Below are 119,983 nucleotides of genomic sequence, written 5' to 3' on the forward strand. Positions count from 1 at the left end.
ACAACCAAGTAGATATTTGGGGCAGGCATTTGGTTAAATGCAGACAGAACACATGACCTGGGGAAAGGATCAGAAATAAAGACAGGGAGGGAATGTATGAATCACAGGCACCCAGGAGCTTGTCCTAAGGAGACTAAGGATGGCCTCAGGGCACATGTTGGCTTAAACAGGGAATACTGAAAGGAAGCCAAATTACAGTACTATGTTCTCAACCACTACTGGAACCCAGTATCAGAATTCACAGGGATAGATTTCTGAGATGGAAAAAGAATGGTTTTGTCCATCAACAGACCACCAACCATGCCAGGTCCTCGTCTTCTGAGCCTATGGAAGTAAGGATGTCCAGACGGGCAGCTGCTCTCAGCAACCCAGGAGGGTCTGATGTGCTGTTTTGAAGACCTGCAGAAAGGCAGAGGAAGGTTGATATGGGGAGCAGGTCCTGAGTCTCCAGAGGCAAAGAGGCTGACACCAGAATGATGGCAACAGAAGCTGCAAGAGGCAAGGGGTGGATCCTTCATGGGGAGCCGCAGAGGCAGCAAGACTTCCCGACACCCTGGTCTCAGCCACTGGAACTGGTTCTGGACTTATGGCCTCTTGAACTGCGAGGGAATACATTTCCAACATATCTGTGGTAACTTTCTACAGCAGTGTCAGGAAACCAATACCAGTAGCACACCAGGGAACCCTGCAAAATACCGAGCAGGTTAGGAATACCAGAGAGCTGCTGGCATCTATCTTTTTCCATCTTAAAAAACACAGACAAACCTAAACTAAACCAATAAACTTCAGTTTAATTCATTGGAAAAACAGGGGGAAGAAAAACCCTATTAATAAAATGTAGAGAAGCATTTGGTGAGAACTGACCTAATCCTTCCCCACTGCACATCAGGACAGATTGCACATCAGGACAGATTGCAGATTTAAACACAGAATGCAACGTATGGCATCTTCAGGGGATGGCACGGGCCATCTTAGTCTGTCCAGGCTCTTGAAAGCTGGCTTATACACAGATATTTGTTTCTTACAGCGCTGTAGGCTGGGAAGTCCAGAGTAAAGCTCTATCACTGGTTGTCAGGTGAGGGCTCTGGATCCTGGCTGCTGCCCCACGACCCACTGCTTGCTGTCTGTATAGTCCAGTTCCTTCCCATTCCTTTTGGGTTGCAGTGTTGGCTCTTCCAGGACAGCAGATCCAATCTCATCAGCAGCTATGATGTTGAACTGCAGTGAGTTACGATTTTTTTTTTTAAAACCGGGTATTCTGTCTTCACTGTGTAGGCTGATGTGGAGCCGAGTATGTAGCACGAGCTGGCTTTGAACTGGAGGCAGTCCTCCTCAGTCTCCTGAGTTATGCAGGGGACTCAGGGATTTAGAGCTTTCATGAGCTGTCACCCGTGTTCCTGCAGGTTACCCCTGTAGACCGCTGGGGTCCGCCTCTGGTAGGATCTTTGGTGGATTTTAAGCGCCCTACATGTATGTGTGACTGTTTGTTCAGAGCATGTTTGTGTTAGTTATTTGTTGTTGTTCACTGCTGTGACAAAACGCTCAGCAGAAGCAACTTATAGAAGGAAGGCTTTATTTTGGCTCAAAGTTCCACTGCAGATCCCAGCATGGCAGATAAGGCATAGCAACAGAACTTGGGGTGGCTGGTTACAGCCACATCTGTAGTCAGGAAGCAAACAATGTTGAATGCTGTAGGTTCAGCCATCCACCTTTTTGTACAGTCCAAGACTCTGAGTCACAGAATAGCACTACCTGTATTTAGGATAGGCCACCCACACCCCAACCTCATATAGACATAATCCCCCACAAAGAGATATGCTGAGATTAGTTAGTTTCCATGGTGATTCTAAATCCCATTGAGGTGACAATCAACACCATCCAGTACATTTCCCAAAGTCAAGCGATAGATAGCTAGTTTTTAAAATCATCGCAGCAGGCCCTGGGAGGTGTGGTCTGTGTCATCTGGTACCTAGCCCATGAGTGATTCAAGCAGGGAACACTGGCCTGGCCTGACAGTTGGCTTAAAGAGACAACAGGGCTGGCCCGATGGCTGAGCAGTTAATACCACTTGTTCTTTCAGAGGACTGGGGCTCAGTTCCCAGTCACCCACAAGGTGGTTCACAAGCATTCATGATCGCATCCCAGGAGATCCAATGCCCAACATCAGGCACACACACTGTGCAATGCACACATGCAGGGGACACATGCATCGTCAACCTTTAACAAAATTAAAAGACGTGGTTGGGGAAGTAAGGTTTGGACTGGCTGCTCTGTGTAGACGCACATGTGAAGGGAGTCCACGGGTTGCCCTCTCAGCAAAGTACGAGGTGTGGAAATATCAGAAAATAAAACATCACCACTAGTCACACTATTCACATACATTGCATATCTAGATATCAAAGGTACTTAAGTTTGAGAGGCTTGTAGGCGTGAGAGGGATACAGACAAGGAAGCGTTACAGAAGTGTAGCCGCAAGGAATAGGACAGCAGGAAGGCACAGATGAGGGGAGGGTCATGCAGAAGAGCTTCCAGAAGGAAAGGAGTAGAAGCCAGCCAGAAAACAAGGGGGAAATGTGAGCTGGGGAGGGTCTTTGCAAGAGGTGGGGGATATGAAGGTGAGACCTAGGGTGACCTGATGGCACATGTGGTGCCTCTTCAAAGTTTTAGGGGTGGGGAAGAGAAGTAGACTTGGGTTTTTTCTGAGGACAATTTGTGGTAATACAGAGAGACTAATTAAAGAAAAACACCCTGGAGATAAGGCTATGAATCTGGGTGGGTGTTGCAGTCTGTTGAGTATGATAGCAGAGATGGGGTAACTTACAGTGCAAACCTGTGGAGGTTCTGGTATCATGGGGCCGGAGTGCATCATGTGGTGTGAGATCGACAAAGGACAAGGTAGGACACCACTCTATAAAAGCTGCACTGGCTCACAAAGGGCTTAACCACCTCTCACACCTCACACTTAACAACTCTAATGCATAAGGGAACACATTTCCGGGGTGTACTGAGCAGTAACCTCAGCACTTGGGAGGCACGGACACTGGGAAGTATAGGCACAAGGATCTCCAGTCTGAGGCCAGCTTGGACTACACAGTGAGAGCCCATGTGAAGAAAAGCTAACCCCAAAAGTTAGTGGCCAGTACTGCTTCCATTTGCTTACTCTCTTGCCAAGGTTCAAGGTAAATTCTTAGAAAGGACTGGAAGTATGTGTGTGTGTGCACGCACATGTGTCCATGCCCCTCTGTAATAATTCAGGATGAAACTACAATATGGGGGCTGGAGAGATGGCTCAGTGATTAAGAACACTGACTGCTCTTCCAGAGGTCCCCATGTTCAATTCCCAGCACCCAGTGGCTCACAACCATCTGTAATGGGATCCGATGCCCCCTTCTGGTGTGACTGAAGATAGCTACAGTATACTTATATACATAAATAATTCTAAAAATATAAAAAATAAAAAAACTACAATATATTCTCTTAACTGATATAATAGACAAAGAAATTATTGTTGGTGGATAGCTTTCTAGTTTTAACATTTAATAAAAACCCAACTCACCCAGAACTTGGCAGAGGCTATGTAGAAGGGCTGACAAATATGAAGTCTCCATATTCGATGGTTACTGTCACCTGACACTGCTGCCGCTTTGTAAGCTGACAGTGACCAGGAGAGTGTGCTAACCAACAGGAACCACCCTGACTAGTGACCTAAATTGTTGTTGGTATATTTACGCTTTCATTTCCAAGAGTTGTAAAAATATATTTGAGTATGATTGTTTGTCGTTGTTATGTTCTCTGTTGATGATGTTTTAAAGTAGGGTCTTGCAATGCATCCCAGGCTGCCCACAATCTTGAGATTCTCCTGCCTCAGCTTGTTGAGTGCTGGGATTACAGAAGTGTGCTTTATCTGTTTTCTTGGTTTTTGTTTTTGTTTTTTAACTTAACATATAAAGAGTAAAGAATCTCTTATGCATCTGAAAGAAAAGAGCAGCAGGAGAGAGATAATCACAGCCAGGTGCACAGTCAGAAATGTAGCCTCTCACCGATCCAGCCACTGCTTTAGCAATCTCCAGACAACAACTCTACGAGGGAGGAGGCATTCACAGCAGTGGAATTCTGAAAGACAGGATAATTTGTGAACCTGTCACTGACTGCCAGCAGAGAAAAGCCACCATTGAAACTATTCAAAGCTAAAGGCAGGCAGGAGTAGGTGCTGTGTGTTGGAGAGTAAGAGCCCAGCTAAACCTTTCTTTTCTACATTTTGTTGTTTTCCTACCAGACATACCTGCAGCCTGCTAGATCTACCGAAGTCTGTCCTGCAGCCTTCCACAGCTGAGGCTGCCTGCCTTGGGACCTAACTCAGAGCAAGCTTTCTCTCCCTTTTCTAGCTCCTCCCCAGAAGCCGCTGACTCAGTTTTCCAGCCCGGCTGTCTTTTCTCCTAGTCGTAACAGAATTCTGCTTTAAAAGAAAACAAACACAAAGGATCAATTACTTGGAAAAAAAAAGAATCCTAGTTTCAGCCAGGTGATAGTGGCACACCCCTTTAATTCCAGCACTCGAGAGGCAGAGGCAGGTGGATCTCAAAGCCAGCCTGGTCTACAGAGTGAGTTCCAGGACAGCCAAGGCTATCTTGAAACCCTATCTTGAAAAAACCCCAAAACTAAAAAAACTAGTTTCAATAAGCTTTTTAAGTTCACTTTAAACAGGAGCATATTCCTTTTCCAAATGAGCATTTATTATTTGAACAGATACATAAAAATGATTCCAATTTAAAAAAATACTAAAAACATACATCAACCACAAAAACACTTACTCTGACTGGAGGACAATGATCCAGGCTATTTTCAATAGCAATAAACACAAGGGACCAACACATACAGATCGGGATGAGCATACATCTTATTCTTGACAAGGTAAGTTGTTCTAACACGACTGTTTTGTTCCCAGCTCCCCCTGTACATTCACCATGAAATCTACTTATGTATGTGACTCAAAGGCACTCAGTTCAGAGGGTATAAAGTCCTGAGCTTAATAGGAAACAAGATTCCCAACTAAAATTTGACATAAATTCCAACTATCAGAGAATATGAAAATGTGTGACGATGTATCTGTACATAAATAATTCATAACATAAGAGTACACAGAATGCCAGACAAGACCATGCACGTAAGGCGAAGGAATATCCTCAGAATCAAACTGATTTCCCTTATTCAAGTTTATTTCAAGTCCTCAAGCTGATTCTTGTTGTCATTTAAAACTGTAGGAAAGTTAAAGTTTAAAAAAATATGAAAATGCTTATATTTAGAATAAAAAAAGAAAAAAGAAAAACGAAACAAAACCAACTCTTAAGCTTAATCTCCCAAACCATGACAAGGGATCTGATGGCTAAAACGAAGAAGATTCTGGAAAGGATCTCAACTGAACACAAGACTTCACCAGGTGGCTGAACAAATGAAAGGACAGCTTTAAAGGCACCAATTGAAAGAGCATTTATGATTGGCCACTTAAACTCCGTCCTTAGCATTCTCTTAACAAAACAGGAACACATTTACAGATGAGTAAACTCACTAACATTAGATAGGATCGAAATTCAAGCTCAAAATTAAATCTATATCTTGTTGCAAAGAAATGAGAAATTTACCTACAGCAATTTTTACTGCTACTAAATTAAAGCAAGAGTTGATATCCTTTTAACATGGTTTGACAGATGCTTTCTCAGTTTTAAAAAACTTTTTCATATGTGCATAGAAATGTAATGAGGGTGAGGACATCTCCAGGGTCCCACAGTTCATAAGGCCGGTCACTGTTAGTCACCTTGGACGTGAACGCAGTAGGTCATTAAGTTAAAACTGGCCACTGATGAGTGCCTCAGTGTCCTGGGTTTTCTGGGTGACGATTACTCTCAGTTCTTTTTTCTGGTGATATATACAAGAAGTTACAGCAGATGTACAGAGGGAAGATCAGAAGTCTGCTGTCCAAGTTCATCACCACTTGCTCCTACAAGACAAATACATTAGTGAGTTTGATGACAACTAGATAGCCCCATCTTATAACATTAGTAAGTTGAGCTGTTGGATAAAATAAGCATGAGGAAGCAGCACAGGATGAAGCACTCGCCACAGCTGCACCCATCCAGCCAGCCCATTAGCTGCCTGCATGCGCTTGTTACTTCTATCTTCCTCAATGTTTAGCTCCTGGGTCACAGGGTGGCACTAAGGACTAAAGCTGGCAGAGCCAGCTCCTCAACAGGGGCAGCTATTTTCATTCTTCTAAGACTGTATATCTAGTTCCTGCATATTTTATGAGCACACAGCTCAGAGGCAGAGCACATGCATAGTGCTAAGGCCCCTGTGCACAGTGATCTGCTCATTCGCTTTCAGCTCTAAGACTCCAGTACAGCATATTACTGGACTAAGACAGGGAGTCACTGCTGTCATCACCACCACAGCTCCTGCCCTGTAAAGTCCTATCGTGTCTAGAACACAGCACAGAGTGTATTATATAAAAACATTCTAGGCTCAGCTACATCCTCTGAAGACTGGTGGTGAGAGCCACAAGGGAACCACCACTAATGCTTTCTATGTTTTTGGATCTCACAGATTTGTCACCAGGACTACAGAGAGCATAGGAAGTTCTTCAAGGGAGCAACACTGAAATGAACATTCCCATCATCTAACCCTTGGGAACGTCTCATACACTGTAAGCATCAGTCGTGATATATGTTCTGGAGAATACTTTAAGCGCTGCTTAATTATAGAGTCTGAAGCATTAATTCCCATGAAGATCAACTAAAGCTAGAGTACATGAGTGACCAAAGTAGGCTTTAAGGATATAATTTGGTTTGGTTTGCTTTTTGAGACAAGGTGTCTCTGTAACCCTGGCAGTCCTGGAACTTGCTCTGTAGACCAGGCTGAGCAGGAACTCGGAGATCTGCCTGTATCTGCCTCCCAAGTGCTGGGATTAAAGGCATGCACTACCACACAGCAGAGAGCATAACTTTTGTACTCTTCATAAGCATAAACATTTTGGTAAAAGTGTAGATATTTTATTCATATATAGCCTATGATTTCTCTGCACTCCACCTGAAAGGTAAGGTGATATTCAGGACAATTTCAGGGAGTAAAACTGGGACACTGTCATCCTGGCAGCTGGGGAAACAGTGCTGCCAATAGGAATGCCAGCATGCATCTGAGCCACCTTGCCTTGGGCAAAATCTGTCCCTGCAACCTGAACATAGGTACGTTTACTAAACTTAGTGACAATCTTTGAAGCCATGCACACTGATGATAAATAAAAAAAAATCACAATTGTGCACTGACCAAACAACAACAACAACAAAAAACCAAAGGTTCTGAGGAAATCCAGATGTCAGAGGTCTAAGCACAGTTAAATCTGGCCACGGGTAGATCAAAGAGCTAACTCCAGGGAAGAGAAGAAGCTGTTATGGACACTGACTGAAACCAAATAAATACACCAACCTTTGAGTAGCTGCAATAATCCCCAGTCTCCAATCCCTAATGCACTAGAAGGCTTCTAGCATCCTCAAAGCTTTTACACCATACCATATGCCTCCACTGAAACACCTGCATGGTGAAGTGCCCCCTGCTGGTCTACAATGGAAGTGAAACTGTGGAAACCTTGCATGGCCACAGCACACACAGGTCTTCTACAGCAAGGCCTGTTTCCAGATGGAGAGCCCACACTGTCTGCTGTGCCTAGTGTCTCCATTGTCTTACTGCTGTGTTTAGCCTAGAGTCCATCTAAGCCCCACTGGAGCCTCCTTCATGGGGTAAGCATCTGTAATCCCTTTCCTCTGAGCCGAGCACCCTGCAGACTTGTGCTCATGGCCTTCACTTGCCATCCTTGCTCCCAAACACCTCACCAGGCTATCTACTCACTCACTTAGCCCACATCTGACACACCAGTCTTTCATTACATCACATACAGTGAATTTCTGGACAGCCAGGACCACAGAGTGAGACACTGGCACAGTTTTAGAATGAAACCAAAGACATATCCTCTTATAAAGAAACATCTAACGAAAAAAAATTAAGTCATAAAGGGAGCAGAAAAAAAAATACAGATGACTATTACACAGTCCTCATCCAAATAATCACTCCAAACAAAGAAATCATTAGAGACAGAGGAGCAGATCATCTTGAAGACTGGCAACACATGAAAATGTTGCTGAAGTTATCAAGTCACCCAGAAGTCAAACAGCAAACAGAAACCCAATTACACCAGAAATCAAGAGCAAGCGTGTGTGCGCCTGAGTGCATGCACTTGATCCGCGGAACTAGAGCTGCAGATCGCTGCGAGCTGCCAAAGCTGGGTCCTGAGGACTGGACCCATGGCTTCTGCAAGAGCAGCAGGCACCCTTAACCACTGAGTCACCTCTCCAGTTCCTGAATTCACTTTCCACATCTGTAAAAAAAAATTAGAACACATGCAATACTCTTCTAGATGTTCTGTAGAGGGCTGCAATCTGGCCATGAGAAAATACACATACTGCCAGGAGTAGTGGTACACATTTGCTATACTGTAACCGGAAAGCTGAGGCAGGAGAATGAGCAGTTAGAGGCAGTCTGCACTAAAACTAAGAAACATACAAATAAATAAGAGAAAAATATGTACGGATATGTGTGTATTTCTTATAGTAAAAAACAGTGAGACAATTTTTATCCAGTAAAGATGAATTATCTAAATTACAGTATTTTTATTTTTCCTAGTATGAACACCTGTAACACATGGAAAACAAACACCAGAACTGACCAACCAAAAGCCTTCAGCCTTCACCTGCCGTCCACCACAGCAGCTCTACCTGTCCTGGACTCTCTCCAATTCTCTCCTCCAGTTCTGAAGTGACCAGCAGCTCTTGCTCACCTGAGGCTTCACGTGCCCCTCTTCCAGCACAAGCTTTCCCTGAGCCGTCAGCCATCAGCATGAGTGAAGGCTTCTCCTAAGCTCTCAGTCATCACCTCACTCTCAACCCTGCAACCTGGATTAGGGCTTCTCCCTCAGCACCACAGTGCACTGCGGCCATGCCATAGCCTCTCGTACTGGGCGACACTAACACAGCTAGCGAGGATTCCCTCCACCACAGAAATACAACCCTGCATACAGTCGGCACAAAAGCGTTACAGGAATAAACAGGTAAGTGTGATTAACTTGGCCTGGAGTCTTTTAGCTTTCCAGCTGTTCTGAGCTGTGGCTGTTGGTTATGAAGTCCCAGGTAGTCCCAGGGCCAACAGGGAACTTCAATGCAGGAAGACAGGGATTTGAAGGACATCATCCCATATCTGTTGAAATGGCCATTCTCATGTACTACCAGCCTCGCCCACTTCTGCGGATCTGCAGTCGAGCTCAGGTGTCTCTCATGCAAGCCAAGCCCTGCCCTGGGCCATCTGTCTGTCCCCTTTCACACTGTGGGACTGTGCTGAGAGGCTGAGAGGCTTCGTAGGGCACGCGAGGTCACCCTCAGTGCAGGCTCCTCCATCCGAGGAGCACGGCTCTAAGTCCTTTGCTGACAGAGGACTGTTTCCAATGCGGTCGGCTTTTAAAAGAAAGCCCCTCCCTCCCCTCTGAGCACCACTTCTCATTTCTGAGACATGGTCACCTCCTTACCCTAACATTTCATGTTTTACACACACATTTGGAGACATGACAAGTGACTTCAGAGACAATATGGAGAATACTACGGACGTCTCTCATCTATAGATCTAAGGTGCTTTCAGAAAACACCCTTCCTATTCAGGAGCATGGGCAGGCTGTCAGGCATCTTCAGGCTCTCTACTGTGAGAAGTGAATGAACATGTACAGGATAGAAAAAGTCCTCACAGCTCTGTAAAGATGATATTTAAAGTAATTATCTCCTTACCACCAACTCTTTCCTCCCCTCACAGATAATGTTTTTGGACTCATTCTGTGTTTCAGGAGGTAGAGTAGCCCTCCTCTGAAAAGCCCGAGACTAGAGTGTCAGATTTTGTATTTTTCCAGACTTTAGAATATCTAAAGTCTAAACATAGATTCATTTGTATTTTATACATACATTCATACAGACAGACTCAAGGTAATTTTTGTAATATTTATTGAAAATACTGTTTTATGATAGAACTCTTCCTGCGATACTCAAACTTTAATACAGCTTTGGGTTTTACTTTTGGTTCAAGGACAACAGATCTACAGTGCCGGATCAGGCCGGTGCTACAGAGGTGACCAGGGTATTTTCACTTTCATTTTAAAAATTTTCAACAAATCCTCACTCAAAATATTGTCATTTTAATGTCAGTTTTAGGAGCATCAGAGACTGCAAACACACATAAGACGCAGTACAGTGGCAAGCACACATGCAGTACACAAGCAGTACAGCGGGGCAAGCACAGAAGCACACGTACCTGGTCTTTTTCAAGCGTCAGTATTTGGTAGCCAGTTGCTCTACTGCATATGAGTTTCCCACTACTGTCAAAAGAAGCCAAGCGCAATCTAGAATTTAAAAAAAAAATACAAATTTTAAAGTGAAGACTAATGCAAACAAGGCCTTCCTTACTCGCCCCTCTTCAGAGCCCTTGCTATTCCCTGGAAGTCTTCTTTCCTGTGGACTGAAGCCAGGCTCGGCTGTGCATGCATGAGGCAAACATGCTACTACAGATACAGCCCCATGACTGGCTTTAGGAACAGGTCTCATCTCATGAAGCTCGGACTGTCCTTGAACCCTGGTCTTCTTGCCTCCGACGTCTGAGGGATGGAGTTACAGGAATGTGCTCCCGCAGAAAGTGAGTCCTTTGTAAAGGGCCTTAAAGGGATTTCAACACGTAAATCAGCACCATTCACAGCTCTAATTTGTGCTACTCTATTATATAAATATAACTTCATGCCTTTAATCTTAGCACTTGGGAGCAGAGGCAGGCGAATCTCTGAGTTCCGGGCCAGCCTGGTCTACAGAGTGAGTTTCAGGACAGCCACAAAGAAACCCTGCCTCAAAAACAAACAAACGAACAAAACCCCAAACCAAATAAGAGCTTCAAAGTGACCTTTCATCTCTGGCAAGACTCACAGCACACTGCACTTCCCATGTGACTCCGTGGCAATGGTATCACCACGCCCATCCTCAGAGCATACACCCCCCCCCCCAAGCTGACACCATCCCCACCAGGCAGCAAGGCTTCACGTGTCTCTCCCCCCAGAACTGGCATCCTCTAGCTTACTTTCTGTCCTAAAACCCTCTTCTGTTCTGGGCATGAGTGCAAGCAGGGTTGCTGCCCTTCAGTGACGCACTTAACTCACTTCACGGGGTCTCTGCTGGACTTTCCTGTATAAGGATGACCAGTGCTTTGCTGTGTGAGCATTACTGCCTGTGTTTATCCAGTTATCTGACAAGGCTCACACAGCTTGGCCCTATCCTCCAGCTACCTTGAACAGTACTGCTACAAGCCTGGGAGAGTACATATCTAACCAAGTCTGACTCTTTGGGATATACCTGGAAACATAACTGGTAGGCTGGAAAGCACTTGTTTATTCTTTGAAAACTATCCTGTTTTATACTGAAGCTGCACCATTTTGCACAAGGTTACTAGCAGGGGACAAAGACCTGATTATTCTATAGCTTTTCCATTCTTGTTATTGCTTTGGATAAAAAGATTAGACACAGGTTTTACTGTGGTTTTTATTTACTTTTCCTAGTGATTAGTGATGTTAAGCATCTTTTTGTTCAGGAGGCATAATATATCTTCTTTGGAGAATCTGTGTATCTGGTGTCTGTAGGGGTGTATGCATACATATGAGTATATAGAACGGCTTTCCTCTATCACTCTCTACCTTATTTTTTGAGACCCTGGAGCTTATCCATTTGGCTAAGCAGACTGAATAGCAGGCCCCATGTCCTCAGGTCTTCCCCCCAGTGCAGATTGCGGAGTCCAGTTCCTTGGGAGGCTGCTGTGGAGTGATCTCAGGTCCTTATGCTTGCCTGGCAAGCACTATATTGGCTGAGCCATCTTCTCAGCCCTTTGGAGAAATTCTATGCAAGTTCTTTGGTGCTTTGTTTTACTGGACTAAACCCAGAGTATTGTGCATGCTTCACATGGCCTTGGCCACTTTTTAATCTTTATGTTTTTAATCATAAAAATGTAATTTGTGTGTACTAGGGTTTTTTGTTTTTAAGATTTATTTATTTTATGTGTATGAGTCTACTGTAGCTATCTTCAGACACACCAGAAGAGGGCATTAGATCCCATTACAGATGGCTGTGGTTGCTGGGATTTGAACTCAGGACCTCTGGAGGAGCAGCCAGTGTTCTTAACTGCTTAAGAGCCATATCTCTAGCCCCAAATGAGGGTCCTTTTATTCTTTTCTTTCTTTTTAAAAAAAAATTTTTTTTTGCCTGCATATATATATAAGTGTACTGTGTACATGCCTAGTACCTACAAATGTCAAAAGAGGGTACTGGGTCCTCTGGAAATGGAGTTACAGATGGTTGTGAGCTACAATGAGGGAGCGTTGCACTGAACCTGGGTCCTCTCAAGAGAACCTACTCATGGAGCCCTCTCTCCACCTGCCCCATCCTTTTAGCTGGGACTGTCTAATTAGCCTGAAACCTCACTGGAACCACAAACCTTTGCTCCCACACCTGCCAGTTCTGTTGTAGTTTCGGTTGGCTGTGTACTCAGAATGCTAATCCTCTCAGGGCCATAGTCTGCTTGTAGATCTCTCCTGTTCTGTACCTGCCTTCTCGATGCTATTCTTTGATACACACACTTACAATCTGGATGAAGTCTCTTGATGCCTATGCATTTGGCATCAGATCAAAGAAGTCTACACCAAATCAAATGTTGCAAAGCCTTTGCCTGTATCATCTTCTAACTGAGTCAACGACTTTAGGTCTTACCTAAAATGCCTTTGAGGTTCTGTTTTGGAGACAGTCTTCATTATGTAGCTCTGGCTCTCATGGAACTCACATATGTAAATAAGGCTGGTCTCAAACTCACAGACATCTGCCTGTGCCTGTCTCCTAAGTTTACACACATTACCACCTGCTTGGCCCCCTTTGAGTTGATTTTTGCAAACACCATTCAACTACTTGCTCCTATCAATGCAGAGCACCACATGCAGGAAGTGAATGTGAGCTTAGCTTTCAGGTAGAGCTGGACACAGCGCGTCCAACAGGTGCTTTCCAAGAACACTGTTTCCCTCAGCACATTTTATTTGCTAGGAATATAACATGGTGACAGTTTCAAACACAGAACCAAGGTGTCCATCACTCCTGCTCTAACTGTTTATCTGACACCGAAGACCTTCCGCTCTTGTTTATGGAGACGTGTTTCAAGCAATGGAGTTCTCTCAACTCCCAGTACTTTCCCAGTACTTACTTCATCTTACCAAGTCCTACACCTATCTTACTGGTGGTCAAGGTTTTACCTAATTTCTTACCCTTCTGTGTGTAGGAAGTGGGGGTGCCATCCTACCTAAATGCTATGCTCCTTCGAGGCTGTAAGCTGACAGATCCACTACATGGCTGGTTCAGCGTATTGCGTTTGAAAATGATGTATCGATTGGTGTAAGTCACAAGGAGGTCAAAGCCGAAATTGAAGCCTGTCCAGCGCCAGCAGTACTACGAGAGACAAGAGACGGTTTGACTTCATCACATCAGCAAGCCGTACATCAAAAGTTCAACTTTTTTTTGTTTTCTTCTTTCCTTCACTTCAAATTCTCAAGTGATCTTCTGTCACTGCTGCTCCCACAGGGCTCTGACAGAAACAGAGAGGTGGCCTCTATGACCTGACTCCTCAACCTTCATCCCATATGCCCCTTTACATTGCAGTCCCAGCCCAGGGAACCAGGAGGTTACTTTAAAATGCTTCAGACACATGAAGGCCACTTCAGACACCAGTTAATCAGAGAAGCAAGTAATAAGGCAGTGTGGGAAGGGCAGGTATACCTTGGATTAAACAGTCATTTAGCATTCACTGCACCAAGCTCAACTCCAGGGAGTGGAGGCACACCAGTCAGTAGATTTCTACCCCAGTAGAATTTGTATCACACTCTTGAGATACATATTACATGGTAGACAGAGGATGAGTATGTAGGGATGGAAGGTCAGGAGAATGACAGGAGGGAGCAGGGGACTAGCAGCTAGCGAGCCTGGTGAAAAATGTGTGAGGAGCTCAAGGAGCTTTTGGGAGGAGGTTGGGCCAACGAGTAGACTGGGGCCTGTCTGGGCGGGGGAGATAATAAATAAGTCCAAATCTCTGTGGGTGAAAACATGCTTGGCTTCTCAGGGATGGTGAGGAGGGCTCTATGGCTAGGCCAGCACAGGAACTGCAGATGGCTTCCCAGAGGCAGTCAGGCACCTAAACTAAGTGCACCTAGTCAGTCCCTGGGTAAGGGAGAGTGTGGGAGGCTAAGAGAAGATTCTAGAAAAGGAAGCAACATGATCTAGTTTATGTTTTCAAAGACTACTCTGAATGTTGTGTGAGAGATGATGCAAAAAGTAACAGTGAAATTGGGATCAGTCTGAACACTGGTATGTGTCCTGTGTACTGTGTTTGAACATAATGTTCTGTGGGATCTCCCAGTAGCCCAGACAGGACAGATGGTGACCTGGGCTGAGTGTCATCAATACAGACATGATGAAATACATTTTAACGAGTGATCCTTGAGGGATCTCTCATGGACACCAAGAATGTAAGGAAAGAACTAGGTATCCACATAAACGCAGTTTGAAGCATATATGACAGACAAACAAAGACTCTGCTCCAGGCGGAAAATCTAGGGAGAGCTGAAGAACGCCCCAGTTGCGATGCTCTAGGTATCCGAGACAGATGCACAGTGGGAGTCAAGAGCCACTGCTGCAGACAGGCTGTAATAGCAAGGGGATCCATGAGAGCATGTAGACAGGGGCTACGAGCTGAAGCCCAGGCACAGCGGTACTAAGGAAGACAAGAATCTAGCAGACTTTTTAGAAGTAGCACCCAATGAAGCAGGAAGACAATTGAAAGCAAAATGGAAAAAACCAAACCAAACCAAACAACAACAACCACCACCCTCTCCAACAGGGAATAAGTGAAAAAGGCTGCCAAGAGCAACAAAAGCAGAACTCCACTTGCACATGGGTCTTCACGGACACAGCTGTAGCAGTTCCAGTGGAGTGCTGGGAATACTGCAGGACCTCAGAAGAAACACTGAGCAAGAACCGCAAGTGCGTGTGCAGACAAGGAACAATTCTAAGGGCCCACAGCTACAGGCTGAGTGAGTGCCGCAGATGCAGTATGGGAGGCGTGTGAGAGGGAGGCAGGGACTGCAGGCTTTGCAGGGTTAAAACGGGAATAAGAATCAATGCCAGTGGTGCTGATGGAACACAAATTTAATCCCAGCACTCGGGAGGCAGAGGCAGGCGGATCTCTGAGTTCAAGCCCAGCCTGGCCTACAGAGTGAGTTCCAGGACAGCAGGGCAACACAAAGAAACCTTGTCTTGAAAAACCAAATGCGATGGAACCATGATGGTGAACAAAGACAGGACAGACAGCTCAGCGCAGTGCTATATCACAAGGCTGGCGGAGTGCTGGGAGGACGGTGCAGACTCTCACCACAGGGAAAAGGCAAGGCACCACCTAACTGTCAGATGAGCAGCGTGGCCCTCACTCGCTGACAAGGTAGAGTCACTTCAGACAGGGAGAAAGATAGGTACTACCATGAAGTCCCACAGACCAGGTGATCTTCACGGTTACAACACTGAGGGAAAACCCAGGGGAAAGGTGCTCACCTCTGACCTCGCTCTGGCTAGTTTTACATTAACTTGACACGAGCTAGAGTCATTTGAGAAGGAAACTCAATTGAGAAAATGTCCACACCAAATTGGCCTGTAAGGAATTTTTTTGTTTGTTTGTTTTTTGTTTTTTGTTTAGTGATTGATGTGGGAAGTTACAGCCCGTGGTGGGTGGTGCCATCTCTGGGCTGGTGGTCCTGGGTTCTGTAAGTGGGAAGGTTGAGCAAGCCATGGGAAGGAAGCCAGTAAGCAGCCCCTGTCCATGGTCTCTGCATCAGCTTCTGCCTCCAGGTTCCTGCTCTGCTTGAGTTCCTGCCCTGCCTTCCTTCAGTGACGGGACTATAATCAATAATTATCTACAACAATAATAAACCCTTTCCTCTCCAAGTTGCTTTTAGTTATGGTGTTTATTACAGAAATGGAAGACCTAACTAAGGTAGACCTTTAAACAAATTTTAGCCTAAGTGAGATACTCATTCAGAGTCTATAGGAATTGGGACTTGCTGTGCTGGGATGATGAGTCTGACAGCATTCAAAGCAGAAAAGAAAGGGAAATTGAATATACACAAGGGAATGGTTTTAAGATGGAACAAAATACTAGTCAAGAAGAATTGGTGAGCTGACAAAAAAGGTGAGAGGCAAAGAAAAGCAGACTGTGCTACTCTGTGTGGTAGAAACCATGTTCAAGTCCGAGAAGAGAGGGCTAGAAGGAGAAAGAGAAGTGGGTGCTATAAACAGGACATTGAGATGGAGATTTCTGAAGGTGATACAGATGTTGAAGCTGCTGGGCCTGTGAACAAGAGCAGTGAAGAGGAGAGACCGAGCCCCTTGGGTGATGGTGACAGGAGAGCTGGCAGGTGGTGACACATCTGCTTTGAAGGAGCTGCAGTCCACTGAGGGATGAAGCAACAAGATGCAGGATGAAGAAGACAACCTCTTCTCTGTCCTACTACAACCCTGAAGGCAAGCATGAAATAACCTTTGAAAGTCAAAGTAGAGGTAAATTTGGGAAAAAAAGAAGCAGGTAAAAACTAGGCTGCAACTAGAAGGTGGAAATGATGACAGGTAGGCTGCATAGTCCATTTAATGGACCATAGGCAGCTTTTAAAACAACACAGAGAGCAGGCTCTCTGCAGACAGCAGAGTGAACAGTCCTTTCCCTTACGCACCTACACCCTTGTTCCATGTGAGGAACAAAGGCAGTTCTTTGGTGTGGTGAGCATTCCAAGGGGACAGATGGCTTTGATTTAGGGTAACTGTCAAACAGAACCTCATTAGACTATGTAACACCTCCAATACAATCTATCTCAACTTCGTACTGCAGAAGGACCCTCTCAAGCCTCTCATCTGGACTCCAAACCCAAGGTCTCAGGCAAGACTGAGGAAGTACTGAGCAGCACGGCTCTAACCCGTGTTCAGGACACAAGCTGCAGAAAGATAAACAGGGTCTTCTCCAGCCGTGCCAGTCCCTAAGCACAGTCTGGTCATCAGGAGCCCCAGGCAGCTGCTCGCTGTGCTTCAACCACTTTAAAAAGAACATGTAATTACTGACTTTAGAGATAGCATGTATACCTCAGTGAGCCCACTTTTTAATATATTATTAGGAAAATTTGCAAACACACGAAAGTACAGAGCATGAGAGAATTTCCTCAGTGAGATGAGACATACAGACCAGAGCCAGACCTACCTCACCATCTTTGGCAAGCTTTCGACCACACCTCATGCTGTTTCCCTCAAGTTCTTCTTTATTGATTTCTTGAGGCCTAAAATGATACAAGAACCATGAACTTTTACAGAAAACTAATTGAAAAAAACAAGACAAAACTGAGTTTAAAAGAATGGAAAGTTTTTCTACTGGCTAGAGAGCACTCTTACTGGGATAAAGTAATCTGTTAGGCCCTGGGTGTAGCTCAGTGACTAAGGGCTCACCTGAAAGCACCAGACCCTACAGTCACACTCAGCACTGATAAAGGAAAAAGAATATACTGATTAAATCAGACCTAAATGTCAATGTCTCACTGATTTGACTTCTAGATTACTTCCATGACGCTTGGTCAAACCAGAAAAGAGAGAATAAAATATCTGAGAAATTTTGTCTACCAGGAAAATATAATACTTAAAAAGTATAACTACTAAATCTATTATTTCTATGAGACATAGTTTGGTGTCACCTCCCCCATACAAGGAAGGTCTCATAGTGTAGCCCAGGCTAGCCTCTAACTTGTACTCCCCGCTGCTTCGGCCTCATAGGCGCTGGGATCACACGTCCGCACCAGCACAGCCAGCTCAGCATCAAGGTCTTGATGTCACCTATTTCAAATGCAAACTGTTTCTCATGGCATGTAATTCTTTAAGACCAATATTTCATAGGAAAAATCCATATAGTTTTTTCTATTTTCCTTCAGCTGGTTCCTTACTTTAAAATTTCTAATCATGAAACTGAAGGTACGATACAGAATGAGTAATAAACAAATCATGCCTTAGTATCTGGGAGCTCAGGCTAATGGGAGCTAGACACAGTAGCTGTGACCCGCGGGAAGAGGTGTGGTACAAACACATAGAGAGGAGAGGAGAGGCTGGGCCACCACAGGGTCAGGCAGACTGTGTTCTTGGTAGAGGAGGAATACAAGCAGCACAGTCTATGTGCCAGGATTTGGTCAGCTGAGCTAAGGTGACATGAGCTGGCACTAGAGGCAGCTGGGGTAGGTAGGCGGCTGAAGAGGCCTTGCTCGTGAGTTTCTCCTCAAGTTTTCCTGAGTTCCCACATGTATCCTGTGACTATTCAACTTTTTAGTATGACATTTTGCAGGCATATAAAAGAAAGCTGCAATGAGGCAAATACTCCCATTACCAAGCTTCTGTATCTGGGAAGAACAACTCAGTACCATCAGATGGTATTGTCTGTTTTTGCCTTCAGGCAGAAGTGACACACTGCATTTCTGTTTTAGAAAAATAATCCTCTTCAGTCTGGGAGAAGCCCTTGAAGGAGGCTTTACAGGATCCTAAGACAAAGTCCTTACACTTTGGCAGCCTGCAACTGGAGCAGATACTGGGCGGAAAGAACATGGCTATGCAGGCACACAGTATAAACTGCATGTAGTGCTAGGGCCTAGGACATCCTGCAGATAGGTTAGTAGTTGACCCTCAGCTATGCCCCAGCTGACACACATATTCCCCACGTCAAGCAAACAAGACACTTATAGAAGATGTCTCTTGGCTAAGTGAGATAGGACAAAGTAGAAAAAAAAAAACAACAACCCTCAACAAAGAACATCCTAAACTTAAAGCCAATACTCAGTACCACAGTCACCATCCACTACCTGATACCAGCACTTCAGATCTCATTTTCACTAAATAACTGACTCATTTTCTGTTTCTTTATTTGTCTGTAAAATTGAGGGGCTGTCTTTAGCCAGAGGTAGATAGAGAGACCCAGTCTGTCTGTCTGCCTGTCTGTCCTTTTTTTTGTGGGGAGAACTTGAGACAGAGTTTCTCTATGCAGCCCTGGCTATCTTGGAACTCACTCTATAGAGCAGGCTGGCCTCAAGCTCACAGAGAGTGCTGAGATTAAGGCATGAGTTACCATCACCTTGCTGTGAGATCCCATCCCAAAAAACCAAACCAAAACCAAACCAAAACCAAAACAAAAAAATGTCTTGTTAATTTCTAGGACACTTTCATATATCTGCTGTTTAGACAGAAACTTACAACAGGCTATTATTTTCGGGGAATTCTTTGTGTAAAATGAGTTAAAAGAGAGTGGAGAAAACAAACAAACAAACAAGCAAACCCACCCAACCCTTCTTCTTAAGCTTCTTTTGTGCAGCTGTAAGCATAATGGAAATACCTTCAAAATCTATGTAGTAACCATAATACTGCCACATACCACACTATGAAGATGAGCTTTGTCGTACATAAATATAAAAATCACACCTTCTAAATGTATCAGTTTAAAAAGTCATGGCAGTCAGATGAGATGAAAACACTGCCATCTAGAATCCTGTCTGCTGCGTGCCAGACAACAGCAGCACTTGAGGCCCAGACAACAGCAGCACTTGAGGCCAACAGGCAGAATTCTGAGGGCAGCAAGCAGCTGCAGCTTTCTGTCTGCAGAGGCTCTGCCTGGAAAGCTTCCTGTGGGCCAGGGTTCATGCTCACAGGCTTTCTGAAAACTGCCAAGGTTTTTTTTTTTTTCTTTTTTCGTGACAGGGTTTCTCTGTATAGCCCTGGCTGTCCTGGAACTCACTTTGTAGACCAGGCTGGCCTTGAACTCAGAAATCCGCCTGCCTCTGCCTCCCAAGTGCTGGGATTAAAGGCGTGCACCACCACTGCCCGGCTAAAAACTGTCCAGTATTTTGAAGCTTTTCCATCTAGTCCTCTTGTCTACCTATTTTGTTAGTTATTCCTAAGTGGCTCCACTAAATACAATATAAATATAATGTATAATAAATAGAAATAGAAATATTCTTAGCAAGGTTTACTTATTTATTTTGGATTGGAGACTCTGCTAGAGGTGTCAGCCTAGCACGTGCTAGGGTGAAGGTTCAAGCCCCCACACTACCAAGCCAGTACTATGATGTAGCATACTCACCCCACTTCACTGTCTTGTTCAGCCCGTAGCATAGCCAGCCACTGCTGTTTATACACTGCCGCCAGCCATTCTAAAACAGAAATGTCAATTGATAACTAGTTGACAAAACTTATTTCATTTTTGTGTTTTTGTTTTTTTTTGAGACAGGGTTTCTCTGTGTAGCCCTGACTGTCCTGGAACTCACTCTGTAGACCAGACTGGCTTCGAACTCAGAAATCTGCCTGCCTCTGCCTCCCAAGTGCTGGGATCAAAGGCGTGCGCCACTACCGCCCGGCCCTTATTTCTAAATTTATATTTAAAACAGCAATTTACAAAGCAGGTTGTTAACAATGTGACTCTCAGCTCTTTACCATGGTAAAGGCCTTTGAGCTTTCTCTCAGACTTAAGAATGACCTCCTTTCCAAAAGAGAAGTAAAAGCCTATGCTGCCTGGCGCTTCCATTTTCTCCTCACAGCGCACACTGATTTCCATTTGTGAGCATTATTCCTAACAGTGTTTTCACTTTTGTTTTGTCTTCCTTTGCTTGAGACAGGGTTTCTGTCCTAGAACCAACTCTATAGACCAGGCTGTCCTAGAACTCTCTCTGTATACCAGGCTGGCCCTGAACTCACAGACCTGCCTTTGCCTCCAAAGAGTGTGCCACCCTGGCTGTTTTCAGTGTTTAATAAAGTTCTATATTGGTAAACTTAATGGATTTTTCACTTATTAAGTTCTCTGTCACAACACTTCATTCTGGTAAACACACCATCTTTTGGGTTGTAGAGAGCTCTGCAGCAGGAGTACACAGGCAATGGTGTAGAACAAAGAAGGTCTTACTGGTTTGGACTTTACCCAATGGAAGGGTAACTGTGTGTCCCTTATCAGCATCTACATGAAACTTAAGACTGCCAGGAGCTGAGAAGACAGGAGAGGTTCCAAAGACCAGTGGAGAGCAGAGAGAGGGCTGAGGAGACAGGACTGTGCCAAGGGAATGTGGCTTTGCATGGCAGGAGAGAGAACAGCCACAATACACCAGACGTCTGATGCTGAGCAAGTCTCCCGAACAAGGTTAACGGTATTTCCATGGCTGCAAAGAAAAATGTTCCCAGGGCTGAGGTCAACTAATGAGAAGGCAGGTATATACATAAGCTGACTGGGGAGGGAAGAGGGTGAGTCAGACATCCAATCCTATGATATGGAGGAAGGATCAAGGGTTAGACCACAAGCAGTACTAGAAAGGACACTGGGGGCCAGCACTGGGACAGTCTTGACCTCCTTGTCTAGGTCAGCAGGGTGAAAGGTAAGGTTCTCTTTCAGTGTCTTTCAGTACAGTTAAATAAATGCACGGAGGGCACAGAAGACTTTGAGATTTTGTTGACTCTGACTCCATAAAGAAAAAACAAACAAACAAAAAACCCAAACCAAACCAAACCAAACAAGCCAAGGTTAGAAAAGCATGGTGCTAAGATGGGAAGCAAGCGGAGGAGTAAGGGAAGATGTGGAATAAGATGTCTGATGAGATGACCTAGGACAAATCTAATTTCATGAAATAATGAACTTCAACTGTGCCTAAAATGAAGACGGCCCCTGCCCGCCCGCCCTGCCACCTGGGCTCTGTGAGTGGCACTCAGGAGCTCTGCCTGTGACTTACATCTCTACTCCTCAGTTTCCTTCTGAGAGCACACACCAATCTGTGTTTATAATGTGAGCCGTGTAGCACTTTCTGTCTCCTCACAAAAGTGTGACATTTAATTTTAACTTATATTTTGCTTTTTAAGCTAAAATTTTTGAATACACAGAAAATTGTCTACATTTATAAGATGGAATTAATTTGTTTCAAGTCTTCTCATATTATATCATTTCAAATCACAAAGCAAAACAAACAAACAAACAAACAAACCCTGAAATCTGGACAGAATTTTTAAAAAATTTTTATACCAAATAAACTTCTTTAGACTCCAGATGTTAATACAGTTTTGCCTTCCAGAGACACAAAACGTGTCCACTTGTACCAGACACACCTAATGTATATAACAGACTGTTTTTTTCCAAATTTTATATCCTTTAAGATGGGGCTGGGGAGTTGGCTCTGTGTAAGAGCACCTGCTGCTATTCCAGAGGACCCAAGTTTGGTTCCCTGGCCACATCAGACAGCTCCTAACCACCCATCTGTAACTTCATTTCTAGAGAACCCAACGTCCATGGACACGCAGGGCCTGCACTCAAATACATAAAGACACATCCTATACATAATTAAATACATCTTTAGACAGCTTCAACCAAAGTTTGATCCGAAGGACACATGTCCTGTGGCATCTAATTTACATAATATCTATAACCTGCCTGATGTTTACCACACACTAAAACTACTATAGGCTTTCTTTCTTCCTTTCTTTTTGCTGCACTTTGCATCAAACTCAGAATCTTGAACATGTTAGGCAAATGCACTAATGAGCTTATATACTACTAAATGCAACTTGTCACAAATACAACAGATTTACAAAAATAAATTAGTACTTGTTCAAGAAATTTGAATTATATCAAGCAGATGTATTTGATGGAACATGTTTAAGAATTCAGAATAAGAAAAACCAGAAACTAAGCAAATTTAAAGAAAACTAACAGAAAAAGCTATAGCTGTAATTTTAAAAAAATATCAAAACTCACTTGTCAGGCTGTTATCCAAAGCAGCTCACTGGTTAACCAACCTGACAATACCCAGAGCCAAGTGTGTGGTTGCACACCCTGACGGCGGCACTTGGGAAGGAGAAGTAGCAGATGAACTGCTTCAAGCTGGGGCTGACTACAGCTTACCAGCAGGGCCTAGCATGCAGCTGAGGCAGTTTGATTCATACAGAAAAGAAAAACAAATATCCTATTGCAAAATGCTTCTTAGCCACTTAACTATGGTGGCAAGCACTTTAACACTGAAATATGATAAGGGAGATAAATCAGGATGAGAGGTGAGCACAGGAAGAGTATTCACATGCCCATCTCTTGGGCATAAAGACACTTACCTTAAGGGATCAAAGAGGACTTCCTGGTTTCTTTACTTTTCTTCCCTATGCAAGTATGAAATGCTACAATCAGAAAAACATGACTTTAAATCACAAAACACATCAGGTTTTCTTACCTGAAGGTACCAGAGAATCCTGCTCAATGATCCTTGCAGAAGCCAGATCACTGATAATGTACTGTAGCCTTAAATGTCTGAACACGGGCGCAAATGGTTTTCCCTGCTCAGTTTCAAGGAAAGTCGTCCCTTCAAAGTCTATTAAGAAAGTTTTAATTAAACAGCATTCTTGTCAAATGTGCTGTTTTACTAAATGCTTCTATGGATAGTCATAGACACAGTTTGCTAGAATGTAAGTAAGCCATTTCCAAGGATTTCAACACTCTTAGAATGAATCTAAGATTTGAGGAAACTTACAGGAACTTTGATAGATCTCTCAAATTAATTTTAGTAATAATTATGTCCTTAGGTTGGGACTTCAGCTGTCCTTTTATTTTTGTGATTGCTCTTACGGGACAGCATGGTAAGAGAGGTATACTTGAGGAAGTGACTTGTATGAGACTCTGTCTCTAGAATCCCTTCCCAAGGAACCCAGAGGCTATGTCAGGGTCTTCACATGTTGACCAGGACAGGGACAGCTATTCAGCCTTCTAACTTACATCAGTGATGGAGACTACATGCAGTTTTGAGCTGCCTGATATGGGCACTGGGAACTGAATTTACATCATCTTCAAGAGCAGTACACACTCCTAAGTCCCAACTTGTACTGAGCCATGTCTCCAGCCCCTGGAAGGGCTCCTTACACACCATGCAGTGCATGCCACATATGACCTCTGCATCTACTTCCCAGTTAGTGATGCACAGAAGTAGCCTGCAGACCCCATCAAGATTCACTGGTTGAGAGATGGGGCTAGCTTATCAGAGGATATCGTATAATTCCCACGATGAACTTATGACAAACAGAACAGTAGTTCTGAGAGTTAGGATGTGGGACATTTCCTTCTCCAGCACTGACTGCTGTAAAAGGCTGTAAAAGGCTGAGGTAGGAAATTGCTCAATTGTTTTTCAGCTCTAAAATCAGGCCAAGGCCTGACTGTAAGAAACATCATTAAAAGAAGGTGTGTGTGTGTGTGTGTGTGTGTGCGCGCAGGTGTGTGTATGGGGGGGGATATCAATAAAAAAGTTTCAATGTACCTTTTTTCCACTTTGAAAACCAGACATCTGTTTCTGTCAAAAGCTGCTTTAAAGACCCATTCCAGGAAGGCACCAGCTGAAGGAACATCCACTAGTTAGAAGACAAAGCAAAACAAAGTGTTGTAAGACTTCATTGCTTTGTGGTAGTATTTTCAAATAGTCCTATCTTTAAAAGTAACTTTCTTTTTGAGATGGGGGTCTCATGTAGCCAGGCTGGCCTTGAACTTAATATGTAGCTGAGGACAAACATGACCAACCTGTGAAGTGCTGGACTACAGGCCTGTGCCACCATACTCAGTTTTTAAGTCAGTGGTTCTCAACCTGTGGGTCATGACCCCTTCAGCAAACCACTATCTCCAAAGACACTGACGTTATAACTCTTAACACTAGCAAAATAACAATTGTAAAGCAGCAATAGAAAGAACTTTATGGTTGGGAGTCACCACAACACAAGCAACTGTATAAAAGGGTCACAGCAGGAAGGAGGTTGAGAACCACTGGACTAACTGGGGCTAGGAACTGAACCCAAGGCTTTGTATATGCCAGGAAAGCACTCTACTGATGGAGCTCAATCTCTAGCCTAGATAATAGTTAAAATTTCTATTTTACAAGCAGCTGCAAGAAAGTTTAACTACTTTAAAAACTGATTTCACTTTATTTTATGTGCACTGGTATGAATATGTCAGATTCCGTGAAACTGGAGTTACAGACAGTTGAGAGCTGCCATGTGGGTGCTGGGAATTGAACCCTGGTCCTTTGGAAGAACTGACAGTACTCTTAAACCACTGAGCCATTTCTCCAGCCCTGAAAGTATAATTAGTAAAGCTTTGGCAGGAAGTAAGAATTATAAAAACTCCATGTGAATATTAATTGTTGCTAACACGCCTTAGTGAATCAAACAGCTAGAGTTTTAACATATATAACACACTGGTAATTCTGTACTAACATATTCTAATCACTAACACAGCAATCACACTAAATATGATGCAAGACTATAAGACTGCAAAAGCAAGAATGAACACAGGAATTTCTGACTCTGCTATTGAGACAGCATGCATGGTGACGAGCGTGGATGTTCGATCCTCCAGCTGTCATGTAGGAGCTGAACACATCATTTAATCCTCTGCATTTTAATTTCTTCATTGGCAAGTGAAGTGTCATGGAGTATCTCCCTTGCAGGCTACAAAAGGATGTGTATGGAGTGTTTATTAGTACTGTGTTGGCAGAGTGACCACTGTCCAAGGACAGCACTTTGGACATCAGAGCAGCTACGAGGACAGACAGAACGACTGCTAGTACAGTTCACAGGTAAAAGTGTAATTCCCTTCAACACACACACACAAGTTATTTCCTTGAAGGAAACTGTCAAATTCTGTCCCATCTTGACCACCAAAATACTACGATGGAAGGTTCTCGCTGCAGGTTTCACAACTGCATGAAGTGCACACATTTCCCACAGGGACAACAGACTATGGATGACACACAGTGGGGCAAGAGCAGTGGCCTCTGCCGTAAGTACACATGAGTAGCGATGCCAACCCTTACCAACAGACAGAGTAATAGCTGATGTCTTTCCAACTGTGAAACAAAACTGGACCTAAATCTATCAAAAGGATGAAAAGGCTGGGTTTGGTGTTCACTCGGGTAATCACAGCACACAGGATGCTGAGGCAGAGGGTTAGTGTAGGTGTGGGATGCAGAATGAGGCCCTGCCTCCAAAAAACAAAACAAAACAAAACAAAACGCAAGAGCAAGCACTGTGGTGGTCTGAAAGAGAACAGCCCCAGCAGGCTCATTTGTCTGAATGCGTGGTCCTCAGTGGGTGGAGCTGTTTGGGAAGAATTAGGAGGTGTGTCCTTTTGAGGGGTGTCATTTGGGTGAGATTTGAGGTTTTAAAAGCCCAGGAGAGGCTCAATCTCTTGCTCTGCCTTCATCTTACTGATAATGATATAAACTCTCAGCTTCTGCTCCTGTGCCATGCCTACTTGCCATCAAGTGCCCTGCCATGATGGTAACAGACTAACCCTCGGAAACCATATACAAGCCCTCAGTTCAATGCTTTCTTTTCTAACTTGCCTTGGTCATGGTGTACTTCACAACAATAAAATAGTAACCAAGATAATCATGAATCTCTAAGTCTAAATGAAGACTCAGGTTTTGGCACATGTCCTCAGCTTGAGATGGGTTGGTGGAATGACTTAGCATTATCAGTACTGTGATAGTGGAGAGATATACCAGGGGCCACCTACTTTCACTTCAGGACACAACTGAACAAACTACTGAAGTCACATGTCATTTAATGATGTAAGTGTCCTGGCTTAGGTGATGTGGGTATTGTAGCCTAAACACGCATTTTGAGCACATTCAAGGAGAGTGAAGCTGAGCTGTGGTGTTCGTTAGGTGAGGTATATTCAGTTTATGATGTATTTCCTCAGATACAAGCCAGTGTAAGCCAAGCAGCATGTATAGTTCCTCTGCTTATTGAGCACCCAGAAGCAGTATTTCCAGCTTTTCACCACAGAAGCAATGTGAAGTAATATTCTTTTTTTTTCTGTGAAGTAATTTCTTATATTCATACATCAATACCTTTTTAAGAGCTGTATATACATCCATCTCCACTTGCATCACAAATAAGTTAGACGAACCAATGAGCTGTTTCATGACGTTTATACTGTAAAAAGCAAAACACGAGTGAGCTTGTCTTCAACACAGCTGAAGGACTCTGGTGAACTAAGATTTAACAAATTTTATATGTGTGTATGAGAGAGAGAGAGAGAGGAGAGAGAGAGAGAAAGAGAGAGAGAGAGGGAGGGAGGGAGAGATGGGGGGTGTGTGTGAATGCAGGCACACAAGTCCCCGTGTGCGTGTGGAGGTCAGAGGACAACTTTCAGGACTTGGTTCTCTCCCTTTCCCACAGGTCTAGGGCTTGAATTTAGGTCACTGTGTAGTGGTTGCTTTTACCTGTTGAGCTGTCTCACTGGCTCTAAAACCTCTGTCAAATAAAATATGGAGTTAAAAATGTTAACAATCTTATTTGAACAAGACAAAGCTCCTGAGCTAGCTAACACTGCATCTCAACAGCAGTTTCTTAACTTTGACATGGGGTTGTGAGGGATCTGCGAGGGGCCTGCATTTATTCACTGTTACACTGGGAAAGCACTGCAGGCTCTGACTAAATACCAGCCCCCTTCTTCCTCCCCATGGTCCTATGTAAAAATGAAAACCAAAACACCTTTTTATTTTTAATAGTATTCCGGTTTTTGTGACTTGCTTCATCTCTTTTAGTGATAGATACTTTAACAGCTGGCTTAGAGCAGAAGGAATAGGGGGCAAGTTGTAAGCCAGAGAAAGTAGAGGAGCGATGCAATGAAGCTTTTTTTTAAAAGATTTATTTATTTATTATATGTTAAGTACACTGTAGCTGTCTTCAGACACTCCAGAAGAGGGCACCAGATCTCATTACAGATGGTTGTGAACCACCATGTGGTTGCTGGGATTTGAACTCAGGACCTTTGGAAGAGCAGTCAGTTCTCTTACCCGCTGAGCCATCTCGCCAGCCCACCAAAACACTTAAAATTCACTAAAATAGCTGCATTTTCAAAGTAGCATTTTTCTCTTCCTGAAGCAGGAAATTTCTATACAGAGCAGGCTGTCCTCAAGCTTGACATCCCCTGATCTCAGCTTTCTCAGTGCAAAGATCATCAGTGAGCCCCACATACTACTCAACATAGCCTTTAACATCTATGCTTACAAGAACTTTCAGTCAGAAAGCACCCTGTAAGCCAGGCATGGCAGCTCATGCCTATAATCCCTGCGGAGGCAAGTATGGGTCTCTGTGAGTCTGAGGCCAACCCATCAACTCAGTGAGTTCCAGAGCTGCCAGGGCTACAGTGAGACCTTGTCTCAAAACCAAACATCTTTACGACTCTTAGCAGAAAATATGGACGGTCAGGAGTTTAAATTTAGAATGGAAAAGTGGTCACTGGCTGCTCAATCTATCTCTTTTTCTTTCCCTTTCCTTTAAGACAAAAAGCATTTGGGTTTCTAAGACAACTTCTCTTTGACAGTCTTTCTGAAAAAGTTCAGTGAGCTCTCTAACATCTCTCCCTCCTCTCTTGGAAGCCACAACACACTAGACCCTTTGATATATCCATTTTCATCAAAGCACCTTTACTTCCAGCACTTCAGAGGCAGAGCTAAGTGAATCTCTGTGAGTTCAAGGCCAGCCTGGTCTGCATAGGAAGCTACAGGGCAGCTAGAGCTATACAGAGAGACTTTGTTTCAAAAGCAAACAAAACCCCCTCAAAACAAAACTAAAAAACACATCACACACATGCTATTTATAACCTAGAGTCTTCATTTTCCAGACCTGTCATAGATGTCTTGGTCTCACAGCAAAGGGAAGCCAACAGTGGCAAACAGCACAATCACACCACATCATCCACAGACCTCAGCTGTGTATCATCAACACTCCAGGACATCCATAAGGAAGGGCGGAAGGAAGAGTGAATGATAAATGCATGCAGTTCAAAGGGCCAAGCTAACTGTGAGTGTGACTTCAATCAGGGTAAGAGGAGTGGGGGTGGAGTGAGAGAGAGAGAGAGAGAGAGAGACAGACAGAGAGAGACAGAGAGACAGAGAGACAGAAACACAGAGAGAGACAGCCAGAGAGACAGCCATCATGGCACGTGTGGAAGTCATAGGACAAGTCTTAGGGACTGCTTCTCTCCTGCTACCTTGTAGTCTTGGAATAGAATTCAGGTTGACAGGCCTTTTGCATTAAGCGCCTCTGCCTTCTGATCCAGCTACTGTCCCATAAACAGTTTACAGTAGGGTCTGGAGAGCTGGCTCAGTGGCTAAGAGTGCTTACTGCTTCCCAGCACCTACATGGCAGCTCACAACCATCTATAACTTTAGTTTTAGTGGATCCTACACCCTCTTCTGGTCTCTAAGGACTCCTGGACACACTAGTGCACAGACATACAGACAGACAAACACACACTACAAATCTTTTAAAAATTTTTTTTCCTAAAACACATTTTGATTTTTCCCCCCAAACATCATGTTCTATGATAGAAAAAGTTTTCAAACTATCGCCTTTGAAGCTCTATGCTTGCAGAAGTGAGGTAGCACTTAGAAGTCTTTACGGTCTTTGAGGAGTAGTACGTTTTTATTACAACTGTTAAAATACATATATATTTTATCATTTATAACAAAGAGATAAGTGCCGAGCTTACTTATCTCTTGTATATAAGCCAGGGTGCCTTTTGTTAAATTGTTCACTTTTTCTTTCTTCTTTCCTCTCCCTCCTCCCTCCTCCCTCCTCCTCCTCCTCCTCCTCCTCCTCCTTCTCCTTTTTTTTTTTTTTTTAAAAGATTTATTTATTTATTATATGTAAGTACACTGTAGCTGTCTTCAGACACTCCAGAAGAGGGCGCCAGATCTCGTTACGGATGGTTGTGAGCCATCATGTGGTTGCTGGGATTTGAACTCCAGACCTTCGGAAGAGCAGTCGGGTGCTCTTACCCACTGAGCCATCTCACCAGCCCCTTTTTTTTTTTTTTTTTTAAACACTCAGTAGGTACTCCTGGCTGTCCTGGGACTCATTATGTAAACCAGACCAGCCTTGAACTCACAAAGATCCACCTGCTTCTGCCTCTAAGTCCTAGGATTAGTGTGTACACCAGGCCTGGTTCTCACAATATTCTTTGTATTAGAAACAAACCCTGGACTACCTGAGCAAAGAAAGCGGGTCATTTTAGGGTGATCGGCTGTAAAGCTCCTCAGTGTCACATACCTGAGTTCTTTGAAAAGCTCCACACTCTGGTGAGTCATGAGGTTGTTCAGCAGCCACTCGAGGCACCTGGGGTCAAAGCAGGGTTAGCTGATGTGTCCGAAACTGCTAACTCACCAAGGTCTTACTCACAATCTAGTGAAAAGAGTGGTAGTCATGCTAGGCCATTCTCAAAGTCTTTCCCTTAGTGATCTGAAATTTAGTATTGTTTTGTCAGTAGTTATTACGGGAAATTCCCTTAACATTAGTACCATTTCTCATTAAGAAAACTTCATGTTTGTGTTACTTTGTAAGATGTTACCTTCCATACAATTTAAAAATAAGTTCTGCAATTCTCAAGAGTCAAACTGCCCATGTTTGTATTGGTATACCATCGTAGTGCCTACTCCTTAAGTGGTGGCCAAAGTTGTATAAGCATGTTTCAGGCCCACTGTAGTCAAAACAAGGGCAATTCTGAGCAACTTAAGGCTTAGTCCAGCAGAAAAGCAGGACTCTTAAAGTAACAAAGTCTACTCTTTCCCAACTAATTCTTTATTACATTCTCGTAAGACTCCAAAACAGCTGAAGCCCCAGAAGTGGGGTGGGAAAGAAACAGGAAAGGTGGCTCACTTTTTCTTTACAGAGTCTAGTCCATAGGTCCCTGCCGATGTGTAATAGCCACACACAGTTCTCACAGAGATGGTCTCCTTCATTGTCTCACCGCACTGCTGTATCAAACCATCCTGTAAACATAAACAAGCACTAGAAAGGCCATTTTGCCTGGGGAATCAGCTCTCATGTCATGCTTTCTTACTAAGATGTAAAACCAAATCAAAATAGCAAGGAAGGAAGGAAGGAAGGAAGGAAGGAAGGAAGGAAGGAAGGAAGGAAGGAAGGAAGGAAGGAAGGAAAGAAGGAAATTCATTAACTGGAGTTAGCCTAAGTTTTTTATAGGTCCAATAGAAATGTTGAAAAAAGAATCCAGCAATTAGCCCACTGACCATCTGAAGCTGAGAATGAACTGGGCAGGGAGGCACTGAGGGAAGATGCTGTGAGTTTCATATTCTGTTTTCTGCTCTGGACTTTACAAATTTCTTCAACAGGACTTGTTTTTTCCTGTTCTTACTGAACCAAGAATTCTTTACATAGTCATCTAATCAAGTTACAGGACAAACAAAGGAATAATATCGATGCGTGGAACAGTGCTCAGTTAGGGTTAAAGCACCATCAATACCCCACAGATACCTCTAAACAAGTATATGAGTTTTAAATAACATTAAAATTTTAATTTAATGCTCCCCTCCCCTCCCCTCATGGCAGGCTGGAGAGCTGGCCCCAGGGTCATGAGAGTAGAAGAACTGGCCCTGTCCCTTGTTTCAAGACAGCAGGCCCTGCATCTCCCCTGGGAGGCATGGAAGAGCTAGCCCTGACGCCATGTGCATTGATGAGCAGGACCTGAGGGCATGAGAATGGTAGAGCTGGCTCTGCCACTTGCTGGCTGCAGTGTTGGATGGACTAGCCAGGGAAGGGCTGAAGAACTTGCCCTGGTGGTGTGGGTGCTAGAGAGTTGGTGGGCTGACCAACTCAAGATACTTCTCACCCCAACATCGACCTCATCAGTGAACTGCTGGATGTACGAAGGGGCTGGCCCTACAGATCTACAACTACAGATCTCCATGACACAAGGCAACAAGAGGCTATCCAAGAGGAGTCCCAGTGAGGATCCAGTATCAATAGTGTAGCAGAAGACAGAGGCATTGAATCAGACCAACAAGTCACTGCAAAGAACCTTTGTAAGCAAAGATGTATGGACAAAAGGGTATACCATGGGCCATATTGTGACATATGATGGCTTCCATAATGGAATTTTTTCCTTTGGAGGGGAGGTTCCAAGGATGGAAGGTGGGTACAAGAGGAAGGGGTGATGAGTGGGATCAGGGTACATGATGTGAAATTCACAAAGAACCAATAAAAAGCTTTAAAAATTAATCTAAAATATTTACATAGGTTTCAAATAAACCAGCTTTTATATACAGAAAGAACAGTCATTTTTCATTCAAGTTTCTGAAACATATCATGCAACTATATTATTAAATTAGAATTAGTAAGTTATAAAAATAAGGCAGAATGCAGATTTAGAACAAAACCAAAAGGACCAAAGTTAGAAAATATAGATATCCAAAGTAAGTATTAGAAAGATAAAAATATTTGAAAAAATAACCTCAGCCAGGATAATAAACAAGCTAATAACTAGTACTTTAGACTCAGATAGATCAGCATGTCAGACCACATGGGCTTAAAGTAAGGCATAGTACTGACTCAGTGTTTTATAAACTTATCTCAATTCTAGACCCTTCTTCCCTAACACACATTACCCCACCTCCTCCTGGGGAGCCTTTTCTTCTCTGTGGTTGTTACTGGGACTTTCATCAAGACAGCCACAGTATGTCTGCATCTCTAACATACTTTCTTTCCTTCACATGTTGTACCTGAAACAATCTTCCATTATTTTGGTGTGAAGTTGTGAATCAAACCCACAGCCCTGCACATGCAGGTGAGCACAACAGAGCTGCACCCCTCAGCCCTCTAAAATAGAGACTGTCTATCCCTGATTAAAATCTTCCAAAGGAGCTCCCACATAAAGTTAAACTTTACAATGTGCAGAGAAACCTTCATTTGCTGATTTTGACCTCTTTCCAATCCTTTTTATTTTTTGTTTTGTTTCTTGAGACAGGCTCTTACTATGTAACTCGAGCTGGCCTATAAGTCACCAGGGTGATCTTGATCTCAGAGATCTGCCTGCTTCTGCTCCCTGAGTGCTGGTATTAAAACGTGCACTACCACACCTGGATTTTTTAAATGTTTATTTATTTGTGTTGTACACCTTCACAGCATGCATGTATTGACCAAAGGAAAACTTGGAGGAAGTCAGTTCTCTCCTTTGACCATGTGTGTCCTGGGGATGCAACCCAAACTGTCAGGCTTGATGGCAGGCATCTTTAAAGGCTCAGTCATCTTGCCAGTCCCCCAATTCAATTTATATTAATAGTAGAAACTTAGTCTCCTTAACTTCTCTAATCTTCCATCCTCTGTTCCTGGTCAGAAATGCTGTTTTGCACCTTTTCACACAGTTCAAGGTAAGCACCCTTCAAACTCCATCTGGAAGTACAGTGAGGATTCTGGGTTGAACTGGCTCTTCCTATCTTCCAAGTTTATTAGGCCTCTGCATGGTGTTTGTGTTGTACTCTTAACACTGGGTAACTGTTTGCACCTTTGCGTTTACTTATCTCAGTTCACTGTGAGATCCTTGAAGGTACACACAGATAACCCATGTTTAGGGATTACATCTTCATCCTCTCTGGCTCCTTATGCTAAGTCTTACATATTGCACAATGTGTTCAACATATAGTTACTGAAAGACGCACATTATTTACATGGGATGATACCACAATGAAGCTTAAATAACAAACTATTTCTTTACCCAATGAATTAAATTTACTTTTTTTCTTTTTTTGGTTTTTCAAGACAGGGTTTCTCTGTGTAGCCCTGGCTGTCCTGGAATTCACTCTGTAGACCAGGCTGGCCTCAAACTCAGAAATCCACCTGCCTCTGCCTCCCAAGTGCTGGGATTAAAGGCGTGCGCCACCACTGCCTGGCCTAATGAACTAAATTACTGATCATATACCATCTGCTTAGCAGTGATGCCACTGATGGACAGAACTCTGCAGAGGAATGTGTGCAGACAAGTGAACTTTCCAAGTGTCAGCAAATCAAGGAAGCTATGAAGAAACACCTCCCATCCAGTTCACACAGTGATCAAAGACCTTCAATCTAACCAATAACTTTTGGTCAAACATTTTCAGCAATTTCTAACAAATGGCATGCTTATCCATTTTGTTTTAAAGATGGCAGAAGTAGAACTTCACTTCTGTTTTAGAGGTGTGCACAGAGATAGACTAGATTCCTTGACACTACTTACCAATTGCAGCATGCAAGCTGCTGCCAAAATGGCAACGACCCTGCTGGGCTTTATTAAGACGTCATCTCGATACAGTGATCCAAATGCGACCTGCAGTGCTGAAAGCAAAAGTGCACACACAGAATGAAATGCTGCCTGCAGGTGAGAGGCTCCTGCAGAAGCAGAAAGGACATTAGTCTGCACCTGGAGAAGCATCAGGAACTATCATGGCAGCTATGGTTACTGATGGTGTTAATACATAACATTGCTTGTTGGAAAGGATTCTGCCAACTCCAGCCATATTTTCTCTGTCTAATCTTGACATAGTCAGTGGTTAGAAGTAAGGCATCCCGTGATGTGTCAGCTGTGTCAGAACTGCTGAGTACATCAACTCTAAGTGCACAGCCCATCACTCTTTGATAACATTTCTTTAGAGGAGTAGGTAAGGCTCTCACTCACAATGTAGATAAGGCTGGTCTCCAGTTCACAGCATCCTCCTGCCTCAGCCTCCTCAGGGCCAGAATTATAGCCCTGTGGCCCCAGGTCACTAAGATGTGTGCTTAACTTGTGACCACCTCTGTGCCCATTCACACCCGGTCTTCACATCTAAGACCACTCCCCCTCCAATGCCTCTCACCAATGTTCTTCAGATTGCTTTGTAAACACCTCAAGTTTCTTTGCCTCTGGAGCGGGCCTTGGGTTTCCCCACTTGGGATATCAAAGGAGATGAGCAGGAGTAGGGAGGGAGGAGAGGAGGGTCTGCACAGAGGCTCGCTAAGCTGTTCTCACAATCCCTTCCCCTCCTCAGCCCTGTTTCCTCAGCCACAGCTCCCGTAAAGCTCTCAAACAGCCTGCTGCATGATTCATATGCTCACTGTTCCACAGAAGATCTTCACACATCATTTATTTTTATTTTTTGGTGTTAGAGAGCAAACCTTAACCAGGGCAGGAAAGCACTCACTCTTTTAGCATTTAGCTGCAGCCCTCACTTATAGCCTTTGACAAAAGGAGACAAGCTTCCCATGCCCTCCCATGCTTCACATCCCAGGCTGACATAGCCACAAAGACACATGAGCGACTGACTGAACTCCTAGGACTAAATAGAGACAGAAGACACAACAGATAAACTGAGTGAATCAATATGAAATTTCCACCTTCTAGTATATCATACAACTTTTCCCCTTGCTTATAAGGCTAGACTATATTTCATCAAAAAAAAAAAACCCAGTAATAATTATGGAGGTGATACCTTCTATATCAATGTTCTGGTCAGGAATCTCCAGTTCAATAATATTCATGCTGGATTCTTTCCAAGAACCACTGAACATACTAGAAAAGTAGCCAGACTGGAAAAAAAAAGTCAATGATTAGCCAGAACTTTATCTTCCAAATATTTTTTCTAATATCTATTTCTAACTCTAAGCATGTACCATATCAAAAAAATCTAACATATCATTTCAGGAGAAAAAGATCATCAAAACACGTACAAGAAGAAGAAGTTAAAAATAAGGCCATTATGAGGTAGAGTGAACTATGTGTTCAGTGTGATACTACTACAAATCCAAAGCAGATAGATTCTTACAACACTATCAGAATCCAGACCCCATATCACAATGGAACCTGGGCAGCCTTTCAGCAGTCAGAGTCCCTAAGGAGGCATTTCTTTCTCACAAGCCCAGCAGTACGTACAGTGGGTGTATGCTTCTGTATTCAGGAGAGCCGAGGAAACAAGTCCTCCTCACACTACCGACTCTTCCCTGTGGCCTCAGTAGCGATTAAGGATCCAGAGAACTCCCAGACTGGACCTAAAAGGATGCACTCCAAAGAAATCTGAGACCCGCAACGTAGTTTTATATGACTACAGAGGATTCTGAATCCCAGCGTGGGTAAAGTCTGTTTCTACCTGCTAGGTCCGTTCCTTATAATTAATACTGCAGTACTTTAGAATGGATCAAGTATTAACTAATTAAAAGTTCTATTTCATATAAAAAACATAATAATTAAAATAGAATAAACATAACATCCCTTAGTCCTTATGCTCATATGTTTGCATATGTGGCTGCAGGACACAGTCAACTATTAGTTTAAATTTTTAAAATTTTACTTTTAATGATGGCTTTTAAATGCTTTAACCTCCTTTCTAGCCCACCACTCACCAGAGGTAGTGGAAAAGAAAGAATATGGGGGAAGTAGACCTGTTTAGAAATTGTTCTTTAGAGCAAATCTCATCTACATTGTCTGGAAATTAGTGGTTCAGTTCACAGGTCAGCAGCAGCAGCTCAATCCACTGGCAAACACTTCAAGGATATACCTAGTTTAGTAGTGTTGGGCCAGCAGCAGCAGCAGCAGCAGTGGCACAACTTAGCAGAGACAGCCAGACCTCAGTTGAATTGGCACAAGTCAGCAGGAGGGATTTGGACCAGAAGGGACACCAGGAGAAGTTCTCCACTGTGTCTCTCTCAATGAAACGAAGATCAGTGAACACTCAAGACCAAGAAGAGTTGTAGAGCTAGCTCTAAAAGCAAGCACCTCTCACAGTTCATTGAGTCTTTTTATACTCCCTCCAAACATCACAGGCCCTCCATAGGTCTTGCTGAGCCATGTGTCTTGTCTCAGCATGTGAGTCTGAGCATAAGTCCATGTGACTCTGTCTCAGCTGACATCACTTTGCCAATGGGCCTGGTCCACAGAGGTGGCAAGAAGTTAAAGCACGCCGCCACAGTTTTTTGGTGCATTTTCTCTCATAGAGTCCCAACAATGCAGCTCAACAACATATAAGGTGGACCAATACATGTGTGTCCTCAGCAAAGACTCTTTCACTACATCTCCTTTTACTGCTTGCTTTATAGTCTTTCTACCTGTGTATACTTCAGAGAAACATTCTTTCACAGGTCTGCCTTAGCTTTTTACCTGTGTCAGCTTCAGTGAAACGTTCCTTCATGTGTTTGCCTTAGGAAAACACCCTTTTAGTTGTGTATGTTTTAGGAAAACTTTTTTACATGTTTGCCCCAGCAAAACACCATTTAACACAACCGACTTTCTAAAGAACCCTTAAGTTTTTACTTCAGTCAGCACTAAGTCAGATGCTCTGACTGTGCATGGCTCACACACTCAAGTCCCCTGTAGGTCACAGGTAGTGCCTACTACAATGTACATGCTATATAATAGCCACATTATGGCTGAGGGGATGACAAAGGCCTACATGTTCAGGACAAATGCAACTGTCTTTTTTCCAAATATTTGTAACACAGAGTTGTTACATCTGAAGTTGTGGAACCTGCAAATACATGGAGCCAGCTGTTCAACATGGCCCACAACTAGGACACAGCCAGTGGTTCTGTCTGAAGGTGCTGTCATGGATTGTGAGATTTCACAGAAGACATTCCATCTCAAGTCAGGAAGAGGCTGTGCGTCTTCTTTTAGGGATTCAAGAGACAGCTTCAGTTGATATTGGTATTCTGATGTACACCTTGGATTGTAGTCTTTGGGATATTTTTTAAAGGATCTCATCTTTCTTAAAAACTTTTAGACTAAATTCGTCAAGTAAACTTGCTCAAAAAAAGTTTCTAAAAGTTTGATTAAAATGTGGGAGGAGGGACTGGAGTGATGGCTCAGCAGTTACAAGAACTTGCTGCCCTTTTTGAGGACTGGAGTTGGTTCCCTGCATGCACCTCAGGCAACTCACAACCCCTAACTCCAACCTCGGGAGACCTGACGCCCTCTTCTGGACTTCACCGGCACTGTACTCAATTGCACAAACCCACACACAGACTTACATACAAGAACATACATTTTAAATAGTGAAAATAAAAATAAATTTTAAAAAATGTAATTAAATGTGAAAGGAAAAATACTTTGCAAACATCTCTGGAACAATTTAGCTCTATTGTCTTTCCTCTCATTATTCTTTCACAATGAGGGAAGCACTAACTCCACAGGTAAGAGCTGTGAGGTCTAGCACAGCAAATAAATGAAACTTGAGTGAGTTGGCGTACCTTAGGCTGAGAGAGATGGTTCGGGGGAGGGGGTGGGGTACATGCACTTGCTGCCACAACTGACAACTGACTCCAATTCCCAGGACCCTTAGAGAAAGAGAGTCAACTCCCACAAGTTGCCCTCTGACATATACAACTCCCTGGCAAGCATGTGTAGACACACACAAAATAAGTAATAATAAATGTAAATGTTTTAAGAAGAATAAAAACATCTGAGGTCTTAGAGCCACACTGTGTTCTATTTTGAAAATCCTGAGCCATTTTGAAGGGAAACTTGCGATGGGGAAAGTCAAATGGGTAGGCACATCAGTTAAGTGACATGCACAGCACCATTGCAGGTCTCCTAACCCAACCGGGCGTTCTAGGGAGGAGGAAAACACCACCTCTCCATTCACTTTCTACAAAGCAACACTTCAGAGAAAAGTATTCAAATAGTTATAAAAGAAGTGTAATGACCTTAACCTGAATATTACAGATGTTCTCCCCAGTTCATCCATTTTCCAGCAAAAGGCACTAACACAAGCTTTTTGACAACAAGAGGCAGAAGTGGGTAGTAGGACCAAGTAGGACCAAGAATTTCAAAATCTGTTTGAAGGTTGAGGCCAGCTTTCACTCCCAGTGCCCACCATCTTTCTTCCCAGCAGACACTTTACTAGAGGAGAGCTTACTATGAAATCCAACCAAACAGCAGAACATACTCCAAGTGCCCAGGCTTCTCCAAGCTCCCTCCTTGCCCAGGGTGTCAGTGAAATACTCACTTGACATAAGTAGATTTTGTGTAAGCTCCACTCTTCACCTAGAGCACAGATCTTAATGTCACTGTTTTCACCATTCAAAAACAGCGTTTGGTAGATGTATTTTGATGTGCTCTTTAATTTTTTCCTGTTAAGAAAACCACAAAGTTACAAACAGCACAGAGCTCAGCAGGAGACTAGTATCACCAGGCCCTGTCCAATGCCAGCACATTAAAGCGGGCAACATTTCACCAATTTTTATACACCATTAAGTCTCGTTTTTGCCCTGTTACTGTGACATCCAACTTCCCTACTGTGTGAATGAGGAGGTATGAGAGGGGAATGTCACGAGAGGTTAACTAGGTGCTCTTACTAACAGCAGACAGATGAGACAAAAGAGGAGGGAGACATCTATATCCACCCTATATAAGTTGTTGGTTCTAAACCAATTTAAGTTACTTGCTCAATAAACAAAGACAGGCTGGTGACCACACTTTGCTTATTTCCTTGTTTAGAAACTAAGTCATAGGGGAGATTCACTATTGCTGCAGCAAACTGTTACTCAATTATAATCCAGTTGGTAGAGTGCCTGCCTTGAATGCATAAGGCCCTGGTTCAATCCTCAACATCACAAAAAAAGAAAAAGAAACTTAGACTCAAGCTTATTTCAGCTTCAAACTAAACTAATTAAAACTAATTTTAAATTTACTGGTTTTTCCCCACTAGACAAATGGCTTGCAACCCTAGATCAAAGCTTTTTAAAACTATGCTCAAAGGATATGCATGTTAGAGGCACTGGTCAGGGCTGAACCACGATATATGAACACCCTGTAATACCCAGAGCATTGCCTATTATATCTGCAAGTGACTTCTACATGAGACTTATTTTAGTAGAACTGATTTTTAAAAGCTTGGCAACCACAGGGTTGAGTACATAGAGAGTTCTTGCACAACCCATACAAGACCCCTCACCACTGTATAAACCAGATATAGTGGAGCAGGTCTGAACTCCCAACAAGCACTTTGGAGATATGGAAAAGACAATCAGGAGTTCAAGGCCATAACTTGCTCAATAGTGAGTTCAAGGGCAGCTTAGACTACATGAAACTCTGCCTAAGAAAAAAAAGAGTTTGCAATCTCTGCTCAAGATGATCCAGTAAGAGTATGGTAATGGTGGTCATAGGAGCGGATCTAGTTTAAAAAGACATAATTTAAAAAGATGTATTTATTTACTTATGTGTCTGTGCACATGTGCATACGTGTAGGTGCAAGCCTTGTGCATGGAGAGATCACAAGGAGGCAGTGGATGTCACCCTTTATCACTGCCCATCTACTCTTCTGTTTGTGTTTGTTTGTTTGACATAATCTAGATTCACCTGAAAGTAAAATTTCAAGTAGACATTTATTGTCTGAAGTGGGCTGGCCTGTGGGTTTGTCAGTGAGTTACCTTGATTATGTTAAATTAAGGTGGGAAGACCTGCCCATTATGGGTAGTACCATTCCCTAAAAAGGGTTTCTAAACTGTGAGCATGGAGGAAGCAAGCAGTCTGCATGTGTTAATTCACTGCTCTCTGCTCTTGACTTCATACAATGTGCTAGCTGTGAGTTCCTGCCACCCTGACTTCTCTGCAACGATGGACTGTCAGCTGGAGCTGTGAGCTAAAATGAACTTTGTCCTGGTGCTTTACTGCAGCAAAAGAAAGAAAGAAAATGGTTATGATGGTGCATACCTATAACCTCAGTGCTCTTAAACAGGAAGGAAGATCAAGATTTCAAGGTCAGCCTTGGCTAAACAGAAAATGAGAGACCAACCTGGGCTAAATGAGACCTTATCAGTTACTGTTTCATCTTGTGTCTGGAACCAGTGTTTTACTACTCAGGTTCTCCAGAACACAGACACATGCCCACAGATGCTCTAGAAAACCCTGACAATAAACCACGGACTCCAAACATGGGGTGAAATACACACACACACACACACACACACACACACTCAGAGGGGGCAGAATTTATTAGAATAGGGTACTGGTTGTGGGTCCAGCCAGTCCAACAATGGCTGTCTGCCAACAAAAGGTCTAAGAATACAGTAGTTAGCTGTTCAGTCCATGGGCTGTCCAGAGAACATGGCCCAGATTAAAGGTGTATCTTCCCACCTCAAAAGATCTAGATTAAGGGTGTATCTTCTTGTCTCAAAAAGATCCAGGTTAAAAGTAGGTCTTCCCATTTTATGGCTTACTCCCTCATAGGTACACACACATACCCAGACCCTTGGATTTTAGTTAATTCCAGACATAGTTGAACTGACAACTAATAACAGCCTTTCAATATCAATTAGCAATCAAGAAAATGACCCGCATGCGTTCTTCCAATCTTATAAAGTCTGTGTTTCAATTCAGATTCCCTCACTAATAACATTGGGTTGTCAGGCTGACAGCTGAAACTAACAAATACTATTAAACACAAAAGCTAATAAAAAGAGAGAGCAAGAGTTCCGGGGGAAACTTAAAACACAGGGAAATCAGAATTTAAAAAAAAATATATTCATATGCTTGGAACTCTCAAATGACTCTGCTTATGGAATGATAATGGGGCACAGTAGCAGAGGATTACTCAGAACAAAAAAGAGCTATTTAAAAACAAGCATTTAAGTCTCTGGATTGTTAGGATTCACCAATTACCAAGCTGTCAAAAGACTCACATTAAAATACCAAAGGAAAAACTTTCAAAATTTCAGAAGAAAAAAATATGGTCACCCAAAAATAAAACAGAATTAGACCAGGACCAAAACCGTCATCCATGTTTAGGCCGGAAGATGATGGAGCAGCATCATTACAGGCTCAGCAGGTAAAGGGGCCTGGTGCCAACACTAAGGGCCCGCCCAAGTCTGGTGTCTGGAACATTCATGGCGGAATAGGAGCATCAATTTTTCCCCTCTGACCTCTACGTGGGCATGTGTACACACATGTTCACACACACATATTAAATAAAAATACAATACTCTTTAAAAAGAGTAGATGTTTATTGACAACACAGGTTCTGTACCTAAGGCTCAGGTGGAGGCAAGAGGAAGAGGGGGCAGAAAGACTGTAAGAGCTAGAAGAATAGAAAGTTTGCTGAGAGATTTTTATATCCTAGAAATGTCAGAGAAGCGACAAAGATAAAGTCTCACAACATAGCCATCTAAACAAGCTCTGAAAAGGATGATACCAACTATACTCTCACCTGGAAGAGGAAAACATCGCTGGCCTCAACCCTTGATGAGAACTACAGGCAACTAAGGAATGCTGAGAGCTGCAGAAATAGTCTTCCCAGGGAAGGGCCCCTGATTAGTTACCCAAAACCAAGTGATCAGCTACAAATCATATACACACAAGCAATGGTATACAGACTGCACAGGTTGTATTATATATTTAGGGGAAAAACATTACTCTCAAAATTAAAGAAATAGTGGCCATAAATTTGAAAGACATCAGGGATAGATAGATGGGTACAGGGAAAAGTTTAAGGGGGAAATGATGTAATTCTATTTTAATTTTAAAAAATAAAAACTATAAAAAGGAGTCAATGTTTATGGAAAGTCATATAAAGTACCATATCAGTTAGAGGAAGAATAAACTGCGACTACGTATCCACTTACATTCATATAAGCAAAAGTCATCACCCTTTTCCACCCTTATGAAAAAATACTTGAAGATGAAGTTCACCGAGAAAGAAAGGAGAGAAGCTATTGAAAACCACCTCATAGAGATGGGGTCAAGTCTCAGTTACAATCCTTAGAAGCAGGAGACCCAGACTGGAGTGAGAGGGTGGGACTCTGTAGGAGGTCTAGGGTTCAAAGCAGGTTCTATGCTAGGGTATCTCAAAAGATTGAGAAAAGCTCAAGATATGAAGAAAGGATATTATTAGTTCATTAATGGAAGAAAAAAGGCAGCTAGAAACTCTAGGACATTAAGAAGCTTTTAAAAAGGGAGCCAGGCCAGGCATGGTGGCACTGGCTTCAACCCCAGTACTAGGGAGGGAGATCAGAAGCAGAAAGATCTCTATGAGTTCCAGTCCACCCAGAGCTGCACAGTGAGACACTGAAGGGGGAGGTGTACGGGATGAGATGGCTCAGAAGGTGAAGGCCTTACCCACCAAACCTGAAGACTTGAGTTCAAACCCTAAAACCCACATGGTTCAAGGAGAAAACTCCCTTGAGCTGTCTTTGATTGCTGCACATGAACTGTAGCAGAGGCCTCTCTCAAACATAAATGTCAATATTTATGTAAATAGATTTATATACAACAGAAACAATGTAAACAGAAAGAGTTCTACTGGAAGCACCTGACATAACCTAGGCTGTCCTTGAATCTATGAGTCTCCTGTCCCAGCCTCTGAGCGCTGGGATTATAGCTGTGTGCCACAATGCCTGGCATATTCCTATACTTTTTTTCCTAAAGATCCCTTATCATTATATTTTGTCTTTGACAGTTAATTTCCTGTTTTTTGTTTGTTATGATTTATATTAAAATTTCCTTGCTCAAATAATTGTTTTTCTCTTTTAAATGTTCCCTGTCATATATTTCAAAAATTATATTAAATATACATGGTCTACATACCAATCAAAAGGCACAAGCTGTCATGTTAGATTAAAAAAAGCAAGATTTAACTATATGCTGTATATATACTAACCTTAAACATAAAGACACAAACAAGGGCCAGGCAGATTACTCAGCCAATAAAGTGCTTTGCAAGTACAAAGCTGAACACAAGAACAAACCAACAAACACCCACAAAAAAGCCAGGTGGGGTTGCCAGCATCTGTAATCCTAACGGGGCAGGTAGAAGGACAGGAACAGGAGGATCGGACCTTGTTGGTTGGCTAGACTAGCCAATCAGTTTAATAAAGAGACTCATAAAAAGGTAAGGTGGAGGGGAATATAGAAAGATCCACTGTTGATCTCTGGCCTCCACATGCAAGCACAACTGTGCATGAGTGCATATGCAAAGAGTGAAAAGATGGTACTGGTGTGGAAAAGATCCAGCTTGGTAGTAAAGTGCTTCCGGAGAATGGATAAGGCCCTGGGATATGGGCTGGGAAATCTTAGGGGTGGTTGGGTGATGGGATACAGGATGTAGGTTGGAAAGGATTAAAAAGGTGCATCAGACAATTACCAAAAGTAAGTGGGAGTGGCTAAGTCACTAAGGCTGAAGAAGGATGCATGTCTTATGACATAAGAGCCTGTTCATCAAAGAGTTCTAATACCAAATGCACAAAGACAGGCACTCTGGGGCCTGAGAGGTGTCTCGGTGGTAAAGAGCACACACTGCTCTTCCAAAGGACCCAAGTACAATTCCCAACACCCACATTAGGGAGCTCAACACCTCTGTAACTCCAGTTCCAGGACTTTGCAGGAATGTGCACAAATCCACATACTCATAAATAAAAACAAATCTTAAAACCGGGGGGGGGGGGGGGGGGGGCACTGCACTTGTGCTCACTCTCAGATTGTGAGAGTCTCAACACTCCCAGCCCTTCCTTCCTCTCTCTTCTCTCCAGGGTGTCTGGATACAGCCCAGAATGGCCTTTAAGTCACTTTGTGGCTCAGACTGACCTCCAACTTGATGCTCTTGTCTCAGCCACCAGAGGCTTACTGCAGGATTGTAATACCTTGCAAAATCTGCGTAACTCTTTGAGGTGGCAATAATAGTTCTACTTTACATATGAAAATGAGTATATTAAGTGCAGAATACAGATAGGAATTCAGAATTGGAACTCATTAGAACATCCATCTTGTGAATATATTCACCCCCTAATGAAAAGTTATATTAACCTAGTTTTTAACCTAAGATATTTACATATCTTACCGCTACCACTGAGCTCCAACTCTACCACCTACACTTTTTTTTTTTTTTTTTTTTTTTTTTTTTTTTTTGGTTTTCCTAGACAGGGTTTCTCTGTGTAGCCCTGACTGTCCTGGAACTCACTCTGTAGACCAGACTGGCCTCAAACTCTGAAATCCGCCTGCCTCTGCCTCCGGAGTGCTGGGATTAAAGGCATGCGCCACCACGCCCGGCTCACCTACACTTTTTTTGTCAACAAAAATGCAATGTCCATAAGCAGATCCTTTTTAAAAATTTCATTAAAAAATTACATCTGTGTGAGTCTAACAGTGACCTTAAAAAGAGAAAAAAAAAATCCTTACTGCACAGTATATTCTGGTATACGCCACATCTATTTCACAAGCAATGATTTTTTTTTTTCAACTCTTCCCTCAAAAAAATCTTATGCAACCTACACAGAGTGCAGCCCACCTCAACAAGCAGACTTTGTTCTTAACTGGGCGAATCTCCATCACTGGTCCCTCTAGTGACAACACAGAGAGATGTCCATCTCAGGGACTACTATGCTCCTCTCTTTACTGATTTATGGCTAGTGATGCACAGTAAAATTTCCCGTGGCTATCCTATTCAAAAAGCAAACGCCTGCTACGGAAGGGACGCGGAAGCTCTGGCTAGTCCTTTTAGGCTCAGGTTGAGGCTCTGACACTCAGGAAGCTTCTGTTTAATGTGCAGAACCCTAAGCTTTCTAGCTCCCGCACTGATCCCAGGTCCACCCAACACGCGCGAGCTCCCGTATTAACCCAGGTCTATCTGCAAACTCCCAGACCCTACACTGACCCAGGTCTGTCTGCTAATGCCCAGCTCCCGCACTGACCCCAGGTCTGCCCGGCACGCGCCCGCTCCCGCACTGACCTAGGTCTGTCTGCAAACGCCCAGCTCCCATCTGCTCCGCGGGCACTCACCTCCCGCACCGACCCTCCCGCGCTCTCCTGTCAAGGACACCGGGGTCAGGCCCCCCAAGGTGCGGGGCGTTCCGTACCTGCGCGGCGTGTTCAGCAGCCTCTGCTGCTCGTCGCCCTCGTCCTCGTCGTCGTCTGTCTCGGAGTCGGGGTGACAGTAGCAGAATGTGCCGCTGCTGCGCTTGCGCTTGCGGCCGCCCGGACAGTAACAGAAGCTGTGGCCCGCATCTTCGCCGGCGTCCGACCTGCGGGCCGCGCCCCCAGCCCCGGGCGTGGGTTCGGGCTGCTCTGTGCGCCCTGCGGGCCGCAGCACCCGGCTGCTGAGAGCGCCCATGGCTCCGGCGCCTAGGGAGCACCGAGGGGCCGCCCCGCCATGCCCGTATCTCCACCGCCTACTCCGCTGCCGCCTCGCGCGCAGCCCCAACCGTCGCCGCGAACGCAGTCACCTCCATCCTCAGCCCCGCCCGTAGCGCCTCAGCGGACCGGCTTCGCTAGACCTCGCCCCCTCCTTCTCCCAACAAAGCGCGCGCCGCAGGGCGCAGGCGCAAGGCGAGCCTCCGGAAAAGGCGGGGCGGGAGGACGGAGCCTGCGCTGCAGGTTGCGCATGCGCAGGCTGCTGGCCCGTCCCTGCGGCGCTCAGCCCCGGTGCGTGTCTGACTTCCGCGGTTCCGGCTTCAACGGAGGGGCGTGGGCACTGTGTGCTTATGCCTAACAGATCTCGGGATCTCTGTCGCTGGTTCTTCCCGTAAGCTTCCTCGATTCCGGGGTCTCATCCAGCCCTGTACGGTTAATAAGAGGACGGACTTGCCAACATGGCCTTTGCTTCCAGGGCTCTAGGACCCGACTGGCCCGGTTAGATAGATGACCGTCACCCAGCTGTGTTGACCGGGTTCAGTCTGGAGCCTCAGCTAGCCTCCAGGTCTTGCCTTCCTTCTGCTGCCTTGTTTTGATTTAATTATTATTTTATTGTGTCAGTGTCTCGTACTACATACTTCGACTCACTGTATAGGATGCTCTTGAACTCTTGATCTCCTGTTTCTACCCCCTGAAAGCTGGGATTACAGCCATGTATGTGTCACATCACCTTCGTGGACCTGAAATGCTGAGTATCAGATGCAGGGCTTCTTGAATGCTAAGCAAACATTCTACCAACTAAGCTACATCCCTGGCCCTCGATTTTTTTTTTTTTTTAAATTTTCTTCAAGGAAAAGTGTCACTCTGAAGCCCAAGGCTTCCCTGGAACTCTCAGAAGTCCGCCTATCTCAGCCTCTAAGTGCTAGGAGTTGAGGCACTGAGCTACCATACCTGCCTTTTATACCTTTCAAAGTAAAATGTTTATAATAGAATGTTTCAAACAGAGCAATACAAGTACCTGTGGACCTACTACTGGCTTGGAATTCTATCACACTTACTTTGATTCACTCCCCTTTAGCTTTATTGATATATAGTGGGGAATGAGAAACCCCTTGTGTACTAATTCTCAGTTTCCAGCCTCTCCCTCTCTGTGCCATTTCTATGCATGTCTTTACACGTATAACCACTCTTCTGCTGCACATTCAGACATGTAATTTAAATGGAATTGGACCATCCCAAACCTATGATTTCTCCTCTCCTAAAACTATACTTTGAATGGAATCTCTAGTTATTGTCACTGCTCATTGTTAGACACATCATTTGCCTACTCCCTTGCCAAGGGGTTTCAGTTATTTCTACGTAGATGCTCTTTCAGGAACACCACTCGCAAAAGCTTCATCAGGCAGATCCCAGAAACGGGCTCTTGGGAAATTTTCAACTTTACGAGTTCTTGCCAGTTTTTCGCCCCCCCCCCCCCGGAACTGACTGCATCAATTCACCATTTGCACTCCGTTATAGCAGTATATGTCCTTTGTGAGCCACTGAGGAATTTCTCATGTTTGAGAAATTCTGAGGGTGTGTAGCTGAGGCTGGTTGAAGGAGAAGTGGGAGGAAGAGAACTACGGTGGCTGCAGGGGACACGCAGGAATGTACATAATATGAAACATACGTGAGGTCATCTTAAAACATTGTCCCAGCACTCGGGAGGCAGAGGCAGGCGGATTTTTGAGTTCGAGGCCAGCCTGGTCTACAGAGTGAGTTCCAGGACAGTCAGGGCTATACAGAGAAACCCTGTCTTGAAAAACCAAAACAAAAAACAAAAACAAAGAGGCCTTGGCGTATGCACAAGCTAGACTGTAACATGGTGGCTTCATGTGTCACTAAATTCCTAGAGGGTAAAACATCCATATTGGTCTTGTCTAAGGAAGCGCAGGTGAATGGCTCCCTGGATACTGAGGAGAGCCATGGCAATGTCTGTAAGAGCCTGCCACAGCCACATAGGACTTAGCCTCCACCCTCAGAGCAAGGGCAGTGCAAGAACTGACCTGATCCCCTCTGCTCTTCTCACTGTTGCTACAAGCAGGGATGATGGAGAAAAAGAGAAGTGCCCTCCCCCCATTCCAGTCCCCTGCCCTCGTCCCCTGCCCTGACTTCCCTTCCCCAAGCCAGCATCCCATTGAGGCCAGAACTGACTGAGGAAAGAAACCTCAGACTACACTTGGAACTTTGGCTTATTATGTTGATGACTGAGATGACATTATTTTGGGGCCTAGAGGAGCTAGCTACACAGTAGGACTTCTGAAAAGCCAAGAGTGAGCAGAAAATTGTGACTTTCTACCCTCCCCCTGAACTTATACCTAAGGATAAGAAAAACAGCCCACTGAAAGCACTCAGCCACAAAACACTGTTCTTAAAATTTTGGCTAAGACACCACGTAATGGTAAAACTTCTGTTAAAACCAAAACAAAGAACCTAATAATGCCTCCAAAGTGTAATAAAGTTGGAGTAGAGATTCCACAGTCCTGAGGTGGTAGCGTTGATACCTGAATCTAAGTTCATTGGAGTGACTGTCACATAGCAATGTTGTCAGTGATCCCAGTACCAACGCAGAAAGAACAAAGGAGTGTGTGTGTGTTCTTTGTACATCTGCAACTTTTGTCCTTTGTGGTGCTGAGAACACAGGGTATAGCTACCCCACTGAGCTCAGTTCCATGTGACACTTAAAAGGCATGCTGCACTGACTAGAGCAGAGAATCACTCGTTTTCAGAGAACAAGCTAACATGTCATTCAATACCATTGAGTAGGCCTTAGCATATTTAAATGCTAGTGGTTTTGTTGGTTTCGTTACGTTTTTGATATGAGAGAGGGGTGTTATTCCTTAGCTTATGGGAGAAGGAAACAATCTGGGGGACTTGGTTCTTTTCTTCTTCCACGTGGGTTCTAAGGATTGAACTCAGGTTGTCAGGCTTGGTAGAAAGAGCCTTTACCCACTAAGCCATCTCAATTTCATCGTTTGTGTGTGTGTGTGTGTGTGTGGCTGTGTGCACCCATGTGGAAATCAGAAGCTGACATCATTGTCTTACTCTCCATCCTCTTCCTCACTACCACCACCACATCCTCCTCCTCACCACCATCATCATCGAGACAGGGCCTACCATTGAAACTGAAGCTCAGGGATTCAGCTACACTAGCTGGCCAGTGAGCCCCTGGGATCTGTTCATCGCCACATCCCAGCTTTGGGATTACAGGCACACACTCATTGGCTCTGCCTGGCTTTCACATTGGTGCCAGGGATTCCAACACCGCTCCTCGTCCTTCTGCAGTAAATACATTACTCACAGAGCCAGCTCCCCAGATCTTGTTTTGACTTTTTGAGACAGGGACTCATATGCCCAATCTGGTCTCACAGTGGCTATGTAGCCAGGCACAGCCTGAAGTTCCAATCTTCCTGCCTCCACCTCTCCAATGTAAACATTGGCCTTATAGAAGCAGGCTGACATAATGATTAATGTGTTTCTTTTTTTAATATTGTTAATTTAAGTAGAAACTTAGTATCCTTAGTAAATTTAGTATTCCTTCAAAAGTAGTTCCTTCCATGGTTCAGGGTGAAAAGAAATCTCTAGGGTAGAAAAAAAATCAGAGAAAGAATACACACCCCTTTAAAGCCACCATTTTAATTAAAAATGTCTCATGTTGTATACAAACCAAACTTCATGATTAAATGCAAGCACAGTTTCTGAATAAGATTAAAAAGGCACAGTGGGGATCAAATAAACAGTCTAACGAGATTAATTATTTTTAGCAGAAAAACTCTTCTGAGGTCAGCCACACCCAGAGCATTGCATTATCAGAGCAACCTTGGCTGAGGCCACTCTTGACTGTCACTTTGAGCAAGATTAGGACAGTGACCCTAAGACTGAGGAATGTTCAGCACGAGGAACGACCGAGCACACGGGATCTGCTGAGCCACACTTGAGATTGAACTTGTTTGATGAGTTGGTAACTCTGTTTCATACACTTCCCGGGAAGAAAATGGTCTCAGGGTAGAAGGAGATGAAGCAAGCCCCACCATATTCAGCAACTGTCAACTACGATGATAGGCAGAGCCAAAGAAAGGGGGCTTGTGAGAACTTTGGATCTGTCTAAAATAAGAATCTAGATGGCTAATCTTAGTAAGAGATGCTGACAGTCCCACGTGAAGAAATGACTGGCTTCCTAGGGAAGAAAATGGCTTCTGATCTGTAAAATTTGTACTGAAAAGAAAATCTAAAAGGATTTAGTACATTCAACCTCTACAAAACACAAACGAGGAAATAATCTGATAAAGACGTGGAGCACATTTCAATTTCTAATTCTAAATTTCCATGTATGTCTTGAAAGCTTTGAAAGTACAAGTTTAAGGCATCAAAATGACTAATTATAGACGATAATAACATAGTCTGCATCCCAGGAGGCAACTGGAGGCGTTTTAATTGGAAATAAGCATTTGAGATAATGTTAATAGCAGTGCAGAAAAATGAAGTTAAAAAAAAAAAAAAGATCAGTGTTCAGAAGCCTTCTGTCCTGCGGCGTCTTGTGTTAATCATCTCCTCCACAGAGAACGAGCAGAACCTTCCTGTAGTCTCCGGAAGTGTCACCCTGGGAGAAAGGAGAGCACAGGAGGCAGCAGGGTAAGATGTTCTTGGATAGATTACACAGTTCAAAATCACCTAAGTTTATTTTGCAAACCTCACTGGATTTTCTCAGGTCCTCAAAAATTGTTTTTATTACAAACGTAATGCTTTGGGCTGGAGAAATGCCTTAGCCACTAAGATTACTTCTTTTTCTCACATCGAATCTGAACTTGGGTTTTGGTATTCCCAGTTGCCCATAATAATAGCTCCAGGGGATCTGATGCCCTCTTCTAGTCACCTTGGGCACTGCACATGAGAGGCACATATACATATGTACATATACATATACATGTTCTGTGTTTTAAAAAAGTACTTAAGAGCATAGGAATCACCTATAATTCCATGACCTACAGATCACTGTTCCTAACATTCTGACAAGTTCCTTCTCCTTTCTATATGCATGCAGATACCTACGTGATGAGATTTTTAGGACGGAATTCATCTATGTCCTCATTTTGCTCTCTTGATTTTTGGTGGTGCCAGGACCAAATCATGGCCGTCCTCATGCTAGGCAAGTATAGGCAAGTGCTCTACTAGTGAACTGTACACTCAACCTTTATATCTAGTTTTTTTTTAATTAGGTATTTTCTTCATTTACATTTCCAGTGTTATCCCAAAAGTCCCCCATACCCTCCTCCCCACTCCCACTTCTTGGCCCTGGCGTTCCCCTGTACTGAGGCATATAAAGTTTGCAAGACCAGTGGGCCTCTCTTTTCACTGATGGCCGACTAGGCCATCTTCTGATACATATGCAGCTAGAGACACGAGCTCCAGGGGGTACTGGTTAGTTCATATTGTTGTTCCACCTATAGGATATCCTGTTCTTTTTTTTTTAATTACAGTATTATTTAGTGATTACAGAACATTTTCTTACCCATTGTCAGATGTTTAGGTGGTTTCCAATGTTTCATTATAGCAAACTTTGCTTAATAAAGCACCTAGCCTCTGAGTTTTTTTTTTAATTTTGCTTTGAATACATTCTCAAAAAATGAAAATTACTAGATTAAAATTGTGGATTTTTTTCTAATACTTTTGAAACGAGTTGCAAAATAGACTTCCAGAGAGGTTCTATAATTTCTATATGGAAATCTTTATAGCCTAATGAATACATTGCAGGTTTCCTTATTATTTATTCATTTATATTTTTGGCGCTGGAGGTTGAAAAGGGCCTCATGTGTACACTAAACGAGCAAGACTCTAAGCTCAATAAGTGAGTTTGTGTTACTTTCTCTCAATGGGCACCAAAACATATGGTGCCTCTGACTTTAAGAGTTTAAATTTTAATGCCTGTCACAATGAATAGTAATATATTATTAGTTTGTGTCAGAATAGTAATATATTATTAGTTTGTGTCAGTGCCCTGTGAAACAGTAAGTATGCATTAAAGTCCCTTACTGGCATAGTGTTTTTGTCATCCTCTTCTCTTGGGGCTGTCCCAGTTAGGTTTCTGCTGCTGTGATAAAGACCATGACCAAAGCAACTCGGGAAGGAAAAGGGCTGTTTGTGAAGCCAGGGCAGGAAATCAAGGCAGGAAACTGGAGGCAGGAACTGAAGCAGAGGCCATGGAGGGGTGCTGCTTACTGGCTTACTCTCCATGGCTTGCTCAGTCTGCTTTCTTATAAAACCCACGTCTACCTGCCTAGGGGTGACACTGCCCAGAGTGGACTGGGCCCTTCCACATCAATCATCAAGGAAGAATATGCCTTACAGACTTGCTTGCCTACAGGGCAATCTGACAGGGGCATTTTCTCAGCTAAGGTTTCCCACTGTCAGATGACTGTAGCTTATATCAAGTCCACAAGAAGCTAACCAGCACAGGCAGGAGTTCTGTGACAGTTTAATCTTTCATTTTCTACCCTACTTCCCTCCGTGTGCATGTGTGCATATGCATATGTGTGTATATGCATGTAAGTGTGAGCGTGCGTGCGTGCGTGCGTGAGAGAGAGAGAGAGAGAGAGAGGGTATCTTCTCCCATGCTTCTCATTCTACACATTATTGAGACCTGCTGAACTTGGAGCTTACCAGCTGGGCAAGACCAGCTAACCAGTGAGCCCCGGGGATCCTCTTGCCTCTGCCTTTGCCTCCCCTTTGCCTGCACTTGGGTAACAGATGCTTGCTATCGCTGTCACTCTTTTTATGTGGGTGCTGGGTCCTCATGCTTACACGACAAGCATTTTTCCCACTGAGCCCCCACCCCACCCCTAGCCCCGTGTCCCCATGTCCCCATGTCCCCATTCTTCCTTCTGTCAACAGCAGCTCTCAAATGGTCAGTGCCTTCTCTACTATCCAGGATATTTAATTCACAGGTCAAATCTTAATGAGATGTTTGTTGTGTGGACAACTCAAGCTTCTCCAAAATTAGTCTCAGCTTCATGTTTACAAGACTCTCCAGGCTTCTTAGAGAAGCAGAGGCCCAGTTAATGAGGGGTTGTGAGAAGCGAGTCAGTTTTCACCACACCCACGCCACCTTAGAACTCCTGGCTGTCTGGTGCCAAATGAAGGATGGTAAGTGGTTGGGGGCAGGAGAAGGCAGCTTTCTTCTATTTCCATCAGACCCCTCTGGCCCTACAGAGGACTCTGGGTTCATCTGTTTCTGTCATCATTACTAGGCAGATGTGGAAGTTCTGCTCTTAAAAGTATTTATTAAAATTTCGTAACTGTGAATTCTGTTTGCAAGGATCTGAGAAGGAAGAAGTTGACACCCTGGGGGATAGCTACTGTTGGCCTCATGGGTCACAAAGCTCAGTGCTGTGAAGAGAGGGAATTCGCATAAGAACAGGGGACCAACTGTGAGGACCTGCTGTTCCTTACAAGGGTCATCTTAGGAAATGCATCTTGCATGAAAACACTCAGGTTATAGGAATTTGGGGTGGGTTATTTAATGAGAAATGTCTCCCACAGACTAGTGTGTTTGAAAACTTGATCCCCAGTTGGTGGCGCTTTTTGGAGAGGTTGTGGACCTTTCAGGAGGCACAGCCTAGCTGGAGGAAGTGTGTCACTAGGGCCGGTTTGGAGGTTTTATAGCCTTGCCCCACTTGCTGTTCACACAGTTTCCTGTGTTCAGATAAAATGTGACTAGCCAGCGTTCTGCTCCTTTGGCCTTCTGCCATGCTCTCCCTCCTTTGAAACTATATGCCAAGGTAAACTATTTCTTCCATAAGTTGCTTTTGTCAAGGCATTTTCCCAACAACAGAAAATAAATGAAAACATATAAACTTGTTCCGTTTATTTCCCCACTTACTGGGTGCACTTAAGGATGGCATGTGAGAGATCTTGGAGGGAAGAAACAAATCATAAAAGCAATTGAGAGTTCAAATAATGGGGTATATGCCAGTTACAGACCTAGGTCTTATGTATCTCAAGGACCCTAAATCAAATACTGGCATAAATTATGCGGGGTTGTTAACACACTTAACATTTTCTTCCTTTATTTTTTATTTTTTGTGTTTGGGTAGTTTGCCTATGTGTGTCTGGGCACTACACGCACACACTACCTACAGAGGCCAGAAGAGGGAGTCAGATTCCTAGAGCTGGAGTTACGGGTGATTGTGAGCTGTCCTGGGGGTGCTGGGAATGGAAAGGAGGTCTCTTGGGAGAACAGTCAGTTCTCTTAACTCAGCCCCTGGTACTCATTCTCACCAACCTTTGGGACTGAGGTCAGGGGTGGTGCTTCCTCCTCAGCCTCTGTGTTCACTTGAACAGTAGGTCACTTACTTAAGATGTCAGGGCTTGTTATTCTATACAGGCTTTAAATAAAAGCAGAACTAAATCACTGCCCCAAAATGTCCATTCTTATTTGGGGCCCACATAAAATTGTTACTGTACTTAGCAGGTAAATACTTCTTATATACCATGAGAAAGGGGGCAAGCCTAGGAATTCCTGAAGCAGGCGCCATCTTCACAGGGAATGGCAGATGCCAGGGAGGAGAAAGCCACTGGTCCTGCACCCTAAGGCCGGACCCTGATGATGTTCCTACCTTGATGAAAGAGTACAAAGACTTCCCGTAGAGCCTCTTGAAGCTCGCCCGGATGTCCAGCATGTCAATCTCTGCTCTTGAGACCATCACTCTGATGAGGGTGTTGTCATCAGTGCCTAAGCCCTGAGGAAGGGAGTGCGATCCTGCATCAGCTGATTCTGTTCATGGTCAGCAAGGCAAGATGAGGCAGCAGTGAGTCTCTACGGCATCCTTTGCTGTATGAGCTGGGAGGCCCGAGGAACATCCTCATGCCTTACCTTGGCATGGAAGGGTGGACACAGCCCACCTTCCCAACATGCTGTGTGTTCGCCAGAAGCCTTTCCAAAGACAGGCTCTGTGCTGTTCTTGTCTGCAATTTTCCTCCCCAGCCCATGTGGAAAGCTTCCCCCAAGGTTCAGCTTAAACATAACAACCATTACAACCTTCTCTCTCTCTGTCTCCCCCTCTCTCCTTAATAAAACAAGGCCTTGCTATATGTAGCCCAGGCTGACCTCAAACAAAGCAATCCTTCTTTCTCAGTCTCCCAAGTGCTAGAATTCTGGGAATTTTATATATTCTTTTCAAATTCTTCCTCAAGAATACTGAAAAACTCCACTGTTTTGTTTACTGCTATAATCCTGGGATGCTGAGCTCCTGTCTTCTATTCCATTCTACCCTGGGTGTTTTCTGCATGCTAGCTCTTTCCTTAAGGACAGCTATTCTTTACTATCAGATATTCAGATAAGGACAAGGACTCTCCACCCAGTGTGACGACACAGGCCTGTGGTCCTAGGCTGAGGCTCGATGACCAGAAGTTCAAGATCAACCTCAGTACCCCAGAGAATTCTAGGCTAGCTTGGGCTACATGAGAACTTGTTTCACGACAACAAAACAACAAGAACAACAACAAACCCCAAGCACTCGGGTTTCTGGTTTCCTATCCCACTTAAGGGTTCCTGACTCTGCCTGCACAGAGTCCAACACAGATCTGGGAAGTTGGATCTAAAGGTGGAGTTAGGCCCCTTGGGGCACTCCTCCCTCCATGAAGAGTGTAAACAATCTGTGTATGCTTCAGTTTACCTACCTGTTAACCTACAGTTTGTGGCCCTGTTCCTGTTGTGGGGCTAAAATTAATCCCTACCTATAGAGCGCAGGGATCAGGGCTCCACACATCGCAAGGCCAACGAGGGATACAACACAGAGCTGAGTTGAATATTCCACGGTGTAATTTGGGTGACAAACTTAAGAAGGTGAACAAAAGACATGCCATGGTCTTTCAAATGATCAAAGCACAGCTGCTTACCTTCATGGATTTATAAAGTCTCTCAGCGAAATATGAAGGTTTACTCCGCATGCACTTCACTGTGGAGAAAACGAACAGGAAGACGTGAGCAGACGCCACCCCCTGCCCACAAGCCCACCCTAGTCTCATGAGCGCTTCCTGTCTCTTAATAAATCATCTCTATTTCTAAAAATACAAACATAAGAATGAAAAGATTACAGAAAAAAAACCTCAAGAACAAAGAAAAATGACAGTCTCAGTTTCTACAAAGTCCCAAGAAATATCTCCTGATTGCTTTGTTAGACCTCTTTAAGCCAAGCAACACTTCCTGCCACCCCAGGCCCTCTCTCAAATGGACAGACTCCTCTTAGCATTCCCTACAGAAGTCATTAACGAAGGCCATCGAAGCAAGGGTGGCCTGTAGTTCCAGAGTGATGATTACGACTGTCGTATAAAACAGTTATTAGGGGGCTGGAGAGATGGCTATGCAGTTAAGAGTCCTTGTTCTTGCAGAGGACTGGGGGTGGGGGGTGGGGGTCAGTTCCCAGCATTCACACGACTGCTTACAACTGTCTGTGACTCTAGTTCCAAAGGATCTGATTCTCTCTTCTGACATCTTAGGGCACAAGGCATGCACGTGGTACACAGACATACATGCAGGCAAAACACCCATACACATAAAAACTTAAAATTTAAATGAAGTAATTTTTAAACCCACCATGCATTGGCTCGCCAGATACAGCTAGCATGGCATTATCTCTCTCTTACAATGGGATAGAGAAGTGCCAAAGACCAAAGACATGAGCCCCTGGCACAACAGCAGTCAGGCTCTCACACAGCCCAGGCTGGCCTTGAACTCTCTATGTAGCTGAGGATGATCTGAAACCATTAATCCTCAGGGCTGTCTCCACCTCCCAAGTGTTGGAATAATATATGTGCCATAGCCAGCTTTGCAAATATTTCTTGTTTAAAGTTGTACAACAGCCGTATGGGGTGGCTTGGATCTATGATCCTAGCATTCACAAAGCCAAGATAAGAGGATTGCCACAAGTTCAAGGCCAGCTAGTGAGACTATCTAGAAAAGGAAATTCTGGGGCCAGAGAGATGGCTCAGTGATTAAGTGCACTGGCTGGTCTTGCCAGGACAGGAGTTTGGTTCCCAGCACCCATGTGGCAGTGTACAACCATCTGTAACTCGTGTTTCAGGAGCTCTACCACGCTCTTCTGGCCTCAACAGGTATTGCAAGCATGTGGTGCACAGATGTACATGCAGGCAAAATATTCTGGAACACTGACTGGGTGTGGTGGCACATGGCTGTAGTTCAGGTACTTGGGGACTGTGGAGAGAAGATCACATTAACCCAGAAGTTGCAGACAAGCCTGCAAGCCTGACTTACCATTTTTTTAAAATTCTAGAATGTACCCTCAGTGATTGAAACAACTTTAATTTCAGGAAGACAGTTCTGTATCTCTGTGACAACATCTAGATATGACATCAATGGAATTAGCTCTGTTGCTCACCAGCTTACCTATAGCCAACAGGGCATCTTCAAAGCTTCCAGATGTCTCAGACTTAATGCTCTGTTCAATGTCCTTCTGTGAGATTCTTTTGTATTCATCAAACACTATGACCAATAACAAAATAGTGAGGTTTAGAGACCTGGGCTGGCACTGGCAGCTAAGCCTGATGACCTAAGTTGGTCCCTGGGACCCACATGGTGGGAGAGGAGACATGACTTGGGTAAGTCATCCTCTGCTCTCTGCATGTGATCAGTGGCATTTGCATGCTCATACACATGTACACATGTATGCACACACACACACACACACACACACACACACACACTTCTTTTCTTCTCTCTAAATAAATACATAAATAAATATAATAAAACAAAATAGAAAACTAAAATTTATGGAGAGAATGAATACAAGCTTCTTCTTCTTCTTCTCCTTCTCCTCCTCCTCCTCCCCTCCTCCTCCTCCTCCTCCTCCTCCTTCTCCTCCTCCTCCTCCTCCTCTTCCTCCTCCTCCTTCTCCTCCTCCTCCTCCTCCTCTTCCTCCTCCTCCTTCTCCTCCTCCTCCTCCTCCTCCTTCTCCATCTCCTCCTCCTCCTCCTTCTTCGTCTTCTTGTCATTTATTTATTTATTTATTTATTTACTTTGGTACATTTCAAGAGGAAATCAGTCCCGTGGGTGAGCACCCCAGCAGGATGCGGCCTGCTGGACTGGGCCCATCCAGGAGGAAGAGCGCTGAGAACATCAGGCACACTCTTCCCCTGGCTAGGACCTTGGTCCTCCATGTCACGTGGAAAAGTCTTTGGGGACCTTTGCTTTCTTCTTGTTTAAGCAGCCAAGGTCTGGTGGTTCACACCATAATCCCAGTTCATAGCGGTGGAGGCAGGATCAGCACTTCTTCAGTTACACACTAAGCCTGAGGTCAGCCTGGACGACACAAGGCCTCGGAAGTCACCCGTGTACTCCTCGTCCATTTGGCTCGTCAAGACGAATAATTCTGTCTCCTCAAAACTGAGGCAGATATGATAACAGCGCCTTTTAATAAATTCTTCACATCATTATTACTATTCTTGTTTAGTTTGCTTTTTGTCAAGGACTTTTGAATGTGGTGAATACATTTTCCTCTTCTTCCAGAGACCTCTCAGAACAGACATGTCTTGCTTGTCTTTTTAGGGACCCTTGTTGGCACACTGTCCTATCCCCATCTGCGTGGGTCTCACAGGTGGTCAGTCAAGGAACACTGATGTCCAGCAACTTACATCACAACCTCAGCTTGGTGGGGTCCTTAGAGCGGCTTGTCCACCAAGGAGATGGCTTTCTTGCTTTTTCTTTCTAATTTTGTGTGGTCAGGCATAGTGGTGCACACCTGTGATCCCACCACTCGGAAGGCAGAGGCCGAAGAATCCCTGTGAATTTGAGGCTAACCTGTACCACATAGGCAAGTTCCAGGCTAGCCAGGGCTACACCGTGAGACTAAAGTTCAAAACAGGTTGTGTGCGGTGTGATATATGTATGTACTAGTGTATGGGAATGTGTGTGCATGCATGCATGTGGGAGCCAGAAGCTGGTATCAGGTGTCTTATTTTTAACATATTTTAATTAACTAATTCATTTCAAATGTGCTTACAGGGCTTGTTATGCATGTACTCATGCACACACAGAGCACAGAAGGGCAATGGGTGTCTTCCTCTAGCCCCCATTGTCTTACTGCTTTGAGGCAGCGTCACTCACTGAATGGGAAGCTCACCATTTCAGCTTGGCTGGCTGACCGACAAACCCCTGGGCTCTACCAGTCTCTAGCTTCCAATGCTGGGCTTACGGGCACATGCAACAATACTTGACTTTTCTAATGTGAGAGCATGGGATTTGAACTCAGGCCCTCATGCTTGCCCAGCAAGCACTCTTCCCTGGTGAGCCATCTCCCAACTCTCCACATTATTATTATTAGTAGTAGTATTAGTATTATTAGTATTAGTATTATTACTGAAGACGGTCCTCGCTATAGCTAGAGTCACTTATTAGTCAGCCACAAGCCCCAGGGGCCATCCTATTCCCTCCTTTCCTGCCTAGATGCACCTTGGTTTCTGTCCTCATGAAAGGCTTCAAATCTCCCTCCAGTCTTGGGAGCCATCAGTATTTTCTCATTCCTTTTTGTCAGTTATATTTGCCCAGAGTCAAAGAAGCTAATTCAACCCCCACTGTACACATGAACAAAATGAGACAGAAAATTACCCACAAACCCTTAGTTTTGGACACTACTGTTGGCAACAAGATGCTTAGTTTCACTACCTAAATAATGCTTAAAACATTGTTTCCTGGGCTGGTGAGATGGCTCAGTGGGTAAGAGCACCCGACTGCTCTCTGAAGGTCCAGAGTTCAAATCCCAGCAACCACATGGTGGCTCACAACCATCCGTAACGAGATCTGACTCCCTCTTCTGGAGTGTATGAAGACAGCTACAATGTACTTACATATAATAAATAAATAAATCTTTAAAAAAAACAAAAAAAACATTGTCTCCTGCCAGGCAGTGGTGGCACACGCCTTTAATCCCAGCACTCTGGAGGCAGAGGCAGAAGGATTTCTGTGAGTTCAAGGCTAGCCTGTTCAACAGAGCAAGTTCCAGGAATGCCATGGATATACAGAGAAACCCTGTTTCAAAAAACAAAAAAAATGTATCTTGGTAATTTATTAACAGGTAATTTTTAACTTCCCAACTACAGACATGCTTGGAATGAAAAATTCTTAGTAAATTCTTCCTAGGACCTGCAGTTCTGAAGAACTGCCACAAGGGGGAGCTCACATTGTAGCCAGCAAGGGGAACCAATAAAATAAAGGAAAGCACAAAGCACCAAGTCTCATGGTTGCCTATGATTTATGAACAGAAATGATTGCTTATTATTATTTTCCTTTTGCCACTGAGGAATATCTAGAATAATTACAACTTGTAAATGTGTCAAACTTTGCAGTTACATTGTGTTTTCAATTTAGTAAACCCATTCTCCTTCAATTTCCCACAAGCTTTGTAACTCTGTCTATGACAGGGGTATGGTTTATAAAATGATGGTCCCCATGAAGGTCTAAAAAAAACCCATCTCCAAGACAAACTGCCCCACTGAATCCTTACTGCTGTTCATAAGAAGACTTAGCCTGACAACAATTATTCTATAATAGTTTAGTGTCCCCCCCCCCCCAGATGTTAAAAAGCACATTGCAAAGTTTAGAAATTACCAGAAGCAAATTAGGAAGATGACACAAAGGAAATAAAGAGTGAAATTACCCGCGACTCATCTTACTCAATGGAACCCCTGAGCAAGTCTATCAGTTGCGTGAAATAGGAATAACTACCAACCAACATTTGTTTAGCTGGTGCCTCAGGTAGTGAAGGTTAATTTCTTATGTAGGTAGTGGGGAAGGCTGTCTTGGGGCTATGCTAGAACAAGAACTGGCTATGAAGGTTGGTTTCCTAGAATAAGGAATGCTAAACTATTAGGAACACATTGCATACCTGTCAGTTACTCAAATTCATCTTTCAAAATTGGCCTTCATTCATATAATTACCTCCTACATTTGCAGGGTAATATCCAACAGTTCAAATTCTTTTCTCTATCGTGGGTGGGAGGGGAAAGGTCATCAATTGATACACATCAAGATACATTATACACATGTTTGGGATGATCAAACAATAAATAAAAGATATTCTTTTTGAAAAGGCTATCAGGGTTGGAGAGATGACTCAGTGGCTAAGAGCATTTGCTGCTCCTACAGATGACCCAAGTTTAGGTTCCTTCCCAGCACCCACTTGGTAGCTCATGATTGTCTGTAACTCCAGTTCCAGGGGATCTTGTATCCTCTTCTGATCTCCAAGGACACCAGATACACACTCGTGGTTCACAGCCATACATTCCATCGAAACATCCATACATGTAAAATAAATTAACCTTGAAAACATTCACGATTCTACGTTCTAGCGTACCTCCCACCATCCTAGCAGAGCAGAGCAAGGCGGTGAGGTGGCTACCCACCGTGGAGCAGAGCAAGGCGGTGAGGTGGCTACCCACCGTGGAGCAGAGCAAGGCGGTGAGGTGGCTACCCACCGTGGAGCAGAGCAAGGCGGTGAGGTGGCTACCCACCGTGGAGCAGAGCAAGGCGGTGAGGTGGCTACCCACCGTGGAGCAGAGCAAGGCGGTGAGGTGGCTACCCACCGTGGAGCAGAGCAAGGCGGTGAGGTGGCTACCCACCGTGGAGCAGAGCAAGGCGGTGAGGTGGCTACCCACCGTGGAGCAGATGGTTCCGGTTCCGGGAACAGAGAATGCTTAGGAATTTCACCTCGTCTGTCCCCCATCTCTTCTCTCCAGCCTCATACAGTTCCTGATGACAAACAAAACACACAAAAGGATGTGTGCCAGCACCTGGCAAAGAGTTCTAAAATGTCTAAGAGTCAAGCTTGCTTTGTTTTATTTTGTTACTTGGAAAGGCAAATACACACACACACACACACACACACACACACACACACAGAGAGAGAGAGAGAGAGAGAGAGAGAGAGAGAGAGACAGAGACAGAGACAGAGAGACTTCCATTTACTTTAACCCCACCATGGCATGAAAGCGACATAGTGAGCCATATTTCCAGGTAGCTACACAATCCCAAGGGCGGACAACCAACACATTACAGTGGACTTCAATGCTAAGCTTCCCACTGGTATGCGTTTTCAGCTTACACCAGGTTGAAATAACCCTATTCCAAGCCCTGTTTCTGTCTCCATCTCTCCGTTTCTCTCTGATGTATGTGTGTGCACATGTGTGTGTGTGTGTGTGTGTGTGTGTGCGCGCGTGCGCGCAAGTGTGTGTTAATTCTGTTTTGCAGAAGATCCTGATAAATACTCAGGTGTGTTAATAAAGGAAGGCAGACACGATGCTGATTTCTGGCACCCGAGCATAAGCAGTCACACAGCCCCAAAGACTCCATGAAGCCCAAGGCATTGCACACTCTACACACACTCCCTTCTTTCTAATGCAAGCAACAGGCTCTTTCCTGCATGCTCCGGTGTGGTTCATACCCTGCATGTGGAGTGGAGACACCCGTTGCTACAGCTGGGTGTTGGTTAACAATGGAGGAACTAAGCACAAATCCCAGTTCTCCCACGTCCTGGTTGGTCTTTGGTCAATGAGATGCAAGCTAGCCTCAGTTGATATAATGCTTCTCTTGGATTACCCATAGGTAAGTGTGTAAGGAATTTTCTTGATTCATGATTGACATGAGAAAGCCCCTCCCCCATTGTGGGCAGTGCCACCCCTGGCCTTCGATGGTCCTGGATGTTATAAGAAAGCAGGTTGAGAAAGCTATGGGAAGTAAGTCAGTAAGCAGCACCCCTCCATGGCCTCTTTATCAGCTCCTGCCTCCAGGTTCCTGCCCTGCTCGAGTTCCTGTCCTGACTTCGTTTGATAATAAACAGTGATATGAAAATGTAAGTTAAATAAACCTTTTGCTCCACAACTTGACTTTTGGTCATGGTGTTTTGTTGCAGCACTAGAAACCCAGAAACATAACTATGACACTCCATGATTTGGCCCGAACTCAGGCAAGGGGCATCTTCTGAGCCTCAGTTTCCTTACCTGTAAAATGGGGGTTAAAGTCCTAAGGTTGGTATCAGGATTCAATGGTGGCCTGGAGAGATGGCTCAGTGGTTAAGAGCACTGACTCTTCTTCCAGAGGTCCTGAGTTCAATTCCCAGAAACCACATGGTGGCTCACAACCATCTGTAATGGAATCTGATGCCCTTTTCTGGTGTGTCTGAAGACAGCTACAGTGTACTCAGATACACAAAATAAGTAAATCTTAAAAAAAAAAAAGGATTCAATGATTCAATGGTATGCCTAAGAAAGACTAGGTGGGCATGCTGGGCTTTACAAAAGGCCCAGGGTTTGTATGCTACTTGGCCACAGGGACAAATGTCAGGACAGCCGTCAGTGTGCTGAGTGCCAGGGCAGCAGCTCTCTTTTGAAAGTCACATGGTGTTCACAGGTCCCACCTCATGTTCTCTTTAGGGAAGTATGAAGAGCAGAGGCAGCTCCTTCCCTCTGTGACATTCAGCGCTGAGCACTTGCATAGCGTGGGGCACGTCCTGGGTTCCGTTCCTTGGCCACACACACACACACACACACACACACACAGAGAGAGAGAGAGAGAGAGAGAGAGAGAGAGAGAGAGAGAGAGGAGGGGGAGGCTTGGTGCTTCCCTAGGATCCTTGTTGTGTCCTCAGTGTGAGGAAGAGATCTGGAATCCAGGAGTGTTGAAAGACCTGTTAATCATAAAGACTGTCTATGAGAGTCTTTCTCATAACACACCTCAGTTGGACTAACACACCCTGAAGTAGAAGCGGTTGTCCACCAACCAAGTGAGGCCTGTCTTAGAGAAGAAACTGCAAGAAGGAAGTTGCGGTCCACAAACCTGGGCGTCCTGCTTCATAAGAGCATCATCAAGGTAATTTCCTTCATCCCTGCCAGCCTGTGGGAAGATGGAAGAGAGGTACACAAGTAACCATGGCAGCAAGTACCCATGGAGACGGTAGGGACTCTTAAGACAGAAGACCTGGAAACCCAAGGCACTAAGACAAGAAGGCAGTAAAAGCTGGGTCTTCAGGTTAAGGAGTTAGGACTGTTGTCTTCTGTCACAGGGCTTGGATCTATGCTCTGGAGTTGGTCCCAGCAGAGTGTGGGCCCCACTGTGACTCCTGATGTTGCAAAGGTGTCTTCCTAGTAGAAGGGCAATACATCTTTCTATCCCACCCCTACCCCGTGCTCCCACCATTGCACTAACTCAGCTGACTCAGCCTTCTTGACTGACCAGTCTTCATGGTCGAGAGAACGCTAGACCTGAGGTGGAACTTGGAAAGCTGATGCAATGCCAACCCCAAATACATCAGTTCCAGCATGGAAGGCCATGGGAACCCCTGGAGGAGCCCCTGGAGGAACACTAAGGAGTGAAAGATAGGTACTGCCCTCCAGATTGGTAGGCTGTTTTTTTAAAAAAGGATGAAAAAAAGTGTGTGTGTGTGTGTGCGTGTGTGCGCGCGTGTGTGCGCGTGCACCATGTGAGCAAAGGTGCCTCCAGAGGTTAGAAAAGAGTATCATATCTCCAGGACCTGGAGTGAGAGGTGGTTGTGAGCCATCCACTTGGGATGCTCAGAGTTAACTCAGATCCTCTGCAAGAGCAAGAGGCAATCTTAACCTCTCCAACCCTGCCCAGCAGAAACATCTAAAACACAGGAAGTCTCTCAATATCCTTATAATCCAATAGCTGACATGAACTTGGGCCGTGTGGACAGTGAATTAAAGTAGAAGAAATGGTTGTGCATGCATGGCTAGCCAGGGTCTCTGGAGGAGAGATAATGATGTAGGGACAGAGAGTTCGTTCTGCCCACGAACGATGCCCCGGGCAGATCCATGTTTAGGAGACTGAACGGATGAAGGGCAGAGAGTGAGTGTTTCAATCAACCCAGCATCCCCTGTCAGAAGGCAGGACTGAGGAAGCCACGCACCGCCGACAGGGACACCAGTACTCGCTGGAACATGAAGGATGTGTCAGAGCAGATGTCCTCTTCAAGGCTCCTTCCATATTCTACCAAAAAATTGGAAATGGGTACATCAGAACAGAGACCTGCCCAATGCTGCCACCCTCCGGCCTGCTATGTGTCCCATCCCACCTGCACAGCCAGCAGCACAAACCAAGGTGGTACCAAGTGAGGCTTTCAAAATCTCAACTCTGCCAGGCCCCAGGTTGGAGTTAAGTGGTATAACCATTGATGGGTAAAGTACCCATGTTCCTGTAGGCAATCTTTCGCCTATGCTCCTATCAGCAATTCTAACAAAGCCCATTAGCACAGAACAACAACAGAACAAACAACAAAACAACTTTGGTTTAAAAAAAAAATGACCCAGGTGCTAATTTGTCACAGTGGGAAGGATCGACAGCTGTCTCTTACGATGAAGGTGGGCTGGAGTCCTCCTTGGTCTCCTTCTGTCTGTGACTTTGCTATGCAAATGCTATGTGTCTGAATGGAAGCTGGCAAGGTGACCAGTGTCACTGGACACAAGTCCCCAGAAAAGTTCTAACAGAGCTCCCTAAGAGTCACACTCTCTACAGCCCCAGAAGCTACCATGGAACAGGTGTCAGGGTTAGGGGGTCAACTCCAAATCCTGGGGCTGAGGTCAGGGTTGGGGGCTAACTCCATATCCTGGGTGGGCCTGTGAGGGAGACATGGAGGGTTCTTGTGCTCACATAAGCACAAGGAGATCCAGGAGTGTTAAACACACACACACACACACACACACACACACACACACACACACGCTCCTTCAAAGGAAGGGATATATAACCTGTTATCTTCCCAGAAGGCTGGGAGCAGATCTGGATAATATCCTGGTGACCTTTGTGCTCTCTGTGTGGCTGAGACCACAGGGATCCTCCCCAGACCCTTATCATGAACTTGTCAATCTATAGGATTTATCTTTATGGGTGGTATCACATGTCATCAATCTATAGAATATATCTTTATGGAAGATGTCACAATCACTTTACAGAGTTTCGAAGTAGTCATCTTAAGTTTTATTGTACACACAGGATTGAGTAATTATCACCAGGAAAATTTTCACCAAATTGCGGTGTGTTTAAATATGCCAAAAATAAACTATTCAGGGTCAGAGTTAATCAGACTGCCTTCTTGCTTCCCTTGGATTGTTATTCAGCTAGCAGTGGAGGTCGAGAGGCCTTCATGGGGCTAAGGTCAGGGTTGGAAGCTAAATCCAAAACCTTCCAGGTTAGAGGACTAACTCCAAATCTAGGGTCAGAGCTCTAACTCCAGACCCTCGAGGTGTAGGCTCAGGCTCTGAACACTGAGCAAGAGGCCCTACTGTGTGACAGTCTTTGCCTCAGAAGCAATCCATACTGACTTTAAAAACACAGAGACCAGCAATGATGGGGTATAGCTCTGTGCTAGAGAGCTGGCTTGGCTTGTGAGAGACCATGGGCTCCATCCCTAGTACCCGGGTAGGCCACAGATATGGCAGAACACTCACGATAAATAAATAAAACAAATGGGAGAAAATCTAATAGCTGAGAAGTGATAGTCACGAGCCTTCCTTTCAAGTCCTGGGCAACCTGGGCCGGGGCCTGGGGGGCTGCTACTTACGCTGCTGGTATGTCTGGTTGATTCGACGGATCTCCTCAGGGGTACGAGAGGCCAGGATCTCAATCAGACAGCCCTCGTCCGTGCCAGCTCCCTAAATGTGAGGGCAGGGGTGAGATGGCATGAGCCAGTGGATCAAGTTTGCACAGCTAAACAAGTAAAATACAATTGCATTTACTAATTAAAAACAGAGTCCCACACTCAGAAAGAATGCAGGCAGGAAGCTGCAGATTATAATAGCAGCTCACAGGGTCTAGAAACATGGCCTGTTAACTTTTACCTGCCCCGCCCAAGCCCAGTGTGTTTACCATATCGTTATTAATAATAATGCACATTTGTAGAGCCCAGTTGCCATCTGTTGTTTGTCATAACAGGTCAGGTGCCGTTTCTGCCCTCTGGGGTTCTACTCTTTCTTCAACCTCTGCTCTCTTTCTCTGAAGGTCAGAATGTTCTGGTAAAGATGTTATCTCCCTGTTTCACCTTCTACACGGTGTAGTAGCATTGATAAGCAAAGGAGGGCGGCTACACTGGCCTCTCAGAGTCACTTGCTGCCAAGCAGCTCAGCTACAGAGAATGTGCCTGCCCGTAACACCTGGGTCCTATCAGCACATTGGGCCAGTTTCTTCCATCAGCCCCAGGGAGCAACAAATGGCTCAACAAACTTTGAGGATTTCTTAATTACAACAGCCATGTATATTTCAAGTTATCCAGAGGGGAAAACCTGTTTCTCCTTGTCTCTCTTCCCCCATCTCAGAAGGGTTCGACCATAGGCCAATCTTAACTTTAAGATTTCAGATGATGTGTGTGGGTCTGCCCCTGTGAGTGCAGTGCCCAAGGAGGCCAGAAGAGGGTGTCAAAGCCCCTAAAGCTGGAGTTACTGGTGGTTGGGAGCTGTCCAGCACTTGTGTGTTGGGAAGTAAACTACAGCCCTCTGACAGAGCTGCAAGCACTCAACCACTGAGCCACGTGGTCCAGCTCTGCCGGTCATGTTTCTGAAGGATAGCTCGTTACCACGTACACAGGAAACACCAAAAGTTCAAGGGGACCACAGACCTTCATGGCCCTCCGCAGCTCCTGTACGTCATACAGCACTGTGGGTGTCATCAGCCCCAGGATCACCTGCTCAAAGTTGCTGCTCAGCTCCGACTTCAAGTCCTCAATCAGGTCCTGCAACAAACGAGAAGAATGTGTCTACTTTTAGCAGCTACTGTCACTCATGCCCGCCATATCCAAGTATGGGGCAAGAGTGTCCTGTGCTGTCACTCTCTTGGAAGCACGAGGTGGCATTTTCCTAAGTCATCTGACACATCTGCATGTCTGCAGTCACACAGAAGCCTTTTCAGTACTTCCCGCTTTTCCAGCTATGACCAGATTTTACTTATTGACTACAACCAAAACCACACAGCATAGCAGACAAGGGAGTGTGGCCATTTCCCATTAAGCCAAACTTTAGTGAGATTTGCAAAACAATGCCAGCTCTCTCACTAAGTTTTGGTTTGGTTGTGTGTGTGTGTGTGTGTTGTTCTCATTAAATTTTATTTTTGAATACATAGCTATTTTTTCCTTTTTTAAATTGATAATTACATTCATTTATTTATGTGTGGAGGCGCGCTGCAGTACACAAGTGGAGGTGAGAGGACAACCTAAGAGAGAAGGTTCTTTCTATCATGTGGGACCAAACTCATGGGTTGTTGGCAAGAAGCACTTTCCCACGGTAAACCACCTCACTGGCCCCGTATTTTGTGTATTTTGTGTATAAACATACACATATGTGTACGAATGTTTGTGCGTCTGTACCCGTGTGTGTACATGCACGTGCATGCACACATAAGCATGATTGTGTATAAAGGTCAGTTGTATATGTCTGGGGTCTTCCTCAATTACTCTCTACAACTAAGGTCTACAGGTTCTTCCACTGAACCTAGCGCTCACTGCTGGCCAACAAGCCCTAGATAGTTTCCTGTCTCCTCCCAGTGCTGGGATTACGTATATATTTTTCTATCATGCACATCTTTATGTTAAATCTACAAATGTGGATTGAACGAATGAATGAGTGGATGAATGAATTAGAAGTCTATTAATATTGGTCATCTTAGACTACCATAGGTTAGCTCCATTCTGAAGGTAATTTCGAGTGTGTGATACAACAGTTGTAATGTAATGTATATAAAGCACTTCCATGTATAGCCTACACCTCCCTTGACTGTCCATGTCTGCTACTGTTCTCTTTCAGTTTCCCCGGGGATGGGAACAGTTTATGGCGCTCTGGAGACAGTTGGTGACACTCTGACCCATTCCCTACAGGAGTGCCCAGAGTTCATCTATAGCCGCTCTGGAGAGCAGTGAGTCAGCTCTGCCCTGCCCATCCATCCCTCCCCACCGTGACAAGCAGTTTGGAGCCATCTGTGAGAAACAGCTTCACTATTCCCTGCGGTGACATCTCCCAAGACACCTGCACTAGACATGAAGTCACTGGGCACCGATATACAGAGACAAGGTTCTCAATAAAGAAGCAGAAGGGTTGGGGGTCTTTAATGGTGATGTGTGGAAAGACTGGGCTGAATAATTCGGGTGAAGGAGGGGTGGGGAGTTCAGACAAAATCTAGAGCATGCCGGGTGAAGAGATAATTTTTTAGCTGCCATGCATGCATTGGAGATTGGTGCTAACACTGTTAATCTGCATGTCCAGATGCTGAAGGTCCTTTTCCCCAGTTATTTTTTGGTCTACGAATAAAGATACCAATGGACGATAGCTGGGTGAGGGGCGGGACACTGAGAGTTGCGCCGGTAGGAAGTAGAGAGGAGTGACAGAATCGCCTGGACTGGGGGAAGAAGAATGGGACTCAGTAGCAGCAGGAGATAAAGCCAACCACTCATGTGAGATTTGAGTAAATGGCCGCTGGCCACTTCCCTGATTGTGCCTGGGGTAGCAGGGGAAGGTTTAGGAATGCACACAGCCTTTGAGGTAACCAAGGCATTTTAAAATTAACTGGCACACTCGTGAGTGTGTGAGTGTGTGTGTATATGTGTGTGTGTTTTTTCCATTCTCAGATCTGAGATAGCTCCTGGGTGGTGCACATAGTGAAAACATGAAATTATACAGAAAGCTCTGCTTGCAGAGTGTGAAGGGTCTGGAATTTCTGTGTTTTGATTTTTGCAAAAATATCCTTTAAATGTTTTTTTCTTTTTACATTACTTAGTGTGTATATGTGTGTGTATGTGTGTGTGTATGTGTGTGTGTATATGTGTATATGTGTGTGTGTATGTGTATGTGTGTGTGTGTATGTGTGTGTGTGTATGTGTGTATATGTGTGTGTATGTGTGTGTGTATGTGTGTGTGTATATGTGTGTATGTGTGTATATGTGTGTGTGTTTGTGTGTGTATGTGTGTGTGTGTTTGTGTATGTGTGTATGTGTCTGTGTGTTTGTGTGTGTGTGTGTGTGTGTGTGTGTGTGTATGTGTGTGTGACCTTACATGTGGACAGTTCTGTGAAGTTAGTTCTCTCCTTCCTCCAGGCGTTCTCCAGTATTGAACTCAGCTCATCAAGCTTAGGGGCAAGCGCCTTTTTCTATCACCATTTTTAATGGATGGTCAATTGTTGTAATACTAATGGGGCAACGTGATATTTTAGTGCTTGAACACATGCGGTTATCAGGTGCAGGGACTGGCATAGCTGTCAGACTCAGATGGTTGTCATTTGTTTGTGTGAGGAAGGTTTAAATCCTCTCTGCTCTCTATTTTGAAGTACTCAGCTAGCTGTCACCCACGGTCACCCTACCATGCTACAGAGCCTCATCCTCTCATCTAGCTGCTGCCCCATACCCATTGCTTCTTCTCTCTTCCCCCACTGTCTCCCTATACTCTGATAACCACTAACTTCACAGATAGTCTTAGGGCATTGGGTCACTTTGGAGTCTAGCTTCAGGAGGGGGATGGTGTGTGAGGTGGGGTGGCACTCTGCTTCCAAGATGCCTGAGGAGTCCCTGGTCACCTGCAAGATCAGGAGACTGGGCCCTACCCTGCCAATGGTGCTCTTGTAGGCACTCCTGATCTCCTGGCGCTGGGCGGTGTTTCTGTAGGCTAAGATTCCGATAATGGCATCTTCATCAGTACCTGGAGACAAGATGGAAACAGCAGGGATCAAGATTTGCCTGTGTGAGGAAATGGTCTCCCCTGTGTGAGGAAATGGTCTCCCCTGTGGCCACAGGAGTTACCTCAGGAAGGCTGAATGTTTGATGAGAAGAGAGAACCTGGAAGCAAAACAACGTTTGCCTTTCTCATAGCTGGTTATTATTGTTTGAGGAACTTTCTGTTTATTTGTTGGAAGAAGCAGCTGGAATGCATGGGGGAGGGGAGGATAGAAACTGTTTTTCTAAAATGCCACAGCGAGAAAGTTTTAAATGTGTTCTCCACCTATTCTTCACAAGCTTAGCGATCCAGCAAAAGGTGAGGGACAGGCAGACCTACAGAACTCTCAAATCCAACCCTCAGAGAGCTCTGCATGGGAAGGAAGAGCCCTTCCTGCTTTGAACCGTCACATTAGCTTTGAGTTTTATTTAAAAAAAAAAAACAAAAACAAAGTCCCACCTTTCTCCAGATTCAAATTTTCTTCTAAGCCATGCAAAGTGTAGGCCTATGGCCACACCCTGCGTTTAACCCACACATTAACACAGGAATTTAGGGTTTTATTTTCTCATAGATCTGTAAAAAACCTACTAACTAAATTCTTATTTTGTAGCTTGGTTTATCAGCTACAATTTTTCAGCTTTTCCCACCTGCACTGTTGACTGCTCTCCTGAGGTGGTAACCAGTCTATCTGTTTCATGTCACCCGGAGCCCCTCATTTAGCATCCTAATTCTGATACCCATGGTTTCCTGGCCCATGCCTCGTGAGCACCCCTCTGCGGCTGTAATTCAATTGGTGGCTTTCTCAGTAGCCGCCCTGGGACCTCCCTTTAGAATTTGCCATCTTAAAGATGTGCGCCTTTAATCCCAGCACTTGGGAGGCAGAGGCGGGCAGATTTCTCAGTTCGAGGCCAGCCTTGTCTACAGAGTGAGTTCCAGGACAGCCAGGGCTACACAGAGAAACCCTGTCTCGAAAAAAAAACCAAAAACCAAAAAGAAGCTCCCCTCTGGCCTGTTCCTGCTTTGCAACTTTTCCCAACTCCACCGCAACTCCTTGGAGCTTCAGCTCAACTCCCCTCCTAGGAGCACATTCTCTCTTCATTATTTATTAAAGCTCAGCCCACCTCCCAAGGGCACCTCAAGTTCCACACTTCCAAGGTTTGCCTGATGATCCCAAATGAAAGAAGACCTCCTTTCAGTGAACCACGGGTTTGAGTTTTTGATTTTTTTTTTTAAACACAGACTCATGCATCTGAGCCTGATTTCATCTATGAACTCCTAATCTTCCACCTTTACGGGGGGTCAAACCCAGGGCTTTGTACAGGTTAGGATACTGGTTAGGGCACTCTACCATCTGAGCCACAGTCCTAGCCCCCCTAGAGTTCTTACTTTTAAATTGTATTTTATTTTAAAGTTTGTGTGTGTGTGTGTGTGTGTGTGTGTGTGTGTGAAGGTGTCTGCTGAGGTAAGATGCCATCTCTCCAGCCTTCCTAGGCACTCTTAGCTGTACTAGCACCAATCAGCGCACACAGACTGCTCATAGACAGGACTAGGTTTTACAGTCCTTGTCTCTTCCAATAGCTCACCTCAGCAGCCCATACCATAACAAAAAGGAAAACGAGAAGGTGCGTGAGTTCAGGATGACATTCGTTCAGAGTTGGGTGGCAGGGGTCACAGTGCTTAGTCACGGTCAGTGGTGGAGTCTGATTGCTGGAGGTCACCCATCTGCTCTTTCCTAGAATCCTCACTGACTGGTTCTGACAGCCTGGGGAGGTCAGCTCACCTCCCTAGATCCTTTCACTTCCTACACCCTGCTTCTCAAGAACAGGTCCTTGTGAAACCTCTGCCTTCAGACAAACACAGTGGAGACTGGAAAAGATCTGCCGCTCTGGCCACTGCTGTTAGCAGCAGACATAAGCAGTATAAGGAAAAGGCTCTGAGATGGAAAGACTGAGAAACAAGGTTTCACTCCTAAGTGTCTTTACCAAATCTCAGAGATTCTCAAGGATAACTAGGAGTTGTGGACACTTCTCTCTCCACATGTCCAGCAGGCAAAGCCTTGTTGCTGAAATATGTCCAAGGTGGCAGACAGTGTGTCTAGTACAACTGGACCTGCCCTCAGGAAGACATCCCCCTGCCTGCTCACATACAAGCCCCATCTGCATGTCTACTGACTCAGTTGCACAGTCATGGTAGCAGAGGCGCTAACGGGAGGTGATGGAACATTGAAGAGGTAGGACATAATGGGATGCAGTTGGGTCTTTGGAGATGTTACTCCTCCCCCCCTCTTCCCTTCTCCCCTCCCCCATTCTCTAGCTATAACATGAATTAACTTTCTTGTTGATGTACTGTCTAACCACAGGCCCCAAAGCAATGAAGCAGCCAATCGTGGACTTGATATCTCCAAAGCATGATCCAAAATGACCCTTTCCCCTTTTTAAGATGGTTATGCTGGGCATTTTGTTATAGTAGCAGAAAACTCACTGCTAACACATTCTCCCATCCAAATTGTCCTCGAGCAGACAATCTGTTACCATCATTTTGTTTGTTTGCTGTTGTTTTGTAGCACAGGGCAGTGAACCCAGGGCCTTGTGCACGGTGGGCAAGTACTCTACCATCTGAGCTACATCCTCAGCCATGTCCCATTATGTTTATCTAAAAGGTGACCTATTCGTGAATCCCAGTGCCCACAGTGCCCTCCTCATGACTGTGACACATCACACTCAGGACACTCAGAAAGGTACATACCGAGGCCTTTCATGGCCTTCCTCAGGGTCTGGGCATCTTCAGTTGCGTTGAATCCTGAAGCAGCTTTCACGGTTCCTCCTTTGGCTTCCTGAAGGCACAGAAAATGACATGACTGACAGGTGACCGCTCATTCAGAAGCCCAGGCTCTGCCCCAGGGGTCTCACCCAGGTGGAGCCACCACCTTCTCTGAGGAAGGCAGACAATGAGCACACCAAGAAACACATGTCCCATCAGCAGCCTGGAGTGGGAGATGCCACCAAGTAAGTAGAGTCCCAGTGGGCTGCAGGAAGTACTGCCACTTAGGACGAGAGATGGTTCACCTGAAGCGTTTGTCCATACAGCAATGAAGGGATGGGGGTGGGGGCGCTATAGACAAAGCAATGGCTATTCCAAAGACCCCAGGGCTGCCATTAGCTTTGAATGGGCCAGAAGCTCACAAGAAGAATCGGGTCTAAAAGAAATCACAGCACCTCCTGTAAAGCAGTCTCCCAAAAAGGAAGAAGAAGAATTCAGTCAAGTTCATGTCTGTAGAGCCCAAAACCAGTTTGTTATAAATATAACGCACAAGGAAATGCCAAACCAATAGCACAGCTTCTTCAATCGATAAGCTTCAAGGGAGATTGGAAGAGAGAGGTAGAAGGAAGTCAAAGTTCAAGATGTTAAAAAGTCATGTCAGCAGACAGCTGGTGTGCACAGTGCTGCAAGCCTGTCATCCCAGCACTTGGGAAGTGGAAGGAAGGACTCAAGAGTGCATAGCTAGCCTCAGCCACATACCTGGTTCAAGGCCAGCCTAGGCTAGAGAGACCCTGTTTCAAACACCCTAACCCCACACCAAACAAACACAACAAATCTTTCATAGAGGCAAACCTTATTTGGATGGGGATCTGAGTAAGGACACGACAGGACAGCTGGACAGAGACGTTTTATGACACAGGAAGTCAGTCCTAAGATTCTCTGATCTGATAGTGGTGCTGAGGCTACAGTTTACATTTTATTTACCTTTATACTCTGATTCACCGGTAGAAGATAGGATATCTGGAATCTGCTTCAAGATAACACAGGTGGGTGGAAGTGGAGATAAAGAAGACAAAAAATTGAGTATGAGTTGGCCATTAGTCAAAGCCTGTGAAGTTAGTTAGACACAAGCAGGCTCGGGGGTCCCTGAGGAGAGATCCCTCTCTCAGCTTCTCACCTACTTCTGTGTTCCTGTTAGCACACCGAGTTTCAGGGAGGGGAATATCATATCGCTCCTCTTTAAGATCTAAGACTTCAAAGGAAGGGGCAGCTACAGATACACAAACCAGGGAGGGAGGAGGCAGCAGGGCCGGTGGAGGCTGAGCAGACAACCGCTACTCTTCCTGGGAAGGATAGCTACGTTTAAACATATGTGTGCATGCCTGTGCCCGTGCGTGTGCGCGTGTGGAGACCAGAAGCTAACATCAGGGGTTTCTTCATTCATGATTTCATTCTGTCTTTTAATTAAGAACTTTATTTGTGTGATTGTGTGGTGTGGAGGTGCCCAGGAAGTCCTGAAGACAGTATCCAGTCCTCTGGAGCTGGAGCAGGAAATGGTTGTGAACCACCAGTGGTGGGTGCTAGGAACTGAACTCTGGACCCTCCAAGAGCAATAAGAGTTCTTAACCGCTGAGCCATCTCACTAGGCCATTTTGGTTTTTTTAGGCAGCAGGATTGGGACTGGCCTGGCTCTCTCAGACTGGATGCATCCAGCAGATACTGACAGGCCTTCAAGTATGATTGAGAGGAGTCACCCTGGAGATGCAGGAAAACCCACAATGGGGGATGGAAGAAGTGGCCAGCAGCTGCTACAGCAGAGTATAATAGTTAGTATTGTCATATCGTCAGCCTGACAGGATCTAGAATCATGTCACAGAGAAATTTCCAGAGATGCCTATGAGGAAGACCACTCCAAATGTGGGCAGCACCATCCACGGCTGCCTGGGCTGAACAAGAAAGCTGAGCACCTGAGTCCAGCTCTCTCCCCTCTGCGTCCTGACACAGATGTACCTTGAACTGTCCCTGACGTGATTCTCCACCATGGTATGGATTCCCAATAAGTTATTAATATACCGCAGAAGCACAGCACGGAAGCCCGGCAGACCTGACTAGAGGCTCGTCTCCAACCCTTGGCAGCTGTGTGCCCTGAAGAGGTTTCACATTTCTCATATGTATACTTGTAGCTGCCCCCCCCCCCCCCCCCCCCCGCTGACAGAACAATAAAGCCATCTAGGTCGGAAGGCTCCACCCCAAGTGGTCTCATTCACAGTGGCAGCAAGGTCTGAGCCAGGCCTACTCAAGGCTGGGGGAGGCTACATATACTGAAAATAATTAAACCAACTCACAGTGTTGCTGCAATAATGAAACAGGATAAAGATGGGAAAGCACTCAGCATGGAACCCAGGAAAAGGTTAAAATAAAAACTTAGACAAGATGCCAACACCACCACCATCATCACTATGGTTACCATCATCATCACCACCATCATCACTGTGGTTACCACCACCACCACCACCACCACCATAATCATCATCTAAACACAACTGAGGCCAGATTAAATATAATAATGAGATTCTTTTTTTTTTTTTTTTTGGTTTCTTTCGAGACAGGGTTTCTCTGTGTAGCCCTGGCTGTCCTGGAACTCACTTTGTAGACCAGACTGGCCTCGAACTCAGAAATCCACCTGCCTCTGCCTCCCGAGTGCTGGGATTAAAGGCGTGCGCCACCATGCCTGACTTAGTGAGATTCTTTTATCTCTCTTTTATACTACTTATTGATAGAAGCCAATGGAATGATGTTGGTACTGAAATCAGATACTGTATTTGTATAAGCTGGCAAGAACAGCATGGGACGGCGCTGAAGGTGCTCAGGATTCTATCTGATGTAAGGATGTGAACAGGACATTAGGAAGAGGTGCTAGTGCAGGGTTGGCCTGGACGCAATGGGGCTGGTGTCCTCATAGGAAGACAGAGATCACAGGCCAAGTGGCAATGAAGGCAGACAGGGCTTCACATATGGCAAGCACTCTATCACTGAGCTGCACCTCAGCTTCTGAGCCAACATTTCTTGAGGTTCTTTGGAATTCCAGCATTGAAAGTTTCTGGATGGTTCTCAGACACCGAGTTCAAGTTTAAAGTGCATTGCTGATGCCACTGTTGTAAGATGAAGATTAATGTCTGACGAAGAATCGATAGAGGTGTTTGCAAGGGTGGGTCCATTTACCTAGCAACATCCTACACAACTTTTTCTTGTTCTGGGGGAAAAGTTGGAGTTTCTTTTCCCCTTGTGAGTCTTTTTTTTTTTTTCTTTTTTTTTTTTTTAGATGAAGTACTTTTTTTAAAAAAAAAAGATTTATTTATTATTATATCTAAGTACACTGTAGCTGTCTTCAGATGTACCAGAAGAGAGTGTCAGATCTCATTATGGATGGTTGTGAGCCACCATGTGGTTGCAGGGATTTGAGCTCAGAACCTTTGGAAGAGCAGTCCGTGCTCTTAACCACTGAGCCATCTCTCCAGCCCTCCCCTTGTGAGTCTTATGAGTGTCTGTATTGATTAAATTCTAGGGCACAATGCACAATTATCTTTTCAAGGATGATGGGGAGGGGAAGTGCCCATTCATACCAGGAAAACTTGTGGCAGCAAAGCAAACATCACTGTGCTGGCTATTTTTATATCAACCTGATACAAGCTAGAGTCATCAGAGAGGAGGGAGCCTCAATTGAAGAAATGCCTCCATAAGATCAGGCTTCAAGGCATGTTCTTAATTAATTCTTGATGGAGGAGGGCCCAGCCCATTGTGAATGATGCCATCCCTGGGCTGTGGTTCTGGGTTCTATAAAATAGCAAGCTTTGCAAACCATGAGGAGCAAGCCAGTAAGCAGCACTCCTCCATGGCCTCTGCATCAGCTCCTGCCTCCAGGTTCCTGCCCTGTGTGAGTTCCTGCACTCATTGCTTTTGATGATGACCGGTTCTACAGAACAGTGTGTGAAATAAACCCTTTCCTCCCCAAGTTGCTTTAGTCACGGTGTGGTATCACAGCAATAGCAACCCTAACTAAGACAATCACACCGAAAGGAACCAGTGAACAGAAGGAGTAGGCCAGGCTACAACTGAGGAAACATTATTGCCGTTACAGTAACAGGGAAGATGGGGAGATGAGAAGGGTCAGCGTATAAGGCGACAAGTAGTGCTGGACAGTGAAGAGCAGGCAGGTGCAGCCACACAGATGTCCTGACGAGCAGTGCTCAGAGGCAGAGGTCAGGGTCCACATTCGGACTCAGAACCTCTGAGCCCGGAGAGCAGATGGACCAGTCTAAGGCAGCCCAGAGGAGCATCTACCTTAGGGCTGAACTTCCCAGAACTCTCAAAGGGATCCAAGCTGAGTCAAAGAGATCACTAAGACCACAAAGTTCAAGAAAACCCAACCACAGCTGTAAATGAGGCAGATGGCAAGTGGGGACCTCCTTAGGGATGGCTCAAGATGGCTCAGTGAGTTCTAGGGTTCTTGCCATCTAAGCATGATGACCAGGGTTTGATCTCTGGGACTCATGTGAAGACAAAAGAGAACTAATTCCACAACATTGTCATCTAACCTCCACACAAATGGCATGTGTTCCCTGCCACAAAATAAAAAGAAAACATCCATCAGTGAGCAGAAGATGTGAGGGCTGTCCCAAGGAGTTTGCCTAAATGTTCTACAATGGAAAGTTATGCTTTGCAGAGAGAAAACCATTACTTAAAAAAAAAAAAAAAGGAAAAGCCAGGTTAGGTGGTGCAAGCCTTTAATCCTAGAACTTGGGAGGCAGATGCAGGCAGAGCTCTGTGAGTTTGAAATGAGCATAGTTTATCTACATAGTGAGTTCCAGGACAGACAGGGCTTTGTAGAGATCCTGTCAGAGAAAGTGGAGTACAGAGAAAGAGATAGAAACAGACAGACAGATATACAATACACAAAGGCTGCCTTATCATGTCCTCCTGCCCACTACTGAGCAAACAGAGTTTTGTTTAAGCCACCTAAGTACACATCCTGTGCCTGCCTGTGACTGGCACCAGGTGGGGCGAGGCACTCACCATGCTGTAGCTCACGTTCAGAGTTCAGTCACACCTGCAGAAGTTCCTGTGGGGAAAAAAAGCAGAAGAGAAATTACTGTGACCGGGGATGGGGTATTCATCGTTAGTCAGGGTGCCGTGTGTGCCATGGGTCAAGAGGAAGCACACTTGATTTCATCAAAAGGTCACCTGTGGAGGAGCCAGAGCTCCAGGACCAGGTTAATCATTAAAGGATTTGAGCGGTTGAGTTTATTATGCCAACTATGTGCTTCCTGGTTGCTTCTGTTTGGAGACACACACTATAGCTGTTCTGTTGCCTTGTTGGGTTGAAGTATTCCTGACTCTCAGGACACAGAGGTTCTGAGTTAAACACTACTGCAGGTCAGAACAGGGCAAGAAGAGATGAGCCACCCGAATCAGAAAACTAGGGTACTTAAGGTGGCCCCAGATTCGTGCACATGTGCCAATGTGTGTATGGATGTGTGCATTGATGTGTGCATACACCTGTGTGTGTATCCATACCGGTGTGCATTGTGTACCTGCATCTGTGTACATGCATGTGTCTGCATGTAGGTCTGCATACATATGTGCAGATATCTGTCTGTGTGTGTCTTTTTTTTTTTTTAAGCCAGAAACCAAAAGCTCCATGAAGTGTTTATTTAAAAGTGAGTGTGCTTTTATACATTGTTTAAAGTACATTTTATACATTGTTTTATACCTTATTATGGAATATTTTTTAACAATTGTTAAGCCCCATCAGCTAGGATAACATATAAAATGTACGATAAATTGCAATAGTACTGTGTGTGTCTTGACAGCCCACCCAGCATTGGACAGTATTCATTCCTCAGATGCTCTTTTGTCCCTGCAACGTGACAGGAGTGGAGGAACTTCCCATTATTGATCCCTCACAAATTCACACATGTCCTCGGTTTCCATTGCCTCCTTCATCAGAAAAGCTTGAGTGCAAATATCTGATCTGGACATGGCATCTCAACATTCAGAGTCATCCTAGAACCAGTGGTTAGAATATTTGGGAACTTGTTACAAATGCAGAATCAGCTGGGTGGAACATGCTTGTAATCTCAGAAGGCTGAGGCAGGAGAATTGTGAGCTCAAGACCAGCCTGGGTTGCCTAGGATCCAATCATTAAAAAAAAATTCAAATAACAGCTTCTCTCAACAAAACTAAACATTATCCCTGTCTCACTAAAGCAAGGCTCTGGAGAGATAGCTCGGTGGTTACAAGTGTCTCCTGCTTTTGCAGAGGACCCAAGTTCAGCTCTCAGCACCCATGTTGGGTGGCTCATAACCATCTGTAACTCCAGTTACAGAATTGATACTCTTCTCTGGCCTGCAAGGCACCCACACACTGATGGTACACACACACACACACACACACACACACACACACACACACACAAATGAAATGAAGATGAAAGTAATATTTTATTAACTAGGGCTGGTGGACCTATGACTTAAGTTATTCCACTACACATTCCTTCAGTGAGCTTATGGGCAACCAGGATAGACAGGAAATAAAGATGGTTTCAGATGTTGGTAAGATAACAATACAACAGGGAAAATAATACAGAGCAGAGATCAGCAAACTCGTGAGATGGAAGGTCTGATTCTGCCTCTGCCTCTGCCTATGCCTCTGTAGTGGTTTTCAAACAATTGCCAAAGTAGAGAAGGAGGAGGAAGAGAAGGAGAAGAAGGGGGGAGAGCGGGAGAGGGAAGAGGAGGAAGATGACATAATCCTGGTATGCAACAATTGTGTGAAATTCAAATTTCAATGAGAACAAGTCTGTCTAACATCTCACACTTGGCTTCAAGGTACCGTTCTCCATAGTGAAGTGTGACCAACCCTACTCTTGTAACAAGCTGCTGACTCTCAGCCAATCACAAGCAGCAGCTGTTCTACCCATCTTCTGATAAGACAGATGAGAGCTGTGACCAGCCAGGTTGTCTCTTGTATCCCACTTCCCTTTCCTGTCATCCCCTGCTTTACTTTCTTCTGGTTTTAAGGAACCTGGTGCTGCAGAGTGGGCATCTGGTCGCCTTTGGTCTGTGCTCTGGGCTGGCTCCAGGATCATAAGCAAAGCCTCTCAGGTTCCATAGAGCTTGGACTATTGCTATTTTGTCTTTAACAGAGATGCTGTTATGATCTGGGTACCAGGAAGGAGCAGATCCCGATAGCATAGCCCAGACGCACCTCTGAGGAAAGGCCATCCAAGCTGAAGGAAGCACTCAGGCTGGCCTTGAACTAACACTCTCTCTCTCTCTCTCTCTCTCTCTCTATCTATATATATATATATATATATATATATATATATATATATATATACACACATATACACACACACACACACACACACACACATATATATATATACATACATAAATTTTTTTTTTCAAATTTACCCTCCTGGCTCTACTTCCTGAGTGCTGGGATTACTGGCCTGCAACACCACACATGCCCATGCCCCGTTTATCTGTTTATCGAGTACTGAGGGTTAAACTCCAGGCTGAGTGAATGCTGGGTGCATGTCCTACCCACTGAGCTACATGCCCAGCTCAGCTGAATGAAGATTCAATGCAGGGCACAGGCAGCTGCTCCAGTTCCAACAGAGACTCTTCCAAGTGGAGGGAACAGGTGTGCGAACACTCTGAGGCAGAAATGAACTAGTGTGGCCATAATAAGACACCCACACAAGGGAAGGGAGCAAGGGATCATGGGAACTTCTGTCCCTTCCCTTATGCCTGCCCTCTGTGCCTGCTTCTGAGGTTCATCTTTTATAAAGTGCTCATGATTCATTCAGCAAACTCTTGGCCTGAGTTCTGCAAGCCATTCCCACAGTCAAACACACGGGAGCTATGGGATCCCTTGGTTTATTGCCTGTGGGCCAGAAGTATTTCCTGGACTAGAAGGTGATACATGAACTGGGCAGTATTTTGGGATAGAGTCTTTAGCCCTTAACAGTATTGGAAGTGGGTTAAGGTATAGAGTTCCTATTTGGAGCCAAGAAAGAACTGAGGAATTGCTTGGGGTGGGAACCCCTACACACACACACACACACACACACACACACATCTAGAGGCTGACACTCAACTGCTGGGCTGAGTTCCCCTAACTGTGGGCTCTCAGAAACATTCTCAGAGCCCGGTCTCTCTAGCCTTCTCCCACCCTCTTGGCCCTTCCCAGCTTGAGATTCCCAAAGTCAGTCATGCAAACCTTCTAGACACCCCCCCCCCACACACACACACCAAAGCCCTTCTCCTTCCCACCGCCAAGTAAGCCATGGGGTCTGGAGTGTTGAGTCAACCTTTTCCTGTATTTCTGTGTAGGAAGCTCTCTTGCTTGTCTTATTTCAGAGTAAATCACGTGAGTGTCCTCACAGGTGGCTCTTGCACCACACTCCAGAGAAAGGAATGTGACACCCTCAGGTATGTGTCACAGGGTCAAGCCTTCTGCCCAGTTAGCTGTGTTTCTAAACACCCATCCATTCTCCATGGAACCTAAATAGAAAACCAGAACTTTCCTCAGGCCTGGTATGGCGGCATATAGCTTTAACCCTAATGCTTAGGCGGCAGAGGCAGGCATGACTGGGTTTGAAACCAACTTGGCCTACATAGTGAGTTCTAGGCCAGCCAGGGCTACACAGTGGGACTCTGTCTTTAGCAAAAGAAAAGAAAAGAAGAGACGAGGAAAGAAAAGGAAACCTCAGAGTCCTCAGAATTTTCGTTGGGGTTCAGGGTCTTCATTGATGAAGACTTGAATCTTGTATATAACTTTAATTAAATAAACGTGTTAAGCTTGTGTGTGTGTGTGTGTGTGTGTGTGTGTGTTAAACTTCTTGTTATAGGACTGTTGGCCGTACTAACATCCTTCTGCAGGGCATGACACCAGATATGAGGAATTCGAGGCCAGCCTGGGTTACATGAGATCTTGTTAAAATCAATCAATCAATCAAACAAACAAACAAAAGTGAGAGCTCTGAGGAGACACAAGACAAGCACAAGGGCTGAGCTCAGTCCCCAGAGCTCACACATAAAGAGGTGTTCACTGTAAGCTCAGCACTAGGGTGGCAGAGACAGGCAGATGCCTGCGCTTAATTGTTGGCGAGCCTATTCTACAAAGCCAACGAGAAAACCTGTCTCAAAAAAGGGGTACACCGTACCTGAGGAATAACACAAGAATTTGTCTTCTGGCCTCCACATGAATCACACACACACACACACACACACACACACACACACACACACACACACACACAGGGAGCTACTGAATTAAAGAATTAGACTATGAATCAGCTTTGGCTGTGACCACAGAGCCACCTCTGGGGAAAGGTTCTCTTGGATGGATGAAGCATTAAGGAGAACTCTGCTCCACAGACTTAACATGGAGGAGGGGGGCAGGGCCAAGAACCCGCTGACGCTGAGAACAAGTTCATCGTGTCAGTGGGCTGCAGAGAACCCACCGTGAGGCCTGATTACCTGGAGGGACACTTGTTCTCTCCATGTAAATACTAACAGAACACAGCAAAGAGCACAGCTACTACTCTGCAACTCACTGACAGCACGCACTAAGTCCTGGGTATGAAAGCCACATGAGCCTGGCTTCATTGTACCTGGGACAGTCACCCTCCCATATGCCAATCACCAAGCTGAGCCCCTGCTTCTAGGAGGACAAAAGAGACCACATGTCCCTTCTATTTAAACTCAGGGTTTTTAGCCCAGGCTGGCCTTAAACTCCATATGCAGTTTGGGATGGTTTTGAACTTCTGATGCTCCTGCCTCCTCTGACATGCTGGGATTACAGGCATGCACCACTGTGATTAATTTATGAGTCCTGGAGATTAAACCCAGAGTTTCATGAATGTTAGCCAAGCACTCACTCTACCAACTGAGCTATATCCCCAGCCTAGAAGCACATTTCTCAGAGATTATTTAACAATAAGGCGAGTGAGTGCTAGCAAGAAGGCTCAGCAGATGAAGGGGCTTGCTGCCAAGCCTCGAGACCTCGGTTTGATCCCTGGGACACATATGACCAAAGGGAAGAACGAATTCCCATGAGGTGGCTTCTGATCGCCACACTTACCGCACATGTGTGCCCATACACAAACACATCAAATGGTCAAAACAAACAAATAAATATGTAGTTAAAAGTAAAAAAAAAATAATAATAAGGTGAATGAAACAAGTATAGATGAAGGCAAAACCAAGTCACGAGCAGAGTCTCCTGCCACCCTCCCTGTTGCGTGCCACCCGAGGCATCCAGAAGTGCCTCCCTCCCTTCCAAAGAGTGATTCTGCCAGTTCAGCCCAGCTGCTGCTGCTACCACGTAAGTTAGGAAGAAACATCAAGTGAGGGGGCAGGGAAGAAGGACACCTTCCAAAAGGGGAGGACCTGAACTAGAAACCTTTTCCACTGCTTCTTCCTACTCCACAGGAAGTGGGGAGACTGCTAGAGCCACACCTCTGGAACCCTACCCTCAAGGAGTCAGGAATACTTTACTAAGATAGAAAACAAGGGCAGAGTCTCAGACATGCCTTTTAAGTCCATTTCATGGCTGTGGATAATGTGTGTGAAATTAGCCCACCAGCCTGCTTTCTAACAGTGTTAGGCTCCTAGCAAGGCCACTTTGGCTCTTGGGAATAACAAGGGGGAAGAAGAGCAGACAGTCAAGTTTGGTGCTTAACACTGACTGTCAGGATCTAGAGTCACCTTGGAGGCAAACGTCTGAGCACACCTGTGCGAGAGTTTCCAGGCTGCACTGAGTGAGGGGAGGATGCATCCTGACTGTGGACAGCTCTATCCCTTGGGCTGGGATCCTGGGCTGAGTGAAACGGAGACTGTGAGCTGAGTACCAGTGTTCATCTCTCTCTGCTTCCTGACTGCGGATTCTGAGTGACGCGCTGCCTCATGCTCCGGCTGCCTCACGCTCTGCCTGCCTTCCACTCGGCGATGGCCTGCTCTCAAGTTCTGGGCCAGAACTATCACATCTCCATAGGCATCTTCCCAACCCCAGAGGGTCCCACCTCCCAAAGCTTCACTACAAAGTCTCCTTGCCCAGTGGTGCTCAGTGTGTGCAACAGATGGCAATGGCATTCTCAGCTACTTACACGTCTTGGACCTTTCTCTCTGAGGGCCTGCCTAGGATTCCCTAAATTGAACTATATTTACAGTGACTCAAAATTAAATTGGAGTTTTAAAAACTTTGCTGTCAGAAAGAGGGTAAAATAACAAGCAATGGAACCCCAGGTTTTACTCTAAAATATTGCAAACACATTTCTGGGGGAGTCAAATGACCCCAATAGCATCAAGACTGTCCCAGATGAAAAGTGACAATAGGCGGTGACCCATCCTTTCAGAATCGCCTGAAACTCCAAGGGATGCACAGAGCCAGGTGTGGAGTGGCTTCCGCTTCCTAATCATGTGCAAATATCATGTGCATAAAGGGTGTGGCATAGGAGAGCTTTGAAGGTATAGTTTAAACCAGATGTGGTAGTGCACACCTGTAATTTCAGCACTTGGGTGGGTGAGGTGGAAGGATCTCCGAGGGTAGACTGGGCTACACATTGAGACTGTCTTAAAAAGAAAACATACTGTTTTAGAGCGACTGGGAGAATGTTTATATGAGACTGACATGAACTGCAGTATCAGGAAGGAAATTCAGCTGTCAGTGAGTCACCTGCTTCGTGAAAGATTACATACATCTACAAAAATAATTCACAACGGGGATTCACAAGGAAATATTGGGAGGTCATGGACACATCTCTCTCTTTTCCCAAGTTGCCATCTGGAAGGGTTAATGTGCACAACCCCACTAGTGGCCATACTGTGTCCCTGTCAATGCAGTGTCACTGCACTGAGCTGAATGCTGACTCGGGTGTCATATTTATCACGAGGGCAGAACTTCTGGTGAATACAGTATCTATGAGACCCCACCTTAACCCTGGGACCTCCACTCCGATTCCAGACACTGACCCACACCCCAGGACAGGCAACCTGAGTCGTTTTCGGGCATGGACTTCTTTGTACTCTGTTCTAACTCTGGAATATTCTTGAGTCTCTGGAGTCACATGTGAGTGACTCACTCTTCGCTGGAACACAGTTTCATTTTACATCCAGCAGGGACAGATTTAACTTCTGGTCCCTGGGGTTAGCGGAGGGTGTGGGTGGGCCACACCCAAGTAGGAAGGCTTTCGAAACTGCCAATGACATTGGAAAGTAACAGTGAGTGTCTACTCTTTTTCTTGGAACTTATGTCTTTCATAAGGCAAGTTTTGTTGGAGTGATGGGGTTTGAGTTGGGGACACAGTCATTTCCCAACCTTTCATCAAAGGCAGGATGTATAAGTTATGTAATGTGAATGTAAAAACACCCGAATTGAGGCTGGATAGATGGCTCGGCAATGAAGAGCACTGACTCTTCTTCCAGAAGTCCTGAGTTCAACACCTGCATTGAGTGAAGCCTACTGAGGTCATTGTTCCAGGTGGAGTCCGAGTTAGGTGCCCACAGACCCAGATGCAGTCCTAGGTGCTGATGCCCCTCCAGCAGGCAGACACTTTAACAAACAGGAAAACTTGGATAAGGAGATGGATCAGTGGACAAAGAGTTGTCATGCAAACCTGAAGACTGGAGTTCAGATTTCTAGAACCCATACAGAAGTCCTGTGGGCATGGCAGTCTGTCCCTAATTCCAGCTCTCTGGAGACAGAGACAGGGATTCCCAGGGCAAGCTGGCTAGCCAGACCACTGGGAAGCAGCAAGCTGCAGGTTGAAAGAGAAAGAGAGCAAAAGACAGACAGACAGATAGACAGACAGAGACAAAGGAAGACACAGAGCGAGACAAAGAAGAGAGACAGAGAGAGACTGTCTCAATAAATACAGTAGAGAGCAACTGAGGAAGGCATTTAAGGTCCCCACACAATATTTTTCTAAAACGTATACTTACTTATAGCGCCATGGGAAACAATAACAGTATTATCTGCAACCCCCAAGACACACATTTCACATACAGCTTACACTTAACCTTGGCTAACAGACTGAGAAGCCATTGTTTTATATATGATTTTAAAACATCCCGCCCCCATCTCCGCTCTCCTCACACTTCTATCAAGGTTCAGACTCCATAGAAAGTCTCCACTATCTAAGCAGCAGAGGGAGCCTTGGGGACAAAGAGCACACAGGCTTTCTATGTCATCTGAACTCATGTCATGTTCCTGACAGCCTGAGGATTCTTCCTCATCTTTCTTATCACCTAAGACAAAAATTGAGGTTTAGTGACACCGTGTAACCTCAGATCAACAGTCAGCTCATAGCCAGACTCGGATAAAGCCCTGACTTCGTCCTGTTTGGTCTGAGTTTGCTAGTTTTCTTGTTTTTTTTTTTTTTTTTTTTTTTTTAATTTGTTTTAGTGAGTGGGGGAGGGGGCATCTCATTTTAGAGCCCAGGCATGCACAGAATATGGAGTCCACCCTGACCTCAAACTCTGGTCAGTCCTGCTTCGTCCGTCTAAGGGTTGGGATTTCAGGCATGAGCTGCTAAGCCTAGCTTCCTCTGTCCTGTGTGAAATCAACAGAAAGAGACTGAGACTGCCACAGTAACAGAAACTGACTGAGATAAGTCTTATGCTGTATTAAGAAGCAAAGTTTAAAATATTCATTTGGTCAAAGCAAAAAAGAGTCAACATGGCCTAGGTGGTTGTCAGAAAAACCCTGCATGTTAGCTCAATCTTTACCTTGTTAAATGTCTTACCTCAGTTTCCCCAGGAATAAGCTTCAAATAGGACCCAACAGGTGTTATTATAGCAGACTCTGTAAATGTAGCTTGTGACATTCCCGGGCCTGCGCTCACCGTCATACGCTTCAGACTCTTTCTCTCCCCCACCCACTTTTTCTCAACAGCTCTTAGCAGTGCCTATGGACTGGAGACCTTTGGAATTCTCATTGGCTGCACCATTTTGGTGGTGGTGGTGAAATTTTTGAAAATTGTTTTACCTGGGTGGTGGTAGCACACACCCCTTTAATCCCATTACAGAGACAGGCGTATCTACATGAGTTTGGGTCTAGCCTGGTCTAGAGAGGGAGTTTAGGAGAGCCAGTTCTAGGGTTATGCGGAGAAACCCTCTCTCAAACAAGCAAGCAAGCAAACAAACAAACAAACAAAACAACAACAACAACAACAACAACAAAAGTGTTCTACCTTTTAACTTGCAGAGAAAGCCGATTCTCTCCCTCCAGACAGTGGCAAGAAAACCAGGAACTGAACCTTCCAAGACAGACGAGAGTCTCGCTGAGGTGGCCTGTGAGTGCAGTCACTCTGTCAATGGTCTCTGATTGTCTGCTCTGTGAGCGCTTGAACTTCTACCACTACACCCTTCAGAACAGAGCAATATCACGCCTGCCTTATCTGTTCAAGAGTAATCTATCATTAAAGCAAAAATCCTGAAGGCCTTTGAAAATTACGTCACTGCACTTCCTGGTGAGGACTCTCCAACCTTCTCCAGTGTCACCTCCCAGCTTCCAGCTGTCCCATAGTAATAAGCTTACTCCTCCACACCTTGTTCTCTTGAGCAAAAGGGAGTTCATTTTTAAATGAATATTAAGTTGCAGTATATCAGATATTTTATCAAGGCCACATCGTTTGTCCCTTGCATCCAGAGAAGTGGGTGCAATCATTTACACTGTAGGGAAATTAGGCATGGGGTCCAGGTCACTTGCATGGGAGCAAAAGGTCTTCATTCAGATCCCATGTTCTCTATGTGGTACCATGCCAATACATGAGTGTGCACACATGTAAATTAAGTCTAAAGGCAGATTTTGATGATAGAAGCTTTTAAAATAATAATGGAATACAAATTTTAAGTTGTTAGGGCTGGAGACATGGCTCAGCAGCTAAGATCTTATATTGCTCTTGCAGAAGACCCAGCGTTGGTTTCCAGCTCCCACGTCAGGAGGTTTACAACAGCCTGTAACTCCAGGCGATCTGACACCTAAGGCCACCACAGACATCTGTAGTCATTTGCACACACACACCCTGACTCCACCCAGACAACGTGCACACACACAATTAAAATGTTTTAAAAAATGAATCTTTTTTTAAAAACCCAAAACTTTACATTGACACTTTTCTTGCTATATCAGATGCTTTCTTGTTTGTTTGTTTGTTGTTGTTGTTTGTTTATTTGCTTTTCTTTAGCAAACTGGATATAAAAACTGAAACAATTAGAAAAATACTCTGCCCAGATGAGCTGGCCGAGACTGGAGCACACTTAATCTGGCAAAAGACTGGCTGCCAGTCGACAGCAGAAGATGGTGCCGTGCAAACCCAGAAGCACACTTCTAACTGCCACAGCCCTGTCCAAGCTCAGCCATCCAGTCTTTGGATAATGCCCCTTGGAGCTGACTCATGGTTGGCAGCATGCCTTTGCCAGATGAGGCCACAGAATCCCAACAGGCACATTCTGTGCCCACCTTAGAACAGAACAGGGCCTGGCATCCTGCACATGCAAGCGGAGAGGTCAGGGCTGAGCCAACCATAATTTGCAAGTGCTGGACACAGTAGCCACACCCATAGTCACAGGAATAACCATAGTATTTAGGAGACCTATGCAGGATAGAAAGTTAGATACATCTGTGTTACATAACAAAATTTGAGCTTCTCTCTCTGTCTCTGTCTCTCTTTCTCTCACACACGCACACACACACAGGAGAATGATGCCCTTGGTTAGTCTGACTCCAGAGACTGTGGGGTTAGACGCAGTGATTCCACTGGCTGTTTGCCCCATGTCTGTAGTTTGAAGAATATCAGGCAGACACCAGCAGGAGCACCAGAAATAGCTCTTCTGGATTCTGCTATGGGCAGGAAGCACCAGGCGCTTTCACGCAAAGCCTTTGACAGGGCAGACAAGGAAATAATACAAATTTTCAAGCCCAGACTTTGCTTTATACTATCATGGCTGTGCCCTCCAGGCTTAAAACACAACTCTTGTGTGGTTCAGTTAGAACTAATGGGGTTTCCTTATTTCAGATCAAACTGCCACGCATACTGCACACAAGGGAGACAGGAATACAAGGCTGGAGAGACGGCTCAGCACTTAAGAGCACTTGTTCCTGTAAAGGACCAGAACGTGTTCTATTCCCAGCATCCACATGGTGGCTCACAACCATCTGTAACTCCAGTTCTGAGGGATCCAACACCTTCTTCTGTTCTCTGTGGCCACTGCATACACTTGGTACACACACGTACATGCTGGCAAAAACATCCATACACATGAAATAGAAGTAAATAAATATTTGCTGTCTTTTTGAGACATGGTCTCACTGTGCAGCCCTGGGTGTCCTGGAATTCTCTATGCAGACCAGGCTAGCCTTCAATTCACAGAAATCCTCCTGTCTCTACTTCCTGAGTGCTGGGATCAAAGGCATGAGCCACCATACCCAGGTAATAAATCCTTTAAAATAGGAAACAGGAATAGAAAAGGGGGATGGGTGAGTCCCAGAGGAAATAAATTCCTGCCAGGTTGGATTATTGGGGTACAGAGAACTTTAGGGAGCACCTGGCCCTGATTTTCAGGCAGTTAACAGCATCACCTACAGCAAATGGTGGCAGAGTGCCACAGTAGCTCAAAGGCTCTGTGCTGACTCACTGTGGGCAGCATAGGCGGACCCTACAACCAGAGAGCCTGTGCCGTCCTTCCAATGAGAAGTCCAGATCCAGGGGCAGAGAGGGAAGCCAGCTGACTTTTCATTTAGTCAAAATTTCCCCATCGTAGCCACTCAGAACAGAATTCTCTTTAAAGCTCATCTCATCTTCCCTCCAAAATAAAGTGGTGGAGTCCTGGGGACTATTTGTTCTTATAATCTTTATATACATACTTCCTATATATGGGCCAAGGTGTAGTTTCTCATGTTTCAGTTTCCTCATGGGCTACATAGAATCAATACCAAGAATTAGTAATATGAGGACTAATCAAGCTATGACCCCAAATTCTTAGAATGGTAAACACATTGTGAACCTGACAACATCTCTCTATTCTCTTTACTACTATTTGTTCTAGAACAATCTGGCCCCATATGTGAGAACTGACTGTACACAACAGTGGGATCAAGTGAAACAGATCCAAGATTGTTCAGAGTGAAACTTTCTGGGCACTTAGTGATAGAAGAGGTTTTTACCCAGCAGCAATGCCAGGTGGCTCTTTTGTCAGGCATTAGGACAAAAGTGACTCCACCCAACCCAGAACGTACCTATCTTACCTCAAGCAAATATCAAAGAGACAGGAAGTCCCGGCACCAGAGTCTGGTAGTAGTAAAGCCCCCATCCATCATCACCTTAGTGGTTTTTGTTTGGTTGTAAGCTAGGAAGCCACGTGGAAAGGAGAGGTTAGAGACCAACCAGAGCTACTCAGAGGCAATCACGGTGGTTAGATGCAAGCAAGATGGCTGCTATCAGGCCAAGGTAAACCTGCGGGTCATTCTCTCGCAATAGACTTTCCCTCTATGTGTCTGTTGTCACGGACTATCTATTCACAGCTTCCCTGATGCAGACTTACAGGATGAAACTGAGTTCTGTGGATAAATGCTGGCTGGCGATGGCTGCAAAAATAATGTGACTCTATACTTAGACACGGTAACTAATTCAATTTATGTGTATTTTACCTCAGCTTTTGTGTATGTGTGCATGTGCACATACATGCTCTTTTGGGTGCATGTATGTATGTAGGTATGTGCATACATGTGAGTGTGGAGGTCAAAAGGTCAACTTTAGGTGTCATTCCTTCTTAAGCATCCTGTCTTTTGAGACCACATCTCTCACTGGCCTGGAGCTTGCCAAATAGACCATTCATGTTGCCTCTAAGTATGTACCTCCACGTCCAGATGGTCGGTCTGGGTTCAGAGGACCAAACTCGGGTTCTAGCCAAGCTATCTTTCCATTTCCTTAAAATGTGTCCTTTAGGGCTGGAAAGATGGCTCAGTGGTTAAGAGCACTGACTGCTCTTTCAGAGGTCCTGAATTCAAATCCCAGCAACCACATGGTGGTTCACAACCATTTGTAATGAGATCTGATGCCCTCTTCTGGTGTGTCTAAAGATAGCTACAGTGTACTTATATAATAAATAAATAAGAAAATAAATCTTTTTTAAAAATGTGTCCTTTAAAAAATCCTTTATAAAAATCCTTAATCATGTATGATCTGTGCATTTTCTGATATGAAAGACATGGCCTTAGGCTAGCAATTGCTTCTGGGAACCTATTGCCCATGCCTCCCACTTACGAACACCCACTCCAAAGCAAACTGACTCAGCAAAATCCAAAAGCCCACATGGCTTTCCCACAGCATCATGGGTAAAATTTTGTCTTCTCAGTGTAACAGTCACTTAAAGGGAGACTGCCAACAATGAGGCTCTTTCTTTGGGTTACATCATGTTTCCTGATCAATCTGGGATGATTTTGGAATCGGAAGCCCTCACAGACCTGTGGCGGGTCCCTTAGTTTCACAGTCTTCCTTTAGGAAGGTGTAGGTACACTGTGCTAGGCATATTCGGATCTCGTGCTGAACCCATCAGTACCAATCTCTAGTTCTTGTGGGGAGAGTGGGGAGCAGGAGGTGTGGAGAAAGGGGAACCCCATGCACTCGGGGTACAGATGTCATGTTGGCTCATCAGTCATGAGAAGTGACCAGGAGGTTCCTCAAAAATGCTAAAACTAGGGCAGCTGAGATCACTAAGCTGGTAAAGGCACTTGCTGCCAAGCCCCGAGACCTGAGTTCAAGCCTTAGAATCCACATGGTGGAGAGAGAGAATCGACGTGCTAAGCTTGTCCTGTGACCTTCACACACAATGCGGCACGTACCCCCCACCCCACAAAAAAATCCAGGCAAAATGTAACAAACAATTTTTAAAGTTAAAACTGGACCAGGGGAGGGAGCTGAACAGAGAAGAGAGTTCAGTAATTAAGAGCACTTGCTGATCTTGCAGAGGACCTAGGTTTAGTTCCAAATACTGACATAGTGGTTCACAACTGTCCTTGACTCCCCTTCCAGAGGATCTGACTCCCTTTTTTGGTCTGCCAAGGCACCAGACATGCACTTAGTAAATACACAGACATACAGACAGACAAAATACTCTTAAATGTGAAACAAAAATAAGTAAATCCTTAAAAAGCCTAGGACTGGAGGAGTGTGACTTTAGAACCCTTGCCCACCTGTGTGAAGCTCGGGCCACTCCTAACACCACCCCCACCAAACAATAAAACTGAACAGAACCCAATAGCAGCACCACTCAACAGCAGCCAACCATACAATCAACCTAACCATCAGCAAGTGGAGGACAAAGAGAAAGTGGGAAATCCACATCTGGGTTGCTTTTTGACTTTTAAAGGCTATGTGGTCCTTTGACAACAAATCAGAGAAAGGAGCGTTGTGCTAAGTGAGAAAAGCCAGATGGAGAAGACCTGCAGTGCACGTGGACTGTAATCACTCAGGGAGAGCACAGGGCCTGGGGGCTTGCACCAGGTGTCTTCCAGCATCCAGGAAGTGGAGGCAAAAGGGTAGAGAGTTTGAGGGAGGACAGTGGTGGTTTCTGGAGCTGGGAGTCTGGGAAGGAAGGTCGATGGCCAAAAGGCTCCAACACATCAGTGAAGGGAGGAGTCGTCGTATGGTGCGGTGAATGGGACAAAAATCATCTCCTGCTTCAAAATCACTGAGAGTAAATCTTAAATATTCTCACCATAAAGAAAAGTGAAGAGGCTGGGGTGGTGGATATGCCAAGTAACTTGATTTAATTACTCACTATGTATTCCTAAAGTACAGTATCACTTTGCATCCCAGATACATGCAATCACTACTTATCCATATTCAATCTTTTTTTCTTTTCAAGGGGGGTTGGTGTTTGTTGTCATTGTTTGGTTTGGCTTGGTTTAGTTTTTCGAGAAAGGGTTTCTTTTGTGTGTAGCCCTGGCTGTGCTGAAACTCTGTAGACCAGGCTGGCCTCAAACATATAGAAATCTGCTTGCCTCACAATCCCAAGAGCTGGGACTCAACAAGGCTTGTGCCACCAATGCCTGGCCTATATTCAACGTTTTAAGTTGTTTTTTAAAACTGTGCATGGTGGCTCAAGCCTCTAACTTCAGCTCTTCAGAGATAGAGGCAGGAGGATGAGAAACTCAAGTTTATCCTTAGCTACATAATAAGGCCATCCTGGGCTACAAAAGCCCTGTCTCAAACAAACAAACAAACAAACAAAAGTTTAAAAAAGTATAGTAGGGTGTCTGGAGAGATGGCTCAGTGGTCAGAAGCACTGACTGCTCTTCCAAAGGACCTGGGTTCAATTCCCAGCACCCACATGACAGCTCACAACTGTCTATAACTCCAGTTTCAGAGGATCTGACACCATCACACAGACATCCCTGCAGGCAGAACACCATTGCACATAAAATAGAAATAAATAAAGCATTTAAAAAGTACAGAGGGTGCCTGGTGGGATGGCTCAGTGGGCAAAGTATTTGGTGTACAAGCATGGAGATTTGAGACCAGATCCTCAAGCGCCAGTGTTTAATAATAATAAAAGAGAAAAAGTCATGGCAGTGAGTCTGTAACTCTAGTTCTCCAGGGATGGAGGCAGGAGGATTCCTAGGGCTCACTGACCAGTCAGCCTAGCCCAATCAGTGAGGTCCAGGCTCAGGGAGACACACTGTCAATACCAACAAGTCAGGAAGCAGAGAAAAGACACCTGAAGTCCATCTCTGCTCCTGGGCTCAGGCACACAGCAGGAGGGAAGGGAAGAGCTTCAGCCTGTGTGTAGGCTTTCTGCTGTCCTGCTGAGCAACTTTCTGCCCCAGAGCACGATAGGGATGTGATGTGGCCCTGTCCTTCTGGCTGTAGAGGCAGCCACAAGAAAAGCAGCATGGTTTCCTCCACAGATTGAGGCAAACAGTGAGCACAGAGCAGTCTCTCTCTCTGAGGCCTCAGCTTTGCCAGAGACCTCAGATCCTGCCAGCTGTGTGGGTAGCACCTCTGTCTGCCACACCCTCCCTGGGCCAGGGTGGGGTTCTGCTCCCAAATCTTCCCAGAGTTAAAGCTGACTCTGGCAGAAAGGCACAAAACAGAACTGTTCAAGCTTCCACTGTGGCTTTCTGATTCATGGAGGGAACTTTGCTATTTCTGGTGATGCCTCTCTCGGATTTGTATTTGGATCCTCTGTAAGGGGTGTGTGTGTGTGTGTGTGTGTGTGTGTGTGTGTGTGTTGGTAGTGGGGGCTGGAAAGAACAGAACTGACCTGAGGTGGGGGTCAAACTGAGAAGGACTGAAAGTAGCTTAGAAGATGGAAATGGGAAAAGAGGAGGAAGAAGAAGAAGAGGAGGAGGAAGAGGAAGAAGAGGAAGAGGAAGAGGAGGAGGAGAGCTGATACCAGTTACTGGCTCTGCTCCCTCTCTAACCTGACAGAAGCATCGGGACCGATAGCTTAAAGTCAGAGCAGACTTAATTCATTCCCGGGACCCACATGGTGAATTGTGAGAACCAAACCCAGCAAGTTGGCCTCTGATCTCTATGTGTTTGCCATGAGGTACACACACACACACACACACACACACACACACACACACACACACGAGAGAGAGAGAGAGAGAGAGAGAGAGAGAGAGAGAGAGAGAGAGAATGAACCAGAATCAGATAGTGGCTGTGGTGCCTAATGTCCATCAAATCATTCCCAGCACTCAGGAGACGGAGGCAGGAAGACTGTACATTTGAGGCCCCCTTGGACTATATTGCATAACTTGTTAATAAATAACTGTTTTTAACTGGTAGAAACTGAGAATTAGAGCAGCTCCCTTGAAAACAGCCCTCCCCTGCTAAAAAGTGGGTGTCAACCCACAGGATGCCTTTGGGCTCCCTACTGACTTGATCGATAGCCTTTTCCTTGGCACTGGACTCCTCCTAGCCATGAACCACACATGGGTACTGAGCAACTGATGCTGTGGCTACAGTTACAGAGAAACTCGGGGTTTTTATCTTATGTGCATTGATGTGAGGGTGTCAGATCCCCTGGAACTGGAATTATAGGCGGCTGTGAGCTGCCATGTAGGTGCTGGGAATTGAACTCAGGTCCTCTGGAAGAGCAGCCAGAACTCTTAACTTCTGAGCCATCTCTCCAGCCTGTTCATTCTGATTGACTTCACTCTTTAAAATGCCTTAGTTTCCCCAAATTCATTAACTTTGGATTTTAAAATGCACTAACTTCCTGCTCCTGCAGGACCGAAGTCACCTTGAGTACTGTGTACAATACACCTGCCAGGCAGGATGCTCCCTTTCTAGTGTTCCGTGAGCAACTAATTGGTACCAGCAGCTTTGCTCACTTTGAATATTTTTTTCCGGTCACTGAGCAACATTTTAATGTGTTCATTTGAATATAGTTTACAGACAGCACGAGGTACTCATTTGTGATTTACATGTGCTATGCTAGCTACCTTAAATTATTTTCTATCTTAAAAGGTGTACACACACACACACACTCACACACACACACACACACACACACACACACACACACACACATATATAAATGGAGGGGGGAGGAGAGAGGAGAGAGAGAACCTTACCCTGTAGCTCTGCCTGTACCAGAACTCACTATATGAACCAGATTGGCCTCACACTCACAGAATGTCACCTGACTCTATCTCCCATGTGCTGGGATTAAAGGTGTGTGCCACCATCTTGTCCGCTGATATTTAAGAACTTTAAGTGGGAGCCGGCTCCCCATGTAGAAATGGCAGGTAGCGGGCTGGTGAGATGGCTCAGTGGGTTAGAGCACCCGACTACTCTTCCAAAGGTCCAGAGTTCAAATCCCAGCAACCACATGGTGGCTCACAACCATCCGTAACGAGATCTGACTCCCTCTTCTGGAGTGTCTGAAGACAGCTACAATGTACTTACATATAATAAATAAATAAATCTTTAAAAAAAAAAAAAAAAAAAGAAAGAAATGGCAGGTAGCGGAAGCTTCGGTGCTACCACTGTAAGGAGAAAGAGATGGAGTCCATCAGTTCACTCGGGCAAATGAAGTTCTAAAAGCCAGAGGCCGTTTAGTTCAAATCACATTCTCCTGGAGAGGATGAACCAGTTTTTTTTTTTTTTTTTAAAGATTTATTTATTTATTATATGTAAGTACATTGTAGCTGTCTTCAGACACTCCAGAAGAGGGAGTCAGATCTCATTACGGATGGTTGTGAGCCACCATGTGGTTGCTGGGATTTGAACTCCGGACCTTCGGAAGAGCAGTCGGGTGCTCTTACCCACTGAGCCATCTCACCAGCCCGAACCAGTTTTTAAAATGAGGTTTCAAATATTAAATGGAAATTTAACAAAAAATGGGGACAGAGTCTTCTGTCTATCTCATTATATAGCCAAGGATGACCCTGCACTTCTGATCTGCCATCTCCACCCCGTCCCCAGGCCTGGGGTCACAGGCGTCCCTAACTACAGACATTTTATGTGGGGCTAGGAATCAGGTCCAAGGCTCTATGAATGTTAGGTTCTGTCAGCTTCATACCCAACTCACGAAATAGATTTTTTAGTATTTAATTTAGCTACTACAAAAAGTCTTAAGTATGTTTAAAATATTCTGAGCACTTGAATTGATGGTAAAATTGTAAATATTATGAAATCCAAATGTATATCAAATTTTTCTGGTAACAAGTTAATACTGAAATTCAAATTGCCTTTGCCATAAAATATTAGCATAAACTGAAAAAGAGTCATTAACAATTTTATATTGATTACATATTGAAATGATCATGCTTTGGATATACTGGTAGAATAATTGACTGGTTTTCAACTTTATTTTCAATGCTAGGAATTGAATCTGGGCCTTTTAAAATCCTAAGCCCACACTCAACAAATGACCTATATCCTTAGCTTTAGTCATTATTACTGAAGGTAACTGTTCCCATCTCCTTTGACTTAGATTTATTTATTTATTTATTTATTGTAAGTTGGGGCAGCTCCTGGGCAGTAAGCAGAGCATTGCCTGCAGCATCTCCTCTTTTCAGTGTGTGTATGTGTGTGTGTGTGTGTGTGTGTGTAGGTGTATGTAGAGGCCTTTCTCAATCACTTCCTCATCTCTATGAGCTTGCTGTTCAGACTGGCTGGCCAGGGAGATCCCCAAACCCACCCAGCTCCTCTCCCTAGACATTATGAGTACCTGTGGCCAGGCCTGGCTCTTATGTGGGTGGTGTGATTCAAACTGAGGTTGTTACACTCACAGAGCAAGCGTTCTACCCACTGAGCCATCCGTTTACAGTTCCTTAATTCGCTATAGGAAACTCAAACTTGCAAGTGCAGCTCATGGCACAACTCTAGATGTGGCTCTCTGTTCTGTTTTCCATGACTGACATGAGCAGGGTCGACTGAAAGGCCATTACATTCAGACCTTGTTCTCCAGCCTGCGGAAGCACGGTCAGTAGCCTTGTAATCCTCACCAAAGGATCTGTGTATTTTTCTAGTGCCTTCATTCTGCCACTCACTGTTAGAAGTGGGGGAGGGAGAGGCAGAGAGAGAGGGAGGGAGGGAGGGAGGGAGGGAGGGAGGGAGGGAGGGAGGGAGGGAGGGAAAAGATGGGGAGGAGAGAGAGAGAGGGAGGAACAGAGGGAGGGAAGGAAGGAGGAAAGGAGGGTAGGAGGAGGGAGAGGACAAGGGAAGACAACACACTCAAAACATTGTATAAAAAAAGAAAAGCTTGTCCTTGGCAACTATCCACTTCAAAGAAACACTTGGGATACTTGACCACCCTCAGGATCTGACAGAGCTCACTCCCTTTCCACCTTCTGTCTCAGGCCATTGGGTTATTCACAGAGCCCTTACTGAGCCCTGCAGTGCTGGATACTAAGAGGACACTGAAGTGAATCTGCCTTCGGAACAGGTTAGTTGCTCTCTTTGGAGGGGATGAGTTTTAAAATCAGTTGCCTGCTAGGTTGGCACAGAGGCCAAGTGCCCCATTGACAGCAGAGAAGAGAGCTGAGCCAAGGATGCATTATCCTTGGATGTTTGTTTAATCGTGTGCATGTATGTCAAGTGTGCATGTATGTCAAGGACGTGTGTATTAGGAGGATGAGGGAGAGGGAGGGAGGAGCTGGTCCCTGCTAAGTAGCTGCCCTTTGTGCCAGGGCAATAGGTATCTGCAGGAAATTCTGGGGCAGGCTGAGGGGGACAGTGACAAACCTGATAACTTTCTAATCACTTCCACGTTGATCCAGGTTAGGAAAGAGCTGGGGTGGCTTGGATGAGAAGTACTAAGGGCCTGAGTGAGGACATGACAGGGAGAGGTAGTTCTGAGAAGCCATAAAGAGACAGGGCAGATGGAAGTCTATCCTGGTTTGGTAGAGAGGGTAAAGAGGCATGGGACATTGGCCTGAACAGCTGACTGTGGCTTCTCACCCATTCGTCCTAAGATACACCGAGTTCCAGGTGACACTGGGACACTTGACTAGACATCCTGTAAGACTCCAGAGCTGAGAAGACTCCAGAGCTGAGGATTGGTGGTGGTGTAATTTCTCTGCATGTAAGAGGCCCTGGTCCCTGCTGGGCGTGGTAGCACACGCCTTTAATCCCAGCACTTGGGAGGCAGAGGCAGGTGGATTTCTGAGTTCGAGGCCAGCCTGGTCTAAAAAGTGAGTTCCAGGACAGCCAAGGCTACATAGAGAAACCCTGTCTTGAAAAACCAAAAAAAAAAAAAAAAAAAAAAACCAAAAAAAAAACCAAACAAACAAAAAAAGAGGCCCTGGTCCAACCTCCAGCAACATAAAAACTAAACAAAATCACAAAACCTTCAATAAACGCAGGTGATCAACTTAAGTAGCTAACTCTGAAAAAAAAAATTCAAATAGTCAATTATACTGGAAGGAAGGCCCAGCAACACCAGCCATCAGAGAAGACTACATCAGAACCACAGCGATGTCACCAGACCCCGGAACAGGTTGCTGCTATCCAAATGACTAAGGCCAGCTGGTGCAAGCAGCATTGTGGCATCAGGATCCTTGCACAGTGTTGGTTGGGGATGCAAAGCACCATTCAAAACAGCATGGAAGTTCCTCAGGGAATTCAAACCAGAACTCTGTATGACCCACCACACCCACTCCAGGGTCTAACTCAGAGGACATGAAATCACTGGGTAAAAGAGACACTCACCCTTCCATGTTCACTGAAGCTCCCTTCACAACTGTCAAGAAGTGGGACCAACTCAAGCACGCATCAACTGATGGATGGACAGAAAAAGCACAGCAAAGCAAAACAAAACAAAATACCAACGAACACACACAGTGTGTGTACTACGAGTCACAAAGAGAATGAAAACCTTGTCACTTACAGCTACTTAGATGGAAATGGAGTCACTGAACACACACAGAGCATTGGGCAGACAAAGAAAGCCAAGCATGGCTCTACCTCACTCGTGTGGAATATAAAACTTACAGAAACAGAGAGCAGAATGGGAATTAGAATTGGCAAAGGGGAGTAGGGAGTGGAGAGGATTAATCAGTGGACCTGGCTTATAGTTAGACAGAATGAGAAGTTCTAGCGTGGGCTGTGTCACAGGGTGACCATAGATATTAATACATGGTACATTTCCAAAAGCTAGAAGGTGGCTGATATGCAGCTCAGTTGATAGCGTGCTTGCCTGGCATACACAAGGCCCTGGGTTCGATGCCCACCACTGCTGCCAATAAAACCAGATGTGGTAGCAATGGCTGTAACCCGAGACTAGGGAAGTAAGCCCAGGAAGATCAGCAGTCAAGATCATCCTTGGCTATACAGTTTAGGGCCAACCTGGGCTACGGAAGACCCTGTCTCAAAAAAAAAAAAAAATCCAAGTCTGAGTGGAAGAGTCACTGAAAAAATAAAAAATCTTCAAATACATACACTAAAATTTCCTCTTGGCCCAGGAGATAGCAGCTTGTTGGGCAGCAAGTTACAAGCAGCCTCCATGTCACTGGACACAGTGAACTAGGCACTTGTAGGATTTATTTATTTTAAGTAATCCAATTACCTATTTGTGTCAACACACATCTATAGGCCTTAGAACAACACAACATTCTGAAAGGGTGACGGAAGGTGACTCGAATAGGATCAACAAATCCTCTGAGGCCAACAGTTCCTGCTCAGATTTCCCCCCACTCCACGTGGCCAGAACCAATTTTCTGTAGTCAGCTTTTGGTTTTGTTTTTGTTTTATTTTAAATCCTTTTGAGTTAGCCAAGAAATAGATACTTTAGTTTTTAAAACCCATGTAGCCAGCAGTGATGGCGCACGTCTTTAAGCCCAGCACTTGGGAGGCAGAGGCAGGCAGATTTCTGAGTTCGAGGCCAGCCTGGTCTACAAAGTGAGGTCCAGGACAGCCAGGGCTAAAACAAACAAACAAACAAACAAACACCATGTAATCCCAAAGGGTTTACTGAACTGTGTTCTTTCCTCTAGTTTGAGGCCAACTGAACTTTTTTTTTTCACAGATAGGAAGTTTCCTAGGTACTCACGCACACACACACACACACACACACACACACACACACACACACACACACAGAGCAGATCTAAATAAAACTCCTAGAACTGAATTGCTAGAATGCCTTCCAATAAAATTTGACACATGCTACCACATTTCTGAGCAATCCTTCACGTGGTCCTCAGTGCTCTCCAGACATCCTTGCCTGGGCTCGGAAGGGTGTTTGGAAACCTCTTGAAACTGTGGAGAATGGTGAGTATGTGTTCATGTTTCTCAAGAAGGAGCTGATGGCTTCAGTCACTCTGGGTGGTGGTGGGGGGGGGGGGCGGGTACCTCTATGAAGGATGACAATCACAGAGCCAGTGGGACCCATGGGTTAGTCACATTCTTACTGGGGGGTTGGGGAGAGGATCCCCTATGAAGAATGAGAACTACTGAATCAACGGGTCCTTGCAAGCATTCAGAAGGAGCGCCTGCAGACAGCAACCCTGAACATGTGATAGCTCCTTTGCTCCCTGAGAGGTAGATGTTGGGCCCCAGTTCCTGGAAAGGCCCTGTTCCCTTCTCTATGGGAGAGAGCTCAGGCACAAGTGAATCAGGAGATTGAGGCCCTAGGTTAGTCTCTGATAATAATGCCACCTGGTCCCTCTCCAGGGGAAGGGTCCCCTCACACAGGACACATCCTTGAGGGCCAGAAAGTGTCTGCTCTCTGGAATCTCACTGTTCAGCTCTGTGTGGCATCTAGGCCTGAGGGTTATGGGAGGAGTGGATGGAAACTCACAGGATTTCTACACAGTCACCTGCATTCTGGCCTTTAGTCACCGTTTATGCCTGGGCCTATGGTGGTGGTGATAACATTCACAGATGTTTTATGACAAGCCCAGGAGGCAGTGAGACAAATTACTGACCTCGAGCAATGGAAACTTTTCAGCTTAGAAAATGCTCTTCGTGGTCCCACAGCAAAATCAAAGCTCAGTTCAAACACAATCAGACACCAAGATATTATACATCCCACCAGCCCACAGTGGGCCTCAGCAGCCCACGGCTTCCACGGCAGTTAACAGAGTGTATTAATCCATCTCAGCTTCAATCACGTTAAACAACAAAATTCCTTGAGCTGAAGCACTGAGCCCTGTAAGACTACACTGAGGCACTAGGGTGACAGCGTAGCTGGTATAGAGGTGTCCTGCAAGCACCGGGATAGTCTGATCCCCAGAAACTGAGTTTTAAAACAGGGAGATGTGGTAGGTGTGTTTATGATCTCACTGTTGGGGAGGCAGAGACAGATCCCCGAGGCTCACTGGCTGGTCAGCCTGGCTTATGTGGTGGCTCTAGGTCAGGATGGCACCTGAGGAACATACAGACTCACGCAGAGAGAGGGAGAGAGAGGGGGATAGAGATAGAGACAGAGACAGAGAGAACTAAGTTTGGGCAGAGAAACGTCTGTTGTTAATCTGATCGAAAAGCAGATGTGACTGCTATAGCAGAGATTTGTCCTTCAGAATGGGGAGGCTTAGAAAGTTCCCCTTCACATGGAACATTAGCCTTCACATCACCTAGAACATGTAGTGTATGTTCTACACTACACACAACGTGTAGCAAGCAGAACATGACAGATCAGAGTCGATGGAAGATCACGTTTTCACACGTCATTCAGCTTAGCAAGTGTGTTCGTTTGTGAGTTTGTAAGGTCTGCTTCCTCACAGTGAAGTCCTGGTAAAACCTTTAAACATGCAGGTCCTGGGATCCCAGTTCATCACACTGGATCAGAATCCGGGACAGTGACCTGCAGAGCATGATGGTGCACACCTGCAGTTAAGTAAAACCAGGACACAGAGGCTGGGACAGAAGGATGTCAAACTCCAAGTTAGCCTGGGTTACACGGTAAGAACCGCTCAAAAAAAAAAAAAAAAAAAAAAAGAATGGTGCAAGAGCCAGGTGTGGTGGCACATGCCTTGAACCACAACACTAAGGAGGCAGAGGCTGCCAGATCTCTATGAGTTCTAGGTCAACCTGGTCTGCATAGTGAGTTCCAGGAGAGTCAGGGCTGTTGTCTTAGAAACAGGCAAACAAGAATGGGGCAAGGATCTAAGTAGTATTTAGACTTTCTAGGGGAGCTTGATGAACCCTGACGTTTGAGGAAGTATTAGGAATCTTTTATAGCTTTATCAGTACAGTTCTACAGAGCCTCTGCCCAGGCCTTTTCTGCAGTGAGAACTCTCAGCAGCTCTAACACCCTCCCTATGCGTCCCAAAAGCCACTTTCTCAAGTTCAATGAGCAAATACCCGTTATCATAAGGAGTTACTCATTCCCAAGCCCACATGCCAAGCCCTTCAGGAATTTAAGAGCCATTGATTCCTACCCCCACACGCACACACTACAGCTTCCCTTTTCTGATCAAAAAAGCTTCAGGTTTCTGTTGAGGCAGGGGATGCTGGGGATTGAACCACTGGTCTTGTGATCTTAGGCAAGCAATCTACCAGCAGAGTTACATTCTCATCCCGGCTCTACCTCGGTCAACTCTATTTCACATGGCACGTTGCCACGGAGAACGTTGAAGCAAAAAGAAAAACACAGATCAAGACTCTGTTAAGAAGCCAGGAATCCACAGCTCACTGTGAACCAAGTCCAGAGTCTCAGTTGGACTTGAGCCTCACCTCACTTTGGAGGGCCGGGACTTGAAGCCTTGCATCTTCAACTGGACCAGGTTATGAGCCCATTCCAGGCTGAGGAGAATTAGAATAATGTGATTAAGCTGATCACTACTCAAAGACACTCTGAGGAGACCATCTCAGTGCCTGTTAAACTCCCTCCATACTGCAAGAGAACAAACCACCAAGGTTTGGAGAAAATGGCAGCCCCAAACCCAAGCAACACCTCTTTGAAAAAAAAAGCTTAAAAGGTATGTAATTTTGGTGGCTAGAGACGTAGCTCAGTTGGGAGAGTTACCTAGCCTGCACAAGGCCCTGGGTTGGATCCTCTGCACTCCATAAGCTTAGGCATGGTTCCTTACATCTATAATCTATAATAATCTATAATCTATAATCCCAGCATTCAGGAGCAGAGACAATAGGATCAGAAGTTCGAGTACATCCTTGGCTATACAGGAAGTTTGAGGCCAGCCTGGGCTACCTTAGACCCTATCTCAAATTCGAAGATAAAATAAAGAATACACTTTTAAGGGCTCTCCTCCCAATTTTCCCTACAATTTAAATGTAAAACATGGTTTTAGTTGAGTAATTGGGTGAAACTGACACTTAAAGAAAAATCTGCTTACTCACTCTGTAGCTTCCCCCATTCCCTGACACATGACCCATCTCCAGTGCAGACCCCTCACCTTGCTCTCTCTTGGAGAGGATCAGGGTAGCCTACAACTATGCAAGCAAGATCAGGAAAAGAAAGGATTGGCTGGTCACAGACAAAGCAATGTGCCCTGGGATGTAGGGCTGTAGGACCAAGAGGCTTGCCCTGTGGGCACTGATGGCTGAGGGAGGACCAAGAGGCTCACCCTGTGGGTACTGATGGCTGGCAGGCACAGCTTGACCTGTTAATCTCCAGACTGCTTTCAGAGAAAAAGAAGATCCCTGACCAAAGCAGGGACTCCAGCTAGGAGGAAATCATCACCCTTTCCCTAATAGCTCTGTGTCTCTAGGACCACTGGGTGAGTGTACATGTGTGTGTGTGTGTGTGTGTGTGTGTGTGCCCTGAAATCAACAGAAAGCTGAGTTGACTGGCTTTGGCAAAATGGCCATCACTGAAGTTAGTGGCTCTCAAGTGGCTGTGGTAATCTCAATCTAGTTTTCAACCTCTCCTGCACACTCTTTACAAAAGCATTAAATTAATTAATTGTGTGTGTGTGTGTGTGTGTGTGTGTGTGTTCTCCAAGCCCACAATGGGGTGTCAGACACCCTGGATCTGGAGCTTCAGGCAGTTGGGAGCCATCTGGAGTGGGTACTGGGAGCATCGAGTGTTCTTGAACCAAGACCTCCAGCCCCTACCTACTACTCTTGTGTTGGTTTTGGTTTTTTGTTGGCTGGGTCTTTCTTTTTTTGAAGGCCAGATCTCGAATAGTCCAGACTACCCTCCAATATTACCCTGAACTACCGATTGTCCTGAAGTATGAGATTCTATTCCTTTTAAATCTAAAACGGGAAGCTTCCAAAAGGGTGTTGCTTGGGTTGGGACTGTCATTTTCTCCAAACTGTCCTCAAAGGCAAACGTACACCTGATTTATTTGGAGCCAAGGATAAAACCCAAGGCTTCTGGTGTGCTGGGGGCACGCTATCAACTGAATATATGCCTGGTCCTCTCTTCTTGTTCTTCTCTCCTCCGTTCTCTAGGGACTCACGGCCATAAATGGAGTTGCTTCCCACCTAAGGAAACAGTGAGTCTGGGAATGATGGGCAGAGGGATAGGTAACAACCGGCCATCCTATCCATCCTTCCACCATCCACTAAAGTGCCCAGTTTTAATGAAAGGCGCAGTTGCTTAAGGCCCAGAGTGCTCCTCCAGTAAATGGAGGCTTTCATACCCTTGAGGTGCACATTGAGCCAGCAAAGTGTTAAACCGCCAATTGTCTTAGGCGCCAAAGTCTCCAACTGGTCAAAGCACCGAGGACTAAGTTAAAATGTAGACACAGGCAGACACAGAATAAAAACTAAGAATAAGATGATTCCTGGGCGCCAGGCACTGTGTGGAGACCGTTCGCTACAAGAGAGGCGAGGAGCGCCCTAAGAAGACGAGAAAGCAAACTTACTTGCAAAAAGAAAAGGCAACACAAGTAGTGCTGGAGTGAGCTTCAGAGAATGTTAACTCAGTGGCTTATCCTCAGTGCGGAGTCCCGGGGGGGCTTTGACTCAGCAAAGGACTGCAGGAGTGCTGTGCACCGTGCGGCACTGCCTGCTCCTCCCCACGTTTCCCAGGTGGCTGCTCCGGTCCGGGACCTCACGCTTCCAGGGCGCGGAGCCAAGTGGCCCAAAGAACCCGCCTCTGGTCACAGCACCCGGTCCCTGAGCCCAAGATCCCCAGCCACAGTCTAGGACAACCGGCAGGAGCCCAAGATTCCCAGGTCCAAGCCTAGGACAGCGGGCGAGCCCAGGATCCCGAGGTTAAGTTCAGGTTTCCAGGCCCCAGCTGCGACCCAGCCTAGGATTCCCCAAATGAAGTCTAGATCTCCAGGTCCGAGCCTAGGACACCTGCCCGGAGCCTAGGACCCACACCCAGACCCCAGAGCCCGCGGCGGAGGTCCGGACCACTGCCCTAAGCCCCTTACCTCTGGTGCGGAGAAAGGCTCTAGACTACGGCGAATGCCACACCCTCGTCCCGGCCGATAGGACCCGCCCAGTCTCGGGGTGGAGACTGAGCCCAAGTTCCTGGTTGTCCCTTTGCCCACAGGAAAGTCCCTCCCCGGAGAAGCGCAGCTAGAGCACGAGAATCGCCCCCAGCACCAGGAGGGGCCTGAGGCAGATCACGCACTCGGCCTTTAACCCCACTGAGGACAGCGAGCCCACTCAGGACCCTGACCCTGCACAACCAGACTCCCAGGGTCTCAGCCTCGCGTCCTGCTGGGGTCGCACAACGTACTTGGGGCCTCGGCGCTCCAGTCTAGAGTGTAACTTGAAAAATCAGAACGTGACATCTGAGGACACAGTCCATGTCCTCCTTTCACATTATAACATACGTTCCAGAAAATTCTCAGCAGTTGCACGCCTCCCTTAAAGAAGACAGATGCAATCCTCAAAGTCAGGGGAAGGGTTCTCGGAGACAGGTACAGGTCACCGTTGGGACCGGGGTTAGAAGCAACTCTGGGTTTCCCACTAAACTTCCAACTGAAGCATTTCTTGGTTGCTAGCCAGCCTGGTTCTGGCTCCTTGCTGGACACGGAGGCACATGCCTCTTGCTACAAGGATAATGAATGCTTGAAGAACAGAGGCAGGTGCAGGCAACAGAGGCTCCACAGGCAACCTCCAATTTCATTTAACAAAGAATGGGTCGCTTTGGGCAGTGTTTGCTCTCTAGCCAACCAAAACCTAGGTGGTCATTATTTTAAATTGTATCAGCAACTGTAGCTAGAGGAGGTGGCTTATTGTGTGGTCAGGAGGAGGAAGGCTGAGGGGGTCAGGAGGAGGAAGGCTGATCTAGACTTGGGCCTGTTTTTTCATGTTCCAAAGTCTATATGTTTCTAAGCTTCCACAAGGGAAGACAAAATTAATCATGGTAATAGGAAGGACAAAATGAAGATTCAAGACTATTGTATCCTTTTAAAAGTAATTACATGCAGGGGAGGTGGGGTGGGGGGTGGATAAAGGTTAGTGTCTAGGAACTGTAGTTAGCCCACAGCTAAGCTGATCTTTATAGCAAGTGCAACCAGGCCACAGGCCTCTGATGTCACTTCTCCCAAAGTCTGCCCTAGCCCAGGTAGGGAAGCCACAGACAGAGGCTTTTACTATTACATATAAATACGTGTGCATTTTACTTATTTTATGTGTACAGATTTTTGTCTGTCTGTATGTCTACACACCAGCATAGGATCCCTTGGCTGCTGGGAATTGAAGACCTGTCTTCGGGGAAGACTCAGTGCTAGTCCCCACCTGAGTCTTTTATGGGAAACAAAGGCCAGGACTCCATCTGACCCAGGCTCATCTGGGATCTGAGGTCTGGGATCAGGGAAGGGCTGACCTCCAGTAGGAGTCTTGACTCTTTCTGAGCTCTGACAGGTGACATGCGACTTCTTCCAACAGATGGCAGGCTCTCCTGGGAATGCCCAGGAGTGCACTAACAGGGCATCTGCATCTTGTCTTACTTCTGGGGACCTGATCTAACCCAGAGCGACAAAACAATGAATAGAGCTGTTCAACTTAAGGACTCAGACTTCACACTAAAGATATCAAAATTAGGCACCACCAGGCACACACATGATGTACCTGCACACTTGCAGACAAAGTACTTGTATACATAAAGTAAAACAATAATTTTTTTATAAATATGAGAAGAGCGCCAGGCAGTGGTGGCGCACGCCTTTGATCCCAGCCCTTGGGAGGCAGAGGCAGGCAGATTTCTGAGTTCAAGGTCAGCCTGGTCTACAGAGTGAGTTCCAGGACAGCCAGGGCTACACAGAAAAGCCCTGTCTCGAAGAATATATATATATAAATGAATGAAAAGAGCACAGACTGCTCTTCTAGAGGATCCCAGGTTCAATTCCCAGCACCCACATGGTGGTTCACAACCATCTTTAACTCCAGTTCCAAGAGATCTAACAATCTCCTCTGGTCTCCATGGGCATCAGGCATGCAAGTGGTGCACAGGCATGCATGCATACAGACAAAAACACCCATACACATTTTTAAATACCAAAATAAATACACATATCTGTTAGATTTCAAGCCCAGAACAAATGGCCAAGTTACTTAACAGACGCTGGCTGCCATGTTCTCACTGCATCCTGCCTGTCCCGACCTGTGTCAGGCACCCTCCTGGATGGCATACCTTAGGAGAGTCAGATCAGCAGCAGGCTTGATTGGGAGGAGTTCCTTAGGGGAGGGAACTCATCTATGTCACGCCCAGGTTTCAGTAGCAGATGAATGAAAAAAATAAAAGAAAAAGGAAAAGAAAAAATAATAAGGAAAGAACATGACAGCTCCTAGGTATGGTGGAGGAGTAAGTTTATTATAGGTATGGTATGTGGGAGAGCATAGCCAGTGTCAGAGTGGACAGGACCCTGAGCCATGTGGAGAGAGGGGGAGAAGTAAGAGAGGAGAACTAGGTGCAGCGTCCAGGTTGCCCAGAAGAGAGCAGAGTAATCAAAAGGTTGGATTATACAGGAAAAGGCACCCAACCCCTGGGCTGGAGAATTCAGAGTAGAGGATAGGGTGTGCCTGCCAGGAAGACCTTCTAACAGGCAGGGTTTGAGGGGTGCAGGGAGGACCTGGCCCCCCAGTTTACTTTAATGTGTTAGGTAGGCACCTCAGCTGTGTGCCCCAGGGTTTGAGACCTAACAGTATTTACTTCAGATTTTCCTGAAGTTGAATGAAAGCAAGAGTAGACTTTTTTTTCCCACAACAAAACTGGGCTTGGTGGTACACACCTGTAATCCCAGCACTTGGGAGGTAGAACAGAAGGATCAGGAATTCAGGATCATCCTCGGGTACATCGCAAGTTCAAGGCCAGCCTGGGATACATGAACCCCTGTCTCAAAGAAACAATAAAAAAAAAACCAAAAACCTATCAATAGTCCCAGGGATGTAGCTTGGTGGTGAAGCACGTGCTAAGCATACACAAGACCCTAGATCCACTCCCTAGACGACATAAACAAGCATCTCTCAAGACTAACTCCTCTCTGGCAACTGGGAAGCAGAAAGCCAGGTGATAACTGTCTTAATCAGCCTGAGAAAGGAGAGCCCAGTGCCAAGAGAAAGCCGAGAAGCATCGTGAAATGTGACCTCATTTCTGAGCTCTGAAGGACTCGGTCGCTTTACCAGATGCCTCTGAAAGCGGATATCCAGGGAAGACTGAAGTCAGGCTCTCCATCGGAAATCTGTTCAGGTGGCAGCTGGTGCTCTGTCCCCTCTGCTCAGCTGTCACCTCTCCTCTTTCACCCAGGTAGAAGGCTGGAAGATTGGAAGGGCCTTCTCCAGAAGGATGCCAGATTCAGTCAAGGTACTTTGGCGGTCAAAGGCAGCCTGACACTTTTACTTAAAACGGCGACCACTTTATTTCTGTCTTGTTAACATTCATGATGTTGTGGGTCCGCATTTGGACAGTGCTGGGCTAGGCATGCCCAATGCTTCCTGCCACTGTGCCATCAACAGAGGCTGATTGCAAGAGCAGGCTAGCTATGTTCGCCAACCTGGAGGATTCCTTCATGTGTTGAGCAACGTGGCAGGCACTATGACAAGAGAGTGGAGGACTGCGCTCAGTGGTGCCATCCACCAGAGAACCTGCATATTCCATAGCCACCTAAAGTCAGATATCCTGTGCGGAAGTTCAGGGTTACCAGAAAGAACGCTGTAGAAGACCCAGTAACTTACTGTCTAGGCTTCAAGATCAAACATGTCTGTTGCAGTCTGTACAACTGTAGTCACTAAGACCCACTGGGATCTAGGGATCCACTGCTAATTGTATCTGCATGATGGTGAGCATATCTGAGGGATGCACGGCCACCTTTAATCTAGGGTAGGAGACTTACCCAGGCCTAGGGTTACTCTATTGACATCAAGGTGGTAAATATTGAACTGTTCCTGTTCGGCACCTAGAACATTGGTGCTGGGATTATAATCATAGAGTTGGGAGATTGGAGTCTCTCTCTGGAGCATCTAAGAGCAAAACCATAAAGAGAAACTGGAAGCAATACTAAGGTTAATAAAGGCGGCTGTCAAGCCTCACCCACTCACAAGGGCAGGTGTTAGCTTTTCCTCTAAGCACCGCCCAACAGTTACCTAGCAACAGCCAGGTAAGAGCCTGGCTTCAGTATAAAAAGACTGTTGCTCACCGCCCCCCACCCCCATCTTTTTCTGTTTCCTCTCTTTCTCTGCCTCTAGCAGGTAGCTGCAGATCTCACTTGTGGGATTGCTGGACAAAATTCAGGACACTTAGTTACACTGGAACTTCATCTGGAGGTGGTGGTGCCTGACAAATCCCAGCACTTGTGAAGCAGAGGAATCAGAAGTTCAAAGCCAACCTGGGCTACTTAAGAAACTCAAGCAAGCCTGAGCTACATGAAACTCTATTTCAAAAAAAGAGAGAGATAGAGTAGACATCCTTTAAGAAGATAGTCAGGGAACTAAACTTGATCTTTACTTTTTTAAAGGATAAGTAAGATCTTTTAAGTTAAAAATATAAAAACAAAAGAAAGACTGAGCCAGTGAGATGATTCACCTGCCATCAAGCCCGGTGACCTGAATTTGATTCTTGGGACCAGCATGATAGAAATGACTCTGGCAAGTTGTCCTCTGATGATCTTCCTCCTCCTCGTCTCCTCCTCCTCTTCTCCTCCTCCTTCTCCTTCTTCTTTCCTTCTCCTCCTCCTCCTCCACCTCCTCCTCCTTCTTTTTTCTTTTTTGAGACAGGGTTTCTCTGTATAGCCCTGGCTGTCCTAGAACTCACTCTGTAGACCAGACTGGCCTTGAACTCAGAAATCCACCTGCCTCTGCCTCCCTAGTGCTGGGATTAAAGGGACGTGCCACCACTGCCCGGCGTCCTCTGATCTTATTCGTACACACTATGGTGGTGTGAGCATACATAGAGGCACACATAAATAAATAAATAAATAAATAAATAAGTGTGAATCAAGTTTAAAGGAGAAGCTCACTGTGAGAGGTGAGAAGGGAGCGTTAGGAAGTACAGAGCCCACCTAAGTCCCTGGAGAGGCTGAGGCAGAGGATCTCTGTGAGCTCCAGAGGAGCCTGGTCTACAGAGCAAGTTCCAGGACAGCCAGAGCTGCACAGAGGAACACTGTCTTGAGAAACAGCAGCAACAACAACAACAACCCACCACAACAACACGCAGCCATCCCCCTCATATACTCAGGCGATTGCTCCCAGAACTGAGGTCAACACTAAAACTCTCGCCCATCTTTGTTGTTTGCTCTGCTTGGTTTTGTTGTTGCTACTGCTGCTGTTGTTTTGTTGAAACAGAGTCTTACTATGTGGCCTAAACTATCTCACAATAGGGATCCCCCTGCTTCATCCTCCCCAGTGCTGATACAGACGTGCACAACCACACCCTGCTCTCTCATCTATTGGGACCCATCTCTAGATTACTTAGACTGCAGAGAACAGTGTAAATAGTTACTATTCTGTGTCATTTGGGAAACAGTAAGAAGGCAAATATGTCTTAAATATTCAGTACAGATCCAACTGTGTAATTTCTGTAAGTTGTAGATGCATGCTTGAACCCACAGATGCAAGGGGCCACCTGCAGAGACAGAACATACAGAAGCTAGGTGTGGCTGTGAGGCAGAAAAGCTTAGGGCTAGCTTAGCAACCTGGACCTCCACTTAGCTTGGGCTACGCACAGACCCCTCTCCTAACAATGCAAGTAGCAATTTAGGGGACGGACACACACGAACACATCAGGCTGCAGGTTTCATCCACTTCAAATTCCTCCTAGCAACCTTTAACAACTCTCTTTCATGGTCAGTTTATTGGGGATGCATATGGGTAACGGATATAAGGGGCTGATCTAGCCTGAACTAATTTGTGTGTGCTCACTGCACACTGTCCTCTGAGGGAGCTTTTAGAGGAAAAATCTACTTACCCTTTTATGCCTATGAACGACTGAGTGTGCATATGATTAAAATTAGATGCGTCATACAGAAGCTACCATTTCTGTAAGACTTACATGTTTCAGCCACTGGGCACAAACACTGTCCATATATAGTACCAGCCAGTCAGTCCTCATCAGCTTGAGTGAGGTACTTGTGTGTCAATAAACATCACTATAGATGTTTGTACTGAGGTGGTTGTGCAGGCTGAGAAGTGCCCCCCCCCCGTAAGCTCATGTATCTGAACATTTGGATTCCAGTTCATCGTGCTCTTTGAGGAGATTGCACAGCCTTGATGGGTCATGAGAGACCCACACAGCTCTCCTCCTCACCCCACCTCTTCCCAAACTATGAAGAAGCAGTAACAAAGGGCTGTGTGGCTGGTGCTGCCAATCAATGGTAGAATGCCTGCCTGCCTGCATGTGGGGGACAGTGGATTTGATTGGTTCTGGCGCCTCTGTTAACAATAACAGAAACGCCGGGCAGTAGTGGCACAGGCCTTTAATCTTGGGAGGCAGAGGCAGGCAGATTTCTGAGTTTGAGGCCAGCCTGGTCTACAGAGTAAGTTCCAGGACAGTCAGGGCTACACAGAGAAACCCTGTCTCAAAAAACCAAAAAACCCAATAACAGAAGCAATAATGAGTCAAGCATAGTGGTGTAGGTCTTTAATCCCAGTGTGGGAGGTAGAGGCAGGAGGAGCAGATGTTTTAGGTCATCCTCAACTATGCATCAGTTTTGAGGATAGCCTGGGCTACATTATACCCTGTACCCTGTACAAAAAATAAAGATAAAAATAATTTAATAAATAACATTTGTTTGTTTGATTTTTTTTTAGGACAGACACTTCAGGTCAGTTTGGAGACTCTTCTTCCAATTGTCACTGAAATGGCACAAGCCACATCAATAGAGGATTTTTACCTTTAGTGACAATTTTCTTCTCTAGTTCTGGAGATGGAACCCCAGGACAATGGCCAGGCTCCATCTGGTCACTAGCCAGGAAGAAAGGCAGCCTTTGGCCCCTGGGGACAGTGGCTTCACAAAGCATAGAGAGAAACCTTGCAAAGGTGACATCCTCTGCGGATGGCATTTTCCATAAGATGCTTAGGCTGCTGGAAGGGGACCAAACTGCATTTAAAATAGGAGAGGAATATTCCTGCAGAAATCTACAAGGACAGGCAGGGGCCAGGAGGAGTGACATCATCCTGTCGGGGAACAAATGCAAAGCATGTGTAGAGCTCTCACCTTTAAGGATGAGTAAGCATGAAAAAATACATATGTATAATAGAAAACTCTGGAATATGGACAATGTGACACCTGCTAGACACAGCAGTGAACTGGGAAGGTGGAGACAGGAGAACGGAATGAAGAGTTCACGCTCGCCCTTGGTGGACCAGCCTGAGTTACATGCAACCCTGTCTTAACAAACAAAAAAATAAGCAAAAAACAAAGATGCTGGAGCGGTGCCTCAGTGGCTAGGATGCTGCTCTTGCAGAGGACCCGGGCTAATTCCCAGCACCCCTCAGGCAGCCTGTAGCTCCTCCAGCTCAAGGGGATATGATGGGAGGCTCTGGCCTCCTCAGACACCTGCACAATTGTCACACACACTCACACACACACACACACACACACACACACCTTAAAAAATAAAATCGTATTTTGAAAAATTAAATAAAAAGAAGGGAGAGGAAAGAGTAGTGGAGAACAGAGAAAATATAACACAAAGTGGAAGTGGCTTTAAAGATTTTCCAATGTGAAGAAATCAATTTAAACAGGCTCTGATTCATCCTGCGTAGATGAAATATGCCAAAGGCAGGCGAGTTATCTGAGTGGCACTGTTTATAAGGTAGAACGAATAGTTGTGAGCCAGAGTCCTTAATCTACAGAACGTTTACAAAAACTGATAAAATACTCCTTTCAAAGGAAGTCTCCGCTGGGCATGATGGAGCAGGCCCTTAATCCCAACACATAGGAGGCAGAGGCAGGTGGATCTTATGAGTTCAAGGGTAGCCCGATCTGCATAGGGACCTACTTCACCAAGGGGAGGAGCACGGGTCGTTGCAACCCCTCAGTAAAGCCTAATGTTTAAGCAAATTAATTGCATACGGTGACAGCTGCCTTCAGCAAGGGCCGACCCTGCCCTTCCACCAGATCCCTTTCCAGCCGCGCCCCTTTCCAGCCCCGCCCCTTTCTACGCGGAAGATTGACAGCCAGCAAGGATGGCCTTTCCCCTCCTTCTGTAGATTGTTTTACCCTTTTGTTTATGCTTTAGTGCTGGGGGTTGGAACCCAGGCCTGGGCATGCCCGTTGGAATCATTAGCTTTCACTGTCTAGTTGATACAACCTAGGGTCCCCTGGGAAGAAAAGCTAAACGGGAAATTGTCTACATTGGTTTAGCCTGTGGTTGTGTCTGTGGAAGATTGTTTTCGTAAGTTTGACATGGGAAAGTCCACTGTGGGTGGCATCATCCCGTAGGTGGGGGTCCTAAGCTGTGTTAGGGTGGAGAATCAAGCTGAGCATGGGCAAAAAAGCATGTGAATGGCCTTGCACTCATTTCTCTCTGCCCATCACTGTGACCATTATAATCCACAGCCATGGATTATAAACTTGAATTGTGAGCTAAAATAAATTCTTTCTTTGCTAAGTTGTTTTTTTTTGGGGGGGGTCTGGTTTTTTGGTTTTTGGTTTTTTTTTGTTTTTTTTGTGAGGATATTTTATCGAAGCAACAGAAATAGAACAAAGACATTAGACAAGTTCTCGTCTCCAGAACCCTGTGCTGGCTCTATTTAAACAATTGCTCCCCTAGTTTAATCCTCCCCAATTGCTGGGCTGCAGCTACATACAAGGCCCTTGGAATCCAGCCATCATTATGAAAACGAGTCCAGACCGTACAGACAAATATGGCCTCATCTGTTTGTACAAATATTCCAGGTGAATATGGTTTGCCCTGAAGCACTGACTGCGGCTCAGATGTCAGACCACCAGCAGCAATAGTCCAGGCCTGGGCTGGGCTGGGCCACACATCTTTTAAATACTTATGTTTGTGGAAAGGCCTTCAGCTTGAGCAGTGGGTAAGACCATGCTGTGTTCATGTGAGTCCAGGAAGCTCTGCTAAACAGGGAAAGTCCCCGGAGTCTAAAATTGATATCATAGCCGGGCAGAGGTTAACATGGGAGCACCTTTAATGGGAGCACCTTTAATGGGAGTACTTTTAATGGGAGCATCTGGGAGGCACAGGCAGGTGAATCTCTGAGTGTGAGGCTAGCCTGGTCTACAGAGTATGTTCCAGAACAGCCAGAGGAAAGGAAGCAGTCATGTCAACCTTAAGTCACAAAGGCCCAAAACATTGCAGTTTACTTGGGATCTAAGAGAAAGAAGGTCATGTCCCTATTTTTGGAGATCAGATTTCTGGCCTGGAATTCACTATGTAGATCAGGTTGGCCTTCAACTCACCAATATCCCCCTGCTTCTGCATCCTGGAGTTGAAGGCTTTTGCTACCAGCCCAGTTTGTGAGTATTTTTCTTTTGACGAAGCTTTGAGACCCATGTGACTTGGGTTCTGGAACCCTGACCAGGAGCAGAGAGAGCATAAAGAAAGGATTGATATACACACAAGAAAGCTGGGATAAGGAGGGGGTGTGCTTACTCTGACAGGGGTTCCTACTACAGCCAGCAACCCAGACCTCAGCATGGTGGTTAGGTCCAGCATCGGGGAGGGCTTATCTACTCTCTCCTCTGGCTCTGAGGTCTCTGCAGGTGAGCAGCCCCAGGCCCTAAACTTCAGGGAGGAGGAAGACACTTCAGTTGCTCACACCACTCACGTATCCACACTCAGACTCCGAGGAAGACTTTGCCATCCCTCTCGAGCCTCACCCTGGGAAGGCTTTGCCACTCCCATGGGGCAGAGGCATTGGAGTCCTGGATAAGGCCGAGTCCACATCAACAATACATATTCAGTCAGGACTTCCCTCACCCAGGACCTCCTCCGCTCCTTACAGTCTTGCTCAGAGCAGCTTTCTTTGCTTGTAAGCATGAGACAGGGTTTCACTAAACCCAGGCTCTAACTCTGTAGTTAAGGGTGATGGTTAACTTCTGATCTTCCTGCCTCCTCCTTCCCGGGTCAGGGATTACGTGGTACAATGCTCATTTTATGCAGTGTAGGGTATTGAATGGGGTTTTAGGCATTCGAGGCAAGCTCTCTGTGGACTGAGTTATATCCCTAGCCTCCAGGCTGGCCTTGAACTGTGGCAATCCTACGACCTCAGCTCCTAAATGTTAGGCTTGTACGTGTGTGCTGTCACTCCTAGAAACACCGGTAAGTTTGTAAGGGAGCTCATTAAAAAAAACCCGTTTGTCCTCTCGGAACACAGCTGCCTCCTCTAGGGTAGGAAGGAGGAACTTCCAGCTGTGTCACCTGCAGAGCCTGCTTCATCCCAAGACTCACTGTTACACAGACATCTCTGAACAAAACTCTTTGGTGTCTCTTGCTCAGATCTCCAGAAACAAAAAGCTCACTAGGAATTCTCCCTCAACAGGGATAACATTTTATTTTAAACTTCTAGAAATGTCAGATTTGATTCATGGGCCAGAAATAAAGAGTCATTCTTTTTTTTTTTTAAGACTAACTTTAATAGCATAAAGATGTCATTATAGACCACAATGTCATATGAAATATGAAAACCCATGAACAGCTAATAAAAATGACGAATACAGGAAAAACTTGATCCGCATTGGGTTGGGTTAGATGGGTCTTTGCTGTGTTAGTGGCTTGTTGGGAGACTACTCTGGCTTTGGAAGGTACTCACTGGCATCTCTGATGATCCATTCGATGCTGGTGTCTCTGGCCCAGTTGTGACAAAGTAGCACTGTCTTCAGGTATTGCCAAGGTGTAATGGGGAACAAGACAAGCCCCACTGAAAGCTGCTTCTTCATGCTATTCTCTTCTTATGTAATCATTTTAAAAATAAAAAAATATATTAACTTATCTGGGAGGGCTAAAGTGAAGATCAGGGACAACCCTCAGGAGCCAGTTTTCTCCTCCTGGGTGGGTCCTGGGAATTAAACTCAGGTCACCGTGCTTAATAACGACCTTTACCATTTTGCTGACTCTATGTGCTTTAAACATAAATTCTCAGGGAGCTTGGCTGTACCTCCTGGGATTACACGTTGCACCACCTGGCCAGTCATGCACTCTACCAGCTGAGCGACATCTGCAGTGGAGGAATTGTTTTCTTTAAAGATTCATTTTATTTTTAATTGTGCGTGTGTGTGTGTGTGTGTGTGTGTGTGTGTGTATACTTGCAGAGGCCAGTGGTGTCAGGTTCCCTGAGCTGAGTTACAGGAGACTGTGTGTGAGTCACTAGACTGGAGTTACAGGAAGTCCTTCAGAAGAGCAATCCACACATTAACCCCTGAGCCATCCTTTTAGTCCCCCAGAAACTTCTTTTTAATATTCTTATCCACTAAAGTCTTACAATACTTCAAAATGGCCTGTGAAAGAGAACCTGCTCCATCAGCCCTCAGACAACTGCCAGCTAGAGCCTTTGGTGGGCTTTGCACACACAACAGCATGGCAACAGTGAAAGGAGTTGTCACCTCTGTGGGAGGCTGGAATTACTGCTCACAGGAGTCTGACTTGTAACTCTACCAGGCCTAGTGTGCCGAGACCAGGTAGAGCTGAACAAATGCATGTCCCATGACCCAGTGTAGGGAATGTGCATCAGAATGCATTCAAAACCCGTACAGTAGGGCCATGGCTGTAGCTCACTTGACAAGAGTGCTTGTCTACAAGCATAAAGCCCTGGGTTCCATACCAGCACACACAAACCAAACATGTTAGTGAATTCAAGGTTATCCTCAACAACAAAATGAGTTTATAGCCAGCCTGAGTTACCTGAGACCTTGGAGAGAGAGACAGAGACAGAGAGACAGAGAGAGACAGAGAGAGTCACACAGAGAGACAGAAACAGATTGGTTGCAATACCCAACAACTGGAAATAATTTATGTTCCTCAACTGTGATCTGTATGCAACAGACAACTACACAGCAGATGACCTGTCAAACTGCGAGTACAAAATGACATAGTTGTGTGAAGCCACATGTGCCGTTGCAAAGTGGCACTGACTACTGCTGGCCACCACGCATAAGTTTGAACAAACAACCAATGTGTACAGACACTGCCTGGCCCGGGCATGATAATGAGGCTTTGAGAGTATAACCAATCAGATGTGAGACATGCAAATGAGGTATGATAATGAGGCTCTGTGAAGTACAGAGAGAGAGAGAGTAGCCAATCAGATGAGGAACATGCAAATGAGGCGTAGTGCATAACCAATCCGGATGTGAGACACGCCTCTCCTAGGCCTATATAAGCAGCACCAGTTCTGGGCTCGGGTCTTTTCGCCTCTGCAATCAAGCTCTCCCAATAAACGTGTACAGAAGGGTCCTGTTGCAGTGTTGTTCTTGCTGGTCGAGTCCGGTGCGCACAAGACATAGTGTCTTCCCTAAATAAGGCACTGAGTGACAGGAGCCAGGTCAAAACAACGTGTGTCCCCAAATTCTGGGAAGTTCCAAGCAGATCAAATTCTTCAATTTTTATTTGTCTGTTTTGTGTTATGTTGTTTTAGGTAGAGTCTCACGTATGCCATGCTAGACTCAAGTTCCTCTATATAGTTGAAGATGGCCAGGGTTTATATTGCTGTGATAAAACTAATCAGGACGATGACCTTAAAACTCCTGCCTCCATCTCCCAAACACAAGGCTGGCAGGCACGACCCACCACACCCCTCACATCTATGTATTAAGCCAGATAATGGTTATCCTTGGGGAGTATGAAGGCTTTCTGGAGTTTTAGCAACTCCAAAAGCAAAGTTAACAAGACCATTCCTTCACTGGTGTTAGAGACTACTTCTTCCTGACTCCAGCGTCTACTGAAGATCAGCTGAGACATCTGCTTCATGGACTGAACAAGTAATTACTGGATTCCTGGACAGGAACAGCTCTGCTGAGTGAGTGCTGTGAAGTGAAACTAGGTCCTTTCCCTAAAATTGCAGCAATTTCCAAATTTCAATTTCCAACACCTGTGCCCCACCTCCTCTCTGAAGTGCCGGTGCCTGGTCAGGGCCGCCACCTCGTGGCCAGAAAGGGAAACTGCAGCGATAAGTGCAGCTTACCGGAATGAGCTCATCTCCTTTTCCCAGAATTCAGCTGTCTCCCCAGAAGGTGGACATTCCAGCTGTGCCCAATTCCAAAGGATCCTTGGAAAAGATACTTTGAAGTTAAAGACAATTGAGAACACTCCCTTAAAGTCAACTTCTTTACACCTGTATGGCACCAGAAAGCATTTGGTGTGGGTAAACAGCAGCCCCCCTCCCCCCCCTGTGTGTGTGTGTGTGTGTGTGTGTGTGTGTCCAGGAACTCCTGCAGTGACCAACCTGCACTGCACTGTCCCTCAGCCCAAGTGCTGCAACAATCTTCTTCTTAGCATTTCAAAAGCTAGGCAAACAGATTTGCCTAAAAAGAGGGGCACAAGGGACCAGCCCCACCC

At 45.3% G+C, this 119,983-nt stretch overlaps 2 protein-coding genes across 10 annotated transcripts; both read right to left on the bottom strand.

The window, feature by feature from the left end:
- Positions 1-4,711: 4,711 nt before the first annotated feature.
- On the bottom strand, positions 4,712-46,339 carry Gmcl1 (germ cell-less, spermatogenesis associated 1). Of its 4 annotated transcripts, none has more exons than XR_377446.4 (14): positions 45,855-46,339; positions 39,017-39,140; positions 35,513-35,609; positions 34,285-34,382; positions 30,936-31,048; positions 30,330-30,395; positions 27,119-27,203; positions 24,533-24,623; positions 23,343-23,405; positions 20,347-20,416; positions 17,443-17,518; positions 13,456-13,601; positions 10,393-10,480; positions 4,712-5,995 (listed from the first exon to the last, which is right to left on the bottom strand). XR_377446.4 is itself a non-coding variant. In XM_006506056.3 (14 exons), exons 6-14 carry the CDS (start codon positions 30,365-30,367, stop codon positions 5,867-5,869), a joined length of 861 nt encoding a protein of 286 aa, XP_006506119.1. In that variant the 5' UTR covers positions 30,368-30,461; positions 30,936-31,048; positions 34,285-34,382; positions 35,513-35,609; positions 39,017-39,140; positions 45,855-46,331; the 3' UTR covers positions 4,712-5,866. The 4 variants fall into 4 exon arrangements, 2 of the variants coding, with proteins under 2 accessions (XP_006506119.1, NP_035948.3); XM_006506056.3 differs by lacking the exon at positions 23,343-23,405 and adding an exon at positions 23,459-23,596 and having other exon boundaries at positions 30,330-30,461; positions 45,855-46,331; NM_011818.3 differs by lacking the exon at positions 23,343-23,405 and adding an exon at positions 23,459-23,596 and having other exon boundaries at positions 45,855-46,322.
- Positions 46,340-49,783: 3,444 nt separating this feature from the next.
- Positions 49,784-106,578, bottom strand: Anxa4 (annexin A4). Of its 6 annotated transcripts, none has more exons than XM_030255115.1 (14): positions 106,453-106,529; positions 87,893-87,992; positions 78,706-78,751; positions 73,618-73,705; positions 70,763-70,857; positions 67,797-67,910; positions 66,747-66,837; positions 65,097-65,176; positions 64,007-64,063; positions 61,831-61,924; positions 57,569-57,664; positions 56,062-56,120; positions 54,780-54,902; positions 49,784-50,767 (listed from the first exon to the last, which is right to left on the bottom strand). In XM_030255115.1, exons 3-14 carry the CDS (start codon positions 78,706-78,708, stop codon positions 50,708-50,710), a joined length of 960 nt encoding a protein of 319 aa, XP_030110975.1. In that variant the 5' UTR covers positions 78,709-78,751; positions 87,893-87,992; positions 106,453-106,529; the 3' UTR covers positions 49,784-50,707. The 6 variants fall into 6 exon arrangements, with proteins under 6 accessions (XP_030110975.1, XP_006505460.1, NP_038499.2 ...); XM_006505397.2 differs by having other exon boundaries at positions 87,893-87,958; positions 106,453-106,503; NM_013471.2 differs by lacking the exon at positions 87,893-87,992 and having other exon boundaries at positions 106,453-106,528.
- Between the last annotated feature and the right edge of the window lie 13,405 nt (positions 106,579-119,983).

Source organism: Mus musculus, chromosome 6, assembly GCF_000001635.26.
Source record: "Mus musculus strain C57BL/6J chromosome 6, GRCm38.p6 C57BL/6J".
Classification (NCBI taxonomy): Eukaryota; Metazoa; Chordata; class Mammalia; order Rodentia; family Muridae; genus Mus; species Mus musculus.

What these genes read in the sequence shown, in the direction of transcription:
- Gmcl1 (NM_011818.3), bottom strand. Translation starts at nt 46,108, where the DNA reads ATGGGCGCTCTCAGCAGCCGGGTGCTGCGGCCCGCAGGGCGCACAGAG. An exon ending in GGATTCTCTGGTACCTTCAG is followed by an intron (nt 20,417 to 23,458) that starts GTAAGAAAACCT and finishes TTTCTGTTTTAG; the next exon opens with AATGGCTGGCGGCAGTGTAT. An exon ending in TGACGCTTGAAAAAGACCAG is followed by an intron (nt 5,996 to 10,392) that starts GTACGTGTGCTT and finishes TTTGTCTTGTAG; the next exon opens with GAGCAAGTGGTGATGAACTT.
- Anxa4 (XM_030255115.1), bottom strand. An exon ending in AGCTGCGGAGGGCCATGAAG is followed by an intron (nt 66,838 to 67,796) that starts GTCTGTGGTCCC and finishes CCTCACATTTAG; the next exon opens with GGAGCTGGCACGGACGAGGG. An exon ending in CCGGAACCATCTGCTCCACG is followed by an intron (nt 57,665 to 61,830) that starts GTGGGTAGCCAC and finishes TATTGGTCATAG; the next exon opens with TGTTTGATGAATACAAAAGA.